Below are 118,856 nucleotides of genomic sequence, written 5' to 3'. Positions count from 1 at the left end.
CACTTTCAATTCCTTGAAATCTTAACCCATGCATTCAAACTGAAATACAGAAGGCGTCTTACATCAGGCCATTTTTAAAGCATACACTGCATCCTTTAAGTCAACACCTGAAATACATAAGATATTATCTCCCAGCTAAAACCCTGAAAAGCTTTCATTACCTAGAGGGAAACTTGGTAAAATAAGCAAATTCCATGAATATTAGACTTTGCTGCATTTCCTCAGCTGTAAATACATTTCCTGGTCATATACAATGTTAATACCAATACCATGATTTTTATTAAGATTTTATGTCCACGGTTTGTGATACTGTCAGAAATACTACAGGGAGATGGGGTGGGCAGGGGCTGGGGGAAATTCGTTATTTGGAAATTATAACTACATCTATGAAAGAAAATTTTCTTTCCTCTAGAATGGAAGTGACCAATGCAATCTTCTGCCTCTGACTGGCTAGAATCCTAGGGTTGGTGCTATAGTGGGAAGGAGAAGGTTGGGGAGATATCCTCTACTAACAGATTGAACATGTAACAGCTGGAATAGCCAGATGAGCCTTGGTGAGGTGAAGTCCATACTGTATATCCATGTATAGTTTCCATCCCATTCTCCTTTGCCCCTCTGTTCATAAAGGTTCATGATAAAATCCTGGAGCATCTGGAAAAAGACATTGGCGTCCATAGGACTGCTCATCCAGAACACATTGTCTGCTGCATTTGATTTCTGGAGGAAATTCCCATGGGATATGAATAGCTTTATACTCTATGAAAATTCCAAGAGGTTTATCCACATAATTCTACCTCAGACCTTGTATTTAATCTTCCCTCTGATTCTTCCCAAGTCTTTGATCAGTCAATCCATCCATTAACCACACCACCCATGAATCTGAATATCTGTAAAACAGGACATTTTTCCTATAAAGAGGAATTATCCAGATGCACTGCTTGACATTCTACTCTTTGTGAAGGAGTTGTTTCACCGTCTTTCAGAGACACCCTTGAATGGGACTTTAACAATGCTTACTTTCTGCTGCTGCAAGAATACTGTGCATCTCATATATAAATTGGCCTTGAGGATGTTTTCCCTGTTTTCAGCTGGGAATTCCACTGTAAGTCTGAAGATGGAGATTGACTAAGATTTATTTTAAAACATTGGTAGGTTCCAGAAAATTCTTAGCCACATGCAAAGACATTTACTTGTTTTTCTCGATCTGCTCTGGTCTGCTGTCACACATGCTGTATTTCTTTAATTGTAGAACGTTGCTGCTGAATATTCAGTTATTTTTATGTTTTTACAACATAATGGTCATTGGAAGTAGCATAATCACTTGGTGCCCATGATCAGGTATTCAGTCTCAACAGGGCAAGATAACCAGTGAAGGGCTGTTTCTTCTAATGGAGAAGAAATGTCAGAAAAATAGGTCATAGAAATGCCCAAAATCCTAGGATTTTTTTTGATGTTTATCAAAAGTTTATTTAACTGTCTGCCATCTATCTGCTACAGGCACAGCAGGTACACTTGGATTTTCTTCTTTTTAAATTGTGCTTTAAAAAAATGAGAGCTGCCCTCTCGTATTTTCACCTGTACAGAACAGGATTGTTAACTATAAGCACAATGTACAACTGATCTCTAGGACCTGCGAGCTTGCACGGCTGAAACTTCCACTTCCTGAACTGCAACTCCCATTGTGCCCTCCCTCTGTCCCTGGCATTCACCACTCTACTTTCTGCTTCATTGAGTTTGATTACTTAAAATACGTCAAATAACTAGGATCACGCAGTACTTTTTCTTCTGTGACTGGCCTATTGCACGTAGCATAATGTCCCTACGTTTCTTCCATGTTGTAGCATGTGACAGAATTTCCTTCTTTTTTTTTAATATTCCATTGTATGCATATGCCACAGTTTCTTTTTACATTCATCTGTGAATTTGCTTTTAGTTTCCCTTTATAGCTTAGTTATTGTGAGTAATGCTGCAATGAACATGCTAGTGCAGATATCTTTTTGAGATACTGACTGCAATTATTTTAGATAAGTACCCAGAAGAGGAATTGCTGATCATATAGTGCTCAACTTTTAGTATTTGGAGAATCTCCTTACTTTTTTCAGTAGTGGACACACCCTTTTACTTTTTCATCAACAATGCACAAAGATTCCAACTTCTGCAGATCCTTAGCCATACTTGTTATTTTTTGTTTCTTTCATAATGGCCATACTGACAGGTATGACAAGTATTTCTAGCTATTTTGTTAGGTAACTAACATATATTTCTCTAGTACTTACAATGACTCCATGATGCAGACATGTACATTTTAGTAGAATGAGTAAGAAAGCCATATGCATTTAATGGAATTTTGTGGAGATATATATAATCATAAGTTTAAAAAATAAGTGTTTATATAAATGTATACATGTAATTCTATATATATTTGATGTTCATTTCAAATTATACATCCCAATGAATAATGACTAGAAAAAGTATAAAACTTAATTCAATGTTTATTTCACTCTCATTTATTCAACAAACATTTTTAGAGAAAATATGGAAAAATTTTGGAGAATCATTGTGCTATTATAAGGGATATAATAGTTAATAAGATTAACACTGTGTTTTTCACCTAGTAGGAGCTCCTAAAGTGCACATAACATAAGCTTCATTGCTGATAAATGAATAGCAATAGTCCTGGTTATAATAGACAAATGCAGAAAGACATGATTCCAGACAAAGGACAAAGGAAAGACTCATAATTTTAAGAAAGTAGAAAACTAATGTTGAGAAGTTTATTATTTGTAGAACTTTTCAAATAAGCCAGAATGAATAAATATTAATAGGACCAAATCACTCAAGCAATATAAGCCATATGAAGCTGTGGGGATTTGTCCTATAATTAACTCTTGAACTTTAAGTCTCTCAGAATCCAGGTATCCCAAACAAAAGAGTAAAATATGAGAAGTCCCAGTGTTAAGATGATGAGGAGGAAATTTCCTATCCATCTCTTTAAAACAAGTTTATAATGTCTTTTTGCATATACTGAATTAAATGGCATATTTAGGCAAAATAGCCCAGCACTCATCAAATTTAGGCTTTTTGCCTTCATTGATGTGATTTTGAACATGAAAAGAAACAATACAAGCATAATGCCATACAATGGCTATCTCTGAGAAGGAGCTGAGCTGAACTTTGACTCACAGGCTCGAACCTAAAAATACTTAGATAAACTAATTTTTGCAACAGCTCCCTTTGGAGCTATTGAAACAAAGACACTTAAAATATATTTGGATATTTTCTTGTAAAATTGATTTAAATTAAAAAAAATATGTCCTTCAGGAAATTCTGTCTGGATGTGTTAATTTTCTATTTCAAAGATACTCAATCAAACAGCATAAAATAAATGCTGTTAGAATCCACAAATCTGAATCTAAATTTCACAGGATCTTTCTTACCCATATCAAGGACAATGCCAACTACTAGATAGCAAAGCAAGTGATATTATGGAAGCTCCTAAAGCTTTTCTCCCTGTGGGAGGATGGAGAGGTTTGATGGTGATGAAAGGGAGAGAAAATTCAAGGAGAACATTCCAGGGTCATGCTGTTTGATTGACTAAAATCTTTAAGGATGAGTAGCATTTACCCAGTGTGTACAAAGCTTAGCAGGCAGTGATTACAAGTATAAGCATAAAGAGATGGGTTTATATTTCACTTTTGGAGATTTCTAGCTTCTTCAATAACGGAAACAAGAATATGACCCCTTGTTCTCCCCTCTGTATTAACCACATCAATATTTCCAGGCCTTGAGGTTCTCATATCAAAAGGCGACACCTTCACCTCAGTGGCTGCCACCAAAACTTTACACTAGTCCTTGTTTGCATTCGTTCCTTCCCACTTGCACCTGCGTGCCAGCCAGCCTTGATTCCTTTTGGTTCCTCTTCAAAGGCATTCTTTGAATCCACCATTAACTCTCAAGTGGACCTCTGCAGGGTCTCCTAACTATACTTCTTTTTTCCACATTTCTTCTCTTTTTCACCATCCATTCTTCAGCCAGCAACCAGAGTGATCTTTTAAACTTTAAATCAAATTTGTCACTGGTCAGTTCCATATTATAAGTCACAAAGTCCGCCTCAATACCATGTCCCTCAAGCGCCCTCCTGAATGAGAAAACTCTGGTCTACCTTGCCTGCCTGCCCCACCGCTATTCCTCTAGCACGTCATGCTCCTGACTACAGACACTTCCTTTCCCACCAGCCAGAGAAAAGCTCACACTGAGGTTTTTTTCATATTTTGTCCCCTTTTCCAGAAATACCTTTCCTAGCTCTTGTGTAATCCTTTAGAGTTCAGCTTAAATTTAGTTTTACTGAAAGTAGTCCTTTCCCACCCTATATAATTCCCTTCCAAAACAATTCTTTTTATCTTATTTTTTCCTTAGATTTGTATTGATTAATAAAATATAGATAATGGAAGGCAAAGCCCCTTATCTTGTTTGTTACCAGATTCTCCAGTACCTAGTGGTCATCTGGGTATATAGCAGGTAGACAATAAATATTAACTGATTTATTGAATAAATAAAGAACACATATTTATTGACAGACATAGGCTGCCATTTTAGAAAAAGAGACTGGGAGTGAATAGAAGACAGGAGAAAACCTCAAGAGTTGGTGAATCAGAAAGCACAATAAGAATTTCAGTAACTGAAATAAAGTAGAGTTGACTTCTAGGCCATGTAAGTAAAATGACTGAAGTTATATTCTTTAATATAATTTAGGAATTTTGCTGCTCATCCTGGTATGAGCTATTTCCATGAAATAATAGAAAAAGAAAATATAAGATAGATAGAAGGTAAGGAAATGAGAGAAAATGTATAGACAAATTTTATAAAATTTAGTTATAAATGGGAAAAAAGAGATAACATGAAACAAAGATACTGTATCAATATCTCTATCTATCTATCTATCTATCCATCCATCCATCCATCCATCCATCTATCTATCTAATATAACATTGTTTAGTGTCACATGCTTGGCATTATTCTAAGTGCTCTAAATGTATTAACCCTATTCCTTCTTTCCTTATAGGAAGAGGGTATTACTTTCAGTACATTTTATATATAAGGAAATTGAGGCACAAATAGATTGAATAATTTTTAATGTCATACTGCTGAGTCGTGTTTGGGGGAAGATTTACCATAAGCACATGAGCCCAGAAAGTGAGGACCTCAGGAAAAAACTGACCTTGACAAGAGTGAATCTCATGGTAGTAATTCAATAGATGTAAAAGGTGAGGAGGAAGAAGGGAAGTTTTGTTTGTAGGCAAGTTTGTAGTATTCAGGTTGGGAAGTAAACAATTTGATCCCATGCAAAGATAAGACAGAATGTAAGTTTTTTCACATTTATTTCAAGTTCTACATGCACTCAAATGTTTAACAATCAAGCTAATCACTACTTACGTTCTTCCATATACTAAGAAACACTCTATTCATCTTATCTGCCATCAAATTACACCTAACAACACTTCAAAAACCTTCCAGTGCTCTTGATAAACTCTGTGTCCCTTACCTACTATAGGGAGAGACCTCCACTCCTGTTTTACTGGGAGTGTGTCCAGGCTTTGTGAACCACTCCATATTCCTCTGTCTCCATCTGTGGCCCCACTTCTCTTTCTCCATATTCAGCCATCCTCACGTAGCGGTGGGAAAGACTTGTTCCAATTGCAGTCACCACTCGTAGTAAATGATTAAGGGCCCCACAAAACAGAAAAATTATTTATGATTTCCAGCATCACAGATAAGGACCAAACACCTATCAAAGTGAAGAAAGTAAGTCCTTTTCATATAATCTTATTTCTCTCCCATCATTTCCCTAAAACGTCAATGTAATCCCATATCTAATTCAGTGATAATTCCTGGGAACGTTTGTTAGAAATTAACACTACCCTTTCAAAACTCTTCCACTAACACTTTGTTTAGCTTCCTAACTGCCGTCTGTCCTGTTTGTTTCCTTGGATATAGAGGCTGGTCCTAGGCATCAGCTTTTGGAAAAACAAATGAAATACTTGCATGGTCCACAAAAGGACAGATACCACTACATCAGAGACTATAAAATGGAAGTCTTTATATCTTACTTCAGACTTACTCATTTGGAGTTCTCAAATAGCAGAGATGTGACCCTTGATCTCCTTTCAGTATCTCCAGCTGAGGCAAAATCTGTGTGGTTTTGCAACTGTGGCAATAAAGCAATTTGATCACAAAATATCACAAGCTTAGTTTACCTAATATATTCTCTGAATTATTTACATTTTTTGCATATGACTGTAGTTTATTCGTCCTCAACATTGTGATATCCCATTACATCAATATATCACAATAATTTATCCAAATTTGTGTGTATAGCTGTATTGTAAATCTAAAACATATTTCAATAATACTTTTTCTTTACCACAACACAGTAGATGTAATCAAACTATCCACCTTGAATCTTCACTTAATTTTACACCTTTTTTGTACTTCTACTTGCTTTATAGTTTAAAGTGGTGCTATTAGCTGCATTCACATAACAATTATTATAGCTTCCCAGTGAACTGAAATTTTAAATTTTTTTTCTCAGTAACTTTTAATTTTGATAATGCTTTTTAGTTGGAATAAATTATTTTCTAATATCAATATAACAATACCTGTATTCTTTTGTCAAGTATATATGTGATATATTTTCATACATTTACTTTAAATGTGTATGCTTTAATATTTTTGATGTTATTTTTTTAATCCTGAATATAACTAGATATTTTAAAATCTACTGTTTATGAATATTTTCTAAACACAAAATTTTCATCTACTTTTATTCATTTGGAAACTATTATATTTCATTCTCAATATCTTTTCATGAGTTTTCTGAATTTTAGATTATATTTCCCCAACTTTCTTTTGTTTTTAGAACTGGATGCTTAGTGTTTTGCTGTGCTTTTTTGTTTTTCTCTTTTATTATCTGAAAGTTACACACTGTACTAATATTTAGGTGTACCTCTCTTAACCAGTGCATAACTGAATTTTTATAATCAATGTAAGTTTTACATCTTTTACTTGGGAACTTTTACCCAGTGATAAATGCTAGTGAAACTGACATACTTTACTTTTATGATCATTTTGTATATTTCTATTTCTCTGATTTTTAAAAATTCTTTTTTCCTTTTGGCTTTTTAGTATGTTCCCATGGACAAGTTGAAGTTTTATTGTATTTTGTACTAAAGTATAAGTGAATTACAAAGTTATACTTGTTTCAGGTATACAACACAATGATTCAATATTTTTATGCATTACTAAATGATCAATATAAGTCTAGTTAGAATCTGTCACCATTCAAAAATATTACAATATTATTGACTATATTCCCTATGCTGTAACTACATCCCTTTGATTTATTTATTTTATAACTGAAGTTTGTACCTCTTAGCCTCCCTCATCCATTTCACTGATTCCCCCAAACTTATCACCTCTGGAAACCACCTGTTTGTTTTCTGTATCTATGAGTCTATTTCTGTTTTCTTGTGTTCATTTTATTTTTAGATTTTACATACAAGAGAATTAAACAGTAGTTGCCTTTCTCTGACATTTCACTGAGCATAATATCCTCTAGGTCCATCTCTGTTGTTGCAAATGGCAAGATTTCATTTTTTTATATAGAATTTACTACATAAATCATAGGTAATTGTGGGTCTCTAAAACACTAGAAATGTTTTATTATCTTACCGCTATTCTCAGTGTGGCCTGCTCTAAGTAAAAAAGTGCACATTCGAGTCACAACTGCAGAGATAGTTTCCTCACTCTTTGTGGGGGCAACAACAGTTTAAAGCAGACTTGCAAGCAAGTAGTTTCTTTCCCAGTGGTGGATAAAAACTTAGGCTAAGCACTCATTAAGGAATGCAGATTTCCTTAACTAAATCTTGAAGAATGGGGAAGAATGATATCATACAGGAAAAAGGGGGACTGGTTGTTTTCGGGGCCAATTTGCAAGGCTAGTTTAAAGAGCACAGAAGATAAAGCTATAAAAGGGCTGGACTACCGCAAAAATTACAAGTAATTAGATCAAGGCACTTATAGAGGCAGGTTTTGCCATGTAATTTACTCAATATTAGAGAAACAACAAGGAGTATTAAGTATTTCTCTCAATTCTTGACAGTAAAAAACTCACAACTGACTTAAACCTTCCCTGTTGAAAAAGTTTGCATTTCCTGTTCTGGGTGCTACTGTTTAACACCCTGGTACTTTGAGTTGGTGTGCACAACATCAACGACCGCCTTAATAATGCAGCAGTCTGCGTATTGTCATTGGCTGTTAGACTAAGCGCTGAGTCACCTGGGTTCAGTAATTTCAGTAAGTACATTTTTTGTTGGTAGTTCCCCTTTATTGAAATGCAGCAAAGGTACTCTTCTGTCTCTTCCCTTTTTGGGGGAATTTTACTTTTTTATTTTTTTGTCGTTTTTTGTGTGTATGTATTTTATTCTACATTTTAACAATGTGTAGATGCTTGCATGATATAATCTAGTCATACAGTTCCTCAAAAGGTCTTGCTGCTATTAGGTGTTATGCACTATACCCAACATAATTACATTAAATGCAGTTTGTATGTAAACAAATACAGGACAATTGGCCAAATAATAATAACAATGAAACTTAGAACACCATATTAGGTAGTATGTTTTAAGAAGGTGAAGTTTAAGATGACATTAGAAGAATGAGATAGAGACCAAAAGAGAAAACCTATCATATGATATAACTTATATGTGGAATATTTTTAAAAAATCAAATTTTATTTACAAACCAGAAATAGACTCATGGTCATAGAAGACAAACTGTGGTTACCAGTGGAGAAAAGCAGAGGGAGGAATAGATAAGGAGCTTGGGATTAAGAGTTACATATTATCATATATAAAATAGATAAGCAACAAAGACCTACTATATAGCATGGAGAGCTATATTCAATATCTTACAATAAACTATAATGGAAATGAATCTGAAAAAGAATCTATATATGCATATATGTAACTGAATCACTTTGCCATACAAAAGAAATTAATACAACATTGTACATCAACTATACTTCAATAAAAAATAAAAATTAAAAAAAATAAATTCAAAAAATTTTTTTAAAGAAGAGAAAAATAGCAATTGTAAGGGTACTGACATAGACAAAAATTTTGCCCCTAGCTTTGTCGAGGTATAATTAACAAATAAAACTGTGTAGATTTAAAGTATAAAATGTGATGATGGGTATGTGTATACATTGTGAAGTATTAAGCACAATCAATATAATTAAAAATCTACCACCTTACATAGCTTTCTTTGTGTGTAGGGGGCAAGTGAGGGAAAACCCTTCAGATTAATGTGAGAAGACTCAAACTTGTGAATCAACTCTACTTTAATTTAAAAAAAAAAAAAACAACTCTAACTGCTGGAGACTTCTTAGACATATTGATGTAATCCCTCCATCACACAGTCTCTTGGTCTCAGGCACTCCAGGTGTGCCCCAGGCGAGTGGATAGAAGCAGAGAGAGAGGAAGGGAAAAAGAGTGAGGAAAAAAGAATCAGCGAGAGAGACACAGAATTACTGCCTTTTCCAACTAAGCTTGGACGCTAAGGTGCATCACTTCCACTGCATTCTTTTTTTTTTTTTAATCGAAGTATAGTTGATTCACAATGTTATGTTAGTTTCTGGTGTACAGCAGAGTGCTTTATTTATACATACACATATATAATCCTTTTCATATTCTTTTTCATTATAGGCCATTATGAGGTGTTGAATATAGGTCCCTGTGCTATACAGTTTAAACTTGCTGTTCATCTATTTTATATACAGTAGTTAGTATCTGCAAATCCCAAACTCCCAATTTATCCCTCCCTACCCGTTATCCCCCTGGTAACCATAGATTTGTTTTCTATGTCTGTGACTCTGTTTTGTAAATAAGTTCATTTGCGCCTTTTTTTTTTCCAGATTCCATATATAAGTGACAGTGTTTTTCTTTCTCTTTCTGGTTTACTTCACTTAGTATGACAATCTCCAGGTCCAACCACGTTGCTGAAAATGGCATTATTTTATTCTTTTTATGGCTGAGTAGTATTCCATTGTATACATATACCACAACTTCTTTATCCAGTCATCTGCCAATGAATATATATGTTGCTTCCATATTTTGGCTATGGTAAATAGTGCTGCTATGAATATTGGGGTGCATGTGTCTTTTCAAATTAGATTTTCTTCTGGATATATACATTCTTTTTATTGAGATAGCTGCAAGCTTTTCCAAAGTTCAAGGGGAGGAGATATGATGAGAGGATTGTCCAAGCATTTGTAATCCTGTCACAAAATCACTACAGATATAATATGTTGAATCAAGCAGAGTTCACCAAGTCACAATAAAATTTATTAAATATTGCCATTAAAAACTCAGCAGGTGCTAAGAATTATGAGCCTTTAGATTTTACAACTATTGAAAATTTTAATAAACATAGTAATATATTTATTCCTAGATATTTTAAATAAGAAATAATACCATAAAAAGGGACCCAATTCAATAAAATGGATAATACGCCTGAGAAAAGTAATGGTGTTTTCCTAAATCATCTTAGGAAAAAAGCAGGTGGCAGAAGTGAGGAAGATAGTCTGCTATAGGAAAGCCTGGAGGTAAGAAGCCCAGTCTAGAGCTACTGAACATTTATAGATGAGGCATCACTAGCAAGGCTGGTGATTTATTTATCAGTTGTCAACAAGAGATGGCAGTAAAGAGAAAGTCTTTGGGAAGAACCTGTCACATTGCAGCAACACAGTTTCAGTTTTCTTAAATGAGTGATAAAAACATCTTTATTCTCAAGGAAAACAAATTTTCATTACCGAGGGGAAAAGGGAGTTGGAAGGGATAAATCGGGAGTTTAAGGTTTGCAGATTCTAACTACTGTATATAAAATAGATAAGCAATAAGTTTATACTTTATAGCACAGGGAACTATATTCAATATCTTACAGTAACATATAATGAAAAGGAATATATGTATGTGTATTTATGACTGAAACATTATGCTGTACACCAGAAATTGACACAACATTGTAAACTGACTATACTTCAATTTAAAAAATGGAAAAAAAATCTCTCTTCTAATCCACATGTCAAACAATTCCAGGACCAGAAATTTTTTTCCTAGTCCTGTATTAGGTAATACTGAGACCCAGTAAAAAAAAAATGTCCCAGGATGACAAGTTGTGACCAAGTAAAGTAGTATGCTTATTAAAACACAAAGCTTTCTCTCTAAGGTAAGAGTCATACCTTACCTCACGGTATCCAGCAATCGGAAGTTATGTCATGAACTCTGCCCAGTCCCAACCAGTTCCTTCCTTTACAAAGTCTCCTCATATCACCAGCCACACCCCAGCATCTTAGAATTACTTTCCCTCTTCTGAAGCAGCAGTCAAGCTCAAAGTGCTGTTCCCCCTTCCTGTAATAAATCAAATGACTGTAGCCTTGCTTAACCTATATTTTTTTTCCCTTGTTGTTTGCTTTAGGTTAGTGTTCCTTTGAGGAATTAACACATAACTCAAGAATTTAAAAGGATCTGACCTCCTAACAGAATTCCTTGAATAAAGTGGAAAGACACTGTAAGTAGGCTTCTTGACTTTGTATATCACTCTATGTCCAATATATTTACTAGTGAATTTACTCACGTTTCTTCTTGGCGGTTTTCAGGAAGTCTCTTTAGGTACGTAGGTTTTCCTGAATATGAAAGCTATACATGAAAATATAACCTGACCATGAGGTGTCATATAATTGCTTTTGTAAAAGAAGGAAAGTGCTCTTGTTAAATCATCTCTATGTACATTAATAAGAACTCCCAATTTGCTAACCACAATATTTTCCTGGTGTTTCAAATTCTCACTAAAGATAGGCTCCCTAAATTAAGCCTCTGGTAAGACTGATATATTAACTTTCTTTTCTGGTGATACTACGTTAATTAACTGAGAGAAGGATTTATGAAAACAGTTTTTTTCGTCAAGGTCTTATATCCTTTTTCCTTCTAGCACGTGCTCTGATGCGATAGAGCATGTATATTGATATCATCTCATATTAAGAAAATAGCTTCTTAAAACCCCTGTAGTCTGTTTTCTTCCTATTTTCAAAGTCCTACTGAAATTGCTGTACATCAATATTATTTTAATATCAAATGCTTAAATCTTGAATATAAATTTGATACTATTTCTAATCCTTACTCAGATATTTTAAGGGATCTAAAGCTATGATTTATAATGAATATGACAAATTTTACCTGTAAACTATTTATATAGGGTAAATTTTCCACCCAAAATAAATAGGTAAAGAAGTAAATGAGTTAGTGGGTAAAACATATGATCAATCAATCTATGAACTAATTGGGGTCCATAATATAAAAGTATAGAAAATATTCCTTTACATTTTTAACATTAAAGCCTGTTGTGTAAGTTGATACTAAACCAAGTGTTACCTCCCTAATATCTTACTATATGTGTTTTCAGGCAATTTAAATGATTGGAATAGAATTTCTCTTATCTAATATATGCATTACTGAATGATTTATAATGCACCACTACAACTAATTTCTGAGAGAGGCTTATTTTCATAAATAATACTATCAGGTAGGATAGTATTGTAATAATCCTGATCTCTGTTGTGTGGTGAAGTTCTTTGATCTCAGGTAGGACCAGACCAAATGCTGGAGTGCATTCCCAAAGTTTTTGGAAAAAAATATCATGAGTTTGCCAGTATATAATCAGATATATATATGTGTGTGTGTGTGTGTGTATCAGAAGGAATCCCTCCAGTCTTGATATTTGTGAAACTGCTTAAAGCTTCAAATAGAATTTTAACATTTCTTTCTTATTCTTCTTCTTACTTTGGTTTCTGAGACAAATTTCTCTTGTCAAAAGGGGCACTAATAAAAGTTGAAATCCCATAGCTAATTTTTCTCCAGCACTATACTCTTGGCACTATGTAGGGGCTTTATCTATCTGGTCTATTCTTTTTATTCTCAGTAGATAGGTTCTATAAAGTTGCTGTGATCACAGCATTAGTGAGCACTGAGTCAGTGCTCCTAGGTTCCCTCAAGCCTCTTGTCCCAGTATTTTCATCAACTGATAAACATATGACTTTGTTTTATGTGTGTTTCTGTTTTAAAACACCTTATTTGATCTATATTGCTGATTCATTAACACTGAACTCATAGCCAACTGTGCTATAACTCATGGAACTGAATGAAATTTATCTAGAGAACATATTTTCTTCCTAAGGCACATCCCAGCCTCCTTACTTCTTCTTAAGAAAAATAGAAAGCACGTCAGCACCCTCCTGGGGGCCATTCTAAACAGTGAAATCGGCAACAAAAAGGCACAAAACACACAAAAGAGTAGCATTAATGAGACTGGAAAGGGACACTTGTTTACAGTCTGAGAGCTGCTACAACAAGGCAGAGTGTTGCCTTGTTCAAGACTCACCTGGGAATGTGCCTGTTGTGAGTATATGTTTTTATCGTTCTCTGTGTGTGTCCATGAATGACCATGAAAGCACCGCAAGCACTGATTTTGGGGTTAGAAATAAATTTTAGTGAGTTGGCAAATTTGAAAATACAGAATCTGTATATAATGAGAAATGGCTGTACTAAACCATTTTATTCTCACGCAATCTAATGAGATAGGTGACTAAACCTCCTCCCCACTCTCCGCCATGTTGCTTCTTTTTTCTTACACATCTATATTTTATAGGAAAGGTACTGTGGGCATGTTTGTGGTCTTTGTATATTTCCTAGGTATCATAGTACTATATAGTAAATCACCAGATTCCTGAGCCTTTGAATATGCTCATATATTTCCACTTTTAATATAATATGATCAGAATTTGATTATTTTAAATACCTCATTGCAAATTACTTGAAGAGAATACAAAAGCTCCCATATCACTTCAATCTCACTTTTATTATTAGTACTTTATTGTGTATAATTACATGCATTTGATTAATATTTATAGTTTTTCTGGCTGACTAGTCTATAAAGATTTCAACTGTGTCTATCTTATTCACCTATCCTTCTTCAGTACAGAGTGTAGAATCTGGAATCTATTAGGCACAAGATACATATTTGTTGAGAAAATTGTCCCTTATTTTGTGTTGGACAGTGAAAGACTGTTTTATAGTGACTATATCCACATGATCTTAAATTTCTCTCATTACTTTTACATCTGTTATGTAGCCAAGAATCTTTGGTAATAATGAAACATGAAACACATAACATATGAGGAAATGGTGTGAAGAAACTTTACGTATTGCCTTATATCATAAAAAGACAACATCTGAATTGGAGATAGAAAACTCTTTCCAAGAGACCAAAGTTTTACCTTAGGCAAGAAATTTGTAGGTTTGTAGCAGAGTCCTCCAAAAAATTCAAAATTTGGTAAGAGTGGGTGAGGAAATTCAAAATCCCAATAGCTTCTTATCAAACACATTCCAGCTTTCCCCAACAATTCACACTACGTAGTGGGTTTTCCTGAAAAAGAAAACATGAAAAGAAAATTCATGACTTTGTGAATATTGGCCCCTATACACACTTTTTCTTAGAAGATATAGCAATAAAGTTTCAGGTCTCTGGAGGTCAAGACTTTCAATATATGCAAGTAGTTACAAAATTGAAACTGGCATATAACAAAACAAAACAAAACAAAACAAAAAAGCAAAAAAGCCATGCATGTGAGAGGGCTACATATGTAATAAAATATTCTCACCTCTACAGCCATTCTAGTGTCAAAGATTTGTCAACTGAAATAAAATCACACAAAGTGAGAGTTGTGGGTTAAGTTTTATTGGGGGCAAAATAAGGACTAAAGCCCAGGAGACAGCATTTCAGATAGGCCTGAGGAACTGCTCCGAAGAGTCACGGGGGAACATCAGTATGATACATGATGTTAATGAAGGGGATACGTGCAGTTAAGCACACATTTAGGCAGAGACTTGCTGCTGGTCACGAAGAGCAGATGTCACTGTTAATGATTTTAGTGCTTTTCTAGATATGAGGAGACATAAGAATTTGGGCAGACAAAATCTTCTCCTGAAAACATCCAACTAACTGTAGATAGACCTGTTCTGTTATTTTTCTCAGAGCGAAGAGTGCCTTATTCCTGACCTCCACCCTGAACTCTTTTCAGGGTGTGCTGGAGGTCAGCGGCTGCAGCAGCTTGTGATTTAATCCAAGAAGAGGTAGATGGCAAGTGCCAGCGTGTTCTAACCCTTGTAGAGGCACACGGCAAGTGCCAGTTTTTAGTTGGCAGATCCATTAGATTCATTCCCATTCCACTTTCTATGTATCACAAATTCAAGAGAACTGATACATTACATTTCTAGGCCAATATTTCTGTAAAATTACTTAAGTTTATGATAAATATTGTATTCTAATTGGCCATCTTTTCATTTTTCATCTTAATTCTTCCATCAGCATTAGGGTTGTGTCTCTTTTATATTTGTGACATTTTTTACTTTAATTCTATGGCATTTTAAACATGTTTTATTTTCTTGAATAACTGATGAGCCTCAACCTCCCAGAAAGACCCATATGACAGGGCTTCACCTGGGACATGTGCCCAGCTCAGAACCCACTTTGCTGCTCACTGAGAATAAAGAAATGTCCCAAAGTTGATGTAAGTAATTGAATAAGAACTTGTTTTCTGAAGATTATAATGATCTTCTATATTAAATATAAACCTGCAGCATAAAGAGTTTGCATTGTTCACACTTCTCTCAATCAGCCAGCCATGAAAGAATGAACAGATTACCCTTGGGAAACTGAATTTCCTTTAGGTATACAGGGAAAAGCAAGTGGAGAAACCCCAGTGTCTTAAGAGCCCTCCTTAATGATGCAGATCTCACCAGGAATCAACAAGCTTTCCCTTCCAAAGCTTCAAGACTCACACTCTCTTGTGTATCTTGCAGAAGAGAGATTATTGTGGGACCAAATTCCTAGGCCACCCGTGATCAGGAAAGTGTGTGATGAATGAGATGCATAAACGAAATGATGTCTTTCACCTCCATCTTCATGTCCTTTTCTCCCCTAGGTAACATGAAACACTTGCATGTACTGATTATTTCAATTTAATGTACAGTGAAGGCTGCTTGATAACTGCCTGGAAAGAGGTCCACAAGGAGCTACCCCATGATTTAATTCATCAAGTGCTTTTCCGTATCTAAGTGTGTGTCTCTGGTTTTCAGAAAAAAAAAAATACAAAAATTTGAAAAAAATGAAAAATATTACTAAGCACGTAGGATTGGGTAGTAAGGGAAATTCACCAGCAAAAAACCTAAAATTTCTCTCATTTATATATTATAATTTGGCCAAGAGACCTCCTTTGTCAGTTTCTGTCTGTAGAGTAAATTAACAAAGCTGTTGACGATGCCTGTTCAAGAAGTGACATAAAACATTTGAAAAGTTAGACTGGAAAACTGACTTCGTTGCCAAATCAATTTGCAGTACATATAGAATCAGAAAACACATAACTGAGAGTAATAATTCTAATATTAATCCCCAAAGTTTTAGTTTTAATGAATTGTAATCCATTGAGAAGGAAAGAGTAATACTAATGTCCAGAGACAAGTCACTCACAAATAACCAATTTTCCCTCCTAACAGATATATTAGATCTAAGAAATAGCACACATATAATAATATAAAAATTTGAATCTAGAAGATATTGGAGACTTTGATTCTGAAAGTTGAAAGGAACCTTAATTATGAGTTCATAGAAACATTTAATTTTTAAGGCAAGCAAAGTTTACATAAAGTACTCATAGTTTCTTATACGTAAACTAGATTTTTTTTTTTACTAGAACCATGTTTGAAAGATGTGTTCCCTCATGACTGCCCTTCACTTAATTTTATATTTGATGAACTTACTTATTGTAGTATATTGAAAATGACTATGTGTTCTTTGTAACTCCTCCTATCAAGTGTTGGAGGCTACTTCTCCACACTTGGAATCTGGGCTTGACCCATGACTTATTTTTAAAACCCAACAGAAGGCAGAAGTGACATGTGTGACTTCCAAACTTGGCCTAGAACTTTAATATAAGCTGTTCTGGAATTCTGCTATCACCCGAATAAATCCAAGCTTGTCTGTAGGAGAGGCCACCTGAAAGTGAAAATCAAAGCTACCTGTCAATCTGCCTGAAGCCTTCTTGCATCATTCTGCCTTGCCCAAGCTGATCACTAACTGCAGCCTAATGAGTAAGCCCAGGCAAGTCCCAGCGAAGAAACACTTCCCGGAGCTCAGCCCAAATTGCTGATTCACAGGGCTGTGAGGAAAAATCTGGCTGCTATCTTAAAACCTACATTTTAGTATGGTGCGTTTCACACCAGTACATAACAGGGGCATTATGATTTATGTGTAACAAGGTGCATATGTAGCTTTTTAAATAAGCAAGCCCTGAAAATATTAGTGGATCATTGTCAAATTGGAGTGAGGTCTAGATTGTCACAGGCTTCTAGGTCACTTGTACAAACTTTCTATAATGGTTGATATATTTTGATTTAAAAGCTATCATGCTTTCATTTACTCAGAACTCTTAACAAATATAAATCTTTTTTATTTTTGATTTTTATACTATACACACGTATATATTCTACAAACACAAAGAAAGTGAGGTTTCTTGACAAATGACGGAAGAAAAATGTAACAAATAAACAAGTGACATGCCTAATACTCCACTGTATTAAGATGAGACACAGGTACACCCTGGACTGTGGTAAATGACATTTTTACTACTTTCAGTCAGGGTGAATTGCGAAGAAATATATATGTCCATATAATGTTGGGAGAACGGTGATTAGTAGTTGTGACCTACTAGGCATTTGATGAATATGGTAAAAGTAGGAATTATGAGGAAAATGAATGTAGGTGCTTGTTTCTGTAGAATTCGTTCTTTGGAAAATATAATAATAAAGCAAGGATTTTAAACCATCAAATTAAAGGCTAAGTGAGGAAGCAAGAGGAGCCTCTTTGGCAGCATATAAAGAGATGCTCATCTCTTGAAGAAGGCACCCTCCCCCCTAAATTTTTTGTATTATTTTAATATAAGACATTTCCAGTACTGCTTAATTTTCCATCCTAGTTTGATCTTTTCCCAAGATCAGGACCCTACTTGAGAAAGAGCAGAATGTCCAGAATCAGAGAAATGGTTAATGCATGTGAAAATCTTGAATTCCTAGATGCCCCTGAGCCCTTTGAGTCCTCAGAAGTGTCCCACTCCTCTCTGTGAAGGGATGATAGCACCTCGCCATTGTGGGAGGATGACAGAGCGTCCTCTACCCCACAGGACATCGTGTGTCCTTCTCAGGAGCTGCTCTTATCTCCCCTCTTGGCCACAAGCCAATAACTAGAGTCAAGTCACATTGTAATACAGTCAGGTACAAGGTGGACCTACTAAGGGGCACAGTATAACTCAAAAGAACTGAAGGACCTACTCAATATTTACCAGTAGGAAGTGGGAGGTTATATATGGAATTGCATGCTAAGGGACTGGATTAAAGAAAATAGAACATAAAGTTGTACAAGGAAACATTTTTAAATTTTTGAAACAGTCCCTCAGGATACAGGATTTATTACCTGTGTTCATACTCCAGGAGATGGTGGGAACAGACTACCTGTAGAAACTTGGAAAAAGTGATGGCCCACAGGAAGTGAAACTGATGTTCTGGAAGTGTCATGGCAAACAGTGGAAGACAGAATCCAAATGATTAGAGTAGTGGACATATTAAGATAGATATGCTATGTAAGTCGGTAAAGTCTACCAAATGAGTCTTTATTGAAGCTTTAAGATGTTCAATGTGGTTGTCCTCTGAGGGAAGGATAGTTGGTAGTTACAAAACTGAGCTCAATATGTTAATTACAATCAAACCCTAAAATAGTAGAGACTAGATGATATCCATCAAGAAATTAAACCCTTGTCAGTTGCTTCGTTTGCAAATATTTTCTCAGTCCATGGGTTGTCTTTTTGGGTTTTTTTTTTTTTAAGGTTTCCTTTGCTGTGCAAAGGCTTATAAATTAGATTAGGTCCCATTTGTTTATTTTTACTTTTATTTCTATTGCCTTGGGAGACTGAACTAGGAAAACATTGCTACAATTTATGTCAAAGAATGTTTTGCCTATGTTCTCTTCTAGGCATTTTGTGGTATCATGTCTTATATTTAAGCCTTTTTTTACTTTATTTCTGTGTATGACTTGAGAGAGTGTTCAAACATCATTGATTTACATGTGTGTCAGCCAAGGGAGGCTGAAGTGGGATTCTAGGAGGTGAGCGGCCCAACCGAAAAAATGTACGAGGAGCTGCCATACCATGAGACAGGCTTCACCCAGAGCGAACATGGAGTTTACAGCACTTTATTCTATTGCCACAAGGTAGTGTGCTCACTCTACGGTGCACCTGTCCTGCTTTTACCTATTTTCTGCCAGCACATGCGCAGTGTCATTTTCTTTGTTCATGAGGCTTACAGAATATCTCTAGTGTATGCATACATCTATTTGCTTTGTTCTAAATCTTATATAACTGATGCATGCATACAATCATTATTTACTTCATACTACAAACATGTTGTGATCATGGCCTTGGGTCCCACGGCCTTAACTCATCTCAAGGCCACTGATATTCACCTCCTAGGTCGTGGGAACCCTGGCCCATAGGGTGGAGCTTTGTGCCCAAAGACAACAACAATACAGAGTATAGCATCCTACCAGGTGGAGGCATTTACATTATAAGTAATGTTGGCACATAGCCCTTCTGGAAACCACCCCATTCTGCGGTTTGGAGCCTTGTGTTCAAACTGCTGCTCAATACAAAGAGGGCTTAAATTTCTCACTTTTACATGAACACTATTTGTCCATCCCCACCCATTCCATGCAATCCTTCCAATTGTGGGGGGGGGTTGCCCCACTCACGTCAGAGTGTCTTTTAAATAGTCTGTCTCTGCAAGTCCCAGGGTGATCTCACTGTCCTGTTGGCATTCCATCGAACCAAGGTGCTCCAATTAGCTCTGGACGCAGGGTGGAGGTGCCCCAGCAGTCTATCTCCTGCGTCTGTGGGAAGTTCAGTACAGACCCAACAGTGAGAGACACTGTGTACTTGCAAAAATGTGTGCACCCAGGAAAACATGGTATTTGCTATTACACTGGATGGAAGGACAGAGCAAAGGTGAACACCATGCTTGGCAAATCTCTCACTTCTGGGAGGATGCAAGCCACTTTCTCATCTTGTAAGAGTACAGTGGCAGGAAGGGCTGTTCAACCTGGGCGGTAGTACCATACCAACCCGCCCATGGTAGGTTGGTTACACTCTGGGAGTGCTTCGGGAGCTATCAGTGGAATTGCCCAAAGCTGTAGGGCTTCTGCTCCTTTAAGTAGGGACACTCCTGTTTTCCCTAGAGTAACCTGTATATCAAAAGGCCATTCCCCCACTTGTGGGGTTACCTGCAGGGCTTTCTTTAGCCTGTTGCCCCATGGTTCCAAAAGGGCTAGCCAGGGGCCTTCAATCTGGACCTGATTCTTCCATGTCCAGGTGTCCTTTTGTCCTGAGTTCAACACCCTAGTGTTGCATATTATTAATGTGTGCCCCACTATTGAGACATCAGAGGCATCCTTTATGGGCCCAGCTCTGAGCCTCCGAATGGTCCCTTGCAATAACTTTTCCAGTGGGCTCATACCTGTACAGCAAGGTTGTTCATTCAAAAGACGTACCGCCTGCAGCAAGACACTATTCCAGCCTCTCCCTTGTGGTTTGAGAGCCCTCAGTTTGTCCTTTAATATGCCATTATATCATTCAATCATGCCTGCTGCTTGGGGATGGTAAGGCACATGCAATGTCCAGTTAATATCATTTTCCTTGGCCCATTCTTGGGTCTGTTGGGCAGTAAAAGGGGTCCCTCTATCACTTTGTATTTCTAAGGGAGTCCCATAAAAGGCCTGTAAAACTTCCAATGCTGTAATAATAGCGTCTTGTGTAGCTCAGGGCACATGGTAGGCAAAACCTAGGCCAGTAGCGGTGTACACCACTGTCAGCAGGTACCACAACCCCGTACTAGGAGCAAAGGGGCCTATCTAATCTATTTGCCATACCAGCAGTGGCTGAATTCCCCTTGCAATCTTCCCCATCTGTTGGGGACATCGCCGCCGGTGCGGGTGCTTCTTAGCACACCATGGGCACTGTCGCACGGTATCTTTGGCTTCACTATGACTCAGATGTAGGCCCTACTGGTCAGCTACCTGCCTCATTGTGTACAAACCTACATGACCAGGTTTCTTATGAAGCCAGGTACCTATGTCGGGTCCTGGAACCATGGCCTGTACAGGGCGAAGTTGGGCTAGCGCATCAGTAGCATCATTGCTCGGTGCCAAGGCTGGGCAGTATCCCAGCACATGGTAAATAGTATACTGACCTTCTTGGCCTTTACCCTATAATTGTTTCCACATCTGTTGTCCCCATGGGGGTCAGTGCCCAATCATCCAGTCTTACAGGGCCAATTGGGGTATCCACAAAGTGAGGCCTCAATACACAGCCCAACTATCCATGCAAATCTGTAAGGGGCTAGGTTCATTCATCAACACCATCTATACTGCCTGTAATTCAGCCCATTGGCTGGATTGGCCTTCTCCTGTCTCATACCAGAAGGCTTCAGTGGCACGGTACAGTGCTACTGCAACCCAAGTGGGCGGACTGCCCCTACAAGATCCATCTGTATACCAAGCAGTTCCTGAGGGTGGCCCTTTCCCTTCACAAAAGGGACTGGGCACAGGGTCCACCCCTTGTTGTGGGAGCATCTGTACAGCAGGCACAGCAAATCTCACAGGCCATAACACCTGCTGCAACTCTGCAGCCAAGGGGCTAGTGGTATACTGAGCTATCTGTTCCAAATAAGCACCCCACTTCATCAGAGTTGGGATCTGGGCAGTTCCCAATTGGGGTTGCTTTGCCCATGTCTGTACCCATCCTGCAATAGGGTATGTTGTCTGCACTTGGACCTCTTGCTTCCCCATCAGGGGTTCAGTGGCTAGTCAGTTCAACATGTGGCCTCTGGTCGTCAGGGTGTCCCATGTCCCGAACACCTCAGCCTTCCTCCTAGCCTGGGAGGAAATCAGCAAAGGCCACCTCTCGGGCCTGATGGGAGGTTGGCAATGGAGTATATTGTTGCTCAGGCCATAATTTCTTCCATAAGGCCATTAGCACCTCCTAAGGCTGGCCATCTAATTTTATATGGTTCAAGCCAGCTGCCAGTAAATCACACCATATCTACTGGCAATCTAGCTTTTGGGGCCCTCCCAAAATTGGAGCATTCCCCTTTTCTCCTCCTCTGAATTTCCCTTTCTGAGTCACTGCACCAGAGGAGGTCTTTGACTCACCTTGAGTCTTGGCAACATGTATCCCCTTTCGGCGCACCTCTACGTCCCACAGACTAGCCTCAGCCTTCATGTATGGGGCAGTCTACATATGGTGCTAGTAGCGCCACCATGGTCCCAAACGTTCCCACTGGGCCATTAGCCAAAATCAAATCTTTCATCCAAGCTGTAAGGAGCTCATCATCTGGACTACGGAAATGCAAAGCAAACATCATCTGGCACATGCCCATTTCCCAGACAACTTGCGCTAAGTCCATTTACTCACATGTTCAGGCAAATTGTCCCACACAGTGCGTGCAGCAGCCACCAACCAGCTTATCAGTGTTATGGTTGCCAGCATCAGCATTAGACTGGGGAATAGTTTGCAGCTGTTGCCGCAATGAGGGGATGGTTGTTATGCTGGCCAGCTGGCCCATCTCCTTCGGAGACAGCTCAGTCTGGTCAGCCCCATCATCCCAAAGGCACAGTAGCCATGTGGGGACTGACTCACCCGTACATTGTTTGCACTACTTTGCCAGGTCTCTCAATTCCGTTGATGTGTAAGACTTATAGGTGGTTTGTCATGTCACTTGCTGTGGTCCTGCAGGAGCTCCCCCCTGAGCCATGGGCTCCTCCAGTTCCACCTGCTGCCTCACCATGGGCCATAGATGCAGTGGAACAAGGGTAGGGGCCAGGCTTACCTCTCTTGGAGATGGTGGGACAGGAGACGCACAGGCTTTACCACTCTCGGAGGCAGCAGAGCTAGGACCATGCAGGCATCTTTCTGTTGTGCCGAGTCTCTGCTCAAGTTCCTCTTCCCTGCGCTGTAACTGCTCCACTTGTGCCTGCAATTCTCTCCTGTCTTGGCTAGCGCGCTGCAAAACCTACAAGAACACCCAGGCCACACTCCTGGCTGCCTCTCAGTGGGCTAGTGGGACATTATTTTCTAACAATTCCAGCGCCCTCCGTACTTCATCTGGAGGGGCGCCTCTGTGTCCCAATCCTCAGGCTGAGCCCATGTCAGCAAATAGGCTGCCACCAGGTACCATAGAGAGGTAGGGGACCACATAGTTTCCATCTAAGAATCCCCATCAGGGGCAGGGTGTTCAGAAGGGGCACTCACCCAATCCTGCTCACAGCGCCAAGTGTCAGCCAAGGGAGCTGAAGTGGGATTTGAGGAGGTTAGCGGCCCAACCAAAACAATGCCCAAGGAGCTGCCATACTGCGAGATCGTGGCCTTGGGTCCCACGGCCTTAACTCATCTTAAGTCCACTCACGATGCGGCAGTCCAGCTTTCCCAGCACCACTTGCTAAACAGTCTGTCTTTTCTCTATTGTATATTCATGACACTTTTTTGAAGCTTAACTGATGATAGGTGTGCGGTTCTTTATTTTTATATCCTCCTAAAAAAGTTTTGAAATGATTATTCTGAGTAATTTTTTTCCTATCTAAGTGTATGACATTCTCAACCTTTTTTCTCCCTATCAAAATAGTTGAATTTCATTTTATTTTTTTAACATTTTATTGATTTATAATCATTTTACCATGTTGTGTCAAATTCCAGTGTAGAGCAAATTTTTCAGTTATACATGAACATATATATATTCATTGTCACATTTTTTTTCTCTGTGAGCTACCATAAGATCTTGTATATATTTCCCTGTGCTATACAGCATAATCTTGTTTATCTATTCTACAATTTTGAAATCCCTTCCCACTCCCCCACCCCCCTTGGCAACCACAAGTTTGTATTCTATGTCTATGAATCTGTTTCTGTTTTGTATTTATGCTTTGTTTGTTTCTTTGTTTGTTTTTTAGATTCCACATATGAGCAGTCTCATATGGTATTTTTCTTTCTCTTTCTGGCTTACTTCACTTAGAATGACATTCTCCAGGAGCATCCATGTTGCTGCAAATGGTGTTATGTTGTCAGTTTTTATGGCTGAGTAGTATTCCACTGTATAAATATACCACCTCTTCTTTATCCAGTTATCTCTTGATGGACATTTAGGCTGTTTCCATGTCTTGGCTACTGTAAATAATGCTGCTATGAACATTGGGGTGCATGTATCATCCTGAAGTAGGGTTCCTTCTGGATATATGCCCAGGAGTGGGATTCCTGGGTCATATGGTCAGTCTATTCCTAGTCTTTTAAGGAATCTCCATACTGTTTTCCACAGTGGCTGCACCAAAGTGCATTCCCACCAGCAGTGAAGGAGGGTTCCCTTTTCTCCATAGCCTCTCCAGCATTTGTCATTTGTGGATTTTTGATTGATGGCCATTCTGGCTGGTGTGAGGTGATACCTCATTGCAGTTTTGATTTGCATTTCTCTGATAATTAGTTATATTGAGCATTTTTTCATGTGCCTGTTGATCATGTGTATGTCTTCCTTGGAGAATTGCTTGTTTAGGTCTTCTGCCCACTTTTGGATTGGGCTGTTTATTTTTTTCTTATTAAGTCATATGAGCTGCTTATAATTCTGGAGATCAAGCCTTTGTTGATTTCATTTGCAAAAATTTTTTCCCATTCCATAGGTTTTTTGTTTTACTTATGGTTTCCTTTGCTGTGCAGAAGCTTGTAAGTTTCATTAGGTCCATTTGTTTCTTCTTGCTTTTATTTCTATTGCTTGAGTAGACTGTTCTAGGAGAACATTTTTGAGATGTATGTCAGATAATGTTTTGCCTATATTTTCCTCTAGGAGGCTTATTGTATCTTGTCTTATGTTGAATTCTGTGATCCATTTTGAGTTGATTTTTGTGTATGGTGTAAGGGAGTGTTCTAGCTTCACTGTTTTACATGCTGCTGTCCAGTTTTCCCAACACCATTTCCTGGAGAGACTGTCTTTATTCCATTGTATATTCTTGCCTCCTTTGTCGAAGGTTAGTTGACCAAAAGTTTGTGGGTTCATTTCTGGGCTCTCTATTCTGTTCCATTGGTCTATACGTCTGTTTTTGTACCAATACCATGCTGTCTTGATGACTGTAGCTCTATAGTATTGTCTGAAGTCTTGGAGAGTTATTCCTTCAGCCTCTTTCTTTCTCTTCAGTAATGCTTTGGCAATTCTAGGTCTTTGATGGTTCCATATGAATTTTATTATGATTTGTTCTAGTTCTGTGAAATATGTCCTGGGTAATTGGATAGGGATTGCATTAAATCTGTAGATGGCCTTGGGCAGTGTGACCATTTTAACAATATTGATTCTTCCAATGCAAGAACATGGGATATCTTTCCAATTTTTTAAAGTCTTCTTTAATTTCCTTCAGACAAAATAGACTTTAAAACAAAGGCCATAAAGAAATATAAAAAAGGACATTTTACATTTTATAATGATTAAAGGAGTGATACAAGATGAGGATATTACACTCGTTAATATATATGCACCCACTATAGGAGCACCTAAGTACATAAAACAATTACTAACAGAGATAAAGGGGGATATTGATTGGAATACAATCATAGTTGGAGATTTTAACACCACATTAACATCACTAGACAGATCTTCCAGACAGAAAATAAATAAGGCAACAGAGAAATTAAATAATGCAATAGAAAAATTAGAGTTGATGGATATTTTCAGAGCATTACACCCCCCAAAAATAGGATATACAATCTTTTCAGGTGCACGTGGAACATTTTCTAGGATTGATCATGTACTTGAGCACAAAAGAAGCCTCAACAATTTTAAGAAGATAGAAATTATCTCAAGCATCTTTACTGACCAAGATGCCCTAAAACTAGAAATCAACAACAGAGAAACAAAGGAGAAAAAAAAGAAAGCATGGAGATTAAACAATACGTTATTTAAAAAAAACAATGGGTCAATGATGAAATCAAAGTTGAAATTAAAAACTATCTTGAGATAAATGAAAATGAAAGTACAACCACACAAAATTTATGGGACACAGCAAAGGTAGTGTTAAGAGGGAAGTTTATAGCAATACAGGACTTCCTGCATTTTGTTTTAATCCATAATACAAAGTACACACTTCAAAGTTCAGCCCAACCTACTATAAATTGGTTAGGCGGGACAAGGAAATGTGTTTGGATTGTGAGTCATGCACTTGTTTTAAACTCAGATTTCGTTTCAGCGAGAGTTAATCATGAAGACTGTGAAAGGCTTCTGTGTCCTTTTCATGCTGCATCTGGGTTTCTTTGACTCTGGAAGGACTGGGAAAGTACTTGTATGGCCTGCAGATTTTAGTCATTGGATTAATATAAAAGTGATTCTGGAAGAACTCCACCGTCGTGGGCACGAGATAACTGTTCTGGTACCTTCACCAAGTCTCCTGCTTGATCATACCAAGATTCCCTTTAATGTGGAGATCTTCCAACTTCCGGTAACTAAAGAAACTCTCAGGGAAGAACTCGATACCAATATCTATACAGTTTCTTTTGAACTACCAAAACTCTCCTGGTGGGACATGCTAATAAGATCTAGAGAAATGATGAACAATCTTTTAGCAATACCCAAAAGACTATGTGATAGTGCTATTTCAAATAAGGATTTACTCAGCAGACTACAGGCAGCTAAGTTTGATATCTGTTTGGCTGACTCTTTAAACTTTTGTGGGGAGTTGGTGGCTGAGATCCTCGGTATTCCATTTATATACTCTTTACGCTGTTCCATTGGGAATACCATTGAGAGACTGTGTGCTGGGCTTCCGATGCCTTCTTCATATGTTCCAGGCATTGCATCAAGACTGACAGACAACATGACTTTTATACAGAGGCTGAAGAATTGGTTATTGTACACAATGGGTGATATAATCAATTTATATTATATATTTCCAGAATGGGATGCATATTACAGCAAAGTTTTAGGTAAGAAAAATTTGCATGTAATAAGGATTCTTATTTCATATGTTAAATGAAATACTTCTCTGACTGTATGAAAATGTACAAAAGATATTTTTAAGGGTGGATTCAAACTCTTGCTCCTAAACAGTTTTCAATGAAAAAAATGGTAATTCTTTTTTTCTTTTTGTTTTGTTTTAGAAGATTGAGTACTGAAAATATTTCAGAGAAGGAATATTCTCTATATTAATGCATAAGTCCTGCTTGATGCTACTAAGTTTTGGGGGGTATCTGGAAAACCCAAATCTGACAGTGTGTTTAATTCCCATAACTTTGGACTACTCTCTTATTTACTTCCTCTTTTATACACCCTGTTTTCTTTTTTATTTACTTCCTGTTTCTCAGACTTACTGTTTGCATCCTATCTGGAGTCTTTTGCAGTTCCATAGAGTTTAAAATTTAATTTCCTTGTTACTGATTTTAAAAGATATATCTCTTATACTCTATCATTCCTAAAAATTGTGTTTATTCCTAAAATTTTTAAAATGTGTTTGTACTTCTGATGTATTGTTCTGTATAGCCATTTCCCTTTTTTGTTTTTTGAGGTATCTGTTCTAAATCCCTCTGTGAAATTATTTTTTCAAAACTCACAAACAATATGAGTGCTTCTAATGAACTATGCTGCCCAGGAATATGCCTTATGTTCTGAATGGCATCTGTCATAATCAAGGTTGACAAATTGCATTGAGACATTTCCTGGGCATTCTGTAAGAGAAGAAGGTGCTTTTTTCTCTAGACTTGACCCTAAAGAAAGTTATTTGCAAAAACTGCTGTACCCACTAGTCACCCTTGTTCAGAGTCCAAGATGCAAATGGCAAAACTGAGAAAAGATAATTTAAAATCTCATCCTGGTGACATTTTCTGAGTCGTAGATCAAGCAGTGACTGATCTATAGCTGGATCAAGGTCGTTTGTTTGTTTCTGATTCCAGCAGTCTGGTACTCAGTTGTGGAACCTCTTTCATAGTGAAGAATTACTGGTAGGACATAGTGATCATGGTCTCTGATTCTTTCCTAGCTGTTTTTACCTAAGAATATTTGGAGGGGTTTGTAAATCAATAATCTGAGAAAGAAGAATAAAGGCTTGATAAATAGAAGAAACATGTTTCTTTACTCTCATAAATTTAAAAATACTATAAGATAGATCATTATTTGCCTATTCAGAATGTAAGATCTTCATTATAAAATGTATTTAAAGCTTTTCAAATTTTTAAAATATAACTCATAGTTTATACAGTTATTAACTGAACCATGTCATAGATATGTTTAAATAATTGAGAAGGAAACCAGTAAGACAGCATTTCTTTCAAAAAACTACTTGAGGAACTATTTCTAAACATTTTGGAGAAAAAAGAAATGTTAGGGTAATAGTGCTAGGTTAGACCCCAAAATGATCAAAATCCTATAGTGCAATAATGTCATAATTTGGGAGATTGTCTTTCTACTGCACAGAAATGTACAAGTCTACATTCAAATTCAAAGTACCTGAACTCAACATCCACAGTAGAATGATTAAATGACAAAGTAAAACATATGCACATTTTCCTAACGATGTGAATAATCTTCCAATCATTAATTACTCAACAATGCCCAAGCATAGTATTTAAAATGGCATATGTTTTCGGAAATTTGGGAAATGCTTTCCCAAGTTTGAGATATTGTCTCACAATCTCTTCATGCAGATTAAGCATTTTTTTTAACTCTCATACTAAATTCTCTTCATTTCAATCCATTAAACACAACAGATTACTAACCTAGGAGTGCAGATTTAACAACAAAAAGATATTGATATGAAAGAAAGCAAAGCAATCATATGTTCCTCAAATTCTACTCCTAGGTTTATAACCAAGAAAAATGAACACGTGTCCACACAAAAAATATACATGATTGCTCGTAGAGCATTATCCACAGTAGCCTAATATGGAAACAACCCAAATGGTCATTAACTGATGTGTAGATAAACAAAATGAAGTATAGCCAAACAAAAGTATTACTCAGCAATAAAAGGTAAGGAAGTACTGATACACAGTACCACAGGGATGAACCTTGAAAACACTATGTTAAGGGAAAGAAGGCAGCACAAAAGACCACGCAGTGTATACTTTCATTTACATTAAATGAAATAAGGTTACTTTGGAATAGTCAAATAAAGAAAGAAGCAGATTAGTGGTTGCCAGGGGCTGGGAAGAGGGAGAAATGGAGAATGACTACCAATGGATATGGGGTCTCTATGAGGAGTAATAAAAATTTGTAAAATATACTAGTGGACATGGTTTCACAACTATAAATATACTAAAAACTACTCAGTTGTGTATTTAAAGGAATTGTGTGTTTTTATAAATTCTATCTTAATAAACCTGTCAAAAAGATGGTGTGAGAGTGAAGCATCACACAATGGGAATAAGACTATACCCAAAGCTGACACCAGTAAGCCACTGAAATGGGATATGCACTGAGTATGAAACTGGATTTTGAATACCGTTGTCATTATCAGAATCAAATGCTTAAATTACTGAGATTCACTTGTGATCTCTTACACAGATAGATTGTCCTGGTCAGTTCAAAATCCCTCACATTTGCTAATCAGAACTTAAGCACACTCAGAACATCAAGAATATTCAAAAAGCCATGTGATGGGAAAACATAAAGCTACAGAGTCTTCATATTAGTGATACTGAGTATGTATGTCAAAAGGACGCCAATACTGTGGATAAGGTTCCTTACCCCACAGTAATTGAATAGAATGCAGAAATGAAGCTTGGACTCCAAACAAAGAGAAATTATTTACTTCTCAGTCACTAATTTCAGTTCTTCTGCTGTTAATAGTCACTTCGTTGCCATTGAGTTCAAAGGTACACTTTTATTCCTGTTAGTCAGTTAGTCATTTAAATGTATCAAAATACTACATATTTCACCACCAGCTTAATAAACACTGCTATATCTTCCCTGAAGAGGACAAAAGGCTTGTCCAAAGGAACTTCCATATTGTATGGCAAAGGAGTAAATCACTTAAAAAAATTTCCTTTTAATAATTCATTCCCAATAAGATGTAATTAGTTGTGACAGCACAGTGGAAAACACTAGGGAAAAAGAGGGATACAGTAAAAAAGTTGTTTTTTAAGAAACCAGAAGTTCTTGGAGCAACAAGGATGCGATAAATTGAAGAGGGTCCTCGAGAAGAGGAGGGGACCCGACCATAGAAGTTTGAGGATCACTGCCTGAGTTTCTTGTTCCTGGCTTGGAGCAGGTGTCCTTGCTGAGCGTGGAGTGGGGCTCAGGCTTAGCTCAAGCAGAAAGACTCTGTTGGCAGAGATGAAGTGGCAGGCTTTTGGCTTTGTTCCATGCTTAAATTGGTCTTTGGTTATTGATAATCTCACTATTTGTACTCTTGGGGAAAAGGCCAATGGATATCACAGAGGTAACATCGGGCCGATATGTTTAAAGATTTCTCTTAGAAAAGTAGATGGTGAAACAGTTCCCTTATAACATGTCAGCTTGTTTCCTCTCTATCATCCTTCATTTTTATTCAGGAAAACCTACCACATTATGTGAGACTATGGGGAAAGCTGAAATGTGGTTGATTCGAACTTACTGGGATTTTGAATTTCCTCAACCGTACTTACCTAATGTTGAATTTGTTGGAGGACTGCACTGCAAGCCTGCGAAGCCCCTACCAAAGGTATTTGAATGTGCTGATTTTGCCTGTTTGAGAATTTATCTGCTGAAATGATTTCTAGCTCCTTATTGATAGTTTTTGATCTGCCAACTGCAAACACATGCACAGGAATTAGTGGCCATGACTCTCTTACACTAGTAGACTGCAATCAGCAGGTCAGGAGCCTTCCTTTTGTATTATGTGTTATTATCTGGTTGAAGTAGTCCCCGTATTTCCTTTCCTTTTTCATACTTCATTAAGTCTTTATGAACATGTACATTCTGCAGAAATGATAAAATATTTCCCAGTATCTCAACAATACCATGCTCCCATTGAAACTTAGGTTAAAGAGAGTGATAACTTTACGTGTTAAGTCAATCTATCTATAAACATATTGTAATGGTTAATTTTATGTGTCAACTATCCTGGGCCTGGGACTCAGCTATTTAGCCAAACATCACTATGGAAGTTTCTGTGAGGGTGTTTTTAGAGGACCTTAACATTTAAATATGTGGACCTTGAGTAAAGTAAATTGCTCTGCATTTGTGGGTGAGCCTCATCCAATGAGTTGAAGAACTGAATAGAAAAGACTGAACTCTCCCATGCAAAACAGAGTTCTGCCAGTAGATGGCTTTCAGACTTGACCTACAACAGGGGCTCTTCTCTGAGTCTTCAGTCTGATGGCCTATTATTCTGTGGATTATAATTTGCTGGCCTCTATAATTAGGTGAATTAATTACTTAAAATAAATCTCTTCCCTGTCTTCAGTGTGTCTCACACTTTTTTTTTTTGTCTTATTTGGTTGACTTAGCTTAGTTAGTAGCTAAACATAAGAGGAAAAGACTTCTTTTTTCTTCAGTATGATTAAATATGCTATTTTTATCTTGGATTCCAAGCCAAATTTTTCTATAATATTACTATTATCCCCAAAGTGTGCATTATAAGTATTTCTGCTTTACTTACCTGGTCAGGAGTTATATGTCTACTTCATGTCTTAATGTGTTTGTGGAAGCTTATATAATGTATAAATATATCCAAATTAAAGAAAATTGAAATTCATATTTAGAATAGAGTAAATTATACTGAAAGGATGTCATTATACTGACCATGATTCAGCAGAAAAAAGAATGATAATCTTATTATCATCCAAGGCTAAATAAGAAATGAAGCACCAGAACTATTTAACTTAAAGGAGGAAACCAAATGCTTAATTTGATGAGCATTCTGAAGAGACTCTTGGAAAGCAATAGAGAGTAATGAATATAGTCATTCACTTTATAAACAACAAGCTTAATTTAGCTACTACTTTATAGCTTTCAACAAATTATTTAACCTCTCTGAGGTAGCTTTTCCATCTGCAAATGTATACATATATCTTAAGATCACCATATATCTAAGTTAAATGATACATATAAAGAGCTCAACACATGGCAGAAGATAACATGTAGTCAATGATTTGTAAACAGAAAAGCACACACCTCAGAAATGTCTAGAACATAGTAGAAGGGAGCTTCCAATTTAAATATCTTTTAAAATCATTTATTTTATACAACTTTTAAAGATTACTTTCCATTTATAGTTATTACAAGATATTGGCTTATCCCCCCATGTTGTACAATTAAATCATTGTTAATTTGCCTAATAACTAATGATTTCAGTTTCTATATTTCACGCTCTGAAATGGTTAACATATGAAAAGACAAATTATTCTAATAATTCAGACACATTGAGAAAGCTGTGTGACTAACTTACTTTTGTAAGGGGAAACTTTCATATTATAAAGACTGTTTTCTTCCCAGGAGTTAGAGGAGCTTGTCCAAAGCTCTGGAGAAGATGGAGTTGTGGTGTTTAGTCTGGGGTCAATGGTCAAAAACATCACAGAAGAAAAGGCTAATATGATTGCATCAGCCCTTGCCCAGATTCCACAGAAGGTCAGATGCTTTTATTTTTGAGGGGCAGCTATTTTAAAATCTATGAGGATCTCCTTAAAAGTGCACTTTTAAAGTGTAGGAAAAGGTATTGGTGTTATTAGTGTCAACTGAACTGAACTGTAAATTAGAAGTGTTAAATGTTAAAAGAGGATATTTTATGGCTACCTTGCTTTAAACATGGTACTACTAATAGGAAAACATATTGCCGTATTTTCTTTAAATAATGGGATAAAGCTTAAATCAAGCCACTCCTATTAAACAATTGATCAGCTTTATGTGCTGGTTTTAACGCTTCCATGTAACCTAAGCTTCTTTTTGCGTTATTTATTTTTTAAATCTGAGGCATATACACAAGGTACAACTAACATGTCAGAGAATACAGGAAGAGACACTCAAAATTATACCATTGATTCACGGGCTGTCTTGGAAGTATATTTTCTTTTAATTAATGGTTTTGGACCAGGCCCTGGCTGAACTTGGAACTGACAGCTTAGATTCCACGAATACTCCTAAATAATGATTCTTCTATCTAAACAGTTAAAGATTTTAGTAATACTGTAAAACATTTATGCAGTTCACTCTATGGCATTCCCACAAACTATGCATTTTTTTTTTATTGATACCATCCTAGGTTATAACTGAGTGATGTGGTTCTTAAACTACCAGGGACACATTTTATTTTGTAGCTTTAGATAAAATAGCTAAAATTATACGTGATTTTAAGTTCCAAAAGATCATGACAATTTTTGTGCACATAACCAAATTACTTTCAAAAAATGTTTTGTGGAAACAATACCCATTTAAATATCTCATCTAAATGGCATCTTCATGAAAATATTAAAATTTCAATTGTATTAAAATACAATGCTTAAGGGTGACATCAAGGTAGAGTCAAAAGCACCAAGATCTGACCGTCTACCTCAACAACAACTGTCCTAGCAGAAACTGTCTGAACTATGTTGGAAATATGGACTCTATCTGAGCACTTGAAATATGCAGGGGAGAGCCTGACTAGTAGATTGTGGTTAATTTTTTTTGTCAATTTCAGCCCCCTAGAATAGCAGTAGCTTCGAAGTCTCCATCACCCAGCCCCACTGCAGCCAACATGCCTTTCTCAATAATATAAAGAAAACACACAAAAATAATTATTAAGTTATGTAATTAGGAACATAGTGTATAAACATGGAATTGATGGCATAAATAACTGAAAGAGGTGGATGAAGCTAAGCTATAAAGAAGCAGAGTTTTTGTATGCTTTAACTTTAATAGATCAAAAAATAAATCACAAGAGTATTAGAAAATATTTTAAAATAAATGCAAACATTAACCAAAAAAAAAAGAGATGCAGAGAAAGCAAGGCTAAGAGGTATTTTTTAAATTAAACTATTGTTGATTTAACAATACTGTGCTATTTTCAGGCATCCACCAAAATGATTAGGTTATATATATATCCATATTCTTTTGATTCTATTCCATTACAATCTATTACAAGATATTGAATAGAGTTCCTTGCACTACAGAATAAATCTTTGCTGTTTATCTGTTTGTATATGGCAGTGGGCATCTCTTAATCCCATGCTCCCAACTTATCCCTACCACTCCCTTTCCACTTTGATATCCATAAGTTTCTTTCTGTGTCTGAGTCTCTTTCCATTTTGTAAATAAGTTCACATATACTTTTTTTTAGATTCAACATATAAGTGATACCGTATAATATGTGCCTTTCTGTGTATCACTTTCTTCACTTACTATGATAGTCTCTAGATCCATCCATGTTGCTGCAAAGGGCATTATTTCATTATTTCTATGGCTGAGTGGTATTCCATTGTGTATAGATATACCACATCTTCTTTATCCAGTCATGTCAATGGACATTTAGGTTGTTTCCATGTCTCAGCTATTGTTAAGTAGTGCTGTTATGAACATTGTATTCATTGGATTCATGTATCTTTTCAAATTAGTTTTCTATGTATGTATGCCCAGGAGTGGGATTATTGGATCTTATGGTAAGAGTTTTCAGTTTTTTAAGGAACCTTCATACTGTTTTCCATAATGGCTGCACTAATTTACATTCCTTCCAACAGTGCAGGAGAGTTCCCTTTTCTCCACACTATTTCCAGAATTTATTTGTAGATATTTTAATAATGGTCATTTTGACTCTGGTGAGGTGATACTACATTGTAGTTTTGATTTGCATTTCTCTAATAATTAGTGATCTTGAGCAGTCTTTTCATGTGCCTGTTGGCCATCTGTATGTTCTTTTTGGAGAAATGTCTATTTAGGTCTTCTGCCCAGTTTTGATTGGGTAGTTGGTTTTTTTGTTATTGAGTTGTATGAGCTGTTTGTGTATTTTCCAAATTAAGTCTTTGTTGATCACAATGTTTACAAATATTTTCTCCCATTCTCTAGGTTGGCTTTTTGTTTTTTATGGTTTCTATTGCTGTGAAAAAGCTTTAAGTTAGATTAGATCTCATTTGTTTATTTTTGTAAACACATTGGGAGATTTAGCACCCAGTTTTGTAGACACAAACAAGCAAGTATCTTGGGTTGAGAATTGCAGTAGCATGGCAAGGACCATATGTACTGGTCATTCTCTGTACTGTAGGTCTGCAGGCCAGCTCCCACAATTGCCTCTCCAGCCTCTGAAGCCCATTATTTGTCCTGGCAGACTTCCTAGCTGGTGAAGGAGTTTTCTAGGGTGAGGGAACCCTCCTCTTTCAGAGCTCCCTCCCAGGGGTGCAAGTCCCATCCTGATTCTTCTTCATTTTTCCTTTGTCCTACCTGGTAACATGAGGATCATTCTTATAACTTTGTTTGTATGAGATCTTTTGCAAGCTTTCAGTAGGTATTCTGTGAGAATTGTTCCACATGTAGATGTATTTTTGATATATTTGTGGAAAGAGGTAAGTTCCACATCCCTCTCCTCTGCCACCTTCTGTTGCTCAGAAGGAAATTTATAGCTGTAAGTGCCTACATTGAAAAAGAAGAACGATATCGTAAAATCAATAACCTAATATTATATCTCAAAAAGTATAAAAAGAAGGCAAACGAAACCCAAACCTTGCAGAAGGAAGCAATGCAGATTAGAGTAAAATAAACAAAACAAAACAAAAAGGTTTAAAAAAAAAACAAAGAAAATCAATAAAACCAAAAGCTGGTTTTTAGAAAAGGTCAGCAAAATCATCAAAACTTTAGCTAAATTGCAAAGAGGGAAAAAAAAGAGTAGATGCTAACAATTAAAATGAGAAATGAACTTAGGGAGAGGATGAATGGTTTTACATAGGATTGTAAAAGGTTATGATGGAAGTGTGACCAAGATAGCAGAGTAGGAAGACCTTCATCTCAACTCTTCCCTCAGGCACATCAAAATATCAAGAATTTCCAGAGCATCTATTTATGAGAAAAATGAGAGAACTAGCAGAAAAGAGCTGATAGCCACATGATAAGGAATGAAATTAGACCCGTATCTTACACTACATTCAAAAATTAACTCAAAATAGATCAGAGACTTAAACTTTAGAGGTACAACTGCAACACTTCTATAAGAAAATTCTAGAGGAAAATTTCATCACATTGGATTTTGCTATGATTTCAATAGGTATGACACAAAAAGTACAAGCAAGAAAATAAATCAATTGAAATACATCAATTGAAGAAATTTTGTGCATCAGAAGACATTTTGAAATATAATATATAGATTGGGAGAAAACCTTTGCAAATCATGTATATAATAAAGAATTAATGTGCTCAATTTATAAAGAACTCCTACAACTCAACACCAACAATAAAATCCCAACTGAAAAAATGGGAAAGTCCTTGAATATTTCTCTAACAAAGATATGCAAATAGCTAATAATACATAAAAAATGCTCCACATCATTGATCATTAGGGAAATGCAAATCAAAAGCACAAAGAGATACCACTTCAGTCCTTAGGATAGCTATTATTTTTTTAAAGGAAATTAACAAGTGTTAGTAAGAATATGGAGGAATGTGACCTCACGCATTGCTGGTCAGAGTGCAAAATGATGCATCTGCTGTGGAAAACATTTTTGCGATACATTGGAAAGTTAAACGTAGAGCTATCACATGACTCATTAATTCCAATCCTGACTATATATCCAAAGGAATTGAAATCAGGGACTCAAACAGATGTTTGTACACCAAAGGTCACAGCAACATTATTTACAAAAGAAAAATGAATGGATAAAGATAATGTGATATATACACAATGAAATATTACTCAGCCTTAAAAAGACAGAAAATGCTAATGTGTTATGACATACAAGAACCTTGAAGACATAATATGAAGTGAAATAATGCTAAGTCAGAAAAGGACAAATTCTGTATGATTCCACTTATATGTGGTACCTAGAGTAGTCAAGCTCATAGAGATAGAAAGAAGAATAGAGATTAACAGGGACTGGGGAATTGGGGGGAATAGGGGAATTGCTTAGTGATACAGCATTTATGTTTGGGATGGTGAAAACATTTGTGCTATAGATAGTTCTTATGGTTACACAACATTGTGGATGTTCTTAATGCCACTAAATTCTATGCTTACAATACTTTAAAATGATAAATATCTTTATGTACATTTTACTATAATAAAAAAGGCAATGCTTGCTTCTATGTTACTGCCAAATGTATAGCAAAGCTCAGCAAAGGTGAAAGAACTAATAATTTCTTAGTGAGAAAGGTCATATCCTTTCCATTTGCCTCTGAAAACTGTTTCAAAAATCCCCTTTATAAGAACAGTCTACTAATAACAATATGTAGTTGTCTCAGATATAGATTGTTTTCATCTACTAAATTAGAATCAATCTAATTATATTAGATACATTAGGATTATTACAAGCACTTGAAAACATGGTTGTAGCATCCACAGTTTAGAAACATTCATTACATAATCACTTCAGGCCTCAGTGTGCTCATCTATTACCTGGAGACATCGAACTAGATTAATTCTAAGTTAACTGCCTCCTTCTGACAGGATGTGATTCTAAAAGTCTTCTAATTGAGTAAAGGCATGTATCTTAACAGGTTCTGTGGAGATACACAGGAAAGAAACCAGATACACTTGGAGCCAATACCCAGCTATATGAATGGATTCCACAGAATGATCTTCTTGGTAAGACCAGAGAGAAAAAAAATTAAACAGAGTTGAGTTTACTCATTAACAAATAAATTCAAGAAATTTGTCTTCAAAATAAGGGAAAAAACCCAAAGCCCATAGTGCCTTTTTCACATTTCTTCTGAAACCTGTTAAAGAAAAATTATTCATGATTCTGGTTAAAGATTGTAAGGCACACTTTATTTAAGACCATCATGATATGTTTAGGTCCTACTGCAATGGACTTTGACAGTGAGACAGAGAAACTGGACTTGACTCGGAATGAAAAAGAGAAAAGTTGGAAATTAATAGCCAAAATGCTGAATATTATGTCACTGCATGAAAATTTACTATGAGGAAATAAGAGAGACAAAGGGAACTCTGGCAAAACTGACCTAATCTGATTCTTGCTGACGGCAGGATAGCGTGATCAGACATCACTTGGGGGATGATGAAGAATGAGGCAACAGCTGTAAGGGTGACTGGACATCAGGGATGGGGAAGTCTAGCAAAATAGACTCAATAGGGTTCTTGCTAAAATTGGGCAACATAGAGATAAACACATAAGCCCCCAAATCAGTGCTTGGTTGGGAAGAGCATTCTGAGGAACCTGACTAGAGTTTTGATTACTAATAGAATTTTTGTCAAGTTCCAACATAAGTAAGGAATTTATAATTCTCCCATTTATAATACAACTTCTCCCGCCTCAGAATCAGAGTCAGTATGCTTTAGATCTTGACTCTCACTAACTTTTGTATAGAATATTGTAGAGCCTCCTGAATCTCTGTATCCATTCCCTCCCATCTCTCTTCTCTTCTCCCCACTATAACTATTTGAAAAAATTCTGACAATCCCTTTCACCATCTATGATATTGTTCACGATTCCATATTACCATAACATCAGGTGCAAAATCCCATGTTCTTAGAGTACCTCAAGAACTTGCCATAATCTACACTTTCTAGCCTCTTATGCCAACATTCTCACATTGAAACTCTACACATATCAGCTCCTCTTCCCCATCCACACAAGCATTTGTTTTCTGAAATCCCTTCATTCCTTTCTACTGTTGTATTCGCAGCACCAGCAACTTGTCCATGGCAACCACTCTCCTTCAGTTGACTCTGCACAAACCTTCAGGGTTTTGTGGAATGACTTAATTGCTAGAATCATTCATTGCTGCTCAGCCTGGAATAATTGTCACTTTCTTTAGAGCCTGTAGAAATGTATACAAAGCCTCATGGCACAGAATTGTGTGGGAAATGCTGCCTAACTGAATTAGTGATTTATACAGGTGTCATGATTTTCTGTTTCTGAAATTCTTACAACTTAGAATAGTGATATTTATATATTTTCTCTTTTTAGGCCATCCCAAAACCAGAGCTTTTATCACTCACAGTGGAACCAATGGGGTCTATGAAGCTATTTACCATGGGGTGCCTATGGTGGGAATTCCCTTGTTTGGTGATCAGCATGATAATATTGCTCGCGTAAAAGTCAAAGGGGCAGCTGTTGAAGTAGATTTGCACACAATGACAAGTTCTGATCTGCTGAATGCTTTGAAGGAGGTCATTAACAACCCTTTGTAAGTATAGAATATATCCTTTTCTGAGAATCATCCTGTTTTTTAAAAGGAGTAAACTGTTTCAGTTTTTAAATTGATTACTTTTACACAATCACCAGGACATAAATAATATCAAGTATGATTGTTTTACACTTCTTAATTTTTATGAAGAAATTTTCATACCTACTGTTACTGGGCAATGGATTACAATCTCAAAAAATTAGTAAACGTATTTAAAAAAAAGAAGCTACTGTTACAGAGACACAAGTCTTTTTATTAATGATATTATTACTCATTTCTTAAAATTGTAGATATAATCACTAAAAGGATTTATGCAATATGACAAAACATACAGAAATAAAATAAAAAATTAACTCCTCTCATGCAGTTATAACCAAAATCCAGTTCAGAAATTTTACTTCAGATATTTCCTTGTGCTAATTTATAAATAGGAAAAAAAAGACAGAAATAATTGTATAAAAATTGGATTATGCTACTTTTTAATTAAAGATATCCCATATTTGTATATTTTAATTTAAAGCATGATTATTACAGTGAATTAAAACTAAGAGATCCAAATGGAGACATAGACGATGCCAGCTTCCCTGTCCCCTGGCAAAGATCAACATTAGACAGCTATCCATGGACAAAAACAGCTCTCGGAGAGTTCTAAACTCCATATAAGAGATTTTAGAAACACTGTGGAACAGAAAAACCTGAGAATAGTCACCTAAGGACAGAATGAAGACAGTTTCGTTTGATTGCATCATCCCATCCCCAAGCCATCGTAGCTCATGTCCAGGAGAGATCTTTCCAAGTAGAAAGAGTTTCTTACCAGGAAAGAAATGTGGACTAGCCTCTAAAGCAGCCTGGGACACAGAAATAGAAAAAACAATCCTAAATTTGAATGAAGCCACAAAAGATCCCAAATAGCCAAAGCAGTCCTAAGAAAGAAGAACAAAGCTGAGACATCCCATTTCCTGATTTAAACTACACTATAAAGAATACTAATTTGAACAGTATGGTATTGGCATAAAAATAGACACAGAGAGCAATGGACAGGATTGAGAGGCCAAAAATAATCTCTCGCATATAAGATTAAATATATTTAACAAAACAGCCAGGAATACTCACTCAACAGGAAAGGGGTAGTCTCTTCAATAAATGGTGCTGGAGAAACTGGATAATCACATAAAGGAAAATGAAATGGGACTCCTATCTAACATTACTTGCAAAAATTAACTGGATATGTACTGAAGACGTAAGACCAGAAACCATAAAAATGTCCTAGAAGAAAACATAAGGGGAAAGCTCCTTGAACTCTTTGCAATAATATTTGGAAATGACACTAACAGCACAAGGAACAAAAGTAAAAATCAACAAATGAGTCTAGATCAAACTTACCACTTCTGCATAGCAAAAGAAGTGATCTACAAAATGAAAGGTGTCTACAAAATGAGAGAAAGTATTTTCAAATTACATATCCAGTAAGGGGTTAATACACAAAATACAAAAACTCATATAACTCAATAGCAAAATAACTTTTAAATGACTACAATTACTGAATAGATATTTTTTCAAGAAGACATACAAATAGTCCACAAGTACATGAAAGGGGGCTTGACATCACCAAGCATCAGGAAATGCAAATCAAAACCACAGTGAGACATCACCTCACACCTGTCAGAAAGGCTAGCCTCAAAACACTGGGTATATCTAAGTGTTGGTGAGTCTGTGAAGAAAGGGAATTCTAGGGCACTGTTGATGGGAATAAAAATAGGCTCAGCCACTATGGAAAACAATATGGAGTTTCCCCAAAAGATTAAAAACAGAATTACACTACCAGCAATCTCACTCTGGGATTATGACTAAAGGAAATGAAAATAGAATATGAAAGAGATATCTGCACTGACATGTTCATTGCAGCTTTATTCAAAATAGCCAAGATAGGAAAACAGCCTAACTGTCTGTCAGTGGATGAATACATAAAGAAAATGTGGTATATGCATATAAATGAGTATTTTTCAGTCATGAGAAAGAAGGAAATTCTGCCATTTGTGACAACTATGCTAAGTGAAATCAGCCTGAAAGAGAAAGACAGATACTGAATATCACTTATATATGTAATCTAAAGGGACAAACTCAAAGAACTAGAGAGCAGAGTGGTATATACCAGGGCCTAGGAGTTCAGGGAGTGGAGAGATTTGATCAAAGAGTCAGACTTTATATAACAAAATGAATACCTTCTGCTGAACTTTGTACAACATAGTGATTAGCTGTGATCATAACTTCTCAACATGAATGATTACATTTATCATGATATTGTAGTTCAAATAAAGCAAATAAATATATTTGTTGAAAAAATATTAAAATTTTAAAAATTGCAAGGTTTGGCTATATATTACTTTAATATCAAATAAATTCTTACTAAAAATTCCATATAAATCTTTGAGCAAATATTGACATTATAGGTTAAAATATTTATTTTTAAAATACTTCCAATTTTGGCCAATATTGAAAGACTCTCCAATATGAAGTCCCTTCTCAACTTCACATTTATGTCTCTTAAATATCATATCTTAATTTTTGTTTGATGTATTATCATTATAACATTATAAAGGCTTATATAATACACATGTTGTCTAGACTACAATTTCCAATACTGTTTAGCCTTAGTTTTCTATTTATGTAGATTTATTGACGCACTTTGTGTTCTATAATGGTATTTCTGTAACTGACGGGTTTTGTTCTTGCTAATTTTTTACCTGATAATGCTTTACTTTGATCTGTGGAGCTTTTGTTGATGTTGCATTCTTGTTTGCCTGCAATATATCCCAAATACTTATTCCTTAAAATATTGTGTATTAAGAAAGGCCTGCCTTGCTTTTTTCAAAACAAAGGGCAACAGGGATTTATACAATAATTTTTTGGCTGACATTTCTCCTCAGACTTTCTCTATGCTGTTCCACAGTTTAGGACAATGAAATGTTTCGTATTTTCCTTTAACAATGACTACACTTTAGTGTGGGAGAATGAACTCCCTCCTTCACCTTCTTCAAAAATTTGAGAAAATGCTTCTTCTAGGTCAGCCATCCAAAACATAAAACAAAACCCTGGCCTGGTCTTTTGTCCCTTGACAGAAGGCAGAGGGTTTGTGTTCTAGCTCTTGTCACTTCTCATCGCACCACTGGCGCTTGCATCCCTCTGTAGCCTGAAGCAAAGATTCCAGTATCTACTCACTCTAGGGACCTACTTCTTGCCCATTGGGTGACATTAAGTTTTCTTATATTTTCATATGAAATGCCAGGGCCATGAAGATCACGGACGGAAACCATTACCTGATGCTATTGAACACTAGCTTCTTGTTAACATCCGCGCTCCAGATCAAACCTGGGGAAGGTGGAGGGGTGGGGGAAGGGTTCCTCTCTCACAGACCTGCCCTCAGTGCTGCTTCCTGTCACTATCATGTTCTCAATACCACCCCCTCAGCAAATGAGGGTAAAATGCTGTATTCATATTCCTATATCTGAACTTTGAAAACGCTATTTCCAATAGTTCTTTCCTCCCCTACCTCCAATTGTTATTTACAATATGAAGCATCCAAAAAATTCCAGCTGATAGACCACTATATAGAAATATTTCAAGAGGAAACAAACTCATATGCTTTGGTGCTCTTGGAGATGTTATTTATGACATCATTTATTATACAACTATTTAAAATACTTTTAATAACATATAACATAATTTTAGGTATACCACATCCTTAATGGTTTTTTCAAGTCGTTATCCATATATTCAATCTTCAGCTATAAAGAGAATGCTATGAAGTTATCAAGAATCCACCACGATCAGCCAGTGAAGCCCCTGGACCGAGCAGTCTTCTGGATCGAGTTTGTCATGCGCCACAAAGGAGCTAAGCACCTGCGCCCAGCCCTCCACAACCTCTCCTGGTACCAGCACCACTCTTTGGATGTGATTGGGTTCCTGCTGGCCTGTGTGGCAACTATTATATTTTTGGTCACTAAATGTTGCCTGTTTTGTTGCTCGAGGTTTGGTAAAACCACAAAGAAGAAAAAGAGAGAATAGGATTTGGTTTTTCTGTTGATATTTTTTGTTTGTTTCTTTTTTTAACAAGTTGGGTGGAAACCATGGTGGGGCCCATCCAAATCAATCCATCCACTGACTTGAACTGATTCCTCTCCTACTCTTCAGGGTTCTTGTCCATTTCTCAGCTTTTCAAATCAAAGATCAAAGACTCACCCCCGAAATGTGCCACATGATTTAGAATTAAGGTTTCAAATTCTTTCCCAAAAACCTATTCTTTAAGAAGAGAAAATAAACAAATACACACATGGAGTTGCTACCATAAAGACTTAGTGCTTTATTCACAGCTTTCAGTTCAACAAATTGTGATGTTGTCTGAGGCCTTAGGAACAAAATGGTTAATTCCGTTTTCAGCATTGATCACATTGAACACTTTCTAAATACGTAACGTCATCCTGGGCCCAGTGTGTTATAGTTCTTGCATGTTCTCCAAAGGAACCAGGCAAGAGTAGTGCAGAGCACATTCAGCCAGATTCCCTTCAGGTCAGGGAGATCAGGAGGCTGTCAGGGTTTCTCCTCTGCAGTAAAGCACACTTGATACCATCAATTTATTTTCATCTGACACGTCAGACTGTGTCCCCCTTGCACTACAAAACACGCTTTTTCGCCTTTGATTTGTAGATTGCTCTTCATTTGGAAATTAATAATGTTAATTCTTCATTTGGATTGTAACACTTTCGTAGCTTCAGAGAAGTAGCTGAACTTTGTAAGTTAGCATGGAGCAAATAACTGGAATTTAATACCTACTTTATAGAAGTAACTAAAGAGAGGTTGTAAAGTGCAGTGGTAGTGTGTGTGTTTAGCACATACAAGGTCCTGAGTTCAATCCTCAGTGCCTCCATTAAAAAATAAAGTAACTAGTAATTTTATTTAATTCTTTTTTATGTTAATTTTACTTATAAGTATTTGTATAGTAGAAGCAAACTACTTACAGCCGCACTGCAGATACTTTGAGGGGGAGAGTCCATTTCTGAGAACTGCTCTTTGCTAAGGGGGTGATTTTTCCATCTAATCACAGACTCAGGACATTGCCCATTTCTTCCTTTTACTTTGCCCTATCACTTCTCCTGGTTCTCTCAAGAACTTTATTGTGACCACTGTATGAATCACAACTACTTAGACTTCTGTTAAAAAGTATCAGCCAGAGATCTGCGGTAAACATGAAGACACAAGTTGTTTTTTATTCAAATAAAGATGTCTCTTAATCTCTTTCCTAAAAAATCTGTCTTCTAGTATGTTTGCCAGTGTTTTGGCCTTGAGGTCAAAAAATTATTCAATCTAACTGTGATGGCATTACACAGTAAACCAATTCATTAAATAATTGCCATGGACTTTGAGAATTATAACCTAAACTTAAGAAAACCAAAATTACAGCTCTATCTTAGAACAAATATAAATCATTTCTGCAATTTTCTGGTTTTGACAGTAATAATGGCACAATTAAGAGCAAGTTAAATATAAACTTATTCTTAGATGGGCAACTAACTATGAAAAGATATAGGAAAAAAAGATTTTTTTAATTTTATGAGGTTTTGAAATAATTAAAAAATTATAATGCTTTAATGTATAATTTTTTCAAAACTGTAAACACTAATGTTGGTTTTCAGATCTAAATCACATAATCAAAGCAGTAATTTACCACAATGCTAAATCATTTATTCTGGCAATAAGATAGTGTTCTTTTCTAAAGTACTGTTTAAAATTATAGTTGAAACTTTGGTCATTTTATACCAAAGGCAAGAGAGGCGTTAAATTTTTCATTATTATAAAATGAGGTAACATAAAGGAGTAAGGTTCAGGATGGTCGGCTTTACACCAATAACAGATGCATTATAATTCATGAAGAACAAAGTGCATACATAGCACTTTAAATAAACAAGGCCGAAGAATATTAATATAGTGGATAAGTGTCAGTTGGAGGGAGGTCTAGAGCATCACAAACGTCGAGGTTATGTGTACAAGCTCTCTAGAGTGGTTGATATATTTTCATTTGGAAATTATCATACTTCCCTTTCTTCACTACTCTTAACAAAATATAAAATCTTTTTAAATTTTAATTTCATATAATATACACATACATACGTATATATTTTACAATCACAGAAGTAAGATTTTTTAACAAATGCTGAAATAAAAATGGAATAGATAAAACAATGAAACACCTAATACTCTACTGTATTAAGATAAACCCAGGACTCTGGTAACCGTGAAATTTCTAATGATATTACTCATGGTGAACTGGGACCTTATAGTGTTGGAAGAACAGGTACTAGTTATTGTGACACAGTAGCTTTTTATTATATGGAAAAATGATGAGGAAAATGGAGATAAAGTTTTGCTCTAGAGAATTAGTACTTTGGAAAAAATATAATGATAGAGTGAAGCCTTTAAACCACCGTATTACGTGAGTGGTGAGTAAGAAAGGCAGAAGACCTGCTTGGCAGCATATAAAGAGATTCTCGTCCTTTGCAGAATTTCCTCACCAAAAAAGTTTTTTCTTTTATTTTAAAATAAGACATTTCCTGTTCTACTTAAAGTCAGACCTAGTCTGAAATGTTTCCAAGATCAGGACCCTACTTGTGGTAGGCAGAATGGCAAGGCATCTGATAAACAGTTAGTGAGAATCTTGAATTCCTAGATGCCCCTGAGCCCTTCGAGTCCTCAGAAGTGTCCCACTCCTCTCTGTGAAGGGATGATAGCACCTCGCCATTGTGGGAGGATGACAGAGCGTCCTCTACCCCACAGGACATCGTGTGTCCTTCTCAGGAGCTGCTCTTATCTCCCCTCTTGAACACAAGCCAGTAACAAGAGTAAAGTCACACTGCAATACAGTCAGCTATAAGCTGGACCTACTAAGGAAGGAAAGACAGTATAACTCAAAAGAACTGAAGAACCCATCCAAAATTTACTAGCAGGAACTGGGAGATTATATGGAATTGTACACTCAGGGACAGACTTGAGGAAAGTCAACATAAAGGTGTATAAGGGAGCATTTTTAAAATTTTCAAGCACTCTCTCAGGACACAGTATAATTACTACCTGCATTCAGACTCCAGGAGATGGTGGGAACAGACTACCATGATGTCTGTAGAAACTTGGCAACAATGATGGTCCTCAGGAAGTAAAACTGATGTGTTGGAAATGTCATGGCAAACAGTGGAAGAAGGAACCCAAAGGCTTAGGGTAGTAGACATATAAAGATAGATATGCTTTGTATGTCAGTAAAATCTAGGAAATGAGTCTTTATTGAAGCTATAGGATGTTCAGGATGGTTGTCCTCTGAGGGGCAGGATTGTTGGTAATTATAAAACTTAGCTCATTATGCTAATTAAAATCAAATACAAAAGTAACAGAGACCAGTAGGAGCCATCAATAATCAGAAGTCAGGTGGTCACAGTGATCACGGTGAACAATAAGGTTGGGGTGGCAGCCAGGCAGGCTTAACCCATGAAGAGCTGTGGATATGGTGATAGAGCAGGCAGCCCTAGAAACAGAATAGATAGACGACCAAGAAGGAATTGCTGTGTCTATACTATCAGAAGGGTTGAAAGATAGGTCTCAGAGTTAGAGGATGATTGTTTCCTTAAAATCATATTCACTTGAGAAGTTTTGGGACCTGAGGATTGTCCTGATCCACTGACTAATGAAGGGACTGGGTCTGTCAGAGAAAGAAACTTGTACCATCACCGTAAGTGTACACGTTAATGATTCCCTCAAATCCTTCCCAAAATGACAACAGCATCTTGAAACAATGATGATGTTCTCAGTCCCTAAATGTATACTTGAATACATTCACTTTGTCGAGGGCACAACCCGCTAATTGCATCAACTGGCCTGTGGGATTAGGGCTGTCACAGTGGGAAAAGCCAAGTAGAAGCACTCCATATGGGGTCCTTAGAGCTGCTGTATCATAATACCTCAAATCTGATAGCTGACAACAACAGAAATTTATTTTTCCACAGTTCTGGAGGACAGAGGTCTGAAATCAAAGTGTTGTCAGTGTCCAGACCTCCTTGAGTGTTTGGGAAAGTGTTCATTCCATACCACTCTCTTAGCTTCTGGTGGCTGCTGACAATGCTTGTGTTCCTTGCCTGTAGCTCTCTCCAATCTCTGTGCCTGTCTTCATGTCATATTTCCTTTTGTGCATCTCTCATCCTCCTCCATCTTCCTTCTCATAAGGACACCTGTCATTGGATTTTGAGCCAATCTTAAATTATTATGAATTTATCTTAGTATTCTGAACTAATTACAGGCATACTTTGAAGATATTGTAGATTTGGTTCTGGACTACCACAACAAAGCAAACATCACAATAAAATGAGTCACAGAAACTTATGGGGTTTCTCAGTGCATATAAAATTACTCCATTTTAGTTTCTTAAGGGTGCAGAAGCTTTCTGCCAAAAAACAATGGGCATCCACTAGTTTAAAACATAATTTTTGCCCTGAAATGCTAATCATCCTATGAGACTTCAGTGAGTCACAATTTTTGCTGGTGGAGAGTCTTGCCTCAATGTTTATAACTAGCAACCGATCAGAGTGGTGGTGCTTAAGACTAAGGGGGCTGTAGCCATTTCTTAAATGAGACAGCATTGAAGTTTGCCACATCAATTGACTCTACCTTTCACGAATGATATCGCTATAGCATGCAATGCTGTTTGATGCTATTTTATGCCCACAAGAACTTCTTTCAAAATTGGAGTCAGTCTTCTCAAACCCTGTTGTCACTTTGTCAACTAAGTTTATGTCATACTCTAAATCCTATGTTTTTACTTAACTATCTTCACAGCATTTGTACCAGGAGTCGCTTCCATCAGAAGGAATCACTTTGCTCATCCATAAGAAGCAACTCCTCACCTGTTACTTCTATCATGAAATTGCAGCAACTTAGTCACATAGTCAGGCTCCACATCTGATTCTAGTTCTCCTGCTGTTCCTGCCTCATCTGCAATTTCTTCCTCCACTGAATTCTTGAACTCTTCAACATCATCCTTGAGAGCAGGAATCACTTCTTCCATACTCCTTTTAATGCTGATATTTTGACCTCTTCCCATGAAACATGAATCATCTTAATGGAATCTAGAATGGTGAATCCTGTCCAGAAACGTTTCAGCTGACTTTGCCCACATCCATCACAGGAATCACTACCTATGGCAGCTACAGCCATACAAAAGCATGCCTTAAATGATAAGACTTGAAAGTTGAAATTACTTTTTGGTCCCTGAGCTATGGAATGGGTATTGGGGTAGCGGACATGAAAACAACATTAACCTCATTAGACCTTTCCATTACAGCTCTTGAGTGACCACGTACATTACCTAGAAGCAGTATATTTGAAATAAACTTTTTTTTTAATGAGCAGCAGGTCTCAACAGTGGGCTGAAAATATTCAATATCCATGTTGTAGGCAGATTTGCTGTGTCATCTAGGTTTTGTTGTCCCACTTATAGAGCTCTGACAGAGTAGATTTAGCATAATTCTTAAGGCCTCTAGGATTTGAGCCTTGAGAAATGAGCATTGGCTTCAATTTCAAGTCACCAGCTGCATTAACCCCTAAAGGAGAGTCAGCCTGTCCTCTGAACTTTTGAGCCAGACATTGACATCTCCCCTTTAGCTATGAAAATCCCCGATGGCATCTTCTTCCAACAGAGGGCTGATTCACCTGCATTGAAAATCTGCTGTTGATTACAGACACCTTCATGAATTATCTTCGCTAAGCCTTCTGGATAACTTGCTGCAGCTTCTCCACCAGCACTTTCTGCTTCATCTTGAAGTTTCATGTTGTGAAGACACTTGATTCTTTCAACCCCATGAATCAACCACTGCTAGTCTCAAAATTTACTTCTGCAGCTTCCTCACCTCTCTCAGCCTACATAGAATTGAAAACAGTTAAGGCCTTGTTCTGGACTAGGCTCTGGCTTAATGGAATGTTGTGGCTGTTTTGACCTTCCATCTAGACCGCAAAATACTTTCATCATATCAGCAATAAGGTTCTTATTTTTCTTATCCTTCCTATGTTCACTAGAGTAGCACTTTAATTTTCCTTCCAAAATTTCTCCTTTCCAAAAAAAATTCTTTCTTTGTCGCAATAAGCCTTGCTTTTGGCCTATTTCAACTTTCCACATGCCTTACTCACTAAGCTTCATTATTTCTAGGTTTTGGTTTAAAATGAGAGACTTGCAACTCTTACTATCACTTGAAAACTTACAGGCCAATGATGGTTATAAATGGGACTGATTTCAGTATTTTTGTTCTCAGGAAACAGGTTGCCCTGATGAAATGGAGAGAAACAGGGGAATAGCCCTTGATGGAGCAATGAGAACACATAATATTTAACAATTGTCAGCCATCTAATATGACGGAGGTTTTGCGGTGCCCTCAAATAATCACAATAGTAATGTCAAACATCACTGATCCCAGATCGCCATAACACATATAATAATAAAGAAAAAGCTTGAAATATCTCAAGAATTACCCAAATGTAACAGAGACACAAAGTGAGCAAATACTATTTGAAAAGTGGTGCTGATAGACTTCCTCTAGTCAGGTTGCCACAAACTTTCAGTTTGTAAAACATGCGGTATCTGTGAAGCAGAATAAAGCAAAGCACAATAAAACAAGGTATGTGTGCACATTGCAAAGTCTCTCCATTTAAGGTCAAGGTCATAGGATCTGGGGGTAGCACGCAGACATATTTCGGGGTCCACTATTCAACCCCATCCACTCTTACAACAGCTTCCTCTCACCAACCTCCTGACCCGAGCCAAAACAGAAACAGAAAATCATGTCATGTTTCTGGGGATGGTGGAAATGAAAGTTCGTAAATATTTCAAGGAGGCAGAACGATTAACACCAATATATCTGGCCACTGCAAAACCAACATTTTCTTCAAATTTTTTTTTCTATGTTTTTTTAAACATTTTTTTATTGATTTATAATCATTTTACAATGTGTCAAATTCCAGTGTTCAGCACAATTTTTCAGTCATTCATGGACATATACACACTCATTGTCACATTTTTCTCTCTGTGAGTTATCATAACATTTTGTGTATATTTCCCTGTGCTATACAGTGTAATCTTGTTTATCTATTCTACAATTTTGAAATCCCAGTCTATCCCTTCCCACCCTCCACCCCCCGGTAACCACAAGTCTGTATTCTCTGTCTGTGAGTCTATTTCTGTCCTTATTTACGCTTTGTTTTTGTTTGTTTGTTTTTGTTTTTGATTTTAGATTCCACATATGAGCGATCTCATATGGTATTTTTCTTTCTCTTTCTGGCTTACTTCACTTAGAATGACATTCTCGAGGACAATCCATGTTGCTGCAAATGGCATTATGTTGTCAGTTTTTATGTCTGAGTAGTATTCCATTGTATAAATATACCACTTCTTCTTTATCCAGTCTCTGTTGATGGACATTTAGGCTGTTTCCATGTTTTGGCTATTGTAAATAGTGCTGCTATGAACATTGGGGTGCAGGTGTCATCCTGAAGTAGATTTCCTTCTGGATACAAGCCCAGGAGTGGGATTCCTGGGTCATATGGTAAGTCTATTCCTAGTCTTTTGAGGAATCTCCACACTGTTTTCCATAGTGGCTGCACCAAACTGCATTCCCACCAGCAGTGTAGAAGGGTTCCCCTTTCTCCACAGCCTCTCCAGCATTTGTCATTTGTGGATTTTTGAATGACGGCCATTCTGACTGGTGTGAGGTGATACCTCATTGTAGTTTTGATTTGCATTTCTCTGATAATTAGTGATATTGAGCATTTTTTCATGTGCTTTTTGATCATTTGTATGTCTTCCTTGGAGAATTGCTTATTTATGTCTTCTGCCCATTTTTGGAACGGGTTGTTTATTTTTTTCTTATTGAGTCGTATGAGCTGCTTATATATTCTGGAGCTCAAGCCTTGTCAGTTTCACTTGCAAAAATTTTCTCCCATTCCGTAGGTTTTCTTCTTGTTTTACTTCTGGTTTCCTTTGCTGTGCAGAAGCTTGTAAGTTTCATTAGGTCCCATTTGTTTATTCTTGCTTTTATTTCTTCTAGGAGAAAATTTTTTAAATGTATGTCAGATAATGTTTTGCCTATGTTTTCCTCTAGGAGGTTTATTGTATCTTGTCTTATGTTTAAGTCTTTAATCCATTTTGAGTTGATTTTTGTATATGGTGTAAGGGAGTGTTCTAGCTTCATTGTTTTACATGCTGCTGTCCAGTTTTCCCAACACTATTTGCTGAAGAGACTGTCTTTATTCCATTGTATATTCTTGCCTCCTTTGTCAAAGATGAGTTGACCAAAAGTTTGTGGGTTCATTTCTGGGCTCTCTATTCTGTTCCGTTGGTCTATATGTCTGTTTTGGTACCAATACCATGCTGTCTTGATGACTGTAGCTCTATAGTATTGTCTGAAGTCTGGGAGAGTTATTCCTCCAGCCTCTTTCTTTCTCTTCAGTAATGCTTTGGCAATTCTAGGTCTTTGATGGTTCCATATGAATTTTATTATGATTTGTTCTAGTTCTGTGAAATATGTCCTGGGTAATTGGATAGGGATTGCATTAAATCTGTAGATTGCCTTGGGGAGTGTGACCATTTTAACAATATTGATTCTTCCAATCCAAGAGCATGGAATATCTTTCCATTTTTTAAAGTCTTCTTTAATTTCCTTCATCAATGGTTTATAGTTTTCTGTGTATAATTCTTTCACCTCCTTGGTTAGATTTATTCCCGGATATTTTATTACATTGGGTGCTATTTTAAAGGGGATTGTTTCTTTACTTTCTTCTTCTGTTGATTTATCGTTAGTGTAAAGAAATGCAACTGATTTTTGAACGTTAATTTTGTAACCTGCTACCTTGCTAAATTCTTCAATCAGCTCTAGTAGCTTTTGTGTGGACCTTTTAGGGTTTTCTATATATAGTAACATGTCATCAGCATATAATGACACTTTTACCTCTTCTTTTCCAATTTGGATCCCTTTTATTTCTTTCTCTTGCCTGACTGCTGTGGCTAGGACTTCCAGGACTATGTTGAATAGGAGTGGTGAAAGTGGGCATCCTTGTCTTGTCCCAGATTTTAGTGGGAAGCTTTTGAGTTTTTCACCGTTGAGTACTATGCTGGCTGTAGGTTTGTCATATATAGCTTTTATTATGTTGAGATATGTTCCCTCTATACCCACTTTGGCGAGAGTTTTTATCATAAATGGGTGTTGAATTTTATCAAATGCTATTTCTGCATCAATTGAGATGATCGTGTGGTTTTTGTCCTTTCTCTTGTTGATGTGATGTATTACACTGATTGATTTGCATATGTTGAACCAGCCTTGTGTCCCTGGGATGAACCCCACTTGGTCATGATGTATAATCTTTTTTATGTGTTGTTGGATTCTATTTGCTAAAATTTTGGTGAGGATTTTGGCATCTATGTTCATCAGTGATATTGGCCTATAATTCTCTTTTTTTGTAGTGTCTTTGCCTGGTTTTGGTATTAGGGTGATGGTGGCTTCATAGAATGAGTTTGGGAGTATTCCCTCCTTTTCAATCGTCTGGAAGAGTTTGAGAAGGACTGGTATGAGTTCTGTGTATGTTTGGTAGAATTCCCCGGTGAAGCCGTCCGGTCCTGGACTTTTATTTGTAGGGAGGTTTTTAATTGCTATTTCTATTTCCTTTCTAGTGATCGGATTGTTCAAGTGTTCAGATTCTTCTTGATTCAGTTTTGGTGGACAGTATGTTTCTAGAAACTTGTCCATCTCCTCTAGGTTATCCAGTTTGGTTCCATACAGTTTTTCATAATATTCTCGTATGATATTCTGTATTTCTATTTTGTTTGTTGTAATTTCTCCATTTTCCTTTCTTATTTTGCTGATTTGTGCTCTCTCTTTTTTCTTCTTTGTGAGTTCGGCCAGAGGTTTGTCGATTTTATTTACTTTTTCAAAAAACCAGCTTTTGGTTTGGTTGATTTTTTCTATGGTCTTGTTAATCTCTATTGTATTTAATTCCCCTCTGATCTTTATTATTTCCTTACTTCTACTGCTTTTTGGGGCTTTTTGTTCTTCTTTTTCTAATTCATTCAGGTGGTGGGTTAAATTGTTTATTTGAGATTGTTCTTCTTTTTTGAGGAAGGCCTGTATCGCTATAAACTTCCCTCTTAGCACTGCCTTTGCTGTGTCCCATAGGTTTTGAGTGGTTGTGCTTTCATTATCATTTGTATCAAGGTATTTTTTAATTTCAGCTTTGATTTCCTCATTGATCCATTGTTTTTTCAATAACATATTGTTTAATCTCCATGCTTTCCTTTTTTTCTCCTTTGTTTCTCTGTTGTTGATTTCCAGTTTCATGGCATTGTGGTCAGTAAAGACGCTTGAGATAATTTCTATCTTCTTAAAATTGTTGAGGTTTCTTTTGTGCCCAAGTACATGATCGATCCTGGAAAATGTTCCATGTGCACTTGAAAAGAATGTATATCCTATTTTTGGGGGGTGTAATGTTCTGAAAATATCCACCAAATCTAGTTTTACTATTGTAGTATTTAATTTCTCTGTTGCCTTGTTTATTTTCTGTCTGGAAGATCTGTCTAGTGATGTTAATGTAGTGTTAAAATCTCCAACTATGATTGTATTCCCATCAATATCCCCCTTTATCTCTGTTAGTAATTCTTGTATGTACTTAGGTGCTCCTATATTGGGTGCATATATATTAACGAGTGTAATATCCTCATCTTGTATCACTCCTTTAATCATTATAAAATGTCCTTCTTTATCTTTCTTTATGGCCTTTGTTTTAAAGTCTATTTTGCCTGAAATCAGTACTGCAACACCTGCTTTTTTGGCTTTTCCATTTGCATGGAATATCCTTTTCCATCCTTTCACTCTCAATCTATATGTGTCCTTCTCCCTAAAGTGGGTCTCTTGTATGCAGCATATTGAAGGTTCTTGCTTTATTATCCAGTCTGCCACTCTATGTCTTTTGACTGGAGCATTTAGTCCATTAACATTTACAGTAATTAATGATAGATGTGTGTTTATTGCCATTTTGAACTTATCTTTGCAGTTGAATTGGTATGTCCTCTTTGTTCCTTTCTTCTTCCTATTGTGCTTTGGTAATTTTCCTTTGTATTTTCATGGATTTTATTTAATTTTTGTGACTCCTTTGTAAATTTTTGGCTTGTGGTTACCCTTTTTTGTAAATCTATTAACCCATTACTATAACTGTTTTTATTAAACTGATAGTAACATGCTCTCAAACCCATCCTACTGTTAAAAAAATTTAAAAATGAAAGAATAAGATATTCTATATTTCCCTGCCTCCCTCTCCCACTCTCAGTGATTTGTATGTCTTCTTTTATAATTTCATGTTTACTTTATTTGTAATTCATGAGTTATCAGCTTTCCAGTTGTGAGTTTCTCATTTCTGTAGCATCCTGCTGCTTTTCTATTTAGAATAGCCCTTTCAATATTTCTTTTAGCATGGGTTTAGTGTTGCTAAACTCCTGCAGCTTTTTTTTTGTCTGTGAAACTCTTTATTTCTCCTTCTATCCTAAAGGATAGCCTTGCTGGATAAAGGATCCTAGGCTGCATCTTTTTTTCATTCAGGGCTTTGAATATATCTTGCCACTCCCTTCTGGCCTATAGTGTTTGTGTAGAGAAATGGGGGTTCCCTTGTAACTTACTCTTTGCTTTTCTCTTGCTGCCTTTAGAATCATTTCTTTATCCTTGACTCTGGCCATCTTGATTATGATATGTCTTGGTGTGGGTCTATTTGGGTTCTTCCTGTTTGGGACCCTCTGAGCTTCCTGTACTTGGATATCTGATTCCTTCTTTAAGTTTGGGAAGTTTTCAGTCATGATTTCTTCAAAAACCTTTTCAATCCCCTTTGATCTTTCTTCTCCTTCTGGGACCCCTATTATCCGAAGATTGGGATGCTTTATATTATCCCATAGGTCCCTTATGCTATTTTCATTATTTTTTACTTGCTTATCTTGTAGTTCTTCTGAATGGGTGCTTTCTATTGCCCTGTCTTCTAGATCACTAATTCGTTCCTCTGCATTATCTAGTCGGCTTTGCACAGCTATTAGATCATTCCTCATCTCTGTCAATGAGTTTACCCATTCTACTTGGCTCTTCTTTATAGCTTCGATTTCATTTTTGACATATTTTATATCTCTAAACACTATCTCTTTTAATTCCTTCAGCAATTCGATCACTCCTTTTTTGAAATCTTGATCTAGTAGGCTATCGATGTCTATTTCGTTGATCTTTCTTTCAGGGGATTTCTCTTCTTCTTTTAATTGGGAAAGGTTTTTCTGCTTATTCATCTTGCTCATACCTCTCTGGCACTGTGGTTTATGAAGTATCAGTTGTTTATTTTGGTCCTTAAGGATTTTATCTATCTAATACCTATTTAGGAATAAAACTTAGGAAAAAAAGGAAAAAAAAAAATAAGAGAGAGAGAAAGAATTTTAAAAGAAGGGAGAAAGAGGGTTTGAAAACAGTGTATAATGAATAATAGAAGAGCGAGTTGAAGCAGAGTATTAATCGGGTTGAGACGTCCTTTTAAAACCTTAACAAAAAAAGGGGGGGGGGGAGATGAATCGATGTATTTGAAACCTGTGTCTAATCAATAACAGGACATCAAAACCCAAGAGAAATAGAAATGAATTAAGAAGTAAAAATTAAGAGAGTAATAGAAAATAGAACAGGTAAAAACAGATTTTAAAAAAAAGGGGGGAGGGGTGGGTTTGTCCGTGTTCTCCTGGAGTCTGTGTGCTTTTAATGTGAAGTCTTTCTGTCTTGTCTCCTGTTTTGGAAGCTCAGCTTACTGTTTTCAGAGGCCCTCCGTTGGCGCCCTCTTCTGTGCTGCTTCCAGCACCTGTCCGCAAGCAGATCGCGCCTCCTCCTAACACTGGGTCAGGTGCAGCTCTCCTCTGCTGTGGGCGGGCGGGTCGCTGCCCCTCCAGATGCCGCAGTCAGATGTTGCAGACTGGCCGGGTAGGAGGGCGGGTCGTGCCCCGTCCCAGCACCTCGGTCAGGGGCTGTTTTCCTGCCCAAAAGGCGGGGGGCCGCTCTCGCTCTACCTGCACTGCCGGTAGCTCCGCTGCTCTGCCGGTAGCTCCACTGCTCTGTGTGACTGCGCGCTCCGCCCTGGTCGGCGCTCCGCGGGTGGGCTCGGGGAAGACCGAGGGACAGCCTTGTCCCTTCTCCGAGCCAGAACCCAGCTCCTTGTTTGTCTTTGTGGAGCAAGTTCTCTGAGGGACCAGGATGGAGGATCCTATCTGCCCCGGGCTGCAGGCCAGTCTCAGTCTGGCCTTTGAGGCTGCTAAGCCCTTCAGTGCGGATGCAGGTTTCGCTCCCGCCCCAGCCTGGGTGCTCAGCTCCGGAGGATATAGCGGCTGTGCCTGAGCCCCGCCTCTCTTCCCCCGAAAACTTTCCGTGGGTTTTCAGAGATGGGGGTGTGCACCCTTCCCCCGAGAACAGATCAACCGTGCTGTTTTATGGAGGGCCCAGGTTGTTCTGCCCTGTGCACCCACAGCCACGGCGCGCAGCCCCTTGCGTTCCCCCGGGGCTCCCTCCGTGCAGCCGCCCCCGTCCTCCGCCCGGCTTGTGCAGCCTGGCCCTGCCCGCGCCTGCCGGCCAGCGTCTCAGGCTCGGTGCCGGGGGGGACGCTGTGTGCCAGTTTAACTTAGTTCTGTCAGTCAAGGGCTGCTCTGTACAGATCCGAGCCTCGGAGGCTCCCCCTCCGTCCCGCTGGCCTCTCAGTTGGAGAGGGGAGACCCCGCGAGCGAGTGCCAGTCCTCCTTTGCCACTCCCTCCCCGCGGGACCCGTCCCGTGCTGCTTTGCCTTTTGTTCTTTCTTTTTTCCTTTTCTCCTACCAGATTTCTGGTGTCTTTATCTTTTGAAGAGGGCGATGTTCTGTCCGAGTTCCACAGGTGCTCTGGTTGGCTGAGTGGGTCTGTAGATGTGGGTCTTGGTGTATTTGTGGGAGAGGGTGACCTGCGAGCGTCCTTCTACTCCGCCATCTCTCCGTCTCCCATTTTCTTCAAACTGATAGTACACTTGTGCAAACTCATCCAAGACATGATTCCAATTTCATCCTCTGTGCCAGATGTGGTATCTCTGCTAGACTCAGACATCTCCAGTATGGAGTGAGGCCACTGCTTAGATGGGCGTGTTCTCCACCATCCCTACCAGAAAAGATGTTTATAAACGGTTCTTATTCACTTGGAAGAAACAGTACACATTTACTCTTTGACATCAGGATTGTACTATAAACGCTATTTTTTTCCATAAACTATTACCCACAAGATATAAATTACCTGGGTATCCTTCAGAAGATTGTACTGACTGACTGTATTTATGACATTTTGCAAATGAGACAGGAAAATTAGTGTCTAATATATTGGAAACCTAAATATGACACATATGCTGTACAAAGTGTAAGATAACCCTATGAATATTCAAGTGTGATCTCAATAAAATTAACTGAGGTCTAATGGTCAGGTGTATTTGAGGTCATTACTTCCAAAGGAGAATAGAGTTTTGCATTTTGTCTTTTTTTTTTTTTAACAAAGAAAAAAGAAACATTGATTTTTAAGTCTTTCAAGAATTGGGGGAAGAATATATATATTCCATTCTAGGACAAATATGCTACGTAACTCAAAAGACTGCCAGCTTTGAGTGGGACCCGACAAGGAAAGAACTCCACAGGAGGCCTATGCTGTGATGGGTTATAATATTATGGAGATCTTTTAGTATTCTTCTACATTTCTTTCACTTCACACTTTTCTAGTTGTTTTTTTTTTTTTTTTTTTTTCTTCTTTCTTTCCTCTGACTGGATAACTTCAAATGACCTGCCTTTGTGTTCACACATTCTTTACTCTGCTTGACTGAGTCTGTTTCTGAGGCCCTGTATTCATTTTTCATTTCATTCAGCAGATTCCTTAGCTCCAGGATTTATGGCAGCTTTGTGTCCTTTTTCTTCTTGTTGTTATTCTTAATTAAGCTAATCATTTTTTATTATTTTTCCCACTTAATTTTTAATTTTACTTGATTTCTGTGTTCAATCTCCTATTTTGATCAGGTCATTAGTGATGTCTTGTTGTCATTAAACGTCATTTCCTTGCCTCTTTTTTCCCATAGCTTCCTCAGCTTCCTAAAAACATTATTTAAAATTCTTTTCAGGCAACTTATACATCTGTATTTCTTTGTAGCTGTTTGCTGGAAAATCCTTGTGCTCCCTTGGTGGTGTCGTATTTCCCTGATTTCTCATGTTCTTCATAGGCTTGTGTTGGAATTTGCATTTAAGGAATCAGTGTCACCAAGCCCAGTCTTTACTGACTGGCTTTGAGATACAAATACTTCCACCCATCAGTCTGACTAGACATTCTGAGACTTCCTCAGGTGTTTCTGTGGATACACCTCCTCCACGTTTCTTTTTCTCACTTGAGCAGAAGAAATCCTCCAGGAATATCCTCAGATTGCATGCCTTCTTTTGAGTCCACATTGACAATCTGAGTGTTGGGGTCCCCCATTGCTTTCCGTAGAGCAGAGGCCTGAAGTGCTTGTGCTTGTGAGCCTTCTCCTGATCCCACAAACTTTTTACTCTAGTTTTGTGTACGACTTGAGGGAATGTTCCAGCTTCATCGATTTACATGCAGCTGCCCAGATTTCTCAACACCACGTTTAGAAGAGTTTGTCTTTTTTCCAATGTATATTCTTGCCACCTTTGCTGTAGTTTAATTCACTGTAGGTGTGCTGCTCTTTATTTTCATATCCTCAAAAAAAAGTTTTGAAATTCTCATTCTGAGCATTTGTTTCCAAACTCAGTGTATTGACTTTTCAGCCTTTTTTTTTTTTCCATCAAAGTAGTTTCATTTCTTTTTAATCCGTAATACAAAGTACACACTTCAAAGTTCAGCCCAACCTAGTATAAACTGGTTGGGCGGGACAAGTAAATGTCTTTGTATTGTGAGTCACGCACTTGGTTTAAGCTCAGATTTCCTTTCAGCAAGAGTTAATCATGAAGACTGTGAAAAGCTTCTGTGTCCTTTTCATGCTGCATCTGGGTTTCTTTGACTCTGGAAGGACTGGGAAAGTACTTGTATGGCCCATGGATTTCAGTCATTGGATTAATTTAAATGTGATTCTGGAAGAACTCCGCCATCGTGGGCACGAGATAACTGTCCTGGTACCTTCACCAAGTCTCCTGCTTGATCATACCAAGATTCCTTTTAATGTGGAGATCCTCCAACTTCCGGTAACTAAAGAAACTCTCAGGGAAGAACTCGATACAATTCTCTATTCAGCTTCTTTTGAACTGTCAAATCTCTCCTGGTGGGAAATGCATATAAAACTGACAAAAATAGAGCACAATTTTTTTAGAACAATGAAAAGAGTATGTGACAGTGCTATCACAGATAAGGATTTACTCAGCAGACTACAGGCAGCTAAGTTTGATATCTGCTTGGCTGACCCTTTAAGCTTTTGTGGGGAGTTAGTGGCTGAGCTCCTCAATATTCCATTTATATACTCTTTCCGGAGCTCCTACGGAAATGTCATTGAGAGATGGTGTGCTGGGCTTCCGATGCCTTCTTCCTACGTTCCTGGAAGTACATCAAGACTGACACACAACATGTCTTTTGTACAGAGGCTGGAGAATTGGTTACTGTATACATTAATTGATATGCTGTATTCTTACTATATATTTCCGGAATGGGATGCGTATTACAGCAATGTTTTAGGTAAGAGAAATTTGCGTGTAATAAGGATTCTTATTTCATATATTAAATGTAAATATTTGTCTGACTGTATGAAAACTTACAAAAGGGATTTTTAGGGAGGACCCTAGTTCTTGTACCTAAACTATTTTGAGTGGAAAAAATAGTAATATTTTCTTATTGTATTTTTTTCATAATTGAGTACTGACACCATATCAGAGAAGACAATATTCTCTATATTCATAGGTCTTGTTTGATGCTAAGATTTTTGGAGTATTTGGAAAAACCAAATATGACGATGTCTTTTATTTCTATAACTTCAGTCTACTCTCTTCTTTACTTTTATACACCTTGTTTTCTTTCTGATTAACTTGCTGTTTCTCAGACTTCTGTTTGCCTCCTATCAAGGCTTGGTTGATTGGTTGCCAGACTTGGCATCTGGTAAGCATGAAAGTAGAAAATAAATGAATGTAGCTTGGTTTCATATGTTCTTGCCTTTGAAAGGGCAAGAAAAGGAAGATTTTTCTCAAAAGGAGCATGTTTCTAGATTTTTAACTTACCTCATTGTTTTCTTGTTGTTCTATGCAAAATTACATTAGAGTTCAACTAGCGAGCATTGACCCTGAGCAAAAAAAATTTTTTTCTATTTTAGCAACTCTATTTACTCTTCTTTTTCCCTTTTGCATAATTGACTTTTTTAATTATAAAATTTTGTTGAGGAATTTTTGCCTAAGAGGCTAGTTATCTCTGAGGAAGCAGTACCCTGCTTCCCTGCTTACATTATTTAGTTAGATTTTTTTAAATATACTTAGCTATATAACATTGTATTACTTTTGATATTGACAAAAAGTTATTCAATAGTCATCCTACAAAATAAATGAAAAATTTTATTGGCGTCAACATGAGGATTATAATCCTGGAGAGTCTGTCAAGAAGCTCTAAGGAATGTTCTGCCCACTAGAACCACAGCACAGTTATATAAGTTTTTGAGACAACGGATTACACAACAAAAGATTTTATACATCAAAGCAATATATTGACAGTTTACAAGTCCAAAAAGGCATGAAGTAGGTCACTATAACCCCTAAGGGATTAAGGGAGTAATATTATCTTTAAAGGTATTACTTGCTAGCATCAGTACAAAATTGCTTTTTTTGGTGAGTATGTTTTCCTGTGTCTTCCACGGGGATCTAGTTAATGTACAATGCAGATGCACAGTGCACAGTAAAAGGGGACAACAGGGAAGTAACTCAAATGGCAGAGAAATTTTTTGTAAACCTTTTCTTCTCCTGCCTTAAAATCATTTTGTTTCAACACAGGTATACAACATAATGATCTTTTTTTGGTATCTGTTGTGAAATAATCACCACAATAACGTTAGATAACATACATCACCACACAGAGTTACAAAGTTTTTTATCTTGAGATAGAACTTTTAAGATCTACCGTGTTAGTACCTGTCAAATACACAGTGCAGTGTGATTAACTATAGTCACCATGCTGGACATTACATCTCCTGCATTACTTACTTTAGAATGGGAAATCTGTACAATTTGTCCACCCTCACCTACCTGTTGCTCCCAGCTTCAAACCCCAAAATCCAGCGATCAGTTATCAGTTCTCTGTTTCTATGAGTTCATTTTCTTTTTGATTTGTTTTCTTTTCAGATTCTATGTATAAGTGATACCTTTTTCTTTCTGACTTACTTCACTTAACATAATTTCCCCAATCTCCGTCCATATTGAGACAGCTCGTTGTATAATAACCATATTTTCTTTATTCATTTACCTATCCATAAACACTGAGGTTGTTTCCAGTTTGGGCTATTGTAAATAACGCTGCAGTGAACATGCAGATGCAGGGATATCCTTTCCTTCAGATATATACCTAGAAGTGGATTTGCTGGATCATATGGTACTTTTATTTCCATATTGTTTTCCATAGTCCTGCACCATTTACCTTCCCATTAACAGAGCACACGGCTCCTTTTTCTCTACATCCTCACTACCATTTGTGGTCTCTCATTTTTTTTTTTTTTTTTTTTTTTGATAATAGCCATTCTAACAGGTGAGAGGTGATACCTCATTTTGATTTCGATTTGCATTTCCTTGATAACTAGTAATGTTGAGCACCTTTTCATGTATTTGTTGCCATTTGAATATTTTCTTTGGAAAAATGTCTATTCAGGTTCTTTGATAATTTTTCTTATTGAATTGTTTGGTTTCGTGCTATTGAATTAGGTGAGTTCCTTATGTACTTTAGGCAGCAACACCTAGTCAGACATAGGGTTTGCAAATATGCTCTCCCACTTCATAGGTTGCCTTCTCATTATGTCGATCATTTCTTTTGCTGTGCAGAAGCTTTTTAGTTTCAAGTAGTCCCATTTCTTCATTCTGAACTTTGTTGTTTATGCATTAAGTTTCATATTTTTAAAAATCTCTGTCAAGGCCCATGTCAAGAAATATTTCCCCTGTGTTTTCTGCTAGGAATTTCATGGTTGTACGTCTTACATTTAAGTCTTTCATTCATTTAAGAGTACTTTTATAGTGGCGTAAGTTCAAGGTCTAGTTTCATTCTTTTGATGTGAATATCTAATTTTTTCAGCAAGAATTTTTTTAAAAAATGTCCTCCTTCATGGAATAATTTTTGGCCTTCTTGTGAAGTATTAGTTGGCCAAATACGCGTAGGTTTATTTCTGAGCACTTGATTCTGTTCTGTGATTCCATGTGTCTGTTTTAATGCCTGTACCATATGGTTTGGATTAGTATAGCTCCAAGGTATAGTTCAGTGGTAGAGTACATGCTTAGCATGAACGAGGTCCCACTTCAATCCCAGTACCTCTGGTAAATAAATAAATAAACGTAATAATAGCCCCCCACCACAAAAAAGACCTGGATTAGTATAACTTTATAATATTGCTTGAAATCAGTAAGTGTGATGCCTCCAGGTTTCTTCTCTGTCTCAGGATGACTGGATATTTGAGGTCTTTTGCAGTTACGTATGAAATTTTCAATTATTTTCCTTATTACTAATTTTAACACTATATATGTCTAATACTCTATCATTCCTAAAAATTGTGTTTATTCCTAAAATTTTTTAAATTTGTTTGTACTTGTGAACTATTGTTATATATAGCCATTTCCCTTTTTGTTTTTTGAGATATCTGTTTTAAATTCTCTCTGCAAAAATTTTTTTTAAACAACTCACAAACACTATGAGTGCTTCTAAAGAACTATGCTGCCCAGGAATATGCCTTATGTTCAGAACAGCATGTGTCATAATCGAAGTGGACAAATTGCATTCAGACATTTCCTGGGCATTCTGTGAGAGAAGAACATGCTTATTTCTCTAGACTTGACCCTAAAGAAAATGTGCACAGAAGCTGCTCTACCCATCCATCACCAGTCACTCATGTTCAGAGTCCAAGATGCAAAAGGCAAAACTGAGATAGATAATTTGAAATCCCATCTTGGTGACATTGTCTGACTTGTAGATCAAGCAGTGACTGATCTACAGCTGAATCAAGGTTATTTGTTTATTTCTGATTCCAGCAGTTTGGTACTCAGTGGTGGACCCTCTTTCATAGGGAAGGATTACTGGTAGGACATAGTGATCATAGTCTTTGATTCTTTCCTAGCTGTTTTTACCTAAGAATGTTTGGAGGGGAGCAGTATATCAATCTGAGAAAGAAGAATAAAGACTTTGTAAATAGAAAAATAATTTCTTTACTCTCATCATACATTTAAAAATGCTGTAAGGTACAGATTGTTATTTGACTACTCGGAATTTAGGATCTTTATTATAAAATCTATTTTAAGTGTGTTTCAAATTCTAAATACATAAGTCATAACTTATACAATTATTAATTGAACCATGTCATAGATATGTTGAAATAATTCAGGAGGAAACCAGTAACAGTATCTGTTTCAAAAAGTTTTTTGAGGAACTCTTTACAATCATTTTGAGGGAAAGAGGAATATTAGAGTAATAGTGCTAGGTTAGACCCCAAAATGGTAAAAATCCCATAGTGCAATAAAGACATATTTTGGGGGGATGCTCATTTCTACCAGACAGAAACATACAAGTTCACATTCAAATTCAAACTATCTGAACTCAAAAATCCACAATAAAATGATAATAAGTGACAAAGTCATATATATGCACAATTTTCTATATATGTAACTAATCTTCAAATCATTCATTCCTCAAGAAATGCCCCAACATAACATCAAATGTGGCACGTACCTTCGGAAATTTGGGAAATGCTTTTCCTAATTTGAGATATTGTCTCATAATCTCTTCATGCAGATCAAGCATTATTTTTTACTTCTCATACTATATTGTCTTCATTTCAATCCATTAAACACAACAGATTACTAATCTAGGAGTGCAGACGTAACAGCAAAATGGTATTGATATGAAAAAAAGTGAAGCAACCATGTTTTCCTCAAATTCTACTCCTAGGTTTATAACCAAGGAAAATAAGCACGTGTCCACACAAAACATATGCATGATTGCTCGTAGAGCATTATCCACAGTATCCAAATATGGAAACAACCCAAATGGTCATCAATTATGAGTGGATAAGCAAAATGAAGTATAGTCAAACAAAAGAATTACTCAGCAATAAAAAGTAAGGAAGTACTGATACACACTACCACAGGGATGAACCTTGAAAACACTATGCTAAGGGGAAGAAGGCAGCACAAAAGACCACGCAGTGTATACTTTCATTTAAATTAAATGAAATGAGATTATTTGGAATAGTCAAATGAAGAAAGAAGTAGAACAGTGGTTGTCAGGGGCTGGGAAAAGGAAGAAAGGGAGAATGACTACCAATGGATATGGGCTCTCTTTCAGGAGTAATAACAATTTGTAAAATACAGTAGTGGAGATGGTTTCACAACCTTATGAATATACTAAAAACTACTCAATTGTGTATTTAAAAGGAAGAATTATACAATATGTAAATTCTATCTTAATAAACCTGTCAAAAAGATGGTGTGAGAGTGAAGCATCACACAAAGGGAAGAAGATTATACCCAAGGCTACACCAATAAGCCACTGAAATGGGATATGACCTGAGTATGAAACTGGATTTTGAATACCGTTGTCATTATCAGAATCAAATGCTTAAATTACTGAAATTCGCTTGTGATCTCTTACACAGATAGATCGTCCTGGTCAGTTCAAAATCCCTCACATTTGCTAATCAGAACTTAAGCACACTCAGAACATCAAGGAGAATATTCAAAAAGCCATGTGATGGGACAACATAAAGCTACAGTGTCTTCATATTAGTGATACTGAGTATGTATTTCAAAAGGACGCCAAAACCCTGGATAAGGTTCCTTACACCACAGTAATTGAATAGAATGCAGAAATGCAGCTCGGACTCCAAACAAAGAGAAGTGATTTACTTCTCAGTCACTACTTTCAGTTCTTAAGCTGTTAATAGTCACTTCATTGCCATTCAGTTGAAAGAGACCCCCTTTTTACTGTTAGTCAGCTAAATGTGTCAAAATACTTAATATTTCACCACCAGCTTATTAAACATTGCTATATCTTCCCCAAAGAGGACAAAAGGCTTGTCCAACAGGAACTTCCATTTTGTATGGCAAAGGAGAAAATCACTTAAAAAATTTCCTTTTAATAATTCATTCCCGATATGATGTAATTAGTTGTGACAGCACACTGGAAAACACTAGGGGAAAAGATGGATACAGTAAAAAGTTGTTTTTTTTAAGAAACCAGAGGTTCTTGGGGCAACAAGGATGCAAAAAATTGGAGAAGAGGGTTCTCGAGAAGAGGAGGAGACACGACCATAGAAGTTTGAGGATCACTGCCTGAGTTTCTTGTTCCTGGCTCGGAGCAGGTGTCCTTGCTGAGCGTGGAGTGGGGCTCAGGCTTAGCTCAAGCAGAAGACTCTGTTGGCAGAGATGAAGCGGCGGGCTTTTGGCTTTGTTCCATGCTTAAATTGGTCTTTGGTTATTGATAATCTCACTATTTGTACTCTTGGGGAAAAGGTCAATGGATTTCACAGAGATAACATAGGGCCAGTATCTTCAAAGATTTCTCTTAGAAAAGTAGATGGTGAAACAGTTCCCTTATAACATGTCAGCTTGTTTCCTCTCTATCATCCTTCATTTTTATTCAGGAAAACCTACCACATTATGTGAGACTATGGGGAAAGCTGAAATGTGGTTGATTCGAACTTACTGGGATTTTGAATTTCCTCAACCGTACTTACCTAATGTTGAATTTGTTGGAGGACTGCACTGCAAGCCTGCGAAGCCCCTACCGAAGGTACTTGAATGTGCTGATTTTGCCTGTTTGAGAACTTACCTGCTGAAATGATTTCCAGTTTGTTATTGATAGTATTTGATCTGCCAGCTGAAAACACATGCTCAGGAATTAGCGGCCATGACTCTCTTACACTAGTAGACTGCAATCAGCAGGTCAGGAGCCTTCCTTTTGTATTATGTGTTATTATCTGGTTGAAGTAGTCCCCGTATTTCCTTTCCTTTTTCATACTTCATTAAGTCTTTATGAACATGTACATTCTGCAGAAATGTTAAAATATTTCCCAGTATCTCAAGAATACTCTGCTGTCATTGAAAATAAATTTCCATGTTAAATCAATCCATCTATCAGAATAGTATATGGTTAATTTTATGTGTCAGCTTCCCTGGGCCTGGGACCCAGCTATTTAGCCAAACATCACTCTGGAAGTTTCTGTGAGGGTGTATTTGGCTGACATTAACATTAAATATGTGGACCTTGAGTAAAGTAAACTGCTCTGCATTTGTGGGTGAGCCTCATCCAATGAGTTGAAGAACTGAATAGAAAAGACTGAACTCTCCCATGTGAAAAAGAGTTCTGCCAAGAGGGCCTTCAGACTTGACCTATAACAGGGACTCCTCCTTGAGTCTTCAGTCTGATGGCCTATTCTGTAGATGTTAAACTTGCTGGCCTCCATAATCATGTGAGTCAAATGCTTAAAATAAATCTCTTCCCTGTCTTCAATTTCAAACCTCATGCATGTTTTCCTTATCTTATCTGGTTGACTTAGCTTAGTTAGTAACTAAACATAGGATGAAAAGATTTCTTTTTACTTCAGGAAGATTAAATATGCTATTTTTATTTTGGATTCCAAGCCTAATTTTTCTATACTATTACTGTCATTTGCAAAGTATGCATTAGAGGAATTCCTGCATTAATTACCTGGTCAGAAATTATATGGCTTCCTCAATCCTAAATGTGTTTGTGGAAACTTATCTAATGTATAAATGTGGACAAATTAAAAACAAATTGAAATTCAGAAAACAGAACAAAGTAAATTGTACCAAAAGGATGTCATTATTCTGACCAGGATTCAGCAGAAGAAAGAATGATAATCTTATTATCACCCAAGGCTAAATATGAAATGAAGCACCAGGACTATTTAACATGAAGCAGAAATCAGATATTCTTCATCTGGAGATTTGTGGAGAGGCTGTTGGAAGGCAATAGACAGTATCTAATGTAGTCATTCACTTTACAAACAACAAGCTTAAATAGAAACCTGACTCTGCCAGCTACTGCTTTATAGCCTTCAACAAATTATTTTACCTCTCTGAGGTAGCTTTCCCATCTGCAAATGTATACATATATCTTAAGATCACCATATATCTGAGTGTAATGACACATATAAAGAGCTCAACACATGGCAAATGATAACATGTAGTCAATGATTTGTAAACAGAGATACAAACACACCTCAGAAATGTCTAGAACATACTAGTAGGGAGCCTCCAGCTTAAATTATTTTTAAAATCTTTTATCTCATATAATTTTTAAAGGTTGCTTTCCATTTGCAGTTATTACAATATATTGACTATCTCCCCCCATGTTTTACAATTAAATTATTCTTAATTTGCCTAATAACCAAGGATTTCAGGCCATATGTTTCATACTCTGAAATGGTTAACATATGAAAAAGCAGAAACTTTCTAATAATTCAGACACATTGAGAAAAGTGTGTGACTATCTTATTCTTGTAAGTGTTAACTTTCATATTACAAAGATTGTTTTCTTCACAGGACTTAGAAGAGTTTGTCCAAAGCTCTGGAGAAGATGGAGTTGTGGTGTTTACTCTGGGGTCAATGATCAGAAACCTCACGGAAGAAAAGGCTAATATGATTGCATCAGCCCTTGCCCAGATTCCACAGAAGGTCAGATAAAGTTATTTTTGGAAGAGCAGCTGTTTTAAAATCTATGAGGATCTCCTTAAATGTGCACTTTAAAAATGTAAGAAAAGCTACTGATATTAGCATCAATTTAACTAAAGTGTAAAGAAAAAATATTAAATGTTACAAGAAGATATTTTATGCTACTTGCTTTAAATGTGGCATTACTGACAGGAAAACATATTGCCATATTTTCTTTATGTAATGGGATAAAACTAAGTCACTCTCGATCTTAAACAATAGGTCAGCTGTTTGCCTAGGTTTTAAGGTTTCCATGAAATCTAACCTCTTTTTGTGTTATTTGTTTTTTAAATCTGTGGCATATACACAAGGTACAACTAACATGTCAGAGAATACAGGAAGAGACACTCAAAATTATACCATTGATTCACAGGCTGCCTCGGAGTACATCTCCTTTTAATTAATTGTTTGGGACCTGGAACTGACAGCTTAGATTCCAGGAATACTCCTAAATGTGATGCTTCTATGTAAACAGTTAAAGATTTTAGTAATACTGTAAAAGATTAATGGCAGTTCACTCTATGGCATTCCCACAAACTATGCATTTTTTTAATTGATAGCATCCTAGGTTATAACTGAGTGATGGTGTTCCTAATTTGCCAGGGACACTTTTTACCTTGTAGCTTTAGATAAAATAGCTAACTTTATATGCAATTTTAAGTTCCAAAACATCATGACAAGTCTTGTGCACATAGCCAAATTACTTTCAAAAATCATTTTGTGGAAGCAATATCCATTTAAACATCTCATCTAAATGGCATCTTCAGAAAAATATTAAATTTTCAACTGTATTAAAATACAGTGCTTAAGGGTCACATCAAGGTAGATTCAGAAGCACCAAGAAATTGTCTGAAGTAACTATGATGGAAATATGGACTCTATGTGAGCACTTGAATTTTTCGGTGGAGAGACTGACTAGTAATTTGTGGTTAATTTTTTAAAACAAATTCAACCATTTAGCATAGCAGCAAGTTCTAAGTCTACCTCACCCAGTCCCATGACAGCCAACATGTTTTATTCCTGGTGTGATTTGCTGGAGCTATGCTGGGAAATAATGACCTTAATCTCCAGATTTTGGTTCTGCATTCTGATTGATGACTGATGCTTTGTTCACTGGCATGTAGGCACAGAAGTTGGCCACAGTTGTTTCAACTTCGATTAGCAGAAGTTTCCAGGGATTTTAAAGGATGAGCACTATTTTTTTTTCTTTTTTTCTCTGGGAGTCAGACAATCACCAGTGGGGCCATTTTTTTAAAACTTCACATACAGTGAAATTTAGAAAGCTATGTGTATGTCCAGGGAAAACCATAGGCTGACAAAAGACTTGTGAAAACCTAAAGCTTTTACCTCAGACTGATTCCTGGCAAAGAGAAACCCTTCAACAATATAAAAAAAAAAATTAAGAAGGGGAAATTCTGATTTCTGGAGTTAGAACTTTATAAAAACCTCAAATGTACAGTTCTCAGCAAATATCACAAGGCATACATAGGTGAAAAAAAATATCACAAGGCATACGTAGGTGAAAAGATGGTCCAATCAAAGGAACAAAATAGACAGAAACAATTAGTGAAGGAGCGTGGATTTTGGAATTACCAGAAAAAGATTTTAATAGCACAGTCTTAAAAATTCACAAAGAACCACAGGGAGACAGTTATAAAGAGAACAAAAGATATAGATAAGATATAAAATATTGATAAAGAGAAATAAATTCTTTTAAAAGAGTCAAGAAGAAATTCTACAGCTAAAAATTTCAAGAATTAAAATGAAAATTTTACCTCAGGGGTTCCAAATCAGACAAGAGCGAGCAAAAGAACCAGCAAAATGAAAACAGAGTAACTGAAATTAGCAAATTCAAAGAACAGAAAGACAAACAAATGCAGCTAAATGAGCAAAGCCTAAGGGACTTGTGGGACACCATCCTGTGCATGAGCAGACACATGCTGGGAGTCCCAGAGAGACAGAAATGGGCAGAAAAGATATTTAAAGCAATAATGTCTCAAAATATACTGCTTTTAATGAAAGACATAAATCCAAGAAGCTTAGTGAACTATAGGTGGGATAAATGCAAAGAGACCTACACAAAGACATATTCGAATCAAGCTGCTGAATGACAAAGACAATGAGAAAAGCTTGAAAGGAGCCAGAAAGAAGAAAATCATCACATAAAAGTTAACTTCAGTAAAATAATCAGCCAATTCTCATTAGAAACCTTGGAGGCCAGAAGGCAGTGGGTTGATAAATTCAAAGTCTTAAAGACAAAATTGTTAACTGAGAGTTTTATCAGGCAAAATTTCCTTCAACAATGAGGTAGAAATGAAGACACTGCTTGATGAACAAAAGACGAAGGGTGTGAATAGCACTAGACTTTTCCTGTAAAAATGCAAAAGAGACCCTTTCTGGTTGAAATGAAAGGCTGCTGGACATTAATAAAAAATCATACGATGAAATAAAGATCTGCAGTAAAGGTAAAAACAAAAGCAACCATAAAAGCTACTATTATTGTAATTTTGGTTATAATTCTGATTTATTTTAATTTTCTCAGTCATTTAAAAGAAGATGCATAAAAATTATTAATTCATGTAACTAGGAACACAGTGTATAAGTATGTACACGTCAATAACAGAAAGGGAAATGGCGATATACAGGAGCAGAGTTTCTGTTCACTTTGAAGTTAGCAATAAATCGGTCCAAAGATAAATCACAAGAGCATTCAAAAATATTTTTAAATGAATGCAAATACAAACCAAAGAAGAGATGCAGAGAAACTAGGGCTTACAGGGAATTATTTTTATTACAGTAGATTTATAATAGTGTGCTAGTTTCAGGTATACAGCAAAGTGATTCAGTTATACATACATATGTATATATCTACAATCTTTTCCAATTCTTCTTTACTGCAAAATATTGAATACACGGTTCCCTGTACTATAGAGTAAATCCTGGTTATTCATCTGTTTTACATGTGGCAGTCTGCATCTGTTAAACCCACACTCCCAATTTATCTCTCCCATTCGCCTTCCAATTTGGTAACCAGAAGTTTGTTTTCTACATCTATAAGTCCACCTCTGTTTTATAAATAAGTTCATTTACATAATTTAAAAATTTTTTCAAATATAATTGATATGTAATATTTGCCTTTATCTGTCTGACTTACTTAACCCTCTGTGACAATCTCTAGGTCCATCCATACTGCTGCAAATGGAATCATTTCATTCTATTCATGGCTGAGTTGTATTCTATTGTGTATATATTCACACCATATCTTCTTTATCCTTTCGTCTGTTAATGGACTCTTAGGTTGCTTCCATGTCTTGGCTACTATAAATAGTGCTGCGATGACCAACGGGGTGCATGTGTGTTTTCGAAATAGAATTTTTGTCTTCTACAGATGTATGCCCAACAGTGGAATTTTTAGATCATATGATGACTCTATTTTGTTTTTTAGGGAACATCTATACCATTCTGTATAATGGCTGCACTAATTGTCATTCCATCCAACAGCGTAGGAGGGTTCCCTTTTCCCCACACCTTCTCCAGCAATTATTTGTAGATTTTCCAATGATGGCCATTTTGATCTATGTGAGGTGATACCTCATTGTGGTTCTGATTTGCATTTCTCGATCTTGAGCATCTTTTAGTGTGACTTTTGGCCATGTACATGTTTTCTTTGAATGAATGTCCATTTAGATCTTCTGTCTATTTTTTGAGATTTTTTGTGTTTGTTTGTTTTTCTGTTTTTAGTTTTATGAACTACTTGTGTATTTTGGAAGTTAAGTCTTTGTCGGTCATGTCATTTGCAAGTAGTTTCTCCCACTCCTAGTTTGTCCTTTTGTTTTCCTTATGGTTTCCTTTGCTGTGCAAATGCTTACACAGTTGATGACGTCTCATTTGATTATTATTGCTTTTATTTCTATTGCCTTGGAAGACAGATCTAAGAAAGTATTGATATGATTTATGTCAGAGAATGTTTTGCTTACGTTCTCTTCTGGGAGTTTTCTGGTATCATACTTGATATTTGCCATTAAGCCATTTTGAGTTTATTTTTGTGTATGATGTGAAGAAGTGTCCTCATTTGATTGATTTGAGAGGATATGAAAGAAATGTTGCCAAGATGGCACAGAAGGAAGACCCTCAGCTCACCTCTTCCCTCAGGCACCAAAATAGCAACAATTTACAGAGAAACCATTTATGAGAAAAAAAAGGAAAGACTAGCCAAGAAAATCTTGATATCTACATGATAAAGAAGGAAACTCGACATGTATCTTATATCACATACAAAAATAAACTCAAGGTAGTTCAGAGAGTGAAACTTTAGAATTAAAACAGTAACACTTTTACAAAATATCCCTAAAGGAAAACTTCATCACTTTGGATTTTGCTATGATTTCAATAAGTATGACACAAAAAAGCACAAGTAAGAAAAGAAAAAAATAAATAAATTGAATTACATCAAAGGAAGAGAAATTTTGCATCAAAAGATACTATCAAGAAAGTGAAATACAATGTACAGATTGGGAGAAAATATTTGCAAATCGTGGTTATGATAAAGAATGAATGTGCACAGTTTATAAAGAACTCCTACAACTCAACAACAACAACAAAAAAAAAAAACCAGTTGAAAAATGGGAAAGTACTTGAACAGACTTTTCTCCAGAGGAGGCATACAAATGGTCAAAAAGTACATGAAAAGGTGTCCAGCATCATTCATCATTAGGGACATGCAAATCAAAAGCACAAAGAGATACTGCTTCACTCATTAGAATAGCTATTATCAAAAAATGGAAACTATCAAGTACTGGTGAGAATGTGGAGAAGTGCGGCCTCACGCATTGCTGGTAAGGGTGCACAGTGAGGTATCTGCTCTGGAAAACATGTCCGTGGTCCCCCACAGAGTTAAACATAGAGCTCTCATATGACCCAATAACTCTAATCCTGGCTATCTGTCAAAGGGACTGAAATCAGGGCCTCAACAGATGCTTGTACACCGATGGTCACAGCAACATTATCTACAATCAAAAACTGAATGGATAAAGGAAGTGTTATATATACACACAATGGGATATTTTTCCACCTAAAAAAGAAAGGTGATTTTGATATGTTACACATGCATGAACCTTGAAGACAATGCTAAGTGAAATAATGCTAAATCAGAAAAGGACAATTACTGTATGCTTCCAGTATATGTGGTACCTAGAGCGGTCAAGTTCATGGAGACGGGAAGAATAGAGGTTACCAGACTAGGGAGGGCAGGGAACAGGACGTTATTGCTAAATGGCAGAGTTTATGCTTCAGATGAAGAAGACATTTGGGATATAGATAGTGCTAATGGTTATACAACATTGTTGATCTATTGAACGCCACCAAATTCTAAACTTACAATACTTACAAAGATAGAAAGGCAATGCTTGCTTCTGTGTTACTGCCAATGTATTACAAAGGTCAAAGCACTAACACTTTCTTAGTGAGGTAGGTAACATCCCTCCCTTTTGCCTCTGAAAACATTCTTTCAAAAATCTCCTCTACCACAATGGCCTAGCGACACCAATATGTAGTTGTCTCAGATACAGATTGCCTTCCTCTACTAAATTAGAATCCATCTCATGTTGATAGCCGATCTATTAGGATTATTGCAAGCATTTGAAAACATGATTGTAGCGTCCATGGTTTAGAAACATTCATTACTTAATCACTTAGGGCCTCAGTTTCTCATCTATAACCTGGTGACATCGAACTAGATTAATTCTAAGTTAACTGCCTCCTTCTGACAGGATGTGATTCTAAAAGTCTTCTAATTGAGTAAAGGCATGTATCTTAACAGGTTCTGTGGAGATACACAGGAAAGAAACCAGATACACTCGGAGCCAATACCCGGCTGTATGAATGGATTCCGCAAAATGATCTTCTTGGTAAGACCACAGAGGAGAAATTTGCACAGAGTTCAATGAGGGATAAGCTAAATGATTTCTCAGTTAAAAAAAAAAAATTCAACAAATTTGAATTCAAAATAAGCGAAAAAAAAAAAAAAAAAAAAAAACCAGAAAACCACCCTTAACATCTTCATCACCTTTCTTCTGGGGCTTGTTAAGGAAAAATCTTCCAGACACTTGTTAAAGACTGGAAGACACAGTTTATTCAAAACCATCATGTTAAGTTTACATCCTACTGCAGTGGACTTTGACAATGAGACAGAGATTGGACTCAACTCTGAATACAAACAGGAAAATTGGGAAATTTATAGCCAAAGAGCAAAATTGGGTACCACTGGGTGGAAAGTTACTAAGAGGAGACATCAGGGACAAAGCGGGCTCCGGCAAAACTGACCTAATCTGATTCTTGCCAATGGCAAGCTAGGGTGGTCAAACATCATCTGAGGGATTGTGAAGAATGACGCAACAGCTATAAAGGGTGACTGGACATCAAGGATAGTGGAGTCTAGCTAAACTGGCTTCGTAGGATTCTTACTAAACTGGGCAAAGCAGAGATAAACAAAGAAGCTCCATATCAGGACCCAGTGGGGAAGAGAGTTCAGAGAAATCTGACTAGGGTTTGGTTGTGAACAGAATTTTTCTCAAGGTCTGACATAAATGTGGAATTTATAATTCCCCATTGATGATACAACCTCCCTCCTCAGAATCAATCAATGTCCCTTTCGAACAGTCTCTCACGAAATTTTGCAGAGTATTTCAGCTGCCTCCTGAATCTCTCTATCCATTCCATCCCACCTCTTTTCTCTCCTCCCCACTATAAATTTGTGAAAAAAAAAAAACCTGACAATTCCGTTCACCATCTGCGATATTATTCATGGTTCCATACTAATGTAACATCATGTGCAAAATCCCATGTTCTTACAGTACCTCAGGATCTTGCCCTAGTCTACCTTTCTAGCCTGTTATGCCCACATTCTCACATTGAAACTCTGCACATCTCAGCTCCTCTTCCCCATCCACACAAGCATTTGTTTTCTGAAATCCCTTCATTCCTTTTGATTGATGTATTTTCCCAACAACTTGTCCATGGCAACTGCTCCCCATCAGTTCCCTCTGCACAAACCTTCAGGGTTTTGTGGAATGACTTAATTGCTAGAATCATTCATTGCTGCTCAGCCTGGAATCATTAGCTGCCACTTTCTTTGGAGCCTACAGGAATATATACAAAGCCACAGGGCACAGAATTGCATAGGAAATGCTGCCTAATTGAATTGGTGACGTATACAGCGGTCATGTTTTTTTGTTTCTGAAACACATACAACACAGAATAATGATTTTCTTTTTCTTTTTAGGCCATCCCCAAACCAGAGCTTTTATCACTCACAGTGGAACCAATGGGGTCTATGAAGCTATTTACCATGGGGTGCCTATGGTGGGAATTCCCATGTTTGGTGATCAGCATGATAATGTTGCTCGTGTAAAAGCCAAAGGGGCAGCTGTTGAAGTAGACTTGCCCACAATGACAAGTTCTGATCTGCTTCATGCTTTGAAGGAGGTTATTAACAACCCTTCGTGAGTATACAATATATTCTTTTCTGAGAGTCATCCTGTTTTTTAATAGGAGTGAACTGTTTCATTCAATTCAATTAATTACTTTTTAAATTTTTCTATTAAGTATAGTTGGTTTACAATGTTTTCTAGTTTTTGGTGTACACAATAGTGGTTCAGTTATGTGTATACATATATATATATTCCTTTTCATAGTCTTTTTTATTATAGGGTATTATAAGATATTGAATATAGTTCACTGTGCTATACAGTACAACCTTGCTGTTTCTCTATCTGTTTATAGCCATTAGTGACTTCAAATCCCAAATTCCCAATTGGTCCCCTTCTCATCATCCCCCTGGTAACCATAAGTTTGTTTTCTATGTCTGTGAGTTTCTTTCTGTTTTGAAAATATGTTCAGTTTTGCCATTTTTTGATTCCACATATAAGTGATATCATATGATATTTTTCTGTTTTGAAAAGAAAAAACTATCAATAATAAGAAAAGATTGTGTCTCTGTGTAACAATAGCTTAATTTCTTTAAATAAGTTTAATATTTCTTTGAAGTTACAATCTACTGCTCAGGGACAGTACATGACAAAATTCCTTCATAGAATTTAAGTACAAGACAATCATATTTGATATTAACTATGTACTGCTGATTATGTATAATTAATCAATTTATAAATGTTGGAGAGGGTGTGAAGAAAAGGGAACCATTCTACACTATTGGTGGGAATGCATTTGGTGAAGTCACTATGGAAAATTCTATGGAGATTCCTTAAAACACTATAAATAGACTTACCATATGATCCAGCAATTCCACTCCTAGGTATATACCTGGAGGAAACTCTAATTTGAAAAGATACATGCACCCTGATGTTCATAACAGCACTACTGACAATAGCCAAGACATAGAAGCAACCTAAATGTCCATTGACAGATGACTGGTGCTGGGGAAACTGGATAATCACATAAAGGAGAATGAATTTGGGCCCCTATCTGACATCACTTACCAAAATTAACTGGAAATGAACTAAAGACTTAAACAGAAGACCTGAAACCATAAAAAGCCCTAGAAGGAAACAGAGAAAAAGGCTCCTTGAATAAGGGTCTTTGCAACAATATTTTGGAAATGACAGCAACAGCACAAAGAACAAAAGTGGAAATCAACAAATGAGTCTACATCACACTTACCACTTCTGCACAGAAAATAAAATTCTCTAAAAAATGAAAGGCAACCTAAAAATGAGAGAAAATATTTTCAAACGTCATATCTGATCAGCACTTCATACACAAAATATAAAAAAACTCATTTAACTCTAAGCCAAAAGAATGTTCTCAAAAGACCAGAGTTACTGAATAGATATTTTCCCAAAGACATACAAATGGCCCACAAGTACATGAAAGGGGGCCTGACATCACCAAGCATCAGGAAAAGCAAATCAAAACCACAGTGAGACATCACCTCACACCTGTCAGATAGGCCAGCATCAAAACACTAGGTATATCCAGGGTGGTGCGTCTGTGAAGAAAGGGAATTCTAGGGCACTGCTGATGGGAATAGAAATTGCTGCAGACACTATGGAAAACAGTATGCACGTTCCCCAAAACATTAAAAATAGAACTACTACATTACCCAGCAATCCCACTACTGGCATTATGACTCAAGGAAATGAAAATAGAATATGAAGGAGATATCTGCACTCACATGATCACTGCAGCTTTATTCACAATAACTAAGATATGAAAATAGCCTGTCTGTCTATGGATGAATACGTAAAGAAAATGTGGTGTATGTTTATCAAGGAATATCATTCAGCTATAGGAATGAGGGAAATCCTGCCATTTGTGACAACATGGCATTATGCTAAGCAAGTCAGACAAAGAAAGACAGATACTGTGTGTCACTTTTATGTATAATCTAAAGGGGCGAATGCATAGAAACAGAAAGTAGAGTGGTGTTTACCAGGGACTAGGGGTTCAGGGAGTAGAGAAATATTGGTCAAAGGGTCAAACTTTCAGTAATAAAATGAACAAGTTCTGGGGAACTTTGTACAACATGGCGATGAGCTGTGATCAAAAATAAATAAATTCTCAATATGGAATGGTTACATTTCTGTTATTGTATTTCAAATAAATCTAATAAATATAATCTTGGAGGAAAAAAAGAAACTATATCAAAATGATAATACTTTCCAGGCTTTGGATAAATACTTCTTTTAATATCAGATAAATTCTTACTAAAAATTTCATAGACATCTATGAATAAATATTGACATTAGAGACTAAAATAATTATTTTTAAACTATTTCCAATTTTGGCCAATACTGAATGACTTTTCTCTAGTAAGCCGCTTCTCAACTTTCCATTTCTCTCTTCTATATCACAGCTCAATTATTGCTTGATGTATAATCATTATAACATTATCAAGGCTTACAACATACAACATTGTCTATGATCACACTTCCCAATACATTTTAGCCCTACTTTTGTATTTATATGGATTTAATGATGCACCGTTTGTTTTAGTACAGTCTTTCTGTACCTGTCAGGTTTTGTTCGTACTAATTTTTCATCTGACAAATACTTTATTTCTATTTTTGGAGCTTCTGTTGCTGTTGTTTCCTTGATCCCTGAGATATATGCAGACGTACTTATTCCTTAAATTCTTGTGTATTAACAAAGCCCTGCCTTATTTTTCTTAAACCAAAGGGCAACAGGGCTTTGTATAAGATTTTTGTTTTTTTGGATCACAATTCTCCTCAGAACTTTCTACATGCTCTTTTCCATTTTCTGCAGTTCAATGATTTATAAGTTAAATGATCATGGCACTTGAAGTGTGGAAGAATCACCTGTCTCCTACACCTCCTTCATATATCCAAGGAAATTCTTCTTCTAGGTCTGCCATCCAAAACCTCAAAACAAAACCCTGGCCTGGTCTTTTGTCCCTTGACAGAAGGCAGAGGGTTTGTGTTCTAGCTCTTGTCACTTCTCATCGCACCACTGGCGCTTGCATCCCTCTGTAGCCTGAAGCAAAGATTCCAGCATCTACTCACTCTAGGGACCTACTTCTTGCCCATTGGGTGACATTAAGTTTTCTGTTTTCATCTGCAATGTCAGGGCCATGAAGATCATGGAGGGAAACCATTACCTGATGCTGTTGAACACTAGCTTCTTGTTAACACCCTCACTCCAGATCAAACCTGGGGAAGGTGGAGGGGTGGGGGAAGGGTTCCTCTCTCACAGACCTGCCCTCAGTGCTGCTTCCTGTCACTATCATGTTCTCAATACCACCCCCTCAGCAAATGAGGGTAAAATGCTGTATTCATATTCCTATATCTGAACTTTGAAAACGCTATTTCCAATAGAAGTTCTTTTCTCCCCTAACTCCAATTGTTATTTACAGTATGAAGCATCCAAAAAATTCCAGCTGATAGACCACTATATAGAAATATTTCAAGAGGAAACAAACTCACATGCTTTGGTGCTCTTGGAGATGTTATTTATGACATCATTTATTATACAACTATTTAAAATACTTTTAATAACATATAATTTTAGGTATACCACATCCTTAATGGTTTTTTCAAGTCGTTATCCATATATTCAATCTTCAGCTATAAAGAGAATGCTATGAAGTTATCAAGAATCCACCACGATCAGCCAGTGAAGCCCCTGGACCGAGCAGTCTTCTGGATCGAGTTTGTCATGCGCCACAAAGGAGCTAAGCACCTGCGGCCAGCCGCCCACAACCTCACCTGGTACCAGTACCACTCTCTGGATGTGACTGGGTTCCTGCTGGCCTGTGTGGCAACTATTATATTTTTGGTCACTAAATGTTGCCTGTTTTGTTGCTCGAGGTTTGGTAAAACCACAAAGAAGAAAAAGAGAGAATAGGATTTGGTTTTTCTGTTGATATTTTTTGTTTGTTTCTTTTTTTAACAAGTTGGGTGGAAACCATGGTGGGGCCCATCCAAATCAATCCATCCACTGACTTGAACTGATTCCTCTCCTACTCTTCAGGGTTCTTGTCCATTTCTCAGCTTTTCAAATCAAAGATCAAAGACTCACCCCCGAAATGTGCCACATGATTTAGAATTAAGGTTTCAAATTCTTTCCCAGAAACCTATTCTTTAAGAAGAGAAAATAAACAAATACACACATGGAGTTGCTACCATAAAGACTTAGTGCTTTATTCACAGCTTTCAGTTCAACAAATTGTGATGTTGTCTGAGGCCTTAGGAACAAAATGGTTAATTCCGTTTTCAGCATTGATCACATTGAACACTTTCTAAATACGTAACGTCATCCTGGGCCCAGTGTGTTATAGTTCTTGCATGTTCTCCAAAGGAACCAGGCAAGAGTAGTGCAGAGCATACTCAGCCAGATTCCCTTCAGGTCAGGGAGATCAGGAGGCTGTCAGGGTTTCTCCTCTGCAGTAAAGCACACTTGATACCATCAATTTATTTTCATCTGACACGTCAGACTGTGTCCCCCTTGCACTACAAAACACGCTTTTTCGCCTTTGATTTGTAGATTGCTCTTCATTTGGAAATTAATAATGTTAATTCTTCATTTGGATTGTAACACTTTCGTAGTTTCAGAGAAGTAGCTGAACTTCATAAGTTAGCATGATTGATGGTACAGTGGAGTAAATGACTGGAATTTAATACCTTCCTTTTAAAAATAACTAAAGAGAGGTGGTAAAGTGCAGTGGTAGAGTGTGTGTTTACCATATATGAGGTCCTGAGTTCAATCCTCACTACCTCCATTAAAAAAATAAACTAACTAGAAATTTTATTTAATTCATTCATATATTAATTATACTTATAAATATTTGTAAAGAAGAAGCAAACTAGTTACAGCTGCACTGCAGATACTTTGACGGGGAAAGTCCATTTCTCAGAACTGCTCTTTGCTAAAGGGGTGATTTTTTCCATCTAATCACAGACTCAGGACATTGCCCATTTCTTCCTTTTACTTTGCCCTATCACTTCTCCTGGTTCTCTCAGGAACCTTAATTGTGACCACTCTATGAAGCACAAGTACTTAGACTTCTGTTAAAAAGCATCAGCCAGAGATCTGCGGTAAACATGAAGACACAAGTTGTATTTTAATACAAATGAAGATGTCTTTTAATTTCTTTCCTAAAAAATCTGTCTTCTAGTATGTTTGCCAGTGTTTTGGCCTTGAGGTCAAAAAATTATTCAATCTAACTGTGATGGCATTACATAGTAACCAAGTTCATTAAATAATTGCCATGGACTGTGAGAATTATAACCTAAACTTAAGAAAACCAAAATTACAGCTCTATCTTAGAACAAATATAAATCATTTCCACAATTTTCTGGTTTTGACAGTAATAATGGCACAATTAAGAGCAAGTTAAATATAAACTTGTTCTTAGATGGGCAACTAACTATGAAAAGATATAGGAAAAAAAGATTTTTTTAATTTTACGAGGTTTTGAAATAATTAAAAAATTATAATGCTTTAATGTATAATTTTTTCAAAACTGTAAACACTAATGTTGTTTGTTTTCAGATCTAAATCATGTAATCAAAGCAGTAATTTACCACAATGCTAAATCATTTATTCTGGCAATAAAATACTGTGCTCTTCTAAAGGACTGTTTAAAATTATAGTTGAATCTTTGTTCATTTTATACCAAAGGCAAGATATCCATTAACTTTTTCATTATTATAAAATGAGGTAACATAAAGGAGTAAGGTTCAGGATGGTTGGCTTTACACCAATAACAGATGCATTATAATTCATGAAGAACAAAGTGCATACATAGCACTTTAAATAAACAAGGCCGAAGAATATTAATATAGTGGATAAGTGTCAGTTGGAGGGAGGTCTAGAGCATCACAAACGTCGAGGTTATGTGTACAAGCTCTCTAGAGTGGTTGATATATTTTCATTTGGAAATTATCATACTTCCCTTTCTTCACTACTCTTAACAAAATATAAAATCTTTTTAAATTTTAATTTCATATAATATACACATACATACGTATATATTTTACAATCACAGAAGTAAGATTTTTTAACAAATGCTGAAATAAAAATGGAATAGATAAAACAATGAAACACCTAATACTCTACTGTATTAAGATAAACCCAGGACTCTGGTAACCGTGAAATTTCTAATGATATTAGTCATGGTGAACTGGGACCTTATAGTGTTGGAAGAACAGGTACTAGTTATTGTGACACAGTAGCTTTTTGTTATACAGAAAAATGATGAGGAAAATGGAGATAAAGTTTTGCTCTAGAGAATTAGTTCTTTGAAAAAATATAATGATAGAGTGAAGCCTTTAAACCACCGTATTACGTGAGTGGTGAGTAAGAAAGGCAGAAGACCTGCTTGGCAGCATATAAAGAGATTCTCGTCCTTTGCAGAATTTCCTCACCAAAAAAGTTTTTTCTTTTATTTTAAAATAAGACATTTCCTGTTCTACTTAAAGTCAGACCTAGTCTGAAATGTTTCCAAGATCAGGACCCTACTTGTGGTAGGCAGAATGGCAAGGCATCTGATAAACAGTTAGTGAGAATCTTGAATTCCTAGATGCCCCTGAGCCCTTCGAGTCCTCAGAAGTGTCCCACTCCTCTCTGTGAAGGGATGATAGCACCTCGCCATTGTGGGAGGATGACAGAGCGTCCTCTACCCCACAGGACATCATGTGTCCTTCTCAGGGTCTGCTCTTATCTCCCCTCTTGAACACAAGCCAATAACAAGAGTAAAGTCACACTGCAATACAATCAGCTATAAGCTGGACCTACTAAGGAAGGAAAGACAGTATAACTCAAAAGAACTGAAGAACCCATCCAAAATTTACTAGCAGGAACTGGGAGATTATATATGGAATTGTACACTCAAGGACAGACTTGAGGAAAGTCAACATAAAGGTGTATAAGGGAGCATTTTTAAAATTTTCAAGCACTCTCTCAGGACACAGTATAATTACTACCTGCATTCAGACTCCAGGAGATGGTGGGAACAGACTACCATGATGTCTGTAGAAACTTGGCAACAATGATGGTCCTCAGGAAGTAAAACTGATGTGCTGGAAATGTCATGGCAAACAGTGGAAGAAGGAACCCAAAGGCTTAGGGTAGTAGACATATAAAGATAGATATGCTTTGTATGTCAGTAAAATCCACAAAAGGAGTCTTTACTGAAGCTATAAGATGTTCAGGGTGGTTATTCTCTGAGGGGCAGGATTGTTGGTAATTATAAAACTTAGCTCATTATGCTAATTAAAATCAAATACAAAAGTAACAGAGACCAGTAGGAGCCATCAATAATCAGAAGTCAGGTGGTCACAGTGATCACGGTGAACAATAAGGTTGGGGTGGCAGCCAGGCAGGCTTAACCCATGAAGAGCTGTGGATATGGTGATAGAGCAGGCAGCCCTAGAAACAGAATAGATAGACGACCAAGAAGGAATTGCTGTGTCTATACTATCAGAAGGGTTGAAAGATAGGTCTCAGAGTTAGAGGATGATTGTTTCCTTAAAATCATATTCACTTGAGAAGTTTTGGGACCTGAGGATTGTCCTGATCCACTGACTAATGAAGGGACTGGGTCTGTCAGAGAAAGAAACTTGTACCATCACCGTAAGTGTACACGTTAATGATTCCCTCAAATCCTTCCCAAAATGACAACAGCATCTTGAAACAATGATGATGTTCTCAGTCCCTAAATGTATACTTGAATACATTCACTTTGTCGAGGGCACAACCCGCTAATTGCATCAACTGGCCTGTGGGATTAGGGCTGTCACAGTGGGAAAAGCCAAGTAGAAGCACTCCATATGGGGTCCTTAGAGCTGCTGTATCATAATACCTCAAATCTGATAGCTGACAACAACAGAAATTTATTTTTCCACAGTTCTGGAGGACAGAGGTCTGAAATCAAGTGTCATCAGTGTCCAGACCTCCTTGAGTGTTTGGGAAAGTGTTCATTCCATACCACTCTCTTAGCTTCTGGTGGCTGCTGACAATGCTTGTGTTCCTTGTCTGTAGCTCTCTCCAATCTCTGTGCCTGTCTTCATGTCATATTTCCTTTTGTGCATCTCTCATCCTCCTCCATCTTCCTTCTCATAAGGACACCTGTCATTGGATTTTGAGCCAATCTTAAATTATTATGAATTTATCTTAGTATTCTGAACTAATTACAGGCATACTTTGAAGATATTGTAGATTTGGTTCTGGACTACCACAACAAAGCAAACATCACAATAAAATGAGTCACAGAAACTTACGGGGTTTCTCAGTGCATATAAAATTACTCCATTTTAGTTTCTTAAGGGTGCAGAAGCTTTCTGCCAAAAAACAATGGGCATCCACTAGTTTAAAACATAATTTTTGCCCTGAAATGCTAATCATCCTACGAGACTTCAGTGAGTCACAATTTTTGCTGGTGGAGAGTCTTGCCTCAATGTTTATAACTAGCAACCAATCAGAGTGGTGGTGCTTAAGACTAAGGGGGCTGTAGCCATTTCTTAAATGAGACAGCATTGAAGTTTGCCACATCAATTGACTCTACCTTTCACGAATGATATCGCTATAGCATGCAATGCTGTTTGATGCTATTTTATGCCCACAAGAACTTCTTTCAAAATTGGAGTCAGTCTTCTCAAACCCTGTTGTCACTTTGTCAACTAAGTTTATGTCATACTCTAAATCCTATGTTTTTACTTAACTATCTTCACAGCATTTGTACCAGGAGTCGCTTCCATCAGAAGGAATCACTTTGCTCATCCATAAGAAGCAACTCCTCACCTGTTACTTCTATCATGAAATTGCAGCAACTTAGTCACATAGTCAGGCTCCACATCTGATTCTAGTTCTCCTGCTGTTCCTGCCTCATCTGCAATTTCTTCCTCCACTGAATTCTTGAACTCTTCAACGTCATCCTTGAGAGCAGGAATCACTTCTTCCATACTCCTTTATTTTATTTTTTTAATTTTTATTGAGCAATAGTCATTTTACAATGTTGTGTCAAATTCTAGTGGAGAGCACAATTTTTCAGTTATACATGAACATACATATATTCCTTGTCACACTTTTTTTGTTCACTATGTGCTACCACAAGATCTTGTATAGATTTCCCTGTTGTATACAGTATAATCATGTTTATCTATTCTGCATTTTAAAATCCCAGTCTGTCCCTTCCCACCCCAATCCCCTTTGGCAACCACAAGATTGTATTCTATGTCTATGAGTCTGTTTCTGTTTTGTACTTTTTTTTTAGATTCCTCATATGAGCAATCTCATTTTGCATTTTTTTTTTTTTTGTCTTTCTGGCTTACTTCACTTAAAATGACATTCTCCAGGAACATTCATGTTGCTGCAAATGGCATTATGTTGTCTGTTCTTGTGGCTGAATAGCATTCTATCATTTAAATATACCACTTCTTTTTTATTCAGTCATCTGTTGATGGCATTTAGGCTGTTTCCATGTCTTGGCTACTGTAAATAGTGCTGCTATGACATTGGGGTTCAGCTGTCATTTTGAAGTAGGCTTCTTTCTGGATATATGCCCAGGAGAGGGACTCCTGGGTCATATGGTAAGTCTATTCCTAGTCTTTTGAGGGCTCTGCATACTGTTTTCCACAGTGGCTTTCCTTGCTTCCTCTCCCACTCTTAATGATTCAGATGTCTTCTTTTACAATTTTGTGTTTATTTTTTTTGTAATTCATGGTAGTTATCACCTTTCCAGTTATGAGTTTCTCAATTTTGTAGCATCCTGCTTCTTTTCTATTTACAGTAGATCTGTTGATAATTCTTTTAGCATGGGTTTAGTGTTGCTAAACTCTTAGTTTTTGCTTGTCTATGAAGTTCTTTATCTCTCCTTCTATTCTACAGGATAGCCTTGCTGGATAGAGTATCCTAGGCTGCATCTTTTTTTCATTCAGGACTTTGAATATATCTTGCCACTCCCTTCTGGCCTGTAGTGTTTGTGTAGAGAAATCAGCTGAGAGCCTTATGGGGGTTCCCTTGTAACTCACTCTTTGTTTTTCTCTTGCTGCCTTTAGGATCATTTCTTTATCCTTGACTCTGGCCATCTTGATTATGGTATGTCTTGGTGTGGGTCTGTTTGGGTTCTTCCTGTTTGGGACCCTCTGAGCCTCCTGTACTTGGATATCTGATTCCTTTAGGTTTGGAAAGTTTTCAGTCATAATTTCTTCCAATACCTTTACAGTTCCCTTTGGTCTTTCTTCCCCTTCTGGAACCCTTATTATGTGAAGATTGGCATGCTTTATATTATCCCATAGGTCCCTCGTATTGTTTTCATTTGTTTTTATTTGTTATCTTGCAGTTGTTCTGACTGGGTGCTTTCTGTTGTCCTGTCTCCTAGGACACTTATTCGTTCCTCTGCATTATCTAGTCTGCTTTGTACAGCCTTTAGAGCAGCTCTCATCTCAGCAAATGAGTTTACTAATTCTACTTGGTTCGTCTTTATAGCTTTGATTTCATTTTTGACATATTTTATATCTCTAAATTATTTCTTTCAGTTCCTTCAGTACTTTGATCACTCCTTTTTTGAAATCTTAATCTAGTAGGCCATCAATGTCTATTTCCTTGATCGTGCTTTCAGGGGATTTCTCTTGATGTTTTAATTGGGAGTGGTTCCTCTGCTTCTTCATATTGCTCATATCTCTCTGGCACAATGGCTTAAGGAGTATCAGTTATCTAGTTCTCCTGGAGATGGTCTTGATTTTATCGAGAGGTCTTTGTGTCTTGGCCCTGTTTCCGAACTCAGCTTGCTGTTTCCAGAGGCCCTCTGTTGGCGCCCTTGTCTGTGCTGCTCCCAGTGGCTGTCAGCTAGCAGATCTCTCCCCCTCCTAACACTGGGTCAGGAGCTGAGCTCCTACCAGTGAGCAGGTGGGTCACTCCCCCTCCCAATGCCACAGTCAGATGCTGTGCTCCTGTGGAGGCAGGTGGGCGGATCGGGCCCCCTCTCAGCACCATGGTCAGGTGCTGCATTCCTGCCAGGAAACGGGGTGGCCACCTGCCCTCTCTCAGCGCTGGTCGCTCCGCTGCTCTGTGCAGCTGCCCGCTCTGTCTCAGGTCTGCACTCCAAAGGTGGACTCGGAAGACCGTGGAATGGCCCCGCCCCTGCTCCGTGCCAAATCACAACTCCTTGTTTGGCTTGGCTACGCGAGTTCTCTTAAGTGCCAGGGCAGAAAGATCCTATCTGCCTCAGGCTGTAAACAAGTCTCAGTCCTGCCTAGGAGGTTGCGGAGCCCCCAGGTGTGGATTCAGGGCTCGGCCCCACCCCGGCCCTGGCACTGAGCAGAGGAGGAGATGGCGGCTGTAGCTGAGCCCTGCCTCTCTTCTCCCTAGAAGCGCCAGTAATGGTGATTAGGTCTGAGGAGACAAAGTCTACGGCGCCCCTCCCCCCAGGGCACACCATCCCTGTAGCTTTGCTTTTTTTGCAATTTATGGGGGACCGAGATTGTTCTGTTCCTTATCCCCTCCCAGCCACGGCGCCCAGCACCCTGCAGTCCCCTGGAGCTTCCTCATTGTAGCCACCCTAGTCCTCCTCCTGGCTCGGGTAGCCTGTCCCGGCCCCAGCTGCCAGCTTGCATCTTGGGCTGTGGGTCAGAGGGACCCTTTGTGCCTGTTTAACTCAGTTTTGTCTGTCAAGGGATGCTGGGGGCAGATCTGAGACTGGGAGGCTCCCCCTCTGTTCCACTGGCCTCTCTGTTGAAGAGGAGGAGCCCAGGGAAAGAGCACCAGTCCTCCTTTGCCGCTTCCTCTCTGCAGGATCGGTTCCGAACTGTTTTGCTTATACTTTTGTTCTTTTTTCCTTTCTTCCTATCAGATTTTTAGCGTCTTTGTCTTTCGAAGAGGGCGATGTTCTGTCAGAGTTCAGTAGGTGCTCTGGTTGGCTCAGTAGGTCCGTAGATGTGAGTTTTGGTGTATGTGTGGGAGAGGTGAGCTACAAGCATCCTTCTACGCCATCTTGCTTCCCTCCATACTCCTTTTAATGTTGATAGTTTGACCTCTTCCCATGAAACATGAATCATCTTAATGGAATCTAGAATGGTAAATCCTGTCCAGAAACGTTTCAACTGACTGCCCACATCCATCACAGGAATCACTACCTATGGCAGCTACAGCCATACAAAAGTATGCCTTAAATGATAAGACTTGAAAATTGAAATTGCTTTTGGTCCCTAAGCTATGGAATGGATGTTGGGGTAGCACGCATGAAAACAACATTAACCTCATTAGACCTCTCCATTACAGCTCTTGAGTGACCACGTACATTACCTAGAAGCAGTATATTTGAAATAAACTTTTTTTTTAATGAGCAGCAGGTCTCAACAGTGGGCTGAAAATATTCAATATCCATGTTGTAGGCAGATTTGCTGTGTCATCTAGGTTTTGTTGCCCCACTTATAGAGCTCTGACAGAGTAGATTTAGCATAATTCTTAAGGCCTCTAGGATTTGAGCCTTGAGAAATGAGCATTGGCTTCAATTTCAAGTCACCAGCTGCATTAACCCCTAAAGGAGAGTCAGCCTGTCCTCTGAACTTTTGAGCCAGACATTGACATCTCCCCTTTAGCTATGAAAATCCCCGATGGCATCTTCTTCCAACAGAGGGCTGTTTCACCTGCATTGAAAATCTGCTGTTGATTACAGACACCTTCATGAATTATCTTCGCTAAACCTTCTGGATAACTTGCTGCAGCTTCTCCACCAGCACTTTCTGCTTCATCTTGAACTTTCATTTTATGAAGACAGCTTGATTCTTTAAAACCTATTAATCAAACTCTGCTAGTCTCAAAATTTACTTCTGCAGCTTCATCACCTCTCTCAGCATTCATAGAATTGAAAGGAATTAAGGCCTCACTCTGGACTAGGCTCTGGCTTAATGGAATGTCATGGATGTTTTGACCTTCCATCTAGACCACAAAATACTTTCATCGTATCAGCAATAAGGTTTAGTTTCTTATCCTTTCTGTGTTCACTAGAGTAGCACTTTTAATTTCCTTCCAAAATTTCTCCTTTCCAAAAAAAATTCTTACTTTGTTGCAACAAGCCTTGCTTTTGGCCTGTCTCAGCTTTCCACATGCCTTACTCACTAAGCTTCATTATTTCTAGGTTTTGGTTTAAAATGAGAGACTTGCAACTCTTACTTTCACTTGAAAACTTATAGGCCATTGATGGTTATTAATGGGACTGATTTCAATATTTTTGGTCTCAGGGAACAGGTTGCCCTGAGGAAATGGAGAGAAACAGGGGAATAGCCCTTGATGGAGCAATGATAACACATAATATTTAACAATTATCAGCCATCTAATATGACGGAGGTTTTGCAGTGCCCTCAAATAATTACAATAGTAATGTCAAACATTAATGATCCCAGATCACCATAACACATATAACAAAGAAAAAGCTTGAAATATCTCAAGAATTAGCCAAATGTAACAGAGACACAAAGTGAGCAAATACTATTTGAAAAGTGGTGCTGATAGACTTCCTCTAGTCAGGTTGCCACAAACTTTCAGTTTGTAAAACATGCGGTATCTGTGAAGCAGAATAAAGCAAAGCACAATAAAACAAGGTATGCGTGCACATTGCAAAATCTTTCCATTTAAGGTCAATGTCATAGGATCTGGGGTTAGCACTTAGACATATTTGGGGGTCCGCTATTCAAACCCATCCACTCTTGGAACAACTTCCTCTCACCACCCTCCTGACCCCAGCCAAAACAGAAACATAAAATCACATCATGTTTCTGGGGATGGTGGAAATGAAAGTTATTAAATGTTTCAAGGAGGCAGAATGATCAACTCCAATATATCTGGCCAATACAAAACCAACATTTTCTTCAAATTGATAGCACACTTGTGCAAATTCATCCAAGACAACACTCCAATCTCATCCTCTGTGCCAGATGTGGTATCTCTGCTAGGGAAGACTCAGACATCTTCAGTACAGAGTGAGGCCACTGCTTAGATGGGCGTGTTCTTCACCATCCCTACTAGAAAAGACGTTTAGAAATGATTCTTTTTCACTTGGAACAAACAGCACACATTTCCTCTTTTACATCAGGACTGTACTATAAAACTTTCTTCTCTTTCCATGAACTATAACCCACGAGATTTAAATTACCTGGATATCCTTCAGAAAATTGTACTGACTGATTGTATTGATGACATTTTGCAAATCAAACAGGATACACTATTGTTTAATATGTTGGAAACCTGAGTGTGATACACGTGCCTTACAAAGTGTAAGATAACCCTATGAATATTCAAGTGTGATCTGCCAGACCAATAAAATTAATTGAGATCCAGTGGTCAGGTGTATTTGAGGTCATTACTTCCAAAGGAGAATAGATTTTTGCATTTTACGTTTTTTTTTTTTTTTTTTTACAAGGAAAAAGAAACAGTGATTTTTAAGTCTTTCAAGAATTGGGGGAAGAATATATATTCCATTCTGGGACAAATATGCTACGTAACTCAAAAGACTGCCAGCTTTGAGAGGGACCTGACTGGGAAAGAACTCCACAGTAGCCCCAGGCTGTGATGGGTTATAATATTATGGAGATCTTTTAGTATTTCACACATCAGCAGTGAGAGAAGGCACTGTGTGGCATCTATGCCAAGCTGAATGGCAGAAACACAACACAGCAAGGCAATATCATCTGGAATGAAGAATTAACCTCTAACTGGAAAAACAACTGACATGCTATGGAACCCTATAAGAGATGGAGGGCTCAACCATGGGACACCATGTTAATTCCCACCATAGAACATCCATCACAGACTAGACAGTAAGCAAGAAGGTAGGCAAAAGTACTCAGCCAGGTAACATCAGGCACCCTCCATAATCATCCAAGCAGTGCCAGCCCCTAGAGCAATTTATTGGGGTGTCTTTGGTGGCAGAGAATAAAGCTATGCATGGGACTCAGTGTATGGGCTCCTATGGACCAAGGTTCCCCTAACTACACCCCAGATGAGTGCTGAGAGGGTCACATCTGCTGGGAGTGGAATTAAACACTGAGTTTCTGATATGGCACTACTGCATGAGTATACCAACTGGACGCTTGGGGCCAGGATCCTAATTGTCTCTCTTTCACACAGGCATTTACCCTAACAGTAGTAGACACATATCCTGGGAATGACTTTATCTTATTATCTCATGAACTCTGCAAAAAGGTCACATTCTGTTTACCTAACTGGGATTTTAGTAATTTAAACAGTTCATAAGGCTGACATTTTTTTAAGTGGTATAAAATCAAAATATTTGAACACCATGAGTGAAAACTAACTTCAGCATGTCAACCTGAACTCTTAAATGAGCAGCTTAATTGTTCAGTAGAAGACATGGTGGGACATTTTGAATTCCCAATGTATGCAATTCTTATTCCAGATATCAAGCATCCTTAGACCCGACCTTCTTTTACGTCAATCCGTGGTACCCACAGTTTCTGCTAGAGATCCTGGTCCTTACAAGGAAACCTCGAAAGTGGCTAGAGTCTTAAAGCTAGAGAGTCTAAGGTTCACCTCATAAGCTTCCCTTCTCTTAGTTCTCAAGTTTCTGTGATGCCTACTGTTCAATATCTGAAGAAAACTGTTACATATAATTTGGCCAATTTTTTTAACTAATTTGGTGAACTTTTTAGTTGCTTATGGCAGAGAATTATTTTGGCTCCAGTTATACCATCATAGCCAGAACTGGAGTCAATCCCTCAATTCCTAAGCAGTTCAGTCAACTTGGAACTTACTTTAGTGGACAAATTACAGCAGAAACTGAGGAGTCTTTATAACAAGAAAGGGATTTTTGTAATGTAGAAGTTTAGTGACTAACTGAACTCATATCTCAGAAAATGTACATCCTCTTACTTTTCCAGACTTCTATAAATTAAATAATAACTGAAGCACTTTGTGTATTTCTTCCTACTAACATGCAAAATGATTAAAAACCAGACCAAAGTACACTTAATAATACTGTTGGAGTAATACTGATAATGGATGAATTCATTGACTGAAGGTCATAGTTCTTTATCTCCTCCGTGGTTCAAAATAAAACTTATAAAGAAGAATCACTGATATAAGATATTACCCAATATTTTAGGTATTATTTCTTAAATAAGATTTCTGTACCTTGCTTCCCTTCTACTCCTTCTATGAAGCCCACAGTGCAACTATTCTCAACTTTAAGTTATCCTATGATACCCATAAGTTTACTTCACACTTTTCTAGTTTTTTTTTTCCTCTCCTCTAACTGTATAACTTCAAATGACCTGTCTTTGTGTTCACAGATTCTTTACTCTGCTTGATTGAGTCTGCTTCTGAGGCCCTGTATTCATTTTTCATTTCATTCAGCAGATTCCTTAGCTCCAAGATTTATGGCAGGTTTGTTTCCTTGTTTCTTCTTGTTGTTCTTAATTAAGCTAACCATCTTTTTTTAATGATTTTTCCCACTTTACTTTTAATTTTTCTTATTTCTGTATTCAGTCTCCTATTTCAATCAGGTCAGTAATGATGTCTTTTCATTGAACTGCATTTCCTTGCCTCTGTTTTCCCATAGCTTCCTCAGCTTCCTAAAAACATTATTTAAAATTCTTTTCAGGCAACTTATACATCTGTATTTCTTTGTAGTTGTTTACTGGAAAATCCTTGTGCTCCCTTGGTGGTGTTGTACTTCCTTGATTTCTCATGTTCTTCATAGGCTTGTGTTGGAATTTGCATTTAAGGAATCAGTCACCAAGTCCAGTCTTTACTGACTGGCTTTGAGACACAAATACTTCCACCCATCAGTCTGACTAGACATTCTGAGACTTTCTCAGGTGTTTCTTAGATACACCTCCTCCATGTTTCTTCTTCTCACTTGAGAAGAAGAAATCCTCCAGGAATATCCCCAGATTAAATACCTTCTTTTGAGTCTGCATTGCTGATCTGAGTTTTGGGGTCCCCCCATTGCTTTCCCTAGAGCAGAGCCTGAAGTGCTTGTGCTTGTGCGCCTTCTCCTGATCCCACAAACTTTTTACTCCAGTGTGTGTGGCTTGAGGGAATATTCCAGCTTCATCGATTTACATGCAGCTGCCCAGATTTCTCAACACCACGTGTGGAAGAGTTTATCTTTTTTCCAGTGTATATTCTTGCCACCTGTAGCTGTGTGGCTCTTTATTTTTATATCCTCCAAAAAAAGTTTTGAAATTCTCATTCTGAGTATTTCTTTCATAACTCAGGATATTGATCTTCTCAACCTTTCTTTTCTCCATCAAAGTAGTTTCGATTCATTTTAATCCATAATACAAAGTACACACTTCAAAGTTCAGCCCAACCTAGTATAAACTGACTGCTTAGAACAAGGAAATGTCTTTGTACTGTGAGTCATGCACTTGGTTTAAGCTCAGATTTCCTTTCAGCAAGAGTTAATCATGAAGACTGTGAAAGGCTTCTGTGTCCTTTTCATGCTGCATCTGGGTTTCTTTGACTCTGGAAGGACTGGGAAAGTACTTGTATGGCCCATGGATTTCAGTCATTGGATTAATTTAAATGTGATTCTGGAAGAACTCCGCCATCGTGGGCACGAGATAACTGTCCTGGTACCTTCACCAAGTCTCCTGCTTGATCATACCAAGATTCCTTTTAATGTGGAGATCCTCCAACTTCCGGTAACTAAAGAAACTCTCAGGGAAGAACTCGACACAGTTCTCTATTCAGCTTCTTTTGAACTGTCAAATCTCTCCTGGTGGGAAATGCATATAAAACTGACAAAAATAGGCCAAAGTTTTTTTAGAACAATGAAAAGAGTATGTGACAGTGCTATCACAGATAAGGATTTACTCAGCAGACTACAGGCAGCTAAGTTTGATATCTGCTTGGCTGACCCTTTAAGCTTTTGTGGGGAGTTAGTGGCTGAGCTCCTCAATATTCCATTTATATACTCTTTCCGGTTTTCCTATGGGAATGTCATTGAGAGATGGTGTGCTGGGCTTCCGATGCCTTCTTCCTACGTTCCTGGAAGTACATCAAGACTGACAGACAACATGACTTTCGTACAGAGGCTGGAGAATTGGTTATTGTACACACTAATTGATATGCTGTATTCTTACTATGTATTTCCGGAATGGGATGCATATTACAGCAAGGTTTTAGGTAAGAGAAATTTGCATGTAATAAGGATTCTTATTTCATATATTAAATGTAAATATTTGTCTGACTGTATGAAAACTGACAAAAGGGATTTTTAGGGAGGACCCTAGTTCTTGTACCTAAACTATTTTGAGTGGAAAAAATAGTAATCTTTTCTTATTGTATTTTTTCATAATTGAGTACTGGCACCATATCAGAGAAGAAAATATTCTCTATATTCATAGGTCTTGCTTGATACTAATAAGATTTTTAAAGTAACTGGAGAAACCAAATATGACAATGTCTTTTATTTCTATAAGTTTGGACTACTCTCTTGTTTACTTTTATACACTCTGTTTTCTTTCTAATTAACTTGCTTTTTCTCAGACTTTCTTTTTGCCTCCTATCAAGGCTTGGTTGATTGGTTGCCGGACTTGGCATGGGGTAAACATGAAACTAGAAAACAAATAAATGTACCTAAGTTTCATCTGCTCTTCTTTGAAAAGGCAAGAAAAGGAAGATTTTTCTCAAAAGAACCATGTTTCTAGATTTTTAACTTAACTCATTGTTTTCTTGTTTTTCTATGCAAAATTACATTAGAGGTCAACTAGCTGTGACCCTAAGCACAAAGATTTTTTTCTATTTTACCAACTCTATTTACTCTTCTTTGTCCCTTTTGCATAATTAATTTTTTTAATTAAATTTTTTTATATAATTTTGTTGAGGAAATTTTGCCTAAGAGACTAGTTACCTCTGAGGAAGCAGGACCCTGCTTACATTATTTAGTTAGTTTTTAAAAAATACGCTTAGCATATGTAACATTGTATTATTTTCAGATATTGACAAAAAATTATTCAATAGTCACCCTACAAAAGAAATGAAAAATTTATTGCCATCAACCTGAGGATTATAATCCTGGAGAGAGTTTGTCGAGAAGCTCTAAGGAATGTTCTGCCCATTAGAAGCCACAGCACAGTTATATAAGTTTTTGAGACAATGGATTATACCACAAAAAGTTTTATACATCAAAGCAATGTATTGACAGTTAAGTCCAAAAGGCCATGTAGTGGGTCATTGTAACCCCTAAGGGATTAAGGGAGTAATGTTATCTTTAAAGGTGTTACATTGCTAGCATCAGTACAAAATTGTTTTTTTTGGTGAGTAAGTTTTCCTGTGTCTTCCGAGGGGATCTGGTTAATGTATAATGCAGACGCACAATGTACAGTGAAAGGGAGACAACAGTGTAGTGTAGTTATTCAAATGGCAAAGAAAATTTTAGTAAAATTTTTCTTCTCCTGACTTAAAATCATATTGTTTCAACACAGGTATACAACATAATGATTTTTTATTGGTATGTATCATGAAATAATTACCACAGTAACACTAGATAACATCCACCACTACAAAGAGCTACAAAATTTTTTATCCTGAGATAGCACTTTTAAGATCTACTGTTAGTACCTGTCAAATACATAGTGCAATGTGATTAACTCTAGTCACCATGCTGGACATTACATCTCCTGCTTTACTTATTTTAGAACAGAAAATCTGTACAATTTGTCCACCCTCTCCTACCTATTATGCACAATTTCCAACCCCAATATCTGGTGACCACCAATCGGTTCTCTGCTTCTATGAGTCCACTTTCTTTTTTGATTTGTTTCTCTTCAGATTCTACATATAAGTTATAACTTTTCTTTTCTGACTTACTTCACTTAACATAATTTCCCCAATCTCCGTCCATATTGAGACAGCTCGTTGTATAATAACCATATTTTCTTTATTCACTTACCTATCCATAAACACTGAGATTGTTTCCAGTTTGGGCTGTCGTAAATAATGCTGCAGTGAACATGTGGATGCAGGGATAACCTTTCCTTCAGATATATACCTAGAAGTGGAATTGCTGGATCATATGGTACTTTTATTTCCATATTGTTTTCCATAGTCCTGCACCATGTACCTTCCCATTGACAGTGCACACGGCTCCTTTTTCTCCACATCCTCGCTACCATTTGTTGTCTCTCAGTTTGTTTGTTTTTTTTTTTTTTGATAATAGCCATCCTAACAGGTGAAAGGTGATATCTCATTTTGATTTCAATTTGCATTTCCTTGATGACTAGCAATGTTGAGCATCTTTTCATGTATTTGTTGCCATTTGAATATTTTCTTTGGAAAAATGTCTATTCAGGTCCTTTGATAATTTTTTTTATTGAATTGCTTGGTTTCGTGCTATTGATTTAGGTGAGTTCCTTATGTATTTCAGGTGGCAACACCTAGTCAGACATAGGGTTTGCAAATATGTTCTCCCACTTCATAGGTTGCCTTCTCATTATGTCGATCTTTTCTTTTGCTGTGCAGAAGCTTTTTAGTTTCAAGTAGTCCCATTTGTTTATTTTTAACATTGTTGTTTATGCATTAACTTTCATACTTTTAAAAATCTCTGTCAAGGCCCATGTCAAGAAATACATCCCCTGTGTTTTCTGCTAGGAATTTTATGGTTTTAGGTCTTACATTTAAGTCTGTCATTCATTTAAGAGTACTTTTATAGTGGAGTAAGATCAAGGTCTAGCTTCATTCTTTTGCATCTGAATATCTAACTTTTTCAGCAAGAACTTTTTTAAAAACTGTCTTCCTCCTTGGAGTATTTTTTGGCCTTCTTGTGAAATATTAGTTGACCAAATATGCATGGGTTTATTTCTGGGCTCTTCATTCTGTTCTGCTTTTCCGTGTGTCTGTTTTCATGCCTGTCCCATATGGTTTGGATTAGTATAGCTCCAAGGTATAGTTCAGTGGTAGAGTGCATGCTTAGCATGCACGAGGTCCCACTTCAATCCCAGTAACTCTGAAAAATAAATAAATAAATGTAATAATCCCCCCCACACAACAAAAAAGACCTGGATTAGTATAACTTTATAATACTGCTTGAAATCAGTAAGTGTGATGCCTCCAGGTTTCTTCTTCTATCTCAGGATGACTGGATATTTGGGGTCTTTTGCAGTTACGTATGAATTTTTCAATTATTTTCCTTCTTACTAATTTTAACAGAGTATATGTCTAATAATCTATCATTCCTAAAAATTGTGTTCATTCCTAAAATTTTTTAAATTTGTTTGTACTTGTGAACTATTGTTATATATAGCCATTTCCCTCTTTGTTTTTTGAGATATCTGTTCTAAATTCCCTCTGCAAAATTATTTTTTCAACAACTCACAAACACTATGAGTGCCTCTAAAGAATGCTGCCCAGGAATATGCCTTATGTTCAGAACGGCATGTGTCATAATCAAGGTTGACAAATTGCTTTGAAACATTTCCTGGGCATTCTGTGAGAGAAGAATGTGTTTATTTCTCTAAACTTGACACTAAAGAAAATGTGCACAGAAGCTGCTGTACCCATCAGTCACCAGTCACCCATGTTCAGAATCCAAACTGCAAATGGCAAAACTGAGAATAGATAATTTAAAATCTACTCGTGGTGACATTACTGAGTCATACATCAAACAGTGACTGATCTACAGCTGAATCAAGGTTATTTGTTTATTTCTGATTCCAGCAGTTTGGTACTCAGTGGTGAAACCTCTTTCATAATGAAGCATTACTGGTAGGACATAGTGATCATAGTCTCTAAATATTTCATAGCTGTTTTTACTTAAGAATATTTGGAGGGTAGCAGTATATCAATCTGAGAAAGAAGAATAAAGACTTTGTAAATAGAAAAATAATTTCTTTACTCTCATCATACATTTAAAAATGCTGTAAGGTACAGATTGTTATTTTGCTATTCAGAATTTAGGATCTTTATTATAAAATCTATTTAAAGTGTGTTTCAAATTCTAAATATATAAGTCATAACTTATACAATTATTAATTGAACCATGTCATAGATATGTTGAAATAATTGAGGAGGAAACCAGTAAGACACCACCTGTTTCAAAACGTATTTTGAGGAACTCTTTACAATCATTTTGAGGGAAAGAGGAATATTAGAGTAATAGTGCTAGGTTAGACCCCAAAATGGTAAAAATCCCATAGTGCAATAAAGACATATTTTGGGGGGATGCTCATTTCTACCAGACAGAAACATACAAGTTCACATTCAAATTCAAACTATCTGAACTCAAAAATCCACAATAAAATGATAATAAGTGACAAAGTCATATATATGCACAATTTTCTATATATGTAACTAATCTTCAAATCATTCATTCCTCAAGAAATGCCCCAACATAACATCAAATGTGGCACGTACCTTCGGAAATTTGGGAAATGCTTTTCCTAATTTGAGATATTGTCTCATAATCTCTTCATGCAGATCAAGCATTATTTTTTACTTCTCATACTATATTGTCTTCATTTCAATCCATTAAACACAACAGATTACTAATCTAGGAGTGCAGACGTAACAGCAAAATGGTATTGATATGAAAAAAAGTGAAGCAACCATGTTTTCCTCAAATTCTACTCCTAGGTTTATAACCAAGGAAAATAAGCACGTGTCCACACAAAACATATGCATGATTGCTCGTAGAGCATTATCCACAGTATCCATATATGGAAACAACCCAAATGGTCATCAATTATGAGTGGATAAGCAAAATGAAGTATAGTCAAACAAAAGAATTACTCAGCAATAAAAAGTAAGGAAGTACTGATACACACTACCACAGGGATGAACCTTGAAAACACTATGCTAAGGGGAAGAAGGCAGCACAAAAGACCACGCAGTGTATACTTTCATTTAAATTAAATGAAATGAGATTATTTGGAATAGTCAAATGAAGAAAGAAGTAGAACAGTGGTTGTCAGGGGCTGGGAAAAGGAAGAAAGGGAGAATGACTACCAATGGATATGGGCTCTCTTTCAGGAGTAATAACAATTTGTAAAATACAGTAGTGGAGATGGTTTCACAACCTTATGAATATACTAAAAACTACTCAATTGTGTATTTAAAAGGAAGAATTATACAATATGTAAATTCTATCTTAATAAACCTGTCAAAAAGATGGTGTGAGAGTGAAGCATCACACAAAGGGAAGAAGATTATACCCAAGGCTACACCAATAAGCCACTGAAATGGGACAAGAACTGAGTATGAAACTGGATTTTGAATTCCGTTCTCATTATCAGAATCAAACACTTAAATTACTGAGATTTGCTTGTGATCTCTTACACAGATAGATTGTCCTGGTCAGTTCAAAATCCCTCACATTTGCTAATCAGAACTTAAGCACACTCAGAACATCAAGGAGAATATTCAAAAAGCCATGTGATGGGACAACATAAAGCTACAGTGTCTTCATATTAGTGATACTGAGTATGTATTTCAAAAGGACGCCAAAACCCTGGATAAGGTTCCTTACACCACAGTAATTGAATAGAATGCAGAAATGCAGCTCGGACTCCAAACAAAGAGAAGTGATTTACTTCTCAGTCACTACTTTCAGTTCTTAAGCTGTTAATAGTCACTTCGTTGCCATTCAGTTGAAAGAGACCCCCTTTTTACTGTTAGTCAGCTAAATGTGTCAAAATACTTAATATTTCACCACCAGCTTATTAAACATTGCTATATCTTCCCCAAAGAGGACAAAAGGCTTGTCCAACAGGAACTTCCATTTTGTATGGCAAAGGAGAAAATCACTTAAAAAATTTCCTTTTAATAATTCATTCCCGATATGATGTAATTAGTTGTGACAGCACACTGGAAAACACTAGGGGAAAAGATGGATACAGTAAAAAGTTGTTTTTTTTAAGAAACCAGAGGTTCTTGGGGCAACAAGGATGCAAAAAATTGGAGAAGAGGGTTCTCGAGAAGAGGAGGAGACACGACCATAGAAGTTTGAGGATCACTGCCTGAGTTTCTTGTTCCTGGCTCGGAGCAGGTGTCCTTGCTGAGCGTGGAGTGGGGCTCAGGCTTAGCTCAAGCAGAAGACTCTGTTGGCAGAGATGAAGCGGCGGGCTTTTGGCTTTGTTCCATGCTTAAATTGGTCTTTGGTTATTGATAATCTCACTATTTGTACTCTTGGGGAAAAGGTCAATGGATTTCACAGAGATAACATAGGGCCAGTATCTTCAAAGATTTCTCTTAGAAAAGTAGATGGTGAAACAGTTCCCTTATAACATGTCAGCTTGTTTCCTCTCTATCATCCTTCATTTTTATTCAGGAAAACCTACCACATTATGTGAGACTATGGGGAAAGCTGAAATGTGGTTGATTCGAACTTACTGGGATTTTGAATTTCCTCAACCGTACTTACCTAATGTTGAATTTGTTGGAGGACTGCACTGCAAGCCTGCGAAGCCCCTACCGAAGGTACTTGAATGTGCTGATTTTGCCTGTTTGAGAACTTACCTGCTGAAATGATTTCCAGTTTGTTATTGATAGTATTTGATCTGCCAGCTGAAAACACATGCTCAGGAATTAGCGGCCATGACTCTCTTACACTAGTAGACTGCAATCAGCAGGTCAGGAGCCTTCCTTTTGTATTATGTGTTATTATCTGGTTGAAGTAGTCCCCGTATTTCCTTTCCTTTTTCATACTTCATTAAGTCTTTATGAACATGTACATTCTGCAGAAATGTTAAAATATTTCCCAGTATCTCAAGAATACTCTGCTGTCATTGAAAATAAATTTCCATGTTAAATCAATCCATCTATCAGAATAGTATATGGTTAATTTTATGTGTCAGCTTCCCTGGGCCTGGGACCCAGCTATTTAGCCAAACATCACTCTGGAAGTTTCTGTGAGGGTGTATTTGGCTGACATTAACATTAAATATGTGGACCTTGAGTAAAGTAAACTGCTCTGCATTTGTGGGTGAGCCTCATCCAATGAGTTGAAGAACTGAATAGAAAAGACTGAACTCTCCCATGTGAAAAAGAGTTCTGCCAAGAGGGCCTTCAGACTTGACCTATAACAGGGACTCCTCCTTGAGTCTTCAGTCTGATGGCCTATTCTGTAGATGTTAAACTTGCTGGCCTCCATAATCATGTGAGTCAAATGCTTAAAATAAATCTCTTCCCTGTCTTCAATTTCAAACCTCATGCATGTTTTCCTTATCTTATCTGGTTGACTTAGCTTAGTTAGTAACTAAACATAGGATGAAAAGATTTCTTTTTACTTCAGGAAGATTAAATATGCTATTTTTATTTTGGATTCCAAGCCTAATTTTTCTATACTATTACTGTCATTTGCAAAGTATGCATTAGAGGAATTCCTGCATTAATTACCTGGTCAGAAATTATATGGCTTCCTCAATCCTAAATGTGTTTGTGGAAACTTATCTAATGTATAAATGTGGACAAATTAAAAACAAATTGAAATTCAGAAAACAGAACAAAGTAAATTGTACCAAAAGGATGTCATTATTCTGACCAGGATTCAGCAGAAGAAAGAATGATAATCTTATTATCACCCAAGGCTAAATATGAAATGAAGCACCAGGACTATTTAACATGAAGCAGAAATCAGATATTCTTCATCTGGAGATTTGTGGAGAGGCTGTTGGAAGGCAATAGACAGTATCTAATGTAGTCATTCACTTTACAAACAACAAGCTTAAATAGAAACCTGACTCTGCCAGCTACTGCTTTATAGCCTTCAACAAATTATTTTACCTCTCTGAGGTAGCTTTCCCATCTGCAAATGTATACATATATCTTAAGATCACCATATATCTGAGTGTAATGACACATATAAAGAGCTCAACACATGGCAAATGATAACATGTAGTCAATGATTTGTAAACAGAGATACAAACACACCTCAGAAATGTCTAGAACATACTAGTAGGGAGCCTCCAGCTTAAATTATTTTTAAAATCTTTTATCTCATATAATTTTTAAAGGTTGCTTTCCATTTGCAGTTATTACAATATATTGACTATCTCCCCCCATGTTTTACAATTAAATTATTCTTAATTTGCCTAATAACCAAGGATTTCAGGCCATATGTTTCATACTCTGAAATGGTTAACATATGAAAAAGCAGAAACTTTCTAATAATTCAGACACATTGAGAAAAGTGTGTGACTATCTTATTCTTGTAAGTGTTAACTTTCATATTACAAAGATTGTTTTCTTCACAGGACTTAGAAGAGTTTGTCCAAAGCTCTGGAGAAGATGGAGTTGTGGTGTTTACTCTGGGGTCAATGATCAGAAACCTCACGGAAGAAAAGGCTAATATGATTGCATCAGCCCTTGCCCAGATTCCACAGAAGGTCAGATAAAGTTATTTTTGGAAGAGCAGCTGTTTTAAAATCTATGAGGATCTCCTTAAATGTGCACTTTAAAAATGTAAGAAAAGCTACTGATATTAGCATCAATTTAACTAAAGTGTAAAGAAAAAATATTAAATGTTACAAGAAGATATTTTATGCTACTTGCTTTAAATGTGGCATTACTGACAGGAAAACATATTGCCATATTTTCTTTATGTAATGGGATAAAACTAAGTCACTCTCGATCTTAAACAATAGGTCAGCTGTTTGCCTAGGTTTTAAGGTTTCCATGAAATCTAACCTCTTTTTGTGTTATTTGTTTTTTAAATCTGTGGCATATACACAAGGTACAACTAACATGTCAGAGAATACAGGAAGAGACACTCAAAATTATACCATTGATTCACAGGCTGCCTCGGAGTACATCTCCTTTTAATTAATTGTTTGGGACCTGGAACTGACAGCTTAGATTCCAGGAATACTCCTAAATGTGATGCTTCTATGTAAACAGTTAAAGATTTTAGTAATACTGTAAAAGATTAATGGCAGTTCACTCTATGGCATTCCCACAAACTATGCATTTTTTTAATTGATAGCATCCTAGGTTATAACTGAGTGATGGTGTTCCTAATTTGCCAGGGACACTTTTTACCTTGTAGCTTTAGATAAAATAGCTAACTTTATATGCAATTTTAAGTTCCAAAACATCATGACAAGTCTTGTGCACATAGCCAAATTACTTTCAAAAATCATTTTGTGGAAGCAATATCCATTTAAACATCTCATCTAAATGGCATCTTCAGAAAAATATTAAATTTTCAACTGTATTAAAATACAGTGCTTAAGGGTCACATCAAGGTAGATTCAGAAGCACCAAGAAATTGTCTGAAGTAACTATGATGGAAATATGGACTCTATGTGAGCACTTGAATTTTTCGGTGGAGAGACTGACTAGTAATTTGTGGTTAATTTTTTAAAACAAATTCAACCATTTAGCATAGCAGCAAGTTCTAAGTCTACCTCACCCAGTCCCATGACAGCCAACATGTTTTATTCCTGGTGTGATTTGCTGGAGCTATGCTGGGAAATAATGACCTTAATCTCCAGATTTTGGTTCTGCATTCTGATTGATGACTGATGCTTTGTTCACTGGCATGTAGGCACAGAAGTTGGCCACAGTTGTTTCAACTTCGATTAGCAGAAGTTTCCAGGGACTTTAAAGGATGAGCACTATTTTTTTTTCTTTTTTTCTCTGGGAGTCAGACAATCACCAGTGGGGCCATTTTTTTAAAACTTCACATACAGTGAAATTTAGAAAGCTATGTGTATGTCCAGGGAAAACCATAGGCTGACAAAAGACTTGTGAAAACCTAAAGCTTTTACCTCAGACTGATTCCTGGCAAAGAGAAACCCTTCAACAATATAAAAAAAAAAAATTAAGAAGGGGAAATTCTGATTTCTGGAGTTAGAACTTTATAAAAACCTCAAATGTACAGTTCTCAGCAAATATCACAAGGCATACATAGGTGAAAAAAAATATCACAAGGCATACATAGGTGAAAAGATGGTCCAATCAAAGGAACAAAATAGACAGAAACAATTAGTGAAGGAGCGTGGATTTTGGAATTACCAGAAAAAGATTTTAATAGCACAGTCTTAAAAATTCACAAAGAACCACAGGGAGACAGTTATAAAGAGAACAAAAGATATAGATAAGATATAAAATATTGATAAAGAGAAATAAATTCTTTTAAAAGAGTCAAGAAGAAATTCTACAGCTAAAAATTTCAAGAATTAAAATGAAAATTTTACCTCAGGGGTTCCAAATCAGACAAGAGCGAGCAAAAGAACCAGCAAAATGAAAACAGAGTAACTGAAATTAGCAAATTCAAAGAACAGAAAGACAAACAAATGCAGCTAAATGAGCAAAGCCTAAGGGACTTGTGGGACACCATCCTGTGCATGAGCAGACACATGCTGGGAGTCCCAGAGAGACAGAAATGGGCAGAAAAGATATTTAAAGCAATAATGTCTCAAAATATACTGCTTTTAATGAAAGACATAAATCCAAGAAGCTTAGTGAACTATAGGTGGGATAAATGCAAAGAGACCTACACAAAGACATATTCGAATCAAGCTGCTGAATGACAAAGACAATGAGAAAAGCTTGAAAGGAGCCAGAAAGAAGAAAATCATCACATAAAAGTTAACTTCAGTAAAATAATCAGCCAATTCTCATTAGAAACCTTGGAGGCCAGAAGGCAGTGGGTTGATAAATTCAAAGTCTTAAAGACAAAATTGTTAACTGAGAGTTTTATCAGGCAAAATTTCCTTCAACAATGAGGTAGAAATGAAGACACTGCTTGATGAACAAAAGACGAAGGGTGTGAATAGCACTAGACTTTTCCTGTAAAAATGCAAAAGAGACCCTTTCTGGTTGAAATGAAAGGCTGCTGGACATTAATAAAAAATCATACGATGAAATAAAGATCTGCAGTAAAGGTAAAAACAAAAGCAACCATAAAAGCTACTATTATTGTAATTTTGGTTATAATTCTGATTTATTTTAATTTTCTCAGTCATTTAAAAGAAGATGCATAAAAATTATTAATTCATGTAACTAGGAACACAGTGTATAAGTATGTACACGTCAATAACAGAAAGGGAAATGGCGATATACAGGAGCAGAGTTTCTGTTCACTTTGAAGTTAGCAATAAATCGGTCCAAAGATAAATCACAAGAGCATTCAAAAATATTTTTAAATGAATGCAAATACAAACCAAAGAAGAGATGCAGAGAAACTAGGGCTTACAGGGAATTATTTTTATTACAGTAGATTTATAATAGTGTGCTAGTTTCAGGTATACAGCAAAGTGATTCAGTTATACATACATATGTATATATCTACAATCTTTTCCAATTCTTCTTTACTGCAAAATATTGAATACACGGTTCCCTGTACTATAGAGTAAATCCTGGTTATTCATCTGTTTTACATGTGGCAGTCTGCATCTGTTAAACCCACACTCCCAATTTATCTCTCCCATTCGCCTTCCAATTTGGTAACCAGAAGTTTGTTTTCTACATCTATAAGTCCACCTCTGTTTTATAAATAAGTTCATTTACATAATTTAAAAATTTTTTCAAATATAATTGATATGTAATATTTGCCTTTATCTGTCTGACTTACTTAACCCTCTGTGACAATCTCTAGGTCCATCCATACTGCTGCAAATGGAATCATTTCATTCTATTCATGGCTGAGTTGTATTCTATTGTGTATATATTCACACCATATCTTCTTTATCCTTTCGTCTGTTAATGGACTCTTAGGTTGCTTCCATGTCTTGGCTACTATAAATAGTGCTGCGATGACCAACGGGGTGCATGTGTGTTTTCGAAATAGAATTTTTGTCTTCTACAGATGTATGCCCAACAGTGGAATTTTTAGATCATATGATGACTCTATTTTGTTTTTTAGGGAACATCTATACCATTCTGTATAATGGCTGCACTAATTGTCATTCCATCCAACAGCGTAGGAGGGTTCCCTTTTCCCCACACCTTCTCCAGCAATTATTTGTAGATTTTCCAATGATGGCCATTTTGATCTATGTGAGGTGATACCTCATTGTGGTTCTGATTTGCATTTCTCGATCTTGAGCATCTTTTAGTGTGACTTTTGGCCATGTACATGTTTTCTTTGAATGAATGTCCATTTAGATCTTCTGTCTATTTTTTGAGATTTTTTGTGTTTGTTTGTTTTTCTGTTTTTAGTTTTATGAACTACTTGTGTATTTTGGAAGTTAAGTCTTTGTCGGTCATGTCATTTGCAAGTAGTTTCTCCCACTCCTAGTTTGTCCTTTTGTTTTCCTTATGGTTTCCTTTGCTGTGCAAATGCTTACACAGTTGATGACGTCTCATTTGATTATTATTGCTTTTATTTCTATTGCCTTGGAAGACAGATCTAAGAAAGTATTGATATGATTTATGTCAGAGAATGTTTTGCTTACGTTCTCTTCTGGGAGTTTTCTGGTATCATACTTGATATTTGCCATTAAGCCATTTTGAGTTTATTTTTGTGTATGATGTGAAGAAGTGTCCTCATTTGATTGATTTGAGAGGATATGAAAGAAATGTTGCCAAGATGGCACAGAAGGAAGACCCTCAGCTCACCTCTTCCCTCAGGCACCAAAATAGCAACAATTTACAGAGAAACCATTTATGAGAAAAAAAAGGAAAGACTAGCCAAGAAAATCTTGATATCTACATGATAAAGAAGGAAACTCGACATGTATCTTATATCACATACAAAAATAAACTCAAGGTAGTTCAGAGAGTGAAACTTTAGAATTAAAACAGTAACACTTTTACAAAATATCCCTAAAGGAAAACTTCATCACTTTGGATTTTGCTATGATTTCAATAAGTATGACACAAAAAAGCACAAGTAAGAAAAGAAAAAAATAAATAAATTGAATTACATCAAAGGAAGAGAAATTTTGCATCAAAAGATACTATCAAGAAAGTGAAATACAATGTACAGATTGGGAGAAAATATTTGCAAATCGTGGTTATGATAAAGAATGAATGTGCACAGTTTATAAAGAACTCCTACAACTCAACAACAACAACAAAAAAAAAAAACCAGTTGAAAAATGGGAAAGTACTTGAACAGACTTTTCTCCAGAGGAGGCATACAAATGGTCAAAAAGTACATGAAAAGGTGTCCAGCATCATTCATCATTAGGGACATGCAAATCAAAAGCACAAAGAGATACTGCTTCACTCATTAGAATAGCTATTATCAAAAAATGGAAACTATCAAGTACTGGTGAGAATGTGGAGAAGTGCGGCCTCACGCATTGCTGGTAAGGGTGCACAGTGAGGTATCTGCTCTGGAAAACATGTCCGTGGTCCCCCACAGAGTTAAACATAGAGCTCTCATATGACCCAATAACTCTAATCCTGGCTATCTGTCAAAGGGACTGAAATCAGGGCCTCAACAGATGCTTGTACACCGATGGTCACAGCAACATTATCTACAATCAAAAACTGAATGGATAAAGGAAGTGTTATATATACACACAATGGGATATTTTTCCACCTAAAAAAGAAAGGTGATTTTGATATGTTACACATGCATGAACCTTGAAGACAATGCTAAGTGAAATAATGCTAAATCAGAAAAGGACAATTACTGTATGCTTCCAGTATATGTGGTACCTAGAGCGGTCAAGTTCATGGAGACGGGAAGAATAGAGGTTACCAGACTAGGGAGGGCAGGGAACAGGACGTTATTGCTAAATGGCAGAGTTTATGCTTCAGATGAAGAAGACATTTGGGATATAGATAGTGCTAATGGTTATACAACATTGTTGATCTATTGAACGCCACCAAATTCTAAACTTACAATACTTACAAAGATAGAAAGGCAATGCTTGCTTCTGTGTTACTGCCAATGTATTACAAAGGTCAAAGCACTAACACTTTCTTAGTGAGGTAGGTAACATCCCTCCCTTTTGCCTCTGAAAACATTCTTTCAAAAATCTCCTCTACCACAATGGCCTAGCGACACCAATATGTAGTTGTCTCAGATACAGATTGCCTTCCTCTACTAAATTAGAATCCATCTCATGTTGATAGCCGATCTATTAGGATTATTGCAAGCATTTGAAAACATGATTGTAGCGTCCATGGTTTAGAAACATTCATTACTTAATCACTTAGGGCCTCAGTTTCTCATCTATAACCTGGTGACATCGAACTAGATTAATTCTAAGTTAACTGCCTCCTTCTGACAGGATGTGATTCTAAAAGTCTTCTAATTGAGTAAAGGCATGTATCTTAACAGGTTCTGTGGAGATACACAGGAAAGAAACCAGATACACTCGGAGCCAATACCCGGCTGTATGAATGGATTCCGCAAAATGATCTTCTTGGTAAGACCACAGAGGAGAAATTTGCACAGAGTTCAATGAGGGATAAGCTAAATGATTTCTCAGTTAAAAAAAAAAAATTCAACAAATTTGAATTCAAAATAAGCGAAAAAAAAAAAAAAAAAAAAACCAGAAAACCACCCTTAACATCTTCATCACCTTTCTTCTGGGGCTTGTTAAGGAAAAATCTTCCAGACACTTGTTAAAGACTGGAAGACACAGTTTATTCAAAACCATCATGTTAAGTTTACATCCTACTGCAGTGGACTTTGACAATGAGACAGAGATTGGACTCAACTCTGAATACAAACAGGAAAATTGGGAAATTTATAGCCAAAGAGCAAAATTGGGTACCACTGGGTGGAAAGTTACTAAGAGGAGACATCAGGGACAAAGCGGGCTCCGGCAAAACTGACCTAATCTGATTCTTGCCAATGGCAAGCTAGGGTGGTCAAACATCATCTGAGGGATTGTGAAGAATGACGCAACAGCTATAAAGGGTGACTGGACATCAAGGATAGTGGAGTCTAGCTAAACTGGCTTCGTAGGATTCTTACTAAACTGGGCAAAGCAGAGATAAACAAAGAAGCTCCATATCAGGACCCAGTGGGGAAGAGAGTTCAGAGAAATCTGACTAGGGTTTGGTTGTGAACAGAATTTTTCTCAAGGTCTGACATAAATGTGGAATTTATAATTCCCCATTGATGATACAACCTCCCTCCTCAGAATCAATCAATGTCCCTTTCGAACAGTCTCTCACGAAATTTTGCAGAGTATTTCAGCTGCCTCCTGAATCTCTCTATCCATTCCATCCCACCTCTTTTCTCTCCTCCCCACTATAAATTTGTGAAAAAAAAAAAACCTGACAATTCCGTTCACCATCTGCGATATTATTCATGGTTCCATACTAATGTAACATCATGTGCAAAATCCCATGTTCTTACAGTACCTCAGGATCTTGCCCTAGTCTACCTTTCTAGCCTGTTATGCCCACATTCTCACATTGAAACTCTGCACATCTCAGCTCCTCTTCCCCATCCACACAAGCATTTGTTTTCTGAAATCCCTTCATTCCTTTTGATTGATGTATTTTCCCAACAACTTGTCCATGGCAACTGCTCCCCATCAGTTCCCTCTGCACAAACCTTCAGGGTTTTGTGGAATGACTTAATTGCTAGAATCATTCATTGCTGCTCAGCCTGGAATCATTAGCTGCCACTTTCTTTGGAGCCTACAGGAATATATACAAAGCCACAGGGCACAGAATTGCATAGGAAATGCTGCCTAATTGAATTGGTGACGTATACAGCGGTCATGTTTTTTTGTTTCTGAAACACATACAACACAGAATAATGATTTTCTTTTTCTTTTTAGGCCATCCCCAAACCAGAGCTTTTATCACTCACAGTGGAACCAATGGGGTCTATGAAGCTATTTACCATGGGGTGCCTATGGTGGGAATTCCCATGTTTGGTGATCAGCATGATAATGTTGCTCGTGTAAAAGCCAAAGGGGCAGCTGTTGAAGTAGACTTGCCCACAATGACAAGTTCTGATCTGCTTCATGCTTTGAAGGAGGTTATTAACAACCCTTCGTGAGTATACAATATATTCTTTTCTGAGAGTCATCCTGTTTTTTAATAGGAGTGAACTGTTTCATTCAATTCAATTAATTACTTTTTAAATTTTTCTATTAAGTATAGTTGGTTTACAATGTTTTCTAGTTTTTGGTGTACACAATAGTGGTTCAGTTATGTGTATACATATATATATATTCCTTTTCATAGTCTTTTTTATTATAGGGTATTATAAGATATTGAATATAGTTCACTGTGCTATACAGTACAACCTTGCTGTTTCTCTATCTGTTTATAGCCATTAGTGACTTCAAATCCCAAATTCCCAATTGGTCCCCTTCTCATCATCCCCCTGGTAACCATAAGTTTGTTTTCTATGTCTGTGAGTTTCTTTCTGTTTTGAAAATATGTTCAGTTTTGCCATTTTTTGATTCCACATATAAGTGATATCATATGATATTTTTCTGTTTTGAAAAGAAAAAACTATCAATAATAAGAAAAGATTGTGTCTCTGTGTAACAATAGCTTAATTTCTTTAAATAAGTTTAATATTTCTTTGAAGTTACAATCTACTGCTCAGGGACAGTACATGACAAAATTCCTTCATAGAATTTAAGTACAAGACAATCATATTTGATATTAACTATGTACTGCTGATTATGTATAATTAATCAATTTATAAATGTTGGAGAGGGTGTGAAGAAAAGGGAACCATTCTACACTATTGGTGGGAATGCATTTGGTGAAGTCACTATGGAAAATTCTATGGAGATTCCTTAAAACACTATAAATAGACTTACCATATGATCCAGCAATTCCACTCCTAGGTATATACCTGGAGGAAACTCTAATTTGAAAAGATACATGCACCCTGATGTTCATAACAGCACTACTGACAATAGCCAAGACATAGAAGCAACCTAAATGTCCATTGACAGATGACTGGTGCTGGGGAAACTGGATAATCACATAAAGGAGAATGAATTTGGGCCCCTATCTGACATCACTTACCAAAATTAACTGGAAATGAACTAAAGACTTAAACAGAAGACCTGAAACCATAAAAAGCCCTAGAAGGAAACAGAGAAAAAGGCTCCTTGAATAAGGGTCTTTGCAACAATATTTTGGAAATGACAGCAACAGCACAAAGAACAAAAGTGGAAATCAACAAATGAGTCTACATCACACTTACCACTTCTGCACAGAAAATAAAATTCTCTAAAAAATGAAAGGCAACCTAAAAATGAGAGAAAATATTTTCAAACGTCATATCTGATCAGCACTTCATACACAAAATATAAAAAAACTCATTTAACTCTAAGCCAAAAGAATGTTCTCAAAAGACCAGAGTTACTGAATAGATATTTTCCCAAAGACATACAAATGGCCCACAAGTACATGAAAGGGGGCCTGACATCACCAAGCATCAGGAAAAGCAAATCAAAACCACAGTGAGACATCACCTCACACCTGTCAGATAGGCCAGCATCAAAACACTAGGTATATCCAGGGTGGTGCGTCTGTGAAGAAAGGGAATTCTAGGGCACTGCTGATGGGAATAGAAATTGCTGCAGACACTATGGAAAACAGTATGCACGTTCCCCAAAACATTAAAAATAGAACTACTACATTACCCAGCAATCCCACTACTGGCATTATGACTCAAGGAAATGAAAATAGAATATGAAGGAGATATCTGCACTCACATGATCACTGCAGCTTTATTCACAATAACTAAGATATGAAAATAGCCTGTTCTGTCTATGGATGAATACGTAAAGAAGATGTGGTGTATGTTTATCAAGGAATATCATTCAGCTATAGGAATGAGGGAAATCCTGCCATTTGTGACAACATGGCATTATGCTAAGCAAGTCAGACAAAGAAAGACAGATACTGTGTGTCACTTTTATGTATAATCTAAAGGGGCGAATGCATAGAAACAGAAAGTAGAGTGGTGTTTACCAGGGACTAGGGGTTCAGGGAGTAGAGAAATATTGGTCAAAGGGTCAAACTTTCAGTAATAAAATGAACAAGTTCTGGGGAACTTTGTACAACATGGCGATGAGCTGTGATCAAAAATAAATAAATTCTCAATATGGAATGGTTACATTTCTGTTATTGTATTTCAAATAAATCTAATAAATATAATCTTGGAGGAAAAAAAGAAACTATATCAAAATGATAATACTTTCCAGGCTTTGGATAAATACTTCTTTTAATATCAGATAAATTCTTACTAAAAATTTCATAGACATCTATGAATAAATATTGACATTAGAGACTAAAATAATTATTTTTAAACTATTTCCAATTTTGGCTAATACTGAATGACTTTTCTCTAGGAAGCTACTTCTCAACTTTCCATTTCTCTCTTCTATATCACAGCTCAATTATTGCTTGATGTATAATCATTATAACATTATCAAGGCTTACAACATACAACATTGTCTATGATCACACTTCCCAATACATTTTAGCCCTACTTTTGTATTTATACGGATTTAATGATGCACCGTTTGTTTTAGTACAGTCTTTCTGTACCTGTCAGGTTTTGTTCGTACTAATTTTTCATCTGACAAATACTTTATTTCTATTTTTGGAGCTTCTGTTGCTGTTGTTTCCTTGATCCCTGAGATATATGCAGACGTACTTATTCCTTAAATTCTTGTGTATTAACAAAGCCCTGCCTTATTTTTCTTAAACCAAAGGGCAACAGGGCTTTGTATAAGATTTTTGTTTTTTTGGATCACAATTCTCCTCAGAACTTTCTACATGCTGTTTCACCATTTTCTGCAATTTAATGATTTTTAATTTAAATGATCATGGCACTTGAGTGTGGAAGAATCACCTGCTAACTTCACCTCCTTCACAAATCCAAGGAAATGCTTCATTTAGGTCAGCCATCCAAAACCTCAAAACAAAACCCTGGCCTGTTCTTTTGTCCCTTGACAGAAGGTAGAGGGTTTGTGTTCTGGCTCTTGCCATTTCCCATCTCACCACTGGCGCTTGCATCCCTCTGTAGCCTGAAGCAAAGATTCCAGCATCTACTCACTCTAGAGCCCTACTTCTTGCCCATAGGGTGACATTAAATTTTCTGTTTTCATCTGAAATGTCAGGGCCATGAAGATCACGGATGGAAACCATTACCTGATGCTGTTGAATACTAGCTTCTTGTTAACACCAACACTCCAGACCAAACCTGGGGAAGGTGGAGGGGTGGGGGAAGGGTTCCTCTCTCATAGACCTGCCCTCAGTACTGCTTCCTGTCACTATCATGTTCACAATACCACCCTCTGCAAATAAAAGCAAAATGCTGTTTTATCAACCTACGTAGTCTACATTCCTATTCTGAATTTTTTAAATGCTATTTCCAATAGAAATTCTTTTTTCCCCTACTCCAATTGTTAATTACACTTTGAAACATCTAACCAATTCCAGTTGATAGACTATTATATTGAAATATCTCAAGATGAAAGAAATTTTCTTATGTTTTCAGTGCTCTGGGTAATGTCACTTATGACATAATTTATTGTGTAATTATGTAATATACTTTTTAATTAAAGTATAGTTGATTTACAACATTGTATTCATTATGCATACATATTTACATATAGTCTTTCTTTTTGATTCTTTAATATATAACATAATTTTAGGTGTGTCATGTCCTCAATGAATTTTTCAAGTTGCTATCTATATATTCAATCCTCAGCTATAAAGAGAACGCTATGAAGTTATCAAGAATCCACCACGATCAGCCTGTAAAGCCCCTGGACCGAGCAGTCTTCTGGATAGAGTTTGTCATGCGCCACAAAGGAGCCAAGCACCTGCGACCAGCCCTCCACGACCTCACCTGGTACCAGAACCACTCTCTGGATGTGATTGGGTTCCTGTTGGCCTGTGTGGCAACTGCTGTGTTCGTCATCACAAAATGTTGTCTGTTTTGTTGCCTGAAGTTTGGTAAAACTACAAAGAAGAAAAAGAGAGAGTAGGGTTTTTTATTAATGATTTGACTGGAAACCTTGGTAGGGTCCATCCGAATTAATCCAGCTACTGATTTGAACAGATTCCTCTCCTGCTCTTCTGGGTTCTTGTCCATTCCTCAGCTTATCAAGTCAACTGTCAAAGACAACACGAAAATGTGCCACATGATTTAGCACTAATGTTTAAAATAATCTATTCGTTGAAAAGAGAAGATAAACAAATAAACACATGGATGTCGCTAATTAAGACTCAGTGCTTTATTTTATTCACTGCTTTCAGCTGAACTAATTGAGATGCTCTTTGAGGCCTTGGGAACATAGTGATTAATTCTAATCTCAGTATTAATCATATTGAAGATTTTCTAAATACATAACATCATCCTGTGCCCAGTGTGTTATAGTTCTTGCATGTTCTCTAAAGGAACCAGGCAAGAGTAGTGCAGAGCACACTCCAGCCAGAGCTTCCCTTCAGGTCAGGAAGATCAGGAGGCTGTCAGGGTTTCTCCTCTGCCGTAAAGCACACTTGATGCCATCAATTTATTTTCATCTGACACATCAGACTGTGTCCCCTCAGATAAAAAACACTCTTTTTTGTCTTTGATTTAAAGATTTCCCTTCATTTGGATACTAAAAGTGACAGTACTTCATGTGTGTTGTAATACTTTGTAGCTTCAGACTAGCTGATTTTCATAAGTTAGCGTGACTGATGGTGTGGTGGAGCACCTACCCTTTTAAAGTAACTAAAAATCTACTTGATTCTCTCCTACTCCAATTTTACTTACAATATAAATATTTGTAAAGAAGAAACAAACTACTTAGATAGAGCTGGGAGGAAACGCATTTCTCAGAAATGCTCTTTCCTATGGGGGTGATCTCTCCAACTAATCACACTCGGTGAATTTCTTCATTTCTTACTTTTCTTTTACCCCGTCACTTCTCCTGGTCCTCTCATAAACTGTACTGAGATCACTATACCAAGCACAAATACTTAGGCTTCTTATTAGCTCGAATCTGTCAAAATCTACAGTAACATGAACACAATTTGTATTTTAAAAAATAAAGATGTCTTTTACTTTCTTTTCTACAAAGAATTCAGTTCAGTCTAACTCTGGTGGCCTTACCTAGTAACCAAGTTCATTAAATGATTATTACAGACTTTGATATTTATAACCCAAACTTGAGAGACCTAAAATTACAGCTCTATCTTAGAACAAATATAAATCATTTGGGCTGTTACAGGTTTTTTAACAGTAATAATGGCACAAAAAATAGCAAGTTAATCATAAACTTATTCTTAGATGGGGAATTAACTATGAAGAGATATAGGGGAAAAGATATATTCTCAATTTTATGAGGTTTTATAATTAAATAATTATACTGCATAAAGTTTTCAAAGTGTAAGCATTAATGCTATTTGTTTTAAGATCTAAATCATGTAATCAAAGCAATAATTTACCACAGTGCTAAATCACTTACTTTGGTAATAAGATAATGTTTTTTTCCTGAAGTAATCTTAAAAATCATAGTTTAATCTTTAGTCATTTTATATTAAAGTCAAGATATCCCTTCACTTCTTCATTATTATAAAATGATGTAACATAGTAAGTTTAAGTAAACTCAAGGTTTGTATACCTTGTTAGCCATTTCTGAGTTTATTCAGAAGAACTACCCTGACAAATAAGTAAGGATATTCTATCTTGTAGAGACCAAAGCCTTTCTTAAACACAAATGTTACTTATTTAAATCATTTATGAGTGTTCATATTAAATATTGTTAACAATTTGTAATAATTTTAGGAATGCAGAGGCTAAACATTAATATGTTATATTTTCCAGTTTAAGTTTTTATAAAAACAGATTTTTCTGAAGTTTTATGACCTCTGGGTTTCCTAGTCAGTTAAAATATTATATTTTAAAGTATTTTATTTTAAAACTATTTACAATTCATATGTGACAATATTTTGAAATTCTGCTCAAGTTTCTTCTGGATCACAACTTAATTGAAAATGCTGATAGGTAGGTGGAAATATTTTGTACATGTGTACATGCATGTATATGTGAATACAAATCAAGTCCTACATGTTATAAATAAAAAATGATTCATATTATTGCATGCTTTGATTTTTAAACTTGCTTGCCTTTTACTCTGAGGGAAGTATTGGTTTCTATTATGTTCTACAAATTTTACCAAAAATAATGATTCACCTGCAGGCTCAGATTTACTATGCTCCCTAAATTAGTGGAAATACCAACTATGATATTTTAAAAGGTAATACAGTTGAGACTTAGAAGAATATGCTGCCTAAGGAACAGAGAACATTTAACTTCTGCGATGCACACTGAATCGCCACCTACCTTCTGCTTCTCAACTGTGTTTTCTCCCCAGGTTCTTCTTTTCTGAATCCCATTCTGATTTTACATTGTTCTCAATTCTGGCTCTAAACTTAGCCAAAGAGCCTGAGATCCTATCTTTCACTCTTAGTTCCTACCATTCATTTCCCCCAGACAGTCTTTCATACCGTCAGATGGAATCCCCTCATATAAGATGTCAGCAATCCAAATGACACTATGACATGCAAGCACCTATCTTTCACCCTTAAAGCAATTGTCAGACGGTAAAATCATGACTCTTCCATGTAGGGAAGCCACCTCACTGTCCTGGACTACTTCTGCCCTGATTTATATGCTTCAATTTAGTTCCTGTCTCCTTTCCAGGACTCCCAGACATAAAAGCTCATCATGCAGGCAATGATAGAGGAGATCCTAAAACTCATTGAGAATTTTGGAATAAACTAGGTCTTTCTTCCTTTGTTGATGTATAACTGCTATTTCATCAATAATTACTAGGAACTGAGGGAGAATTCATTTTCCAGGTGTCACGACAGTATCATATTATTTGTGTGAGAGGTAGAAGAAATCTCCTCTGTTTTAGTTAGTGGCCACCTTCCATTTCAATCTTCACAAAATGCAATGCCATATCTCTGGAGAATTTTAAAATTATAAATGTGAATCCACTCATAACTTTTATATGTTTACAAGGCCAGATGATAACGATGCTGTTCCCCAAATAGTTGTTACTCTTAGAGCCTCCAGAAGTCATAAATGTATTATCTGCCAATGATTATTAAAGAACAATTGCCCCACTACCCAATCCTGCTCATCCTAGAAGGATTATGAATGTGGACTTGATCATGGACCTGTCCCTCATTCCTGGGTCCATATAATAGCTTGGTATGAGGTGCTACTCATTTTTTTCTTCTTACTGCGAAATATAATGCAATCTTACCTGCATGTTCCATGTTCTTCTTCTGATCATTTCTTAGAACATCTCTCCTCTATTATTTAGTGCCTTTGTGATGCAGAAATTTACCCCAACCTAAATCACAAATTGATTTCAATTACAATTCAGACAAGATCTCTTTACTGAAGAAATTACCCAGAGTCTATTGACCAAGGTGCTTGCTTTTGTAAACAGAGAAATATTTAAATCTCTAGAGGTTATCAGACTATCACTCTGAACTGACACTAATCTCTGGAGACACTAAACATCACTATTGTACAAAAAGAAGACTGAGAGCTCATAAAGGTCAAGTAATAGGTAAAGATTTGCCCTCAGTTATTCTTACAATGGATTCATTAAGATTATGGATCCGTCTTATGTGACTTCTCTGACCCAGAATGCAGGTACATTCAGTAATTGATAGAATCTCCATTTGGGTCACCTCACCTGCATGCTGACAGCACCATGGTTACCTTCATGGACAAATAAAAGTCTGTTTATAACTCTGGGTCATGATAAGAATGAGCAGCTAACTAATGATTTATGGTTTTCTATTAAAAGTGTGCAAGTCTCTCCTCCAACCCTCTTCCCTTTAGTATCCAAGGCAAGTTTGATTACTGATGGCCTGTAACACTTGATGTAACCCATGAGATCAGTTGGCTTGATTAAATGGCTAGAGGAGTGCAAAGAAAACCAACCTTTTTTGTCTTGTATAATTAAAATTCATCATACAAATCTTGGTGTTTCATATCTGGAGACAAACTGTATCCTGTGCAAATAAAAGAGGACCCTGAGGACCTGTGCCTGGAAGTCTCTTGGAACCTCAATGTTCACCTTACTCTCTTTCTCCTACTATAGCTCCACGAGATCTATATATATATTTTTTATTAAAAGCATTATGTTGAATATTCTTTGTGGAGCCCTGTGAGTCTTTTCAATTACCCACACAAGAGATCTTCACAAAAGGCCAAGTGGAATCCACTGGGACTGTCTGGTCCTTGCTCCATAATACATAATAAATCACAAGCACTGTCATGTCTCTGAGGGTTTTTCAGTACTGTCATCAAAAGCTTGGATGATATAGAGGTAATGATCCCTACCGCAATTAGGTTAGCAATTTAAGTAGAATTGGAAATATTTTATTTTAAAAATTATGCAGATTGTTTTAGCCCTTCTCCAAGATATGAGGCTTTCTTTACATGCTACCAAGGCAGTTCCTCTGGCTTTCAAACTTAGCCTTAATTTGATGGTTAATAGCCCACACTCTTCCATTATACTCTCCAAAGCATCAATTCTACTAACATAACCACCTATTTCCATTTTCTTAATTTATTCCCTTATTTATCAAATATATGATATATCACAACTACTAGTACCTTTCGTTCAATGTACTCTCAATTCATCTTCACTGAAAGTAGTAAAACTTTCACGTTATCGCAATTCAAGAGCTATTTGTGTCTCACCATGTGATAGAGACCACATTACAATCTGTGGTGAATGATCCAGCTCCAAAATATGACCTTGGTGTCTCTCTCTTATTCCACCCTTGGCACTGATTATAAAACATTGAGTGCCCTCAATGTGCAGATTCAGAGCTGGAGATTAGTTTGCAGGAAAATTGTTATGGCATGTTCATGGAAACAAACTGTGCAAGTGAAGGGTAGGAAGCAAAACTGGACAGTGGAAAAAATAGAAATA

At 36.8% G+C, this 118,856-nt stretch overlaps 3 protein-coding genes across 4 annotated transcripts; all 3 read left to right on the top strand.

The window, feature by feature from the left end:
* Positions 1-26,437: 26,437 nt before the first annotated feature.
* LOC105080418 (UDP-glucuronosyltransferase 2C1) lies at positions 26,438-44,834 on the top strand. Of its 2 annotated transcripts, XM_010969398.3 has the most exons (6): positions 26,439-27,217; positions 30,779-30,927; positions 32,703-32,834; positions 37,878-37,965; positions 39,311-39,530; positions 43,316-44,834. In XM_010969398.3, the coding sequence occupies exons 1-6, from the start codon at positions 26,497-26,499 to the stop codon at positions 43,593-43,595; spliced, it is 1,590 nt and encodes a 529-aa protein (XP_010967700.1). In that variant the 5' UTR covers positions 26,439-26,496; the 3' UTR covers positions 43,596-44,834. The 2 variants fall into 2 exon arrangements, with proteins under 2 accessions (XP_045362147.1, XP_010967700.1); XM_045506191.2 differs by lacking the exon at positions 32,703-32,834 and having other exon boundaries at positions 26,438-27,217.
* Positions 44,835-59,540: 14,706 nt separating this feature from the next.
* LOC141573761 (UDP-glucuronosyltransferase 2C1-like) lies at positions 59,541-81,673 on the top strand. Its single transcript, XM_074344400.1, has 6 exons — positions 59,541-60,340; positions 66,474-66,622; positions 68,398-68,529; positions 74,384-74,471; positions 75,845-76,064; positions 79,662-81,673. Exons 1-6 carry the CDS (start codon positions 59,620-59,622, stop codon positions 79,939-79,941), a joined length of 1,590 nt encoding a protein of 529 aa, XP_074200501.1. The 5' UTR covers positions 59,541-59,619; the 3' UTR covers positions 79,942-81,673.
* An 11,714-nt stretch (positions 81,674-93,387) lies between these two features.
* Positions 93,388-114,122, top strand: LOC105063910 (UDP-glucuronosyltransferase 2C1). Its single transcript, XM_010948605.3, has 6 exons — positions 93,388-94,185; positions 100,325-100,473; positions 102,249-102,380; positions 108,236-108,323; positions 109,695-109,914; positions 113,609-114,122. Exons 1-6 carry the CDS (start codon positions 93,465-93,467, stop codon positions 113,886-113,888), a joined length of 1,590 nt encoding a protein of 529 aa, XP_010946907.2. The 5' UTR covers positions 93,388-93,464; the 3' UTR covers positions 113,889-114,122.
* The last annotated feature ends 4,734 nt before the right edge of the window (positions 114,123-118,856 follow it).

Source organism: Camelus bactrianus, chromosome 2 (assembly GCF_048773025.1).
Source record: "Camelus bactrianus isolate YW-2024 breed Bactrian camel chromosome 2, ASM4877302v1, whole genome shotgun sequence".
NCBI lineage: Eukaryota > Metazoa > Chordata > Mammalia > Artiodactyla > Camelidae > Camelus > Camelus bactrianus.
Note: the sequence above shows the minus strand (reverse complement) of the source record. Positions and strands in the feature narration are given on the sequence as shown.

Coding starts and splice junctions, on each gene's coding strand:
- LOC105080418 (XM_010969398.3), top strand. CDS start 26,497: ATGAAGACTGTGAAAGGCTTCTGTGTCCTTTTCATGCTGCATCTGGGT. Junction 27,218..30,778: donor ATATTACAGCAAAGTTTTAG/GTAAGAAAAATT, acceptor ATTTTTATTCAG/GAAAACCTACCACATTATGT. Junction 30,928..32,702: donor CTGCGAAGCCCCTACCAAAG/GTATTTGAATGT, acceptor TTTTCTTCCCAG/GAGTTAGAGGAGCTTGTCCA.
- LOC141573761 (XM_074344400.1), top strand. CDS start 59,620: ATGAAGACTGTGAAAAGCTTCTGTGTCCTTTTCATGCTGCATCTGGGT. Junction 60,341..66,473: donor GTATTACAGCAATGTTTTAG/GTAAGAGAAATT, acceptor ATTTTTATTCAG/GAAAACCTACCACATTATGT. Junction 74,472..75,844: donor TCCGCAAAATGATCTTCTTG/GTAAGACCACAG, acceptor TTTTCTTTTTAG/GCCATCCCCAAACCAGAGCT.
- LOC105063910 (XM_010948605.3), top strand. CDS start 93,465: ATGAAGACTGTGAAAGGCTTCTGTGTCCTTTTCATGCTGCATCTGGGT. Junction 102,381..108,235: donor TTGCCCAGATTCCACAGAAG/GTCAGATAAAGT, acceptor GTATCTTAACAG/GTTCTGTGGAGATACACAGG. Junction 108,324..109,694: donor TCCGCAAAATGATCTTCTTG/GTAAGACCACAG, acceptor TTTTCTTTTTAG/GCCATCCCCAAACCAGAGCT.